Source organism: Schistocerca americana, chromosome 5 (assembly GCF_021461395.2).
Source record: "Schistocerca americana isolate TAMUIC-IGC-003095 chromosome 5, iqSchAmer2.1, whole genome shotgun sequence".
Lineage (NCBI taxonomy): Eukaryota > Metazoa > Arthropoda > Insecta > Orthoptera > Acrididae > Schistocerca > Schistocerca americana.
The window spans coordinates 64776946-64913841 of record NC_060123.1 but is presented as its reverse complement, the minus strand read 5'-3'; the positions used below and the strand labels follow the sequence as shown (position 1 = coordinate 64913841).

The 136896-nt window shown below is 40.6% G+C and overlaps 1 protein-coding gene across 1 annotated transcript; it reads left to right on the top strand.

Moving 5' to 3' along the window:
* Nucleotides 1-57003: 57003 nt before the first annotated feature.
* On the top strand, nt 57004-132897 carry LOC124615404 (RNA polymerase II subunit A C-terminal domain phosphatase). The gene is made up of 8 exons (XM_047143255.1): nt 57004-57233; nt 83969-84125; nt 94307-94432; nt 98080-98324; nt 103387-103577; nt 103667-104469; nt 127710-128262; nt 131964-132897. The coding sequence occupies exons 1-8, from the start codon at nt 57016-57018 to the stop codon at nt 132242-132244; spliced, it is 2574 nt and encodes an 857-aa protein (XP_046999211.1). The 5' UTR covers nt 57004-57015; the 3' UTR covers nt 132245-132897.
* The last annotated feature ends 3999 nt before the right edge of the window (nt 132898-136896 follow it).

The following is a 136896-nucleotide window of genomic DNA, read 5'->3' as shown; positions in this document are numbered from 1 at the left end:
TGGTAGGGAAGCTAGACAATCTGAAAAGGGAAGTGCAAAGGCACAGTGTAGATATAGAAGTCAGTGAAGTGAAATGGAAAGAAGACAAGAATTTCTGGCTAGATATAGGGAAATGCAAAGGCTCAATGTAGATATAGAAGGGGTCAGTGAAGTGAAATGGAAAGAAGACAAGGATTTCTGGCTAGATGAGTATAGGGTAATACCAACAGCAGCAGAAAATGGTATAATGGGAGTAGAGTTCATTATGAATAGTAAGATAGGGCAGAGTTACTGTGAACAGTTCAGTGATAGGCTTGTTCTTATCAGAATTGTCAGAAAACCGACAATGATAGTTTGGATATACATGCCAATGTTGAAAGCTGAAGATGAAAAGAGAGAGAAAGTATGGTAATGATATTGAAAGGATAATACAGTATGTAAAGGGAGATGAAACTCTAATGCTCACTGTGGCCTGGGATGTAGTTCTAGGGCTGGCTCTGAGCACTATGGGACTCAACTGCTGAGGTCATTAGTCCCCTAGAACTTAGAACTAGTTAAACCTAACTAACCTAAGGACATCACAAACATCCATGCCCCAGGCAGGATTCGAACCTGCGACCGTAGCGGTCTTGCGGTTCCAGACTGCAGCGCCTTTAACCGCACGGCCACTTCGGCCGGCTATGTAGTTCTAGGGGAAGGAGTAGAAGAACAGGTTACAGGAGAATATGGGCTTGGGACAAGGAATGACAGAGGAGAAAGACTAATTGAGTTCTGGGAAGTTCCAGTTAAATTACATCATGGTCAGGCAGAGAATCCGAAATCAGTTGCTGGATTGTAAGGTGTACTCAGGAGCAGATACAAACACAGATCACAATGTAGTAGTGATGAGCAGCAAGCTGAAATTCAAGAGACTAGTCAGGAAGAATCGACAAGCAAAGAAGTGGGATACAGAAGTACCAAGGAATGACGAGATGTGCTTGAAGTTCTCTGAGGCTATAGATATGGCAATAAGGAATAGCTCAGTAGGCACTACAGTTGTAGAGGAATGGACATCTCTAAAAATGGCAATCACAGAAATTGGAAAGAAAAACATAGGTACAATGAAGGTAACTGCGAAGAAATACTTCAATTGATTGATGAAAGAAGGAAGTACAAAAATGTTCAGAAAAGTTCAGGAATACAAGTCACTAAGGAATGTAATAAATAGGAAGTGCAGGGAAGCTAAGACGAAATGGCTGCATGAAAAATGTGAAGAAATTGGAAAAGAAATGATTGTCGGAAGGGCTAACTCAGCATACAGGAAAGTCAAAACAACCTTAGTGAAATTAAAAGAAAGCGTGGCCACATTAAGAGTGCAATGGGAACTGCACTGTTAAGTGCAGAGGACGGATCAGACAGGTGGAAAGAGTACATTGAATGCCTCTATGAGGAGGAAGATTTGTCTGATGTGGTAGAAGAAGAAACCAGAGTCGTTTGAGAAGACGTAGAGGATCCAGTATTAGAATCAGAATTTAAAAAAGTTTGGAGGACTTAGATCAAATAAGATGGGAGAGATAGATTACATTCTATCAGAATTTCTAAAATCATTGGGGGAAGTGGCAGCAAAACGACTATTTACGTTGGTGTGTAGAATGTATGAGTCTAGTGACATACTACCGGACTTTCGGAAAAGCATCACCCACACAATTCTGAAGACTGCAAGAGCTGACAAGTGCGAGAATTATCGTACAATCAGCTTTACAGCTCATCCATCCAAGTTGCTGAGAAGAGTAATACACATAAGAATGGAAAAGAAAATTGAAGATGGGTCGGATGGCGATCAGTATGGCATTAGGTAAAGGCACCAGAGAGGCAATTATGATGTTGCAGTTTTATGGATGCAAGAATAAAGAAAAATCAAGACGTGTTCATAGGATTTATCGTCCTGGAAAAAGCATTTGACAATGTGAAATAGTGCAAGATGTTCGAAATCCTGAGAAAAATGGGGTAATCTGTAGTGAGAGACAGGTACTATCCAATATGTACAAGAGCAGAGAAGGAACAATAAGAGTGGATGATCAAGAACGAAGTGTTGGGATTAAAAAGGGTGTAAGACAGGGGTGTAGTCTTTCACATGATGGAAATAAAATTCAGGAGTGGGATTAAAATTCAAGGTGAAAGGATATCAATGATACGATTAGCTGATGGCATTGCTATCCTGAGTTGAAGAAGAGTTACCTGGTCTGCTGAATGGAATGAACAGTGTAATGACTACAATATATGGATTGAGAGTAAATTGAAGAAAGATGAAGGTATGGAGCAGTAGCAGAAATGGGAACGCTGAGACACTTAAAATTAGGATTGATGGTCACGAAGTCAATGAAGTTAAGGAATTCTGCTACCTAGGCAGTAAAATCACGAATGATGGACGGAGCAAGGAAGACATCAAAAGGAGACCAGCAATGGCAAAAAGGGCATTTCTGGCCAAGAGAAGTCTACTAGTATCAAACATAGACCTTAATTTGAGGAAGAAATTTCTGAGGGTTATGTTTGGACCACAGCATTGTATGGTGATGAAATATGATAGACTGTGCGAAAACCAGAACAGAAGAGAATTGAAGCATTTAAGATCTGATACTACAGACGAATGCTGAAAATTAGGTTGATTGATTAGGTAAGGAATAAGGTGGTTCTGTGCAGAATCAGAGAGGAAAGGAATATGTGGGTAACACTGACAAGGAAGACAGGATGATATGACATCCGTTAAGCCACCAGGGAATGACTTCCATGGTTCTAGAGGGGGCTGTAGAGGGTGAAAACTGTGGAGGAAGACAGAGATTGGAATACATCCAGCAAGTAATTGAGGAAGTAGGTTGCAAGTGCTACGCTGAGATGAAGAGGTTGGCACAGGAGAGTAATTTGTGGCAGGTCACATCAAACCAGTCGGAGGACTGATGACTCAAAAAAAGTAAAAAAGAAAGAAAAGTTTAGTAGAATCACAATCATTTCTACAAATGCATGATAACTCTGCAGTGAACAAAGTCTGTACCTCAGATTCCACAAGTGAACAAGTGTCCCCTCTTCTTATTGGATGTGTATGCAAGCACTGCGAGTTATGAAAGTCATATTAGGTACAAGATAAATAGTAAAGTAAGTTATCACTGTAAGCATTCACAGAAAACGTATTCTTCAATTTCTCCCAGCATATTTGTTGACTGAACAGTCCATGGACGTACTGTCAATTCATAGTGGTCAATGGACACAATATTTTGGTGATCAGATATGTCGCCATCCTCAGGAGCGCACGGGCTGCCTTATACTACCCCCTCCAAGAGCCGTTCTGTACGCAGTCTGCACCTGAGGTGATTGCGTCAGTGCCTGTGGATCTATGATGCTTGGTGGGATGCCCCATCTGCTGTAGCCTGGATATAGTTACTCTCTCCACCCTAGCCACCAGAATGGTTGATGGGACTCTACTCCATCCATATTTCAGTGACCTCTGTAATGTCCCTGTCCCAGTATTTCAATCCTTCTGCTAAAATCCTGGTCCATTTCTATTCCACCACATGAGTCTCGAACAAACAGTGCTCTGCAACTGCTGACTTCATGGAATACATTAGTCAAGTGTGCTGCTGGTTTTTGTGGCATCACTATTTGACAGTGAGCACTCTTTGTCCAATATATGTATGTCTTGCCACATTGGTACAGAATCTGAAATATCCTGATCTTCTGTAAACTGATGTCATCTTTGACCCTATCAAATAATTCCAGTGTTATATTGGTTGGGAAATAACAGTTTGTAATTGATGCTTTTTCAGTGAGCACCCAGTTTTTTGTGATAGCACACCAGTGTCCTGTAAAAAGGCAGTAGCTGCCTCTTTTCTGCGTCTTCAGTCTCCATAGGCTATGCTGTAGTGGTGTGGTGCAGAGCACACATAATCTGTCATTCGAAATAACTGATTATTAAAAAAAAAGCGAGTGTGTGTTTTCTTCCAAAAATCTCCATGGTTCAGGGTGCCATCAGCTCTTCTCTTGACCATGATGTCAAGGAATGGTAATCTTCCTTTTGCCTCAGTCTCCATAGTGAATTTGATGCTGGGATGAACAGAGTTCAGTTGTGCAGTTGAACAGGTCATGGCAGGACTGAGCAAGGTGGCGCAGTGGTTACCACACTGGACTCGCATTCGGGAGGGCAACGGTTCAATCTCGCATCCAGCCATCTGGATTTAGGTTTTCTGTGATTTCCCTAAATCGCTTTGGACAAACGCCAGGATGGTTCCTTTGAAAAGGCACGGCTGACTTCCTACCCTAATCCGATGAGACAGATCACCTCGCAGTTTTTTCTCCTCCCCCCCCCCCCCCCCAAATCATCAAACCTGAAGCAGGTGAAGAAGTGCGTCGTGAAACCTGTCATGCTCTGACAAGAATATGCCTACCAAGTCAGGCATTACCAGCAGAGAGACAGGGCGGCCATTCAGGACCTGAGATTGTCATGTTACCTCCTGACAAAGGTCACTATTGTTGTTCACTCCTACAAGGACTCCACTGAGAAGCTGCAGGGCTTGCTAGATGATAACTCCTACAGGAAAATCAAAGCTGACCCCATCAAGAAGGTGGAACACAAGATGAGGGCATTTCTCAAGGACTCAGTTTTACCAGAGAGGGTCATCAAGAATTTGTTACTACAAGGACCTGTGCTGCCAAGACTGTATGAACACTCAAATGTCCACAAGGATTCAGTTCATTGTGCCCAGTTGTCAGCAATATCAGAGTGCCTACATATTTGCTGGTAAACTACCTGAAAACATCCTGGGAGATTAAAACTGTGTGCCGGACCAAGACTCGAACTCGGGACCTTTGCCTTTCGCGGGCAAGTGCTCTACCGACTGAGCTACCCAAGCACGACTCACGCCCCGTCCTCACAGCTTTAATTCCACCAGTACCTCGTCTCCTACCTTCCAAACTTCACAGCTCTCCTGCTAACCTTGCAGAACTAGCACTCCAGGAAGAAAGGATATTGTGGAGACATGGCTATGCCACAGCCTGTGGCATGTTTCTAGAATGAAATTTTCACCCTACAGTGGAGTGTGTACTCATATGAAACTTCCTGGCAGATTAAAACTGTGTGCTGGACCGAGACTCGAACTCGGTAGAGCACTTGCCCACGAAAGGCAAAGGTGCCGAATTCGAGTCTTGGTCCAGCACTGTTTTAATCTGCCAGGAAGTTTCATATCAGCGCACACTACGCTGTAGAGCGAAAATTTCATTTGACCTGAAAACACACTAAACCCTTATGTGGGTAAATACCTGCAATTCAGTAGATTTTGTGAAAAGCCTCAACAGCTACAGGCAGAAGGAATCCAATATAGTGGTGAGCTTTGGTGGTGTTTCAGTTTTCACCAGGGTTTCTGTACAAGAGTCACTTCAACTCAGTAACCAGAAATATGATAGAAAGATCACTGACCTTTTGAGGCACATCCTGACTTCCATGTATTTCCTGTTTAATGAAGAATGCTTTCAACAAACGGAGGACGTCACAATGCACTGCTATTTTCACCTCTAATTGTGAATTTGTATGTGGAGCATGTGTCCTCAAATCATCCAATTGAAAACCCACTTGCTGTAATGTGGACAGCATATTAGTCATCTGGCCCCGTGTAAGGGACAAACTTCATGACTTCCTTGCATATCTGAACTCCGTTTGTCCCAGCACCAAATTCACTATGGAGACCAAGGCAGAAGGAAGATTACCATTCCTTGATGTCATGGTCGAGAGAAAAGCTGATCGCATCCTGGGGCATGGAGAGTACTTGAAGAAAATGCACACTGACCTATACTTGCAAGATATCTGCCACCATCCTGGAAAGAGGAATGGAATACTAAAAACAATAGTAAACGCAGTACATACGATCTGAGGTGTAGATCATCTTCACCAGGAATTGGAATTGCTCAGAACAATGTTCCAAAACAGTGGTTTCTTGGAATGGCAGATTAGGTGCTCTCTGCATACAGAAAATAACCAAGTAAGAACAGTCTTTCGTGTATCCAGTAAAACATGAGTCTTATTTGGGATTGTCAAAGATAACAGTTTATGGAAAGCCAAGGTATAGCAAAATCAAATGATAATTAAATCGATGTATATGAATGCTTGTTTACAGCTAGGATGTCAATTTAATTATCATTTCATTCTAGAGAAGCTGCACGGTCATTAATGGTATCTGTCCTTTCAGGAACAGATACTACCTTCATAACACACACATACATGTATTGGACAAATGAAGATCGATGCCGAGAACATCAGCGGCACACTCAACAAGACAGAGGTTGCAGAGCACTTGTTTGTCAGACATACGTGCAATGGAATATGAACGTATCATGATCTTAGCACAAGCTCAAAACACTCGGCAAGCATAAAAATTTGGCAACTAGGGCAGACTGACAAGGAACCCCTTGAGTCTGAGTTTAACCTTTAATAATGTTCATTTGAAACTGTTGTGCTAACAATTATGATGGCAAATGTTAGCTGCTAATAACTCACCATGTGCATCAGCAGGGAGATGAGAAATGAGGAGATGCAGAGATCAGCCATCCATGGGGTGCATGTATTACACTTCACAAAGTAGACATCATTGAAGAGTGAAAGCGAACTCCTAGGAAGTTACAAATCATGCAGGACATTCAGCTAGGTATCCACTCTTAAAGAATGCATATAGAATTATATTGCTGTAATGGGATGATGAGAAATGATAGAATGTGTCAACATGCAACCTAATGCAAAACGGTCTTTTGTGTAGCTTATCGTGAAACTGGTTATCCTTTAAGGTGTATATGCATGGAAACAACAAACATCCAGAGGCTGAATTTGTCCATTGCTTCTAGCTGGTATGACTCGCAATGTCACACACTTTTCAGTAGGGATAGTTTGCTCTAAAGGAGAATGATTTTTATACGAAGACCAGGAATCAAGCAAAAGCAAATTATTTTGATCAGCTGTTGGCCAAAAGCAGAGCTCATACAAAGTTGTAGTTCTCTCATGCCCATTATCCCACTCTAGCTCATTGTGATATAAATATTCCCTACTGCCCTTGCAAGATCACACACGCGACAAAGAATCATAGGGGGCAGAGCATCTCCAACTTTTTGCAGCACAATAAATAATTTCCCAGCCTATTTACCATCCAGATTAACAATCAGTATAATTACATGTGAACGCATTTAGGCATTGATGTTAGTTGATCTTGATACAACTTTCTTGATACCTCTTATTTCAGGGGTTCCTTTCATATACTTTTCCTCTTCAAATCCCTATTGATCAGAGTTGAAAACAAATTCCTTACTGAATGATGGGATACGTTTGTTTATCTCATCTACAAATTTTCTGGCCATTTCACAGTTTCCTGTGCATTGTCAAGTTGACATTTTGTTTGAAATTTCATCATCCTGTGTCTTCCCACTCTATAGCATTGTTTGAAGTTATGCAACCATCCACTACTTCTCTTGAAATCGCAGTAAACAATGTCATGCCCAATTTCATGTGCATAATATACTAAGCCACTACCATGCATAAACACAAGTTTTTGTAACAAGTGCACCCCTCGAATATCTATAGTTTTTCTTATGCTCTGCAAGGTCAAATTGCTGTGGACGTATTAGAAATCTGGTCATAACTGGTTTTTCACTTTGCTGCAGATGATCTTCCATGCACGTAATTATATGTAATACCCACTCCTTGGACAATGATTGTCCTTTACTATGCTTCACTGTAGATGGGATTTGTGGCTCCCTGTCTGACAAGGATCTACATCTACATATATACTCTGCTAGCCACCAAGCGGTATGTGGCGAAGGGCACAGTTTGCGCCTAAGTTATATTTCCCCCCCCTCTGTTCCACTTGCGGTTCACACGAGGGAAAAACGACTGTCTGAATGCCTCAGTAAGATATCTAATTTCCCTTATCTTTGAATGGTGATCATTTCGCAATTTGAAAGTTGGTGGTAATAATATATGCTCTACATCCTCGGCAAAGATCGGATCTCAGAATTTAGTGAGCAGCCCCTTCCGTTTAGCGTGTCGTCCATCTGCAAGTGTATCCCACTTCAATCTTTCTATGAGATTTGTAACGCTCTCATGATGGCTAAATGTACCAGTCACGAATCTTGCTGCTCTTCTTTGGACCTTTTCAATCTCTTGAATGAGACCGAACTGTGAAGGGTTCCATACAGACAAACAATACTAAAAGACTGGACGAACTAACATATTGCAAGCAATTTTGTTTGTTGAAGGACTGCATTGCTTCAGGATTCTACCAATAAACTGCAATCTAGAGTTCACCTTGTCCATTACTTGTGTAATCTGATCATTCCATTTGAGATCATTTCGAATAGTCAAACCCACATACTTGATGGATGTTACCGCTTCCAAAGACTGGGAATTTATTTTGTACTCATAAATTAATGGGGATTTTTGCCTTGTTATATGCAGTAGGTTACACTTACTAATATTGAGGGATAACGGCCAGCCATTACACCACACACTTATTTTCTGCGAATCCTCATTGATTTGTTCACAACTTTCATTGATACTTCTTTCCTGTAGACTACAGCATCATCGGCAAATAGTCTAATGCCACTGTCAATACCATCAAGCAGATCATTTACATAAATTGTAAAAAGCAGCGGGCCTATTATGCTGTCCTGGGGCACACCTGAAGTTGTGCTTGTTTCTGTTGAAGTCACCCCATTCAGGATGACATACTGCTCTGTGACTGTTAGAAAACTTTCTATCCAACCGCATATGTCATCCAATAGACCATAAGCGCACACTTTTTGGAACAAGCAACAGTGAGGAACTGAGTCGAATGCCTTTTGAAAGTCGAGAAATATGGCATCAACCTGAGAGCCAGTATCTAGAGCCCGTTGTATAACACGCACAAAGAGGGCCAGCTGTCTCTCGCATGGCTGCTGTTTCCTAAAACCATGCTGGTTTCTGCAGATGAGTTTCTCAGAGTCTAGAAAGGTCATTGTGACGTACAGATGGTGGCAGAGCCAGGATGGGGAAGGTATAGGCACATTTATTTGGCCCAAGCCTTGTTGACACAAATTTATTATTTAACAATAATTGGTTATACATCCAAGTTAATACAATTAACAGTTTAAAAGGAAATTTTAGCAATAAATTTAAAAAAAAATTCTCTAGAAGAACATGCAGCCCCACTCTGAAACATTACATAAAGGTACGGTTAGTAAAGGGTATATTATATCGTACAATAGTGCAACATGTACAAATATTAACAGTTACACCAGAAAAAAATTGAACTTGTGATTTGTACTACATGTAAATCAAACCTTAAAAATTCCAATTTGGCGAGAGTGCAACAAATTCCCTACTGCCTGCTTAAAAAAAAATGTGGCAATGATAATCAGTTTTTTTACCTCCTGATTTCACTTAAGCTTCCGTAAACCCTACACAAATGTCGCTTATTTTTCTCTCATGTGACATCAGTTCACCTTTTGTGACAAATACACAAAATTTCTAAATTATTCTATATCAGTTAAGTAAGCTACAAGACAGAAATAACATTAATGACTGGTGACATGAGTAAACACTGTCAAGCTTTCAATTCCACGACGGTTGTATCTAGCAAATTTTCATTTAAATACTCGCCCCACGTGTTCCAAAATCAATTCAGTCAGTCTCGAGAAGAAACACAACTTAATACACAAATATGGCAATATCAAGAAATAGATGGGTTTATCCCAAGCAATATTAGTAGAATTAAGAAATTTGCAATTTAAACGCACCAATTTTAACAAAGTCTAATGTAATAATAATTTGGACAGAACTTTCATAAAATGATTGATGATAGTGGATACCATGCCATACGCTATGAAACAAATTAAGAATTATTCACAGTAGACACCTGGCACATTATGATATTCTCTGAAGCATTTCAAATCAAAAAATGTTAGCTACAAGTACCAACCACATAATAAAGTAATGATCATTAAATATAATAAAAGTATATGAAAATTTCGGCCTTAGCCAGGTGATGAGAACCACCCCAATGCAGTTTCCTGTAACACTCGAGTGCTAGGCCCAACAAACAACAGCTGGTCGTGGAGAACCACTCTGAGCAAGCGAGCATCCCATCCTCCCCACATGCTCGCAAACAGCCATACTCATTGCAGTTCTTAATTGGCAGGCACCCGCCACTTCCGACCTGTCGCCCTATCCCAACCGAGCCGTCGTCCAAAACTGTTGCTTCGCGCACCAGCGCCAACAGCGCTCAGCGATCACACCCCCTATTGCTGCGGCAAAAACAAGTGAAATAATCTCGCGGGTAAAGCAAATGAGCTGAGCCGTGACACGGCTCAGTCATTATGTCTGAACACAGAATATGTTCCATGATTCTACAACAAACTGATGTCAGTGAAATTGGCCAGTAATTATGTGCATCCCATTTCCTATCCTTTGTATAGATTGCTATGACCTGGGCCTTCTTCCAGTCCCGTAGAACTTTCCGCTGTTCCAATGATCTCTGACAGATGATGGATAAGAGTGGTGTTATATTTGTAGCATAGTCAACATATAATGCTACAGGGATACCGTCTGGGCCAGATGCCTTCCTGGCATCTAAGGATTGTGAATTACGTGGCTTGACATCTGTTTCAGTATCACTTTCAGTTGTTAAGCATGTATCGAAGTCATTGTACTCATCGTGCACTTCATCCACACAGTTGAGCATGTATGACACCATGTGTTCCACTGACTCATCTTGCAGAAATGTTAATATTTTATATGCTACTTCTTTTACACTCTGCAAAATTCCTTGGGTTCCTTTGTGATGAAATGTCAACTTCAGCAACTATTGTTGTAGATATAATACAATGTTTGTTTTATTTATCATTGCCATTGTTCTGCTTTGTATCAATACCACTAGCACTGTTGTGAGTTACTTGTCAACTAAGCAGTTCAGCTAGACTCTGTAGCCTCATGCTGTTCTCTCCATTGGATTCCTCTAGTCCCACCCCCTGTGGCCATTAGCAGCCAATATTGTGGTTTCATGGTAGATAATTTGTGGGGTGTTGACTGCCGTGCACATCATTGGCGATTTGTGACCTCGCACTCAAGGAGTTCCTTGCAATTAACTACACCCATGCTACAGCAACCAGAGGCCCCTGCCAGGTGTCACTGGCCACAGACACCAATGGAGTTGCTTCTGCGACCATGCTGACTTGCACCCTTGGGTGTCGACTGCATAGAGGATGTCTCTTGGGAGGAGGAGGTAGAAGTCATCATGCATTCCCAGGGGGCCAGTGTGTGAGATGATGGCAACTTGTCTGATCATCGAAAAACTGTGCCTGTTGGACACTATGAACCAGCAGTACATATCTGGATTGTTTGATACTAAATATGCTGACACAAGCGATTTTGTCAAAGGATAGATTCTTGAGTCCCTTCAGTTGGGAATGATGATCAGAGAAATGGAGAAGCTGTTTGTGTGCTACTGGCGGGATCATCTGCGAAACATCATAGAACATGGAGGTTGATGTCTTGCATGCTGTGTAAAGCAGGATAGGTAGCAGATGTAATGACAGATTATAGTGCTGGTGCAGGTGCAAGTGTTACAGACTGCACTGTTCAGTGTAAAATGTTGAACATGGTGCTCCACAGCAGGCAACCCCTAGTATTTCCATAGTGACCAAATGGCATCATCAGTTCTGATTATGGTAGAGATAGGATCAATGGAAATGAGTCTCCTTGTTGGACGAATCACATTCTTGACAGTTGCATCTGGGTACTCCATCACGCTGGCTAAGGTCTGCTCAAAACATGCGCCACTACGTGGACACCAGCTAGGAGTCAGTATGTTGCTATGGGGGTCACCCACCTGGGCTTATATGGGATCTGTGGATGTACATGAACATTAGTGCAGATAACCTACATCCTATCTACATCTATACTCTGAAAACCACTTTGAAGTGCATGGCAGAGGATGTGTCCCATTGTGCCAGTTGTTAAGATTCTTCCCATTCCATTCACATAGGGAGCATGGGAAAAATGATTGACTGAAATGCCTCTGTGCATGCAGTAAATATTCTAATCTTATCCTCATGATGTCTTTGTGAGCATTACGTAGGGGGTTGTAGTATATTCCTAAAGTTACCTTTTAAAGCCAGTTCTTGTAGCTTCGTTAGTAGAGTTTCTCGGGATAGTTTACAGGGTCTATCTTCAAGAGTCTGTCTGTTCAGTTTCTTCATTATCTGTGTGACACTCTCCCACAGATCAAACAAACCTCTGCCATTTATGCTGCCCTTTTCTGTATGTATTCAAGATCTCCTGTTAGTCATATTTGGTATGGGTCCCACACACTTGAGCAATATTCTAGAACTAGCCGCGAGAGTAATTTGTCAGCAGTCTCCTCTGTAGACTGATTGTACTTTCCCAGCATTTTACCAATAAACCAAATCTACCACCAGCTTTACCCATGGCTGAGCCTGTGTGATTATTCCATTTCATGTCCCTATAAAATGTTACACACAGGTGTTTATATTTGACTGTTTCCAACAGCGTCTCATTGACATTATAGTCATAGGATACTACTTTGTTTTGTAGAGAGTTTTTACGTGTTTGAACATTTAAATCAAGTTGCCCATCTTTGCACCACTTTGAAATGTTATCAACATCTGGCTGAACATTTATGCAGCTTCTTTTAGACAATTCTTCATTATAGGTAACTGCACCATCTGCAAAAAGTCCTTCCAAAATTGTCTGAATTATTCAGCACAGCCTGTTGCAATTTGTTTGTTAAGTATGATTCAAACCAGCTGTGCATAAAGCCATCAATTCCATAAAACTTTAGTTTTTCTTGGAGAGTAATGCGATCTACACAATGAAATGCTTTGAAAAGACCACAAATATACCAACTGGCAATATATTACTATTTAAGGCTTGTACTATTTGATGAGTGAATGTATAAATAGCATTATCAGTTGAGCTACCCCTCTGGAATCCATACTATGGTATACTAAGTAAATTGTTTCCACTAAATGTGTTACTTCTTTTTGAATCCATTATTTTTTGAATATTTTGGGAAAGAATGTCAGTAAGGAAATTGGATGATAGTTGCTTAAGTCTGTCTTGGCACCTTCCTTACGAAGTGATTTAAAACTGCATATTTTAACCTACTTGGAAAATATTCCTGTGCCAATGATGCATTTGCATATGTCACTAAGAACATTACTTATTAAGTTGGAACAACTTCTAAGAATTCTGTATGAAATTACATCAAACCCCCCCCCCCCCCTCCCCTTGACCTTGTGTTGTTTAGAGTTTTTCTAATTGTGTTCATTTCAGTAAAGGATGTTGGTGCTACTTCTAGTTGCTTAAATTTTATGGAATGACATTTTTAATATACTCTCTTGCTTCTTCAACTGAACTATTTAATCCTGTATTTGCTGCTACGTTTAGAAAGTAATTGTTAAAAATTCTTGCAACTTGTGAAATATCAGTCACAACATTATCATTTAGTTTAATTGTTATGGACTCCTGTACACTGGCTGGTTGTCCTGTCTTGTTTGTGACAATCCCCCATATAGCTTTAATCTTGTTACCTGAATTATTTATTTTTGTCACATCATGCATACTTCTGGACATTTCAATGACTTTCCTTAAAATACTACAGTATTTTTGTAATAAGTAAGTAATGTCAGATCTTGATTTACTCGGGCCTTTAGATAAATTTTCCTCTTCCCTTTACATGAAATTTTAATTCCATTAGTTATCTAGAACTTAATTTTTTTTAACAGATCTTCTGAATAATTTTTTTAGGAAAGCAACTTTCAGATATTGATGCCAGTTACCTATGGAATAAATTGAATTTGTCATTAGCATCTCTTTCTATGCATATCTCATCCCGCACCACCTCTTTTAGCTTACTCTGAAAACACTGTATCATGTCCTCATTAATAAACCTCATTGCTTCACATGAGTCTGCCTCAGGGTTATAAGGCTGATATTCTAGTCAGGTACAGGTGCACATTCTGAGTTGACAGTGCCTGCTTTTGACATATTTTACGAGTCCGCAGGTAGAACCGGCAGAGCACAACAAGTTAAGTGGGGCGAGACAGGAAAGAAAAGAACCTCCTCTTAAGAAAAAAATGGTAATGAGAAAGTGACTCCCCAAATGTAGACAGAAATGACTGAAAGAAAAACATTCTCTTCATTTACATGCTTGTGTAATCTGCAGACCTATGTTCATGATCATAATGCTAAGTGAAATATTGACTTCTCAGTTTTCAAATAAATGCTTTTCAAATGCTTTCCTTGTTGCATTTGTTTGGAAGTTATCTTAAAATGATATACTAAGCACTAATTAAACTAATTGTCATTATATTAAAATATGTTGTATATTTTACCCTGCAGCCAGAGACAGCGGTCATGTGTGTGTGAGCTGCGTTTGCATGAAAGTGTGTATGTTGTCTATTTTGGATGAAGGGCTTCTGACCAAAAGTTTACGTGTTTAGTAGTCTTTTTGTTGTGCCTGTCTGTTACTCAGCATCTCTGCTATATGGTGAGTAGCATTCTATCCTTTTCATAATACAGTCATTATTCCATTCTAAATTTTCCTTTGTAATATATAATTAATAAGAAATAATATGTGGTCAGTGATAAATATGTAATATGTCAGGGTAAGACACCATACTTTTTGCTTCTACATGAAATTATGACAGAAATTTTGAGATTTTCGAAACAAAATTAATCACACATGTGGAAAGTTGTTTTCAAACTGAAAACCAATGTATATGATAAAATCATGACATTCATGTCCTGCAGGTTCCCCCCAACCCACCCCCTGTGGGCTACTAGGCATCTCGCCCTGAACATTGTGTTAAGATGGCAAAATAAATTTGATACCATTATCCATTTTATTTACACCGGTTCCTGTGAGATCACCGAAGTTAAGCGCTGTCGGGTGTGGCCGGCACTTGGATGGGTGACCATTCAGCCGCCATGCGCTGTTGCCATTTTTTGGGGTGCACTCAGCCTCGTGATGCCAATTGAGGAGCTACTCGCTGACTAGTAGCGGCTCCGGTCATAGAAAACCATCATAACGACCGGGAGAGCGGTGTGCTGACCACATGCCCCTCCTCAACTGAGGATGACATGGCGGTCGGATGGTCCCGATGGGCCACTTGTGTCCTGAAGACGGAGTGCTTTTTTATCCATTTTATTATATATTTTATTCTTAAGTAAAACAAATAAAAATTTATATTGCAATTACTGACAATTCTACAGTTGGTATTTAATTTACTGTTTTATGGTACTGTCATTATACGTATCTGCTTCACCTGTGCCTGTTTTATGGAACCCCTTCTTAACAGTGAAAGCACTGAATCCAGCCACTTACAGTCCATTTTTCTCATGGTAGTTACTTTTTCATTGTCTTCAGCAGTATAATTCTCCCTCATTTGGTGGTCGGAGAATTTTTTTTGTGTCAGTCTTTTTCTATTGCATTGCTTTCAGACTTTGTACAGTTTTCTAGTCTGTCAACACAGATGTAGTTTTCTTTCACCTTTTCTCTTGTGTTTTGCAAACTGGTATCAATGCAACCTTTTCAAATGAGGTAGAGGTCTCTACTTTAGCTGTAACACTTGAGTTAGTTGCAGTTTCTGCACTTACAGATTTATTTGGAGTGTTTGGTTCGGAGTTGCCACTTCTGCCAAAAATGTTGGTTCCATTAGGATGCTTCTCCATAATTTCTAATTACTGTCTGCAAATAAATAAGTGTACCAACAAGGTATTATGAAAGTCAGTCTTACCCTGAATAAACTATGGTGTCTTTCCCAGGTATTAGAGTGAGGTGTAAGCTGAAATAAATGGCAGCAAATGGGACATAACTGGACACAGACATAGTTCAAGACACAGAGTACATGATAACAAACAATTAGAATTGGTAAAAATGTATAGAAATCACTATTATTTTTTAATACATCTGTGATTATTTTACAACATAAATCTTAATGCTTACCACAGTTTTTTGGCTCCCAAAGATGAAAAATAGCTGATACAATTGCACCTACCATGTACCCCTCATTTCTTGGATTCAAAGAAGCAGTGGATGCTGCACTCTCTCGACACAGTGAACTAACACAAGCAAATAAGCATCATACCCAATTATCATCTTCTCCCAATACACGCTATACAGGAAAATTTTATTAATTACTGCAGCATTAGAACTTTTAACAATATGCTGCACAGGGTTAAACTGAACAAAGACCTAAACAAAAATGTAGCTCAAAAATTCTAGTCATTTTTCTATGATTACAAATACTTCTATGATTACTGCTATGATAATGCATTCCCCTTAAAAAGTTAAAATCATTTGCAACCTAAAATTAGACTCATGTTTAACTCCAGATATAAATAAATCAGCAGGCACACTTAGAAATCTGTGGAAGTATGCAAAGCATAATACAGCTACATCTTAGATGTTACAAAAAAGACTATAGGAAAGTGATATGTGCGGCAAAAAACTTGAACAATGACTTGTTTATTGGAAGATACAGTGACCAAACAAAATCAGTTTGGAACAAACTTGGGTAAATGTAAAATGGAAAACAGTATGCTTATCATAAAAAGAAGGAAAAGTTATTGAAGACACCAAATACATGTAAATTGCTAACAACATTGTTAGGAAAAGGATAGATTTCTACTCACTGTATAGATAACACAGCTCTACAAAATAAAATTTTTTTTCGTTGCCAGGGAAGTTTGAACGAAAATGGGATATTGTTATGATACTCATTCTGAGTATATTTGTACTTTTTCCAAATTGGCTCTGGTTTTTGAGATATAGGTTATTTGTGGAAATGAGAGTTTCATGTGGATAATATCGACTGGAGGGTCCATATATGGTGTAATGTATTTGCTACCTGTTTTTTAATTAGTGATATTGTACTATCTTTATTAAACAATTGTGCTCAGGGAGTGCATCTGTGTGGTTGAGGATTACATCATGCAAACATCACACTGTCAGCATGTGTTAAGTCCTGTTGTGTGGTGCGTGTGTTGAAGATATTGAGGGTTGTGCAGATTTGAATTCGGCGGTACTCGACATTCATTTGTTGGCCAAGGTAATCCCCGCAACAGCTGATAGGTAGCGTTCAGTGTAAACAAGAAAAATGGCGATGGTCGAAAGTCACACACATGTGCAGTGCAGCTTCAAGGAGATAGAACCTTTTCATCGTGACGTAGCAAATAAGAGGTGAGTATTCATTTCACACAAAACAATTAATGATGTTTGTTGGATGTGATTGACATGCAAATACAAGAAAGTTCTGCATAATATGTAGTATTTGTGCAATTTTGTTTTAGGAAAACATGAGTTCTTCATGCCGTCTTTGCGTGAACCATCCAGATGAGTTCTGCTACATTTGTGGTGAATACATTCTTCAAAAGAACAGGAAGAATATCACTCCTTTTGTGAAGGAAGCGTATCTGGCATATTTCGGAATTAAACTTGGAGATCAAGACAAGGCGTGGGCACCCCATAAAGTTTGTAAATGCTGTGTGGAGTGCTTACGGCAGTGGACAAAACGAAAAAGGAAAAGCTTAAACTTCGGAGTGCCTATGGTATGGCGAGAGCAGAAGAACCATACAGATGATTGCTATTTTTGCATTGTGTATGTGAAAGGTTTTAATAGGTTCAAAAAATGAAAGTGGGAATATCCCGATCTGGAGTCAGCAAGAAGACCGGTGGTGCACAGCAACAATGTTCCTGTACCAACCTTCACAACATTACCCACGCTAACATCATCAGATGACGATGTGCACGGCAAGGAATGTACAAGTAGTGGTTCGGAATACGAAGGACGTGAGACACAACCCCAGCAGTTCGACCAGAAGGAGCTCAGTGACTTGATACGAGAACTCAATCTTTCAAAGCAAGCATCAGAACTCTTAGCATCCAGGCTTAAGGAAAAGAACTGTCTTCATCCAAGTGTTAAAATAACAGCTTACCGGACGAGAGAAGAAAACCTTCTTCCATACTTCAACCAAGAAGAGGTTATAGTGTATTGCAGCAATATACCTGGACTTTTACTTGAATTGGGGCTGCCGGAATATAGACCAGAGGACTGGCGTCTCTTCATAGACAGTTCCACTAGAAGTTTAAAATGTGTTCTCCTACACAATGGCAATCGTTACGCATCTATTCCAATTGCCCACTCAACAAAACTTTGTGAAGCATATGCTAACATCAAGATGGTTCTGCAGAAAATTCAGTATATGCAGCACCAGTGGTTGACTTGTGTTGATTTGAAAATGGTGAACTTCTTGCTTGGACAACAAAGTGGATACACAAAGCACCCATGTTTTATCTGCATGTGGGATAGTAGGGCAAAGCACGAACATTGGAAGCAGAAAACATGGCCTCCAATGGAACATATGGTTGTTGGTGAAGCAAACATCATTAATGAACCTCTGGTTAGTAGGGACAAGATTGTTCTTCCACCATTACATATTAAGTTAGGACTAATGAAGCAATTCACCAAAGCTTTAGACAGAAATGGTAATTGCTTCACATACATCTGCAATACGTTCCCTGGACTCAGTAGTGAAAAACTTAAGGCAGGAATATTTGATGGTCCTCAAATTCGCAGGCTCATCAACGATAACAATTATACAAGTGTCATGACTGTCACTGAAGCATCGGCCTGGAACAGTTTTGTCGCTGTTGTAAAATGTTTTTTGGGCAATCATAAAGCTCCCAATTACGAGGAACTGGTCAAAAACATGCTCACTAACTTTCAAAACTTAGGAGCTAACATGAGCATAAAATTGCACTTCCTTCACAGCCACTTGGATCGATTTCCTCGTAATCTAGGTGATTTCAGTGAGGAACAAGGAGAGCGGTTCCATCAAGATATGAAAGGAATAGAGGAAAGATATAAAGGAAGATGGGACAGGCATATGATGGCAGATTATTGCTGGAATCTGCAACGTGACTGTTCTGAAGAGACCTATAAAAGGAAAGCGTGCAGGAAGCGGTTCGTCATGGACGGAAAATGATATACTTATAGAGAAACTTTTCAATTATGTTTTATATGTGGACAAATGCCTATCAGGTTTTCATAGAAGCTATTTATAAAGATTATTTTCTTTTTTCATTGTAGTTTGTAGCGCTCGAGTTCAGTATTAGCAATTTTTTCTAATTTTTTGAATAAATCATGCATTATCTCAAAAACTAGAGCCAAACTGCATAAATGGTTGCTATATTCGTCCTCAGCACCACTAACCCATCCTAAAGCCACTCAAATATCCTTGGCAAGAAAATGAGTGTTGACCAGTGTAATCCATTCAGTTGCAGATAGGCACAATGAAAAGACTGTTATGCATTATATCTTTACGCTAAAGCCTTCTTCAGCAGAGAAAACACACACATACACACAAGCAAGAATGCCCAGGCATGCACGGCAGCTACTACCACCAGTTCCAACTGGAATGCAACTCTCAGATGAATAGCACAGATTGCTATTCACGTGACAGTCACATTTCAGTTGGAACTCTGGTGATAGCGGCCGTGTGTGTGTGAGGTGTGCTTGCTTGTGTGAAGGTGTGTGTATTTTCTTTGCTGAAGAAGGCTTTGGCTCTGAAAGTTATGTGTAACAGTCTTTTTGTTGTGCCTTCTGCAACTTAATGGGTCATCTTTATGGTGAGTAGCAATCTATCCTTTTCCTAATATTGTTGATATTCCAACCTGGAGTTTCCATTGCTTGGTTTTAAATATATTGCTAATATATTTAATAATAACTATACAAATTCAGCACAAAAAAAAGATAGAGATCTTAAGAAACACAGACAATGAAAACATAAAGATTCCCATAAAAGGAAAGATATGTTTTGTACCCCGTAACATACTCAGAGGCAGTAAATGCTAAAAAAATTGGCTAAAAATAGAAGGATTATCAATTTGATGGCATTCCTGATTAGGGAATTAAACATAGTTCAGAGAATGTAAATACCCAACTAACTGATATATGAGGACTATCCACAAAGTACATTGCGTTTTCGTTTGTGTCCGTTAGGGGCGGGGCTAGCGCGGCCATCTTGGTGTCATGGCATTCTGCCGCTCAGTCGGCATCCTGCCGTGCTGGTGAGAGGTTTGTGCTGTACTCTGTTGAGTTACTGTGACAGTTTGAAATGTCAGCGTTAATTTAAAATGCCGCAAAGTGTAAAGTGCGTTCTGTAATAAGGTTTCTGACTGCAAAAAACTGTACACCGATAGAAATCTATCGGCAGCTTTGTGAAGTGTATGGGGACAACATAATCACTGAAGGTGGAGTGCGTCTATGGGTCATAAAATTTAAAAATGGCCGAACTAACGTTCACGATGAAGAGCGAAGTGGAAGACCCAGCATAGTGACTGCCAAACTTGACGAAAAAGTCGATGCCGCGGTCCGTGAAAACTGTAATTTCACAATAACGGAACTCTCTATGAGTTTTCCACAAATTTCACGAAGTTTGTTGCACGAAATCATTACCGAAAAGCTTGGTTACCACAAGTTTTGTGCAAGATGGATACAAAAAATCTTGACAGAGATTCACAAAAATCGGCGAATGGCTGCAGCGTTAACGTTTTTGGACACTTACGAGAAAGATGGCAACTCATTACTCGACCGCATCATTACTGGTGACTGTCTTTTGGGACAGAAAAGGTGTGATTTTTGTGGATTTCCTGGAAAGAGGCACTACAATAAACTCTCAAAGGTATTGCCAAACTCTGCACAACCTAAGAAGAGCAATACAAAACAAGCACAGGGGAAAGTGATTTTTGTGGATTTCCTGGAAAGAGGCACTACAATAAACTCTCAAAGGTATTGCCAAACTCTGCACAACCTAAGAAGAGCAATACAAAACAAGCGCAGGGGAAAGTTGGGCTCAAAGATCTTGCTGATTCACGACAATGCCCGGGCCCACACGGCAATTGCCACTCGTGAAGATCTCGAATCTTTTAAGTGGGAGTTGTTTCCTCATCCGCCATACAGTCCCGACTTGGCACCGAGCAACTCCCACTTATTCCCAGCAATGAAGAAGTGGTTGGCTATGCAGCGTTTTGATGACGATGCACAGCTTCAAGAAGAGGTAAACACGTGGTTGAAGGCGCAGGCGGCCGAATTTTACGACGAAGGAATTTCCAAGCTCGTCCATCGCTACGATAAGTGCCTTAATATAAATGGAAACTATGTAGAAAAGTAGTTTTTAAGTGTGGCTTTCATCTGTATATAATAAAAAAAATTTCCAATACTTTAATTATTTTTAATTCCAAAACATAATGTACTTTGTGGATAGCCCTCGTAATAAATATTTCCTTTAAGACTGATATATTCCCATATACACATAGACAATAAACAATAAAACCACTTTATAAAAATGACTGTACAATCAACACACAAAATTACAGACAAATAACACAGCTTTCAGGTTTTTCTAAAGCAAGTGAAAGAATAATTTATGAGAGACTTTTAAAATTTCTGAATAAATACAAATACCCACCAGTTTGTAGAATGGTATCAGAATGCATGAGTCAACTGAAACAGCTGCATGTCATTCTTGAAACAGATTCTAACTGCAGTGGATAAGTAGGAATTTTTAAATCTGTCGAAGGCATTTGATCTTACTAGCCATGACCTGTTACTAGAGTAATTGCCTTTTTATGGTGCCTGTGAAGTGGCCATAATGAGTATCTATATGACAGACATTGTTATGACACAGAGCAGAAAATGAGAAGAAATTAAAATTTTCCTTAAGTTCTCATACAACCACAGGAAACAGCAGACAGACGTGGTGGTGATATAGCCATGGAGCTGAAAGAAATAGTCAACACTCTAAGTTGGTCATGGACGTGAGCACACATTGCTAAATCGTCACCAATCGCCAGGCACAAGTTATACATTTAGCAATATGCCCATTGACAGAGTTAGACAGAGATATATTTCTTAGTTCTTGTTACATGGAGCAACAAGATATACCTTGGATGTAATAACAACTATCAGATGCTTGACAGTGCAGTTAAGAGCCTGTAACAAGTTGTTAAGCAAATGTAGCAGCGAGGACTGCTGATAACCAGTAAAGAAGCGGGGCACATTTGGTCATAATGAACACAGCCTCATGTCATTATCTCTTGATCTCCATAAATAATGCAGTTCTTCAGTTCTGGGGGCAGTTGAACATTAGGAATGATGGTGTTTGTACCGAAGCACTTGATGCAATGACTACTCCTTTGTAGTGACATCCATGTGTTAGACATTCCAGCACTTCTCATAAATTTGCTGCTTGCCATTCCTGAGATAGGAATACCAAAGAACCACAACCTGCTATACATGGGAAGTAGCACGGGCCAACCATCACATCATTGATAGGGATAATGAGGGTTTTCCAACACCAGTACATATCGCGGTGCTAACATCATCAGTATTGCTGAGAGAGAGGGCTTTTTGGTGCCTCTATTCCTGCAGGCACGTCTGGGTGCATGGGCCCACCTCTCCTGTGGGGCCAGGATCAATCAACTTTTGACAGCACAGTACATCCCAGTGGTCTCCATGGGTCATCGTCATCTTTTGGAGTGGGACATAGGACACTCTGATGCACTGTGAGGTCATAATCTCACAGAGTGGCTTCACCTGCAGGCTGCAGATATCAGCCAGCAAGACTTCAGTGGAATTGCTGGACCAACAGCCTTGCCATTCATGCTGACAACAGGAGTCAGCAAATTTCACCATGGCACTGGCATGATTCATTATCCGAGGCTGGCGAGAAGGCACAGAGCTGTAAATCTAAATGATGATCTTGCTAATCATGTTTTATTAACAACAAAAGATGCTGTACACATTACACACACCATCCTGACAACATAGTGGTGTCTCCACTCAGCACCCTTACAATTTGGTGCCAGAAGTGGTTCTTCGGTGACATCAATTCAACACTGATTTTGTGGAGTGATCGACACGCCGGGAGAAGACGTCACAGCATCAGCAAAAACTTTCTGACATCTCAAACAGTGTCCAAACGTCTCAGCTATGACCACAATGCAGGGAGTCCTAGGAATATTTTCTACTGGCCTTTTTGTTCTTTTTGATTTGTTATGGCTGGGATTGGATGTAGATATTGGCATACAATGTGGAAAGTGACTCTCGTCAAACCTGAAAAACCTGTAGATCTGTCACAATTAGGAGGACATGCAAGGAATGTTATTTGGTACCTGTGAAGTGTACAAGCTGTAATTTAACTGGACATAGTTAAGATGAAGCAGTGATTTGCACCAGTTGTAGTCGTCATGCCCGTGCAGTACATGATAGTTGCAAGTGCCAATGGACAATGATAAGACTTAAAGATTAGTTAAGATTATTTGTATAAGTTTTGGGTTCAATTATGTCTGTAGCATTTTGCTATTGCTTTTGAAAGAGGAAGTGTTTCATTTGCCTTAGTCTTGTATGAGTAAATGTAGTAATAAACTGCATGAAGATGCCGGAAACACTATTGAGTAATATGAATGATGCTGTATCCACACTAATGGAACATAATTGTTAGAGGACAATGCTGAACAAAAGTTGTATAATGATGAGTTAAGTAAGCAACTAGTAGCTCTGCAAGCTGTGAAACAGTTACAGCCAGGTTCAGATGAAGTTAAGGCAGTAGTGAGTGTTCCCTCCTCCTCTGTAGGTCCCTCAGCAGCTAACCTAAAACACCCTTCTCCAGTTAAACTACCGGGGCCTGACAGTATTCACAAATGATGTTTTAGCCACAGCTGAAATGAGTAATTGGACAGATGAAAAGCATCTGTAGATGGCCAATCTACATTTGATAGGTGAGGCAAAAACATATGTGATGTATCATGAGATGCTTAGAAAACCTTGCACATCCAAACAATTAGCAGAGTGTTTATGGCAGAGATATTGTAAACAGAACAGTGCTAGATTTTTAGAGAGAAGTTGAGTGGATTAGTGCAGGAGGTCGCTGAAACATTGAAGCCTTTTTTGACAGAATTTGAAAAATGAAAGCATAGATATATGAGTTGACAAAAATCCAGAAGCGGATCAAGTCTTGCTGAGAGAAGCAAAAAATAGGGCACTTGCTGTACACTGAAGCACCAAAGAAACTGGTATACACATGCATATTCGAATACAGAGATATGTAAACAGGCAGAATACATCGTTGTGGTCGTCAATGCCTACATGAGATAAAATGTGTCTGGCGCAGTTTTTACATCAGTTACTGCTGCTATAATGGCAGCTTATCAATATTTAAGTGAGTCTGAACATTTGAACATGATGTTATAGTCAGCACATGAACAATGGGGCACAGCATCTCTGAGGTAGTGATGAAGTGGGGATTTTCCCATATGACCACTTCACAAGTGTACCATGAATATCAGGAATTCGGTAAAACATCAAATCTCTAACATCGCTGCGGCCAGAAAAAGATCCTGCAAGAATGGGACCAATGACGACTGAAGAGAATCATTCAACCTGACAGTAGTGCAACCCTTCCACAAATTTCTGCAGATTTCAATGCTGGGCCATGAACAAGTGTCAGTGTCCAAACCGTCATCAATACGGGCTTTCGGAGCTGAAGGCCCACTCATGTACCCTTGATGACTGCACAACACAGCTTTATGCCTTGCCTGGATCTGTCAACCCTGACATTGGACTGTTTATGACTGGAAACATGGTGCCTTGTCAGACATGTCTCATTTCATACTGTATTGAGCAGATGGATGTGTACAGGTGTGGATACAACTTGATGAATCTTTGAATTTTCGGTTTCCCTCTTTATTAGAGTTGTCCTTGATAAAATATTTTTATCTTTAAAGTTTGATTGTGGTGGTTATTGGTCGCACCAGACCGCTCGTTAAATTTTTTTTAATGAATTAAAAGAAGTTAAGATTTTGTTCATTTTTAGGTTAAGATGTTATAACCTCAATAGAATAAAAGCCTCAAAGTCCTGCTCAGACACACAGCCGAAGGCCATCCTAGAGAATGGCCTCACGGTAAGTGAGGTCTCCTTGTTAGGGTGATTAAAGTAGACAATTAAATAATATACTTACTGTTTGGGTGGTCTGCTGAGTTTACGAGTGGGGACGGTGGGTGGGTTTATGTTTGTTACATACTTTATTCATTGCTGTACGCGTCTTAATGCGCATGACTTTCATTGGGACTTAGTCTCTGGTGCTGTACGCATCTCACTGTGCGTGACCTTGATTCGGACTTAGAAATTTTCAGCGTGCCTTATATTTACTTGATCCGTGTTGCAGAAGAATTCACTTCCGGTCTATGTTATTCTTATGGAGATTTAGCGCTCTTATCATTTAATTCTATCAAAATGCACTTCCGGTTTTTAATGAGCACTGATAAGGACTTCCGCCGCGCTGCTCGCGGCTTGGAGTTACTCTGCCAGCAGCAGCTGACAGTGCAACACAACACAGGTCCTAGTATTACGAGACCCGTGTTGCATAATAATTCATTTTCGGTCGTTTATTGCATTCTGTCCTGTGGGTTGCAGGGGTTACGTCCCCTGGGGAGGTGGACGAGTTGTCTATTTGTTTTACTTTCTGTTTTTTTGGTTTCCCTCTGTATTAGAGTTGTCCTTTATAAAATATTCTTATCTTTAAAGTTTTATTGTGGTGGTTATTTGTTTTACTTTCTGATTTTTTGGTTTCCCTCTGTATTAGAGTTGTCCTTGATAAAATATTCTTATCTTTAAAGTTTTATTGTGGTGGTTATTGGTCGCGCCAGACCGCTCGTGAATTTTTTTTTTTTTTTAATTCGTTAAAAGAACTTAATATCTAATACAGAGGGAAACCAAAAAATCAGAAAGTAAAACAAATAGACAACCCGCCCACCTCCCCAGGGGATGTAGCCCCTGCATCCCACAGGACAGACTGCAATAAACGACCGAAAATGAATTATTCTACAACACGGGTCTTGTAATACTAGGACCCGTGTTGTGTTGCACCGTCAGCTGCTGCTGGCAGAGTAACTCCAAGCCGAGAGCAGCGCGGCAGAAGTCCTTATCAGCACTCATTAAAAACCGGAAGTGCATTTTGACAGAATTAAATGATAAGAGCGCTAAATCTCCATAAGAATAACATAGACCGGAAGTGAATTCTTCTGCAACACGGGTCAAGTAAATATAAGGCACGCTGAAAATTTCTAAGTCCGAATCAAGGTCACGCCCGTGTTGCCGCGGCAGACTCACTCTGCGGCTAAGTCCCGCTCAAGGTCACCCGCCTTACACAGCGGCATACGCTGAACACAGGCTTGCAAGAGAAAGATGCTTCAGTAGCTGAATTAGTATTTTTAATTAAAAAAAAAATCTCACAGGATAGATAAGGATGGTTCTCTTTATTAAGAATGATAATACAAAGTAATATCTCCTTGTACAACAATATATTTAGTTAACACACCAGACATTTTGCACCAAACATTCAACTTATCATCTGCATTAATCCTCCTGCGATTCCTTGTGTACAGTGAAAATGGCTTGTCTGTTGTAACCACACATGTTCCATAATCCCTGTTGGGTACAACTCCAACTGCAAATGTGCGATATGAAATAATGTCTCTTTCATTGTAGGCCTCCAATCCTTGAATAGGTTTATCAGTGCCTCTTAATATAGCAATTGTTAACCATGAATTGCCACTAACTACTTTTGTTGTAGTACAAGAAACATGTCAGCAGGAGACTGTTCAAGCTGGTGGAGGCTCTGGAATGGTGAGGGCATGTGCAGTTGGAGTGATATGGGACCCCTGATATGTCTAGACACCAAATGACAGGTGAGATGTACATAAGTATCCTGTCTGGTCACCTGCATCCATTCATATCCATTGTGCATTCCAACAGACTTGGGCAATTCCAGCCAGACAATGTGACACCTCACATGTCCAGAATTGCTACATAGTGGCTCCAGGAACATTCTTCAGTCACCAAACTTCCCAGGCATGAACATTATTGAGCAAGTCTGGGACGCCTTGCAATGTACTGTTCAGAAGAGATCTCCACCCCTCATACTCTTATGGATTTATGGACAGCCCTGCAGGATTCATGGTGTCAGTTCACTCCAGCACTACTTCAGATATTAGTTGAGTCCATGCCATGTTGTGTTTCAACACTCCTGTGTGTGCTTGCAGGGGCCTTACAATATATTAGGCGGGTGTATCAGTTTCTTTAACTCTTCAGTATATTTCTATGGGGAATTCCTGCAGAATTTTCACATAGAGCCCGCATCTCGTGGTCGTGCGGTAGCGTTCTCACTTCCCACGCCCGGGTTCCCGGGTTCGATTCCCGGCGGGGTCAGGGATTTTCTCTGCCTCGTGATGGCTGGGTGTTGTGTGATGTCCTTAGGTTAGTTAGGTTTAAGTAGTTCTAAGTTCTAGGGGACTGATGACCATAGATGTTAAGTCCCATAGTGCTCAGAGCCATTTGAACCATTTTCACATAGAGTCTATATGGAAAATCTGAATAATTTAGCTGCAGCATTTCCTATTGCCATGCACTTGCAGAAAATCAACGTTGCTATGAAAGTACACAACAATCGATGAAACTTTGCTTCTGAAAAGAAGGAAAGGACATTTGAAGGCACAATATTGCCAGCCACTGTGCTAGAGTTGTGAAAATTTTGGCCATGAGGCAAATAAATGTAGAAATAAGAAGCAGGTTAAACAAACAAACAGAAGTAGGTGTTAAATGCAGCAGGAAATGTTTCATCCATCAGGAAGCATTTCCAGTAAACCATAATACTGTAAACATGTATACATAGGCAGACTGCTGCTTTAGCGGCTTAATACAGGGCATGTAACATAAATTTCTGGTAGACACGGGTGCACTTGTGTCTGACATTATGCTAGACCTAGTGGGCAGAAGACTATACGATACAGGTTACAGATTATGTGGAGTAGGAAATAACGATGTGGCGTCACTGGTGACAACACAGCTTAGCTTTAAGATAGGAATTAAAGGGTTTCATGACCTGGAAGTGTTGCCAACTGTAGGACAGGGATAGACGTCATACACAAAACTGATCTTTGACGTGTATGGTTGAACTTAATGGGAATTCATTTCTGATGGGTGCAATACTGCAAATGTGTCTATGTTGCAAGGTACACCAAATGCTAAGATGTCATTAATGCAACAGCAAACACATCCATTAAGGATAATTTCGCATGACAGAGTACCAGCAAGTACAGGGAAGTTGATTTGGGTAACCATGGATATTAATGTACCACAACGAGTGCTGTGTATGGTTGAGCCACTGCAGAACAATGAAGCATTAGATGAAAGGCAGTGTTTTGTATGCAGAAGTGTGGTGAGCATGAGTAATGTAAATGTTGAATTAATGGGTCCCGTAATCCCTGATAATTTTTGCATGGATGACGCGAGTCTCCTGAAAGGACTAATTGTAGCAGACTTAGAGATACTCAACGAGGGTGATATGGATAGATTAACAGATGATCACAGCCTTAAGCAAACCCCCAATGCATGTGCACTACATGCCCAGATTTCTCACTTAAAAGACAGTGAATGGGAATCCATGGAAATATTGTTGATAAAATACTCAGACTTGAAACTTCCTGGCAGATTAAAACTGTGTGCAGACCGAGACTTGAACACAGGACCTGTACCTTTTGCAGGCAAGTGCCCTATGAACTGCACTACCCAAGCACAACTCATGATCCATCCTCAGAGCCTTACTTCCACCAGTACCTCGTATCCTACCTTCCAAACTTCACAGAAATTCTTCTGCAAAACTTGTGGGACAAACACTCCTGGTGGAAAGGATATTATGAAGCCAGAGCCCTCGAGATATTTCCAGAATGAGATTTTCACAATGCACCAGAGTATGCGCTGATATGAAACTTCCTGACAGATTAAAACTGTGTTCCACACTGAGACTTGAACCTGGGATCTTTGCCTTTTGTGGGCAAGTTCTCTACCAACTGAGCTACACAAGAACAACTCATGACCTATTCTCATAGCCTTACATCCACCAGTACCACAGTTAGTAGAGCACTACCTCATGAAAAGCAGAGGTCCCGAATTCAAGTCTTGGTGTGGCACACAGTTTTAATCTTCCAGGAAGTTTCATATCAGTACACACTCAACTGCAGGGTGAAAATCTCATTCTCTACTCAGGCTTGTTTGATTTATGTGTCCCATTGCCACCACCACCCACAACACAACACCACATTCAAAGAGGCGATAGTACACCAGTCTACAAGAAACCGTATAGAACAGAAAATTACCTGCAACTGCTGGTAGATGAATTTATAGATTAACAGCTCACTAAAGGTATTATCAAACATACTGGTAGCCTCTGATTAGGTGATATTGTCATTGTACCAAAAAAGTCATCTGTTGGAACCAAGGTTTTGTGACGGCACCCAAACCCAAGGTCCTCGGCAGTACTTTTGGGGCAGCCACCACAAATTGTATAAAGTGTCGGTAGTGACCAGGATGTAGCTATGTCTGTTGGCCGAAAAATAATTAATGACAAGAATTGCGCCAGGTAGAATGAAGAGATTACTTATCTTTATTTCTGACAAAACTTGCACCAGAAATACAAGTCCAAGTAATATCCAAGAGTAATCCGTGTACTGAGCCTAGTCGAATACAATAGCAAATATCACACTTCAATGGCTCCACTATGAACTCCACGAAAGGCTAGCAATAGACAATCAACAATAGACTGTCCGTCTCGGGGCCAGCACTCCTCCTTATATACAAAAGGCAGAGGGTGCTGCTGACCCGAGCTCAGCCATGGCACAACCTCTTCCGTCAGCGGTAACGCCCTGAGACACTGATGGCTGCGACAGGAACTGTGGCCAGTGATGTCACGGTCAGGGTGCGTGTGGGCGAGTTGGTTGGTTGGTTGGTTGGGTCCGTGGATACAACACAAGGAATACAGATCCTGTTGGGAATACTGTTTTCTAAATTCAGGCAGTATAAGAGATGTGTATCCAACCCAAAGATCAGGAAAACATTACACAACTTTGGAAAATGTAAATATTTTTCAACAATGCATATTAGAAATCGTTTTCACCAAGTTGAAGTATATCCAGAAGACAGGCCTAAAACAGCATTCACAGCACTAAAAATATGTATGGTGTATTTTGACAATACAATAGCTTATTCAAGAAAATTTAGAAGAGCATGTTAAACGCTTAAATGAAGTGTTCAGCAGACTGAGAACAGCACACCTTACTCTCGGCTTAGACAAGTGATATTTTGACCAAACAAAAGTTAATAACCTCAGACATATAAGTCAAGAGGGAGTAAGGACAGATCCTTGTCTCACATCAGCCATGCATGATTTTGCAACACCACAGACAACAAAACAGTTCAAATCATTTCTTATATAACTATTCGTAAATTTACAAAGGGATTTGCTGAAATAGCAGAACCATTAACTAGGTTACTTTGCAAGGAAGTTAAGTTTCAGTGATCATCAGAGTATTGGGAAGCTATTCTGAAACAGAAGGAAATACTGATATCAGACCCTGTGTTTGTATTCTCTGATTTCAAGCACAAATTCTCATTTTCCTGTGATGCTAGTAACAGTGCATTAGGCTGTATTCTAAGTTAGAATTAAAATGGAAAGTAACATCCTGTGGGATACACCGTTGGACAGTTGAACAAGGCTGAACAAAATTATTCAGCAACTGAAAAAGAGATGTTGGCATTGATATATGGAATTGGCTCCAGCTACCAGAGACTGTGGTCATGTGTGTGAGTCATGTTTGTGTGAGTGTGTAGCATATGTGTACCCTGTCTTTTTTGACAAAGGCCTTGTGGGTCAAAAGGTAACTTTCCAACAGTTTTTTTTGTTGTGCTCTCTGTGACTCAGCATCTCCACCATATGGTGAGTAGCAACTATCCTTTTCATTATACTGTTACATTCCATCCTGAATTTTCCATTGTTTGAATTTATTGTTTTCATTGTTATTTGTATGGTCAGAAACCTAAACTGATAACAGATCACACATTCTTGAAGTGCCTGTTACGCCTAAAAGCCGCTTCAAGTCAGTTAACAAGATAGGCTTTCAGATTAAGGACATTTGATTATGAAGCAGTTCACAAGTGAGGAGTAAAGCATATGAACGAAGATACTCTAAGTGGAGAGGTTGCAATGTTACAAGAATTGGTCAGCAGTCAAGCAGAATGAAAAGACACAGGTGGTCGACACAGAATTTCTACATCTACATGGTTACTCTACAATTCACTATTAAGTGCCTGGCAGAGGATTCATGAATAATCTTCAAGTGATTCCTCTACCATTCCACTCTCAAACAGCATGCAGGAAAAATGAACACTTGAATCTTCCTGTGTGAGCTCTGACACCAATTGTTTAAAATGTAACCTCAGTTTGCAACATAAAAGGGTTTACTGTGCAGATCCAGTGCTGAGTATTGTGGTTCCCACAATGCTCAGAACTGAAATCAGGCACATAAGCATGTATTATCGGGTCATGACTGTAAGAGGGCAACTGATAAATGAGTTGCCATTCCACTCTCAAACAGCATGCAGGAAAAATGAACACCTAAATCTTCCTGTGTGAGGTCTGATGTCAACTGTTTAAAATGTAATCTCAGTCTGTAACTTAAAAGGGTTTACTGTGCAGGTCCAGTTCTGAGCATTGTGGTTCCCACAATTCTCAGAACTGGAATCTTACAACAGGCACTTGAGCGTGTATTATCAGGTCATGGGGGTAAGAAGACAACTGATAAACAAGTTGCAGAAAGATGTTGGCGGAAAACAAGGGTACTGATGTAGAGCAGTATATGAAAAACTGCATCTTGTGTGCACAAAGAGCAGATTTAAGTCATCAGAGAAAGCAGTTACATAGGTTACCAGATGCTGAAGAACTGTTTAAAATGGTAGGACCCAATGTGTTAGGACTTTTCAACAGAACTCCAGCTGGTAACAAATTCGTACTCATTATGACAGATCATTTTTCGAGATATTAACTAGTAATGGTAGCTATTCCATATCAGAAAGCTAGTACTGTTGTAGTGGCAATGGTAAACTACTGGTTACTAAAATTTGGCATGCCAGAAAGGATAGTCACAGATCAAGGACTAATTTTGTGCCTGATCTGATGAAATACTTACGCCACTTATTGTGAATTGAGATGTTATATACGAGCCCATTCCACCAGCAGGTGAATGGGCAAACAGAAGTAGTTCACTGCACAGTATCAAAAAATGCTAAGTTATTATATGAATAGCCAAAATGTAGACTGGGATACCTATTTACATTTTGTAGTTGGTGCATATATTCAAAAAAAAGTTCACACAGGAACAGGTTTTTGACCACACGTCATAATGTATGGGCGGAACGCCATCACCTTTTGACGTGATTCAACCAAATTTAGGGACACAAGGTGAACTGGTAAAACAATTTACAAAATGGTTGAGAAAAGTTTGGCAGAGTGTAAAACATGCCAATACTAAGGCTTTGAAAAATCAGGACCATATTGGACAACATGCAGGTAAACTACTGCAATACAGGATAGGGCGGTGAGTATTGTTAGCAATTTCTTATACCCAAAGGACAAAAAAAAAGTTCTTAAAAAAGTATGAAGGACTATACCAGGTTGTCAAAATGACTTTGCCAGTAAATGTAAATCTACAACAACCAACTAATACATCTGTAGCCTATGTCAGTAAAGTGATGACATTTAAAGGAGTGATTGAGGTATTACAGCAGGTTCCTCCACCATTACCAGAAAAAGAGAGGTTACCTAAGAAAAGAAAAGCCACAAATAATGTACCATATGAAGTTAGATCTAAGGGAAATTAGGATGAGTCTACACAGTTTGTACTTTAGGTGTGCATGGATTATGTTGGGGTATATGTTAGGGTACTTAGGTTAATATTTTTTTGCATTTGCTTGTCTTTGTTCTGTACATATACACTGGTCTGAAAGAGGGAGGAGATTGATGATAATACCTTTTCTCTTAGGTGGTATACAAATTATGAAGCCCAGTAGGGTTACCTCGAGTGTAGTACTACTACACTTTAGTAGAAGCAAGTATCAGAGGGAGTGTTACCAGTAATCCAGCCAGGGCAATTCACACTGACAGACAGGCATGTGAAGTCCAACTATTTCTTGGGAAAATGGAAGCAGCAGAGTGTAAAAGGGAAGTACTGGCCCCACAGCCATATTTCCAGAAAATTGGAGACCTCTGGGTTTAGACCCATTTCACCAGAAACAGAGATTGTCAACTGTTACAGAAATGGAGAATCAACATGGATGACAAAATTAGAATTATGAAATAATGGATTACTAATCAATGGAACAATATGTGACATAGGCATGACATGGTTTCCTCGTTCAGCTACTACCACAGCAACAACAATGATTAACTTTTCTCGACCAGTGTTGTATTAGTCAGGGCATCAATTATGCATATTACCTGTACATAACCTAACCTTCCTTAACAAAACCTCAGATTCCAGTCTATTACACCCTTTACATAAACAGATAATCTGATAAAAGAGAAGAATTTCAGTTGACCAGGTATTACAAATAGGTATCACGAGAAACACAAGCAAAACATAATAATTGTTAGTGTGTCAACAACAAGAGTTATCCTGATTCTAGTACATATACAAAAGTTTTATTCCACCATTGAGCATATTTACATGTAATTGGCGTCATCAGTGTTAACACAATAATAATATAAACTTTGACATGACAATGTTGTTGTTGTTGTTGTTGTTGTTGTTGTGGTCTTCAGTCCAGAGACTGGTTTGATACAGCTCTCCATGCTACTCTATCCTGTGCAAGCTTCTTCATCTCCCAATACCTACTGCAACCTACATCCTTCTGAATCTGCTTAGTGTATTCATTTCTTGGCCTCCCTCTACGATTTTTACCCTCCACGCTGCCCTCCAATACCAAATTGGTGATCCCTTGATGCCTCAGAATATGTCCTACCAACTGATCCCTTCTTCTAGTCAAGTTGCGCCAAAAATTTCCTTTCTTCCCATTTCTATTCAATACCTCCTCATTAGTTATGTGATCTACTCATCTAATCTTCAGCATTCTTCTGTAGCACCACATTTCGAAAGCTTCTATTCTCTACTTGTCTAAACTATTTATTGACCACGTTTCACTTCCACACATGGCTACACTCCATACAAATACTTTCAGAAACGACTTCCTGAGACTTAAATCCATACTTGATGTTAACAAATTTCTCTTCTTCAGAAACGCTTTGCTTTTCATTGCCAGTCTACATTTTATATCCTCGTTACTTCAACCAACATCAGTTATTTTGCTCCCCAAACAGCAAAACTCATTTACTACTTTAAGTGTATCATTTCCTAATCTAATTCCCTCAGCATCACCCGATTTAATTCAACTACATTCCATTATCCATGTTTTGTTGATGTTCATCTTATATCCTCCTTTCAAGACACTGTCCATTCTGTTCAACTGCTCTTCCAGGTCTTTTGCTGTCTCTGAAAGAATTACAATGTCTTCGGTGAACCTCAAAGTTTTATTACTTCTCCATGGATTTTAATCCCTACTCCGAAACACAAGCAAAACGTAATAATTGTTAGTGTGTCAACAACAAGAGTTATCCTGATTCTAGTACAAATACAAATAATACAAATACAAATGTTTTATTTCACCATTGAGCATATTTACATGCAATTGGTGTCATCAGTGTTAACACAGTAATAGTATACACTTTGACATGAAAATGTTATTAACTACAACATAATAATCCAAAATACATATTTGTGCAAATGTCAGTAACACCAAGAAGTTCCCTAACAGATCAATTACAAGACAAATGAACTACATAGTTCAGTGAATGACAAATAAATAATCAAACAGATAATTAACCCTAAGTAAACGAAACAGTAATAAAATAGTTGCACAGTGTCGCATATGCATAGTTTGCAGTTAATTTACAGATCATTCTCAAAAGGAAAGTGGGTCATTTGTCACATACTCAAGGAACTCTTGAGCAGAGTAAATTACTTTACTTTTCATCCACCTTGAAAGACTAGTTTTAAATTTATTTACCAGCACTGTGTAGGTGTCTTCAGGTTGAGGGAATATGATATACACTCCTGGAAATTGAAATAAGAACACCGTGAATTCATTGTCCCAGGAAGGGGAAACTTTATTGACACATTCCTGGGGTCAGATACATCACATGATCACACTGACAGAACCACAGGCACATAGACACAGGCAACAGAGCATGCACAATGTCGGCACTAGTACAGTGTATATCCACCTTTCGCAGCAATGCAGGCTGCTATTCTCCCATGGAGACGATCGTAGAGATGCTGGATGTAGTCCTGTGGAACGGCTTGCCATGCCATTTCCACCTGGCGCCTCAGTTGGACCAGCGTTCGTGCTGGACGTACAGACCGCGTGAGACGACGCTTCATCCAGTCCCAAACATGCTCAATGGGGGACAGATCCGGAGATCTTGCTGGCCAGGGTAGTTGACTTACACCTTCTAGAGCACGTTGGGTGGCACGGGATACATGTGGACGTGCATTGTCCTGTTGGAACAGCAAGTTCCCTTGCCGGTCTAGGAATGGTAGAATGATGGGTCCGATGACGGTTTGGATGTACCGTGCACTATTCAGTGTCCCCTCGACGATCACCAGTGGTGTACGGCCAGTGTAGGAGATCGCTCCCCACACCATGATGCCGGGTGTTGGCCCTGTGTGCCTCGGTCGTATGCAGTCCTGATTGTGGCGCTCACCTGCACGGCGCTAAACACGCATATGACCATCATTGGCACCAAGGCAGAAGCGACTCTCATCGCTGAAGACAACACGTCTCCATTCGTCCCTCCATTCACGCCTGTCGCGACACCACTGGAGGCGGGCTGCATGATGTTGGGGCGTGAGCGGAAGATGGCCTAACGGTGTGCGGGACCGTAGCCCAGCTTCATGGAGACAGTTGCGAATGGTCCTCGCCGATACCCCAGGAGCAACAGTGTCCCTAATTTGCTGGGAAGTGGCGGTGCGGTCCCCTACGGCACAGCGTAGGATCCTACGGTCTTGGCGTGCATCCGTGATTCGCTGCGGTCTGGTCCCAGGTCGACGGGCACGTGCACCTTCCGCCGACCACTGGCGACAACATCGATGTACTGTGGAGACCTCACGCCCCACGTGTTGAGCAATTCGGCGGTACGTCCACCCGGCCTCCCGCATGCCCATTATATGCCCTCGCTCAAAGTCCGTCAACTGCACATACGGTTCACGTCCATGCTGTCGCGGCATGCTACCAGTATTAAAGACTGCGATGGAGCTCCATATGCCACGGCAAACTGGCTGACACTGACGGCGGCGGTGCACAAATGCTGCGCAGCTAGCGCCATTTGACGGCCAACACCGCAGTTCCTGGTGTGTCCGCTGTGCCGTGCGTGTGATCATTGCTTGTACAGCCCTCTCGCAGTGTCCGGAGCAAGTATGGTGGGTCTGACACACCGGTGTCAATGTGTTCTTTTTTCCATTTCCAGGAGTGTAGTTGTAGGTAAACAACTAGAATTCTCTCATACACAGATTTATTCACACTTAGCGTCTACACAGATACAAGTCCGGAGGCTAACTGCCGTTAGTGTCCAACATGCTCTCCAAAGCCCCCTCCTCAAAGATAGCACACTTACGCACAGAACAAATATCGATTTTTATGGCGCTCTACGCCACATAGCCCCCCCGCGCAGTATGGAGTACATCCCTGTGGATGGGGGGGGTGAGAAGTTAGGAAGGTAATGCACAGTTCTTCTGCATCAGGCGGAAGCGGTCGACTAGTAGGAGACCGGGGGGTGAAACCCGGTTCGTCAACGGTGAATTTCAGCAAGCGACGCCGGCGGCTGAAGACGACGTCCCGTCCTGGAGTGGAGGTGTAGCACTTCGTCAGCTGGCAGACGGAGAATCACCTTGCCAGAAGGCCTAACAAAGGCACGCAAATTGCCACACGCAGCACTTCTGCTCAATTTAAAGCGGCGCACCACACGAGATTCTGCACTTCCTCCCCCAGTATTGTCACACGCGAGTACCACACACACCGTATCGCCATCTACGACAACAGATAATTTATGTATATCATCAGGGTGCACATGTGTTGTGAATTCTTGGATGGCACCTGTACGAGCAATGGTAGGGAGGCAGGGAGGTGTGGGAAAGCCATGGCAGGGGGAAGCATCTGCTAGGAGGGGGGTGGCAGGTGCACTGGACTGCGCAGGAGACAACCTCGGGCGATCAGCTGACAGACGAGGGAGCGTGACCAAAGGCAACGAGGAGCCAGCGTGGATTGAATGGCGTGACAGAGAGCTGTCACATGAAGATGGTAACACAATGGTAGAATCCGAGTGGTTGGCAGTTCGACTGCGAGGGCTGTGAGGAGTGAAGCCCCGAAAAGATTGGCCACTCGAATTAGATGAACGCGGAGGAGCAGTGCTCGGCAGAGAAGCACGCTGTGGAGAATCAATACCCAAATGCATGGTGTGGGAAGATGGATGGCTGCTCAAAGCAGGAGTGGGAGAAATAGGGGCAGAATCAGGGAGGTTCACCTGAGGCACAATGAAAGCTGGTTTCACTCGGTTGAGTGAGACCGTGGTTACAGAGTCTTTTATGAGGAGATCCAAGTTATTCTCAGAGCGTTTGACGACCTTGTAAGGACCTGTGTAGGGCGACTGAAGCGGGGCTTTGACTGAATCGTCTCTGAGAAACACGTACTCACAAGAGCCTAGCGTGCGCGATACGTACGCGCGCGGAGGTGTATGAGCAGCCGGAGGTGGCGGCTGAATTTTGCTGCAGTGCAAGCGCACCCGCTCGAGAAGTGAAGGGAGTTTAGAGGGCCGTGGAAGTGGGGTCGGAGTGACTAATTCTCCAGGCAAAACCAGAGTTGGCCATACACAAACTCGGCTACGGAACCCTTGAGGTCTTCCTTGAAAGTCGCACGAAGGCCAAGAAGCACGAAGGGCAGTGCCTCTGTCCATAGTGAGTCATGGCAACGCAGGGCAGACTTTAAGGTGCGATGCCATTGCTCGACAAGCCCATTGCTTTGGGGGTGGTATGCAGAAGTATGAATTTTGACAATACCACAAATTTTACATAAGTCAGAGAAAACTGAAGACTCGAATTGTCGCCCCTGGTCAGTGGTGAGGTAAACAGGTGAGCCAAATCTAGAGATCCACGAATCTAAGAATGCTCGACTTACTGTCTCAGAGGTAATGTTCGGAATAGGCACAGCCTCAGCCCACCAAGTCATCCTGTCAATAGCTGTAAACAAGTAACGGAAACCCTCGGAGGGGGGCAAAGAGCCTACGAGGTCGACATGAACATGGTGAAACCGGCCTGGCGGTTGGGCAAAACAGCCAAGGGGTGGAGAAATGTGCCTGTAAACTTTGTTCTGTTGACACACCATGCATGCCCTTGCCCAAGACTGACAATCACGGCGCATGTCTCTCCAGACAAACCGTTCAGTTACCAGACGGGTGGTAGCTTTGACACCGGGGTGTGCTAATGAATGTAGTTTGTCAAAGACCTGGCGTTGAAGGGGCTTAGGAATGAATGTAAGCAACGTACCAGTCGATTCATCACACAACACTAAGTCAGATATGCCAGGGAAAGTAGAGCGTATCAGTTGGAGAGAGGAGCTGTGGTCTGAAATTAACTGCACGGTATCGGGGTCTGCCGATTGCAACCGAGGTAGGTCCGTTAAGTCAATTAGGGTTGTGACAGCACCAACACGCGAGAGAAAATCAGCGACCACATTGTCCACTCCTCGGATGTAGCGAATGTCATTAGTAAATTGCAAGATGTAATCGATGTGACGAAAGCGTCGTGGGGGTGGATCAGCCGCAGGATTTTTTATGGCTGGAACCAACGGCTTGTGGTCAGTGAGCACATAGAAATCTCGTCCCTCAACATCAGTTCTGAAGTGTCTTATGGCCTCGTAAACTGCGAGTAATTCTCTGTCGAATGCTGAGTATTTCTTCTGCGCATTGTTTAGCTTTTTTGAGAAAAACTGCAGGGGGGTCGTAACATCGTTGTATGTCTGACTCAGTACTGCGCCGATAGCATTGTCACTAGCGTCAGTAGTGATAAACATTGTGGCGTCCGCCCGTGGGTGAGCAATAGTGACAGCGGAGGCCAACAGCTGTTTGAGTTCATTAAATGCCTTGTCCTTGCCTGGTGTCCATGGTACCTGGCGGGTGCCAGAAGTTTGTGGGCCAGCGAGAGCATCTGTGAGAGGAGCCTGCACCGCAGAAGCGGCTGGCAAATGTTTCCGGTAATAATTAACTGTTCCGATGAACCTGCGTAATTCCCTATAGGTCTGAGGGCATAGCATCTCGAGAACAGGCTTGATCTTGTCCTGTGGTGGTGTCAGACCGTCTGATGACGCAACATAACTTAGGAATGTGACGGATGACTGGTGCAATTGAGTCTTTTTATTGTTCAGTTCAATACCAGCGGCTGTTAAAATATCTGTCACAACTTGAACATGCTCATCACTCTGTTCTAAAGTAGAAGCAAAAACCAATATGTCGTCCATGTATACGAAACAAAAGTCTAGATGGGATAAAGTTTGATTGATGAAACGCTGCCACGTTTGGGGGGCATTTTTCAACCCAAACGGCATAAATTTGTATTGGAACAGCCCGAAGGGAGTGGTTATGGCAGTCTTTTCAATGTCCTCCGGAGCTATAGGAATCTGATGAAATGCATGCTTACAGTCCAAAACAGAGAAGTACTTTGCACCTGCGAGCGCATGATTGAAGTCTGCGATGTGTGGGACCGGATATTTATCAATGATGGTGCGGGCATTTAAACGCCTGTATTCTCCGACCATACGCCAAGTACCGTCTTTCTTTTGGTCAGACAGGATAGGACTAGCCCAGCAACCGGAAGAAGGTTCAATTATTCCCTTTTGTAACAGATCCTCCAATTGTTCTTTTGTAATTTTCATAAATTCTGGCTTGAGGTGGCGTGGACGTTGCGATATGGGTGGCCCATCGGTTAGACGTAACCGATGAACTGTGCCGTTAGTGACTCCTGCAATACATGGCGCGGCATGATAGTCAGATGTCCATGAAGCAGAGCAGGCAGTGGCAGACGGGCCAAGCTGTGGCACTGAGGGCACGGAAGTACAGGTGTGCCACCCACTCGTAGGCTGCGTAAAGGCCGCACATGTGTTAACATGGGCGAGGTTGGTACACTGGTTCTTGGTAGCGGGCCGTGCCGCTACGAGCGCTGTAGGCACGAGTGGGCATGGCCGGACAGCAGATGGCCGTAGTTCATTGCCACGAGCCTGGCAAGTTAATTGTCCATTCGGAACGCAAGGAGCATGAGCACTCGGGCATACCCTATCATTGCAAAAGCGGGTGCTGACACAGTTTACAGAGTTCACAACATTGTCATTAATGTGCACAGGCACGGGAACACCAGATTGGCACAGACTGACCTTGTCTGTAGCCGACGAGTCGTCTGCTTGTAGTGCCGCGAGGCGTTGTTGTGTGGAGGCCAGCTCGTGGTGTATGTTGCGGAGATGCAGCAGCATTTCCATACGTTCCATCCGCAACTTAGAAGACTTGGCGCACTCTACTAGCCACTTGTTTGTCCAAGATTGCAGGTCCAAGGATAGGTTTACATACTTCTTAGCACAGCATACATGTTTGGTGTTAGCCGAACTATCACTCGGCGAAGCGAAAGGAATATGTTTGTTAAGGGAGGGGTAAAACACAGTATTTTGCACAAAATCTAGTGACAACTGATAGTGCTTGAGGAAATCAATTCCGAGAATAGGTTCTTCAATTGTTGACACTAGAAACGTCCACTCCAGCTTGCACTCGGGCGAAAGTTTCACTGTATACAAAGTGGAACCCGAACACTGTAGGGTAGACAAGTTCACTGCACGAAGTACTGTTTTGTGTGGTTGCACTTTATTGGTTGCTAGGCGAACCGGCAGCAAAGAGACGTCTGCGCCGGTGTCTACCAGAAAACATACACCTGATCGTAAATCGCGAACATAGACTTGACCACACTTACTGTTATTGTCCGAAATGGAGTGCAACGTGGGATGGTGCCCGTTGTTTACATCGCAGGAGGTGGCACCGTAGCCTACCTGTGGTAGGAGTTTGGGTAAGAACATGGTGACTGGCATATGCGAGCTTGCTCTCCGAATCTCGCGTGGAAGAAACAGTAAGGTTGGGCGGGCCTGTGCTCCTGTGGGTAGTTGCTAGGTGACGGAGTATGTGCCACCGAGGCCGATGCACTGTCGTTGCGAGGAGTTGAAGGTGCAGGCAGGGTGGCTAGTTTAAAAAATTTGTTATCAGCAGCACCAGACAAGGGCGTGGCGTCAGAAAGCGTCTTAGTGCGGTCACGTCCAGAATGCAGTGCATGGAGCTCACGTTGCCTGGCGGAGTATGCTCTGTCAGCGGCGCATAAACGTTCATTTACTGGCCTATCTTCATACGCAGAGATTGCAGTCTGGACAGGCAAAGGCAGCTTTTCAGTCCAGATTTCTGCGAATTATTGGCGTCCCGTAATGCGGGAATCGCGAAATTCACTTGACGCCGGGGGGGCAGCTGAGAAGCGACAGACGCTCAAACGATGTTAGGATCGTAGTCAAAATGTGCATTATCATTGACATGGTAGCTCAGAGAGAAGCCACAAGTGCTTAAGTACGCTGGTGAATGTCCGTTATGCACACAGTATTCACTCGACCGTGAGTGGTGGGGCTGGTTGTAGATGTCGGAGTAATTACTGTGCAGCACAGAATTGTTGACTTGATTAGAAGCAACACAAGGATCCCACACACGTTCACTAGGATGCACACTCGGTGTGATATTTGCTGTTTGGCGAGCATTGAACACCTGTTGACTAGCCGGCGCGGAAGGATACACACGTGGCGGGAACTGATTCGAGTTTGAATTTACTACTGGATTTTCCAAAGTAGCAAAACCTCGCTTGACGCCATGAACTGTATTGAATTGTGCATTCGACACGTGAGTAGGAATGTTCTGACCAACACTCTGTGGAGAACACGTGGGAAGGTCTAGGCTAACAAAGCCAGAGTCCAGGACCGTTGGCGGTTGGAAGAAACTGGCGGCACTCGATGAATTCCACTGCATGTTCTGGCTGAAGGATTCCGAAGATTCTTGTGGCATGTCCACTATGATGGCAGGAGTGCTGGAGAGATGTTGCTGAAATCCGGGTGGCGGTGAGTGCAGAAAGGCCATTGTCTGGAGCTGAACAAAGGCCCTCGCAATCGCGGAGAAACCCGACGCGGTAGGTGCGTAAATAACCTTCGGGTAGTAACTCGGACGTGTATTACACAAAAAACGGGGTCACCAGTGAGGGAATATGGAATAGTTGTAGGTAAACAACTAGAATTCTCTCAGATACAGATTTATTCACACTTAGCTTCTACACAGATAGAAGTCCGGAGGCTAACTGCCGTTAGCGTCCAACCTCCTGCCCAAAGCCCTCTCCTCAAAGATAGCACACTTACGCACAGAATAAATATCGATATTTATGGCGCTCTACGCCACAAATTTCTCAAGAATTTTAGAAAAGGTTGTTAAAAGGGAGATAGGCCGATAGTTGGTAACGTCGGCTTTATCGCCTTTTTTAAAGAGAGGTTTGACAATAGCAAACTTTAGTCTCTCAGGAACAATCCCGTGCTGGATGGATTCATTAAATATGTGGCACAGTATTTTGCTTATCGACTTATAGCACTCCTTCAGTAATCTTGAAGAGATACCATCTATGCCAACAGAATTCTTGCTCTTCATCTCTCTAATGACATTCTCAATTTCATGTACTGTGACAGGAGACACAAAATCGGCTTGGTTGTTTTTTTTTTTTTTTTTTTTTTTTTAAATAGCTTTTTGAAGGAATAACATGGCTTCATTAACAGAACATGTTTTTCCAGTTTGTACTGCTGATGCCAGAAAGTGAATGATATCATTTGTTTTAATTTCTATTGTGTTTTCTGCAGCAGGGATTTTACCTGTTTCCCTTTATATTATGCCACATATGGTTTTAATTTTGTTGTTCAAGACATCAATTTCTGATTTTATAGAAATACTCTTTGCCCTTCTTAGCACTTTTTTAAGGATAGAGCAGTATAGTTTGTAATGCTTTTCCTTTTCTACAATATAACTGGATTTTAGTGAGGCATACAGATTCCTTTTCCTTCTGCAAGACGTTTTAATGCCCAGTGTTAGCCAGTTTTTATTAAAGTAGGTTTTGCGTTTGTATTTGACAGTCCTTTTAGGAGCAGATAAATTCATTTAGAAAAGCATTGTACTTGTCATTAACATTGCCAAAGAGCTCAATCTGGTCCCAGTCTACTTCTTGTAGGGAATTGCAGAAGCTATTGATAGACTGTGTGGTAATTACTCTGAAAGTTTTACTGCAGGAGTTGTTCTTACAAAAAGGGCTAACATTGTCAATTGAAAGTAGTTGACCATCATGGTCTGAGAGTCCATTCAATATACATTTTACAGTTATGTTTAGAATTCTACTGCTGTCTAAGAGGATGTTGTCAATTCGGCTTGTAGAATTAGCTGTGACTCTAGTGGGAAAATCCACCAGTGCTGTTAAGTTAAAAGAGTTCATTAAATGTGATAAATCATTTCTTCCCATGTTATCTGTAAGAAAGTCAACATTAAAATCGCCTACAATTATAATATCTTTTGTTTTTACAAAGAGATGAGTTAACAGAGATTCTAACTGTTTTAGAAAAATACAGATTTTGCCTGCAGGAGCCCTATAAAATGAAAGGAAAGAAATTTCAGAGAAATAAGTACAGATTACAACTCCACAAACCTCACAATGTTGATCAATACAGTATTCACTCAAGTCTAAAGATCTATAAGCTATTTTGTTCTTCACGTAAACCACCACTCCACCCTTATCTAAAGAATGTCTACAGTAAAGAGCTGCTAGGTTATAGTTATTCAGTTGCAGTGTGTCACAACCAAGTTTCATAAAGTGTTCACTAAAACAGATTACATCAGCATTGTTAATAAAGTCCTTATCTAAAATGTTAATGGATAGCTCATCTAGTTTACTTAATAAGCCTTAAATGTTCTGATGGTAAATAGCAAATTTATTAGCACTGGCTGCAGATTTGGGGTGGTTGATTGGGTTAGTCTCTCTTAAAATGTTAACATTAGGCTTACTTGGAGTTGTAGTTATGACACAATTTTCCTTTCCTTGTGATGATACCACAAAAAATTCTCACTACGAACTGCAGCTTTTTTGGACCTCTTGCTCCTCCTCCTTGCAGTTGGCACTTCTCCTTGGGTTGCTGAAGATTTCTTGTCTGTTAGCTGCTCTGATGGTTCTGCAACAGCAGCAAATGATACTCTGGGTGCTAATGATGCTTCATCTTTTGGCTCTGGAACTATTCTTGGTGCCAGTATATCTTCCTGAGGTGATGCTGGGAAAGCCTCTTCTGCCTGTGGGAGTATTGATATCCCCTCTTCTTCTTCTGAAATTGTTGGTAAGTGTATTCCGGATTCTGAAGTGATGTCTTGAATGACCATTGGAGCAACATTATTTGTTGGCGCTAGTACTACTGTTGCAACCACTTCTGATGAGGGTGATTTTCCTTCAGTTGATTCAGGTGTTGCTGCCCTTGGTGAAGTCTCTGTTGTGTCAGCAATTAATCCTGGTAATGCTGCCACAGGTGTTGGCTCTCTTGAATTCGCTGATGATGGTGAATTTGCTAATGTTATTAATAGTGGGTCCACTTGTTGTGGATTGGCAGGAGGGAGACCAACCCACCAAATTTAGAGGAAGGCGAAAGGCACGCATTTTAGCTCACGCAGGCTGGCGTGAGGTCTGGAACAGGACAAGGAAATTAGAACTTAGAAAAACGGACGCAGATGGTGGAATACTTAACTTTAATCCATTAATGTTGAACGTAGCTCTTGTCTGTACATTATTTACAATATCAGTAGTAACTGAACATGGCACCTTGCTAGGTCGTAGCAAATGATGTAGCTGAAGGCTATGCTAACTATCGTCTTGGCAAATGAGAGCGTATTTTGTCAGTGAATCATCGCTAGCAAAGTCGGCTGTACAACTGGGGCGAGGGCTAGGAAGTCTCTCTAGACCTGCCGTGTGGCGGCGCTCGGTCTGCAATCACTGATAATGGTGACACGCAGGTCCGACGTATACTAATGGACTGCAGCCGATTTAAAGGCTACCAACTAGCAAGTGTCTTGTCTGGCGTTGACACCACATTCCTCCCCCGCAAATTGGCATATGGTTGTGTTATAAGGCTTCCGCCCACCGTGGGGAGGATCCCATGTTGACGTATGCAACGAGGTGGGGAGCCTAACAACAGGCGAGGCTGTGCCACCCGCACCCTGCCATTCGGTCCGAGGGCAGCTAGGAAACGCCTGAAAACCTGCTCCAGGGTGCACGCCAACATGCGGTGTATGCGCCCGCAGAGAGACAGGAGGGGCCGAAGGGTCGACCTCCATCGGGCCGGGGCACCCAACGGGTGAAGACGCCATATGGTCCGGAGCGGGCAAGAGGTCCATGTCGGAGGACAACTGGGCACGGGAAGCGATATGCGGCGTGACCCAGGGAGGCGCCTGGTGGCTGCAGCGAAGCGTCCACTGCGGGCGTCACCGGCGGGAGAACAGGCGGCGGCGGCGGCGCGTCGCCATGGGGCAAAATGGAAGGCAGCGTCGGTAACACCTGGGGCTGAGGCGAGCCAGTAGATGGGTCCCCAGGGCGCTGACCGGACAGCCCCGTCGCTGAAAGCAGACGGGGAGCGGCAGAACCCGTGCGACGACATAGGCGCAGCTGATTGATATGCCGACGCACCTCACCAGAGGCCCCCAAAACCAGATACAGAGCGCGTCCGAGGCAGCGAAGAATGCGCCCTTCAAGCCAACGCCGTGAACCTCGATAGTGGCGGTAGTAGACAACGTCACCTGGAGAAAAAGAAGGTGTCTGCCGCTGCACAGGAACCTGATGCGGCGGATGTAGCAAAGACATCAAGGTTCGATGATGTCGACCGTGGAGCACCTCAGCCGGCAAGCGACCATCTCGGGGCTGAGAGAGATACGAGGACAAAAAGAGCAACAATGCGTCCTCCTGAGAATGAGACTCTTTCAACTTCAACATCTGTGACTTGAAAGTCCTGACCAATCATTCAGCGGCACCGTTTGACTGTGGCAAAAACGGCGCGGACGTCAGATGTTGAATACCATTGGCCTTGCAGAATGACTGAAATTCTGCGGACATGAATTGTGGGCCATTGTCGGAAACAATAGTCTGTGGAAGACCTTCAATGCAAATGATAGCAGATAACGCTTGGATGGTGGCAGATGACGTTGTGGAAGACATCCGGACAACAAAAGGAAAATTAATGAATGAATCGACCAGAACCAACCATCGAGCATTCCAGAATGGACCAGCAAAATCGATGTGTAAGCGTTGCCAAGGGGAAGTGGCTTTTGGCCAAGCAAAGAATTTCCACGGTGGTGCGGATTGTTGTTCGGCACACGCCATGCAAGAAGAGCACATATTCGTAATCGCAGCATCGATTCCGAACCAAGTACAGTGCTGACGAGCAAGTTGTTTCGTTCTCACTGTACTCCCATGTCCTTGGTGGAGAAGCTGTAAGACAGAGGACTGTAATGAACGTGGGACCACGACCCTGGACTGATCATTATCAGAACGCAACAGCAAAACACCATGTCGAAAAAAAAGTCTCTCCTTGTGATCAAATAATCGGCGAACCAGCAGATCCCTGATCCGTGACTTGGACAAGTGCTATTGCGTAGCAACAAAACGCAGAACGGTAGCAAGGACAGGGTCGGCAGCTGTGGCTGTAGCTACACGACGAAAATCAATCGGAAATGATTCGACCACGTCATCGGTTTCCGCATCAATGAACATGCAAGCAAGTTCAGAGGAATCGAATGCTCTATCCTCAGCAACAGGTAAACGGGACAACGCATTACCATTTCCATGCTTAGCAGTGGACCGATACAAGATATCGTAGCGGTACTGCGAGAGGAAAATAGACCAGCGAAGGAATTTCTGCGCTGTACGTGGAGGTACAGGCTTGTTCGGATGAAAAAGCGATGTCAAAGGTTTGTGGTCTGTGATGATGGTAAAGTGACGACCATACAAGAAATCATGAAACTTTGTAACACCAAATACGAGAGCCAATGCTTCTTTCTCGATCTGTGAATAATTTCTTTGTGCCGACGAGAGCAATTTGGACGCAAAGGCAATAGGGCGATCGTGCGATCCATCTTTGTGCACAAGCACAGCACCGATCCCGAAATCTGATGCATCCACCATCAACAAAAGGGGTTTCTGGGGATCGAATGGCATAAGGCAAGTATTGGAAAGCAACGCCGATTTCAACTGGCGAAAGGCGCGTTCGAATTCCGTCATCCAGATGAACGGAACACCTTTACGGCGTAAGCGATGAAGCGGAGCTGAAATGGAAGAGGCATGGGGAACATAGCGATGATAATAGTTAATTTTTCCCAGCACACTCTGTAGCCGCTTCAAATTCTGCGGCGAAGGCAAGTCTTGTATGGCACGGAGGTGCTCGGCACTGGGATGTATGCCTTGGGCATTGAGTACATGTCCCAGGTAGGGTAAGCAAAAAACACACATTTGTCCTTCCACAAGCAAAGACCATTTTGTCGCAAGACCTGAAATAATGTTCTGGGATTGGCTAAATGTTCTTTTTCCGTCTTTCCGGAGATCACAAAATCGTCCAGATAGTTTGCTGCAGTAGGGACTGACGCACAAACAGTTTGTAGATATTGCTGAAATAATGCAGGGGCGGATGCACACCCGAATGGCAGTCGTTTGAATCGATACAAACCAAGATGCGTGTTAACCACCAAAACGCGCTGGGTTTCATTGTCCACCGGTATTTGCAAGTACACATCTGCTAGGTCCAACTTCGAAAAATATTTACCCGGGCACAGTTTGTCAAAATGATCTTCCGGGCGGGGTAAAGGAAAAGTTGCAATCACTAGTTGTGGATTCACTGTTGCCTTGAAGTCCACACAAAGTCTCAATTTTCCGGAAGGTTTTGGCAAAATGACTAAGGGTGATGCCCAGAGAGAAGCCTGCACACGTTCAATCACACCTTGTGATTCCAAATCGTCTAATGTTTTTGCAACCTCATCACGCAATGCGTGGGGAACATTGCGTGCTCTGAAAAATTTCGGTTGCACGTTTACTTGCAGTTCCAAATGTGCTTTATAGTTCTTAGCGCAACCAAGGCCCGGTGCAAGAATGTCTGCAAATTCCTCACATAGACGAGAAACACTGTCTGACGGCACAGACTGGTTCACTGATAGGACCTGATTTACTATACACAAGTTAAACAACTGAAATAAGTCGAAACCAAACAAGTTCACTGCAGAAGAAGAACGAAGGACGTACAATGACACAAGTTTTGTTTGTCCCTTGTATGTTGCAAGAATGCTGCACTGTCCTAACACAGGGAGCCCGTGACCTGAATATGTAGTTAGCGTAACATTTGCGGCACGCAACGGAGGTGTGCCCAGTTGTTTGTACGTGTCTTGATTGATCAGGGAAACTGCAGCTCCGGTATCGAGCTGGAATGGTATCACTTTGCTGTTAATGTCCAAGTCCACAAAAAGTTTATTGTCCTGTTGACGACAAGAGCGACTGTCTCGTGCAACATGAACTGACACTGGTACAAAATCACTTGCAATTTGACGGGATTTCCGGCAAAGTCGACGCACACTATTTGTGGGATGAACACAGTCACTGTTAGAGAGAGTGGCACTGGGCAGAGTGGAATAAACTACATGAATTTCCATGGGTGAAGTTTCACGAGCCGGAGGATCCTTGGTTCGATTCCGATTCCGGCGCAAAGCAAAGGGCCTGGAATGATTGAGAGTGTCCGATCTGAGCTTTTTCTGGCAAACACTCTGAACATGGCCTTTTTTATTACAGAAAAAGCAAATAGCCTGGCGTGACGGGCAATTCTCACGCGAATGTCTAGTAGCACACCGCGGGCATGATTTTAGCTCTGCATTTGCTTGCCTGCGCGACACACGTGGCTGAGAGCCTGGCGGCCATTGCGGGGCCGGGCGCGAGGGCTGTTTACTGCTCCGTGCAGCTCGCCCGGTGGGCCAGTTAATGTGACACACGGCTGGTGAAGTTTCAAATGATTCCTGAGCAAAGTCAAGTGTGTCCTGCCAATCCAATATGTCCATTACTTGTTGGAGGGAGGGATTGACTAGTTTCAAAATCTGTTCCCTTATACGAACATCAGAAACGTTCTGTGCAATTGCATCACGTACCATAGTATCTGAATAAGGGAGTCCACATTGACACTCAAAAGCACAATCCCTAGTAAGGCCTTGCAAGGTTGCAACCCACTCCCAATTAGTCTGACCTGCTGTATGTTTTGTACGATAGAAGGTATACCTTTTTGCAACTACATTGACTGATTCTTTGAAATATGCATCTAATGCAGACAAAATTTTGTCGTAGGACAGAGTTGCTACATCGCGTCGGGGAAATAATTTGACTATCACACGGTACGTTTGTACCCCGATGGAGGAAAGGAGAAAAGGCTGCTGCTCATTACCTTGAATTCTGTAGGCGGCGAGATGGAATCCAAATTGGCGTGACCACTCCGTCCAGCTTTCCAGTGCAGCATCAAAAGGTCGAAAAGTTGGTGCAAAAGCGTGTTGTGGCTGCGGTAGCGGTGGAGCGGCGGCTGCCGCATCGTTTTGCATTGATCGTTGACCCTGGACGAGCTGTCCAAGGGCATCCAGTAAGGCCTGTGTCTGCTGATTCTGTAAGCGATAAAATTCGGACAGTACATCTGGAGATTGTGGCAAAGCCATTACACAAGTAAATCAGGGGAATATCGATCAGAACGCGGGGGCCTCGTCGCCAAATGTTGTGGATTGGCAGGAGACCAACCCACCAAATTTAGAGGAAGGCAAAAGGCACGTGTTTTAGCTCACGCAGGCTGGCGTGAGGTCTGGAACAGAACAAGGAAATTAGAACTTAGAAAAACGGACGCAGATGGTGGAATACTTAACTTTAATCCATTAATGTTGAACGTAGCTCTTGTCTGTACATTATTTACAATATCAATAGTAACTGAACATGGCGCCTTGCTAGGTCGTAGCAAATGACGTAGCTGAAGGCTATGCTAACTATCATCTTGGCAAATGAGAGCGTATTTTGTCAGTGAGCCATCACTAGCAAAGTCGGCTGTACAACTGGGGTGAGTGCTAGGAAGTCTCTCTAGACCTGCCGTGTGGTGGCGCTCGGTCTGCAATCACTGATAGTGGCGACGCACGGGTCCGACGTATACTAATGGACCGCGGACGATTTAAAGGCTACCACCTAGCAAGTGTGTTGTCTGGTTGTGACACCACACCACTGTTGGGAGTTGAGTTGTTGCAGTAATTTTGGAAAGTTGAGCTGCTGCATATGGTGGTGTTTGCTGAGGTACTGAAGGTTGAACTGTTGTAGATGAGTAATTTATTTTTTTGGCACTTACAGGCAGCATTGCCATAATTTTTCTGCAGAGAAGTTTCTTGCCCTTTCTGTTAAGGTGCAACCCATGTCTCGTGAAGCTGTCTCTAAGTAGGAAGTTGACAGGTAGAAACTGAGTATTTAGATACAGTTTACATATATTTTCGAACTGTTCATTAGCCTTGATTATTTCTTTGTTTACGCATGATTCAGATGTATGGTCATGTCTATGTGGAATTCCCATGACAATAGTTGCTTTAGTATTATTAGAATCAAGTATCCTATTCAAGTTTTGGACAGCACTCGGCAATTCATTTTTATAAACGTCGTTGGCTCCCCCCCTATTACTGCATATTTATTTATATTTCTTGGAGACCTGTCTTTTATGTTTTTCTGATTTCATACAAGGGTGCTCCTGGTTTTACATAACTGCAAACTTTAACATCGTGATCTTCACGTAAGATTTTTGCTAATCCACGACTGTGACTATCCGAGTGGATATTTACCTTAAAGGATTTCTTCCCTGATGCACTTTTATTTGACAATGCAGTAGCAAATGAGTATTCACTATTTCTAATCTCTTCAAGAACACTGAAACAATTATTTAATGGCACTTGGATGACAGATTCGTTTGGTTTTCGATGAGTGAACTTTTTAGGCCTATTAAACTCAGCACAACTTTTATTTGGTGATGTATTAACACTGCTCAGTGACTGAAGATATATCAAGTCCTGTTTTAGCTTTACTATGTCGTCACACAGGATGTCAATGATTTTTTTTCTTTTGTTGCTAATTCACACAGAATATTGTCCAAATTTTGTTGCAAAGATCTGTGTTTACCGGGCTGATCACTATACACGAGAGTTTACATGTTCTTTTTTCCCAGTGTTTTTAATTAAGATTTGGCACGGCACGCACCGATTATCACACCCTGCATTGTATTTCTCGCACAGGGAACACTTAAACTCGCGATTTTTGTTACTAAAAACGGAGCTCACCAAATGTGTATCTTCTCCGGCATAACAGGTGTAAAACAAAGCATAGTGCTATAGATAGAATAATGTTGAATGAAACACATTTAGCTATCCAGAGAGCAATGCATGAAGCCTTCAGTAACAATCATAGCAGAATATTGTCCAATAATCCTTCACAAAACCCAAAGAAATCTGGTCATATGTTAAGGCTGAATTTGTGGCTGATTGAGTCTCTCTTCTAACTATAAACATAAATCCTTCAAACAAAAACCTGTGCCCAATTCTTGGAAAAAATCGCAGAGTACACCTGTGTACAAGAAGGGTAGTAGAAGTGGTCCGCAAAACCACTGTGCAATATCCCTGACATTGATTTGTTTAGAATGTTAGAACATATACTGACTTCAAACATAATTAAGTATCTCGAGCAGAGTGACCTCCTCCTTGCCAACCATCATGAATTCTGAAAACATCGATCTTATGAACACAACTTGTACTTTTCTCACATGACATACTGAAACATATGGATCAAGGCAGGCAGGTAGATGCAGTATTTCTTGACTTCCCAAAAGCATTGGACTCAGTACCACACCTAAGCTTATTGTCAAAAATACCATCATAGGGGGTGTCAAGTGAAATTTGTGACTGTACTGAGGACTGTTTGGTAGGGAGAATGCATCATGTTATCTCAGATGGAGAGTCATAATCAGATGTAGAAGTAACCTTAGGGCACACCAGGGAAGTGTGTTGGGACCCTTGCTGTTCATGTAGTATATTAATGACTTTGCAGACAATATTAATAGTAACCTCAGACTTTTTGCAGATGACACAGTTTATCTATAATGAAATACTATCTGAAAGAAGCTACATAAATATTCAGCCACACCTTGAAAACATTTCAAACTGGTGGAAAGATTGACAACTTGCTTTAAATTTTTAGAAATGTAAAATTGTGAATTTCACCAAACAAAAAAACATAGTATCCTATGAATAGACTATCAACGAGTCACTTTTGAAATCAGCAAACTCATACAAATACCCGGGTGTAACATTTTGTAGGGATATGAAATGGAATGATCACATAGGTTCATTCATGGGTAAAGCAAGTGATACATTTTGGTTTGCTGGTAGAATACTGTGGAAGTGCAATCAGTCTACAAAGATTGCTTACAAATCACTCGTGCTACTGGTTCTCGTACATTGCTCAAGGGTGTGGGACTGATACCAAATCAGATTAACAGCAGATATTGAATACATAGATAGAAGGGCAACATGAATGGTCACAGGTTTGTTTGACCTGTGGGGGTGTGGTACAGATATGCTAAACAAACTGAACTGGAAGACTCCTGAAGATAGACAAACTATCCCAAAATTGACTGATTGATTTATTCATCCGTAGAACAATATACATTGCATAGATGTCATCAAATGTTTGTACAATATTTCTTATAAAATAAACGTGTCTCTTTACAGTATATACAGCTCCTATACTTAGTTCTACTTTTCTAATCATGTCAAGTTAAATTTGTTATGCAGTACAATGTTCATGAACATTAGTCTATAGTTATTTTAAATATTCGTCTGCAGTGTAGCAGCTATTATCTAGTAAATATTTTTTTAGCCTTTGACTAAGGGTGTGGGGATCATTTACACCTTTTATTTTTAGCGGTACAATTTAATACCATGATATAATACACTATTTTAAGTTTTTGACTTGTGTCTTCTGTTTAGATGTAAACAGTGTCTCGATTTGGTTCTATGGCCGTGAATTGTGCTGTTTGTGGTATACGGATTAATGTTTTTCCTTATGTACATTATGTTTTGATAAATATATTCACATGGAACTGTCAGAATTTCTAACTTTTTGAGCAACTCTTTGCAGTGTGCCCTGTTAGTGCTATTTGTTACTATTCGAACAGCTCTTTTCTGTATCTTGAAAACAGCTTGTATGTTTCCAGCATTCCCCCCCCCCCCCCCCCCCCCATAAAAAACAAACATTATCCCATAACTGAGGACGGAATTCATATACCCATACCCAAAGTAGATTACTTTGAGGGAGGAAATATTGCACACTGGTACAAGAATTCTCACATGCCCTGTCCATTTTAGCTGACAGTCTACATTCATCCCCAAGAATTTACTGTTAGACAATCAAGTACCTCATTGTTTACTTTCAGTGTAATGTCAATGGGTTTTTTATTTACTCAGAATTTTATACAGTTTCTCTTTTTGACATTTGGGGTTACTTTATTCTTTAGTGGCCAGTTGTGGATGTCTCTGAGAGCTTTATTAGATTTGTTGTCTGTAATCACTACAGTGCCTGTCATAGGTCTGGGCCCAGTACACTTCCCTGGGGGACACCTATATTAATATATATTGGATGAGATAAGTGTTTTACTACCAATCTTTGGCAAATATGTGAGATTTCAACTCTTTGCATCCTGTTTTCCAAGTATGATTTAAACCATTGCTTTGCTGTACCCCTTATTCCTAATATTTCTACTTTGTGTAATAAAATTCTGTGCTCAACTGTGTCAAAAGCCTGTTGCATTCTCACTCTTGTCTAATGCTTCTAGTACGACTTTGGTAAACTGTGCTGTAGCTGTCTGTGTACTTTTTGTGGGCCTGAAATCAAATTGTTCACTGCGGAGAAGGTTAAATTTTTCTAGTTAGTCTATTTTTCATTATGGTTTCTATTATTTTGGAAATGCAAGATAGCAAGGAAATTGGTCTGTGGTTTTCTACATTTTTTGCATTGCCATTTTTTAGTACTGGTATTAGTTTTGCTTGTTTCAGCTATTCAGGAAAGCAGCTCCATCTGAAAGCTAGATTAATTATTATTGTTAATGGGGTTTTTATGTTGAGTGTACATTTGTTTAGCACACTGACTAGGATCTCATCTAACCCTGTGGATTTTTTATTCTTTAGATGGTGTTTCACCCATGCCACTTCTTGCTCTGTTGTTGGAAAGGGCATTATTGTGTGTGATGGCTGGTCCTGTTGGTGTTGAACATATGTGTTTGGAAATTTCCGTTGGAATTCGTTAGCAATCCCACCAAAGTATTCATTCACAAAGTTTGCTAGTTCCTTTGGGTTGCTGATTTCAACATCTTTGCTTTTAATCTGTTTTTCCAGATTTTTTTGTCCATCATTTGCTGTCTCCTGTTTAATTATGTTCCAGATTGCTTTACTTTTGTTACCTGCCTTCAGTAATGTTTTGCCATTTGTAAGTTTCTTTTTTTTTTTGCAGCTAGCAATACTTTTCAATAAGTTCTCCTGTAATTTTTGTAGTACTCACTGGGTCAGTCTGGCAATTTTTGATGGATGCAAGATACCTTAGGGTTTCAGAGGATTTTTTGATACCTCTGGTCACCAATTTATTTTTGTTTGTTGCTCCAATTGAATGCAGTGTTTTGGGGAATGCGTCCTCAAATTTTAGTTTAAATATTGTCATGAACTTATTAAACATTTTGTTTACATTTGTTTCTGCATACACTTCCTCCCACCCTTCATGCTGTAACTGAGACGAGAAATGGCATAGGTTTGATTCTGAGAAGGCCCTCTTGCATGCATTCAATTTAGCAGACTTCTACACTAATATTTGCTTTTAATATCTGACGGAGATGATCTGATAGGCCTAGATTTTGAACGAGTAAGTGACAGTGCTTTCTTTCTATGTCTGTTGCTACATGGTCTGTTATTGAGGAAGATTGTTTGGTCACTCTAGTTGGATAGTTAACGAGTGATGTTATGCCATAGCTGCAGAGAATGTTCAAGTAGGTACTACTAAGATCATCTGATTGCACGGTGTTGGTGTTTAAATCCCCACATATGAGAATGTTCATTTTGGGACAAGTTACCTTTTCTAAGCTCTGATTGAGTTTTGAGACAAAAATGTCCATATTACCACTGAGGGATCTATATTCACAAAATACAATTAATTTTTTTTGACAAGCTGTTTTCTGTTATTTCAACTGCTGATAGTTCAAAATGTTTGTCTTCACTTAATGGTATAAGATCTTTACTAATTTTAAATGTTATGATGCCTTTTTTCACATAAATACATGAACCCTTACCTTTCATATTAATTCTATTATAGGAATAGGTCAGGTCATAAGATGTTAATGCAAAATATATATTGTCATTTTCCTTACACCAATGTTCAGTAATAAACACAATGGTACTGTCTAGTTTTTGCAATTCTAATTCTAGTTGTTGAATTTTATTCTTTATGGACTGTATATTTTGGTGAAATACAGTGAAAAATTTAGTTCTACTTATTGTAATGGTTTCCTCCTCTTTGTGCTTGACATTAAAAAATCTTTCATGTGGGATGGAGGCACTATTTTTTGCCTGCTTGTTACACTACACATTTCACCTGCAGCTGTTTCCTCTTCTTCTGTTGGTGGGGTTTCTGTGTCTTCTACTGCTGCTGCTGCTGCTGCTGCTGTTGTGAGTACGGCTGGGCATGCAGGTGTTTCCTCTTCTTCTGTTGTTGGTGTTTCTATTTCTACTACTATTGTTGTTGTTCCTGTGGGTGCAGTTGGACATGCAGTGACAGCTTCCATGTCTTCTGGATTATCTGGTACATAAGGATTTTGCAGGCCTACAATTGTCTTAGCTATGGATGGTTCTTTGCATGCTTTTTCTTCTGATGGCAGTGCAGTAGTGTTACAGCCTACTTATGAAGTTTCAAGAAGTGGGTTTAACTGATGACACTAGGAGTATACTACAACCCCCCATATATTGCTCATATAGTAATTGTGACGTTGTCAAGATATGATTAATTACAGCATGAAAGAGTCATTTAAACAGTCATTATTCCTGCACTTGGGTATATGAAGAAACATTAATAACTGATACAATGGGACATACCCTCTGCCACGCACTTTACGATCGTTCGCAGATTATAGATGTATATGTAGAAATATATCAAGAATATTTAGATGGCCGTATGAAATACTGTGTTTATTGTATCTGTAAAAAGTGGCTGAGTTACATAAAATAACACTGGGGGAAGCCAGAGTAACAAATTGTGACCCACTCCCCCTCCCCACAAAGAACCGTCTCTCGGTTACGTGCCTCGTTGAAAGAAACACGAGCGCAAATAGTGAGTTTCCTGCAGAAAATCACCTCAAGATATATTAGCAATACATTTACTTTCTTCCAGCTGTCTCCGTTTCTAGATATTTAGATTTTAAAAAAGAAGGCCTGTTCCTGACACCGTGAATGTTGGTGACGCTGTACCCTGTTCAAAGTTACGACTTTAATTAGAACTCATAATGCCATGCTGTAAATCGTGTCGTTAACTGGTATGTTGGGTACCACATGCAGTCCGCCGAGCGTCATACGAACACGCTGCGTTGTGTTGTTAAATTCAAATTACGCTCGAAAGTTTGCGACGTCGTGACGAAACACGTCGGATTGGTCACCAGTACGTCAGTTCCGCCGGAGCCATCCAATAGTGTGTGAGGTAGTATTAGAAAAACAAAGCAGACATTCAGTCAACATGGGCGCAAAAGGCGTAATTGTGTTCCCGCTTGGAAAACCAGCAAAACTTTTAAAATGGGCCGTGGAGGAAGGATCTTTCGTTTCTATAGGTCGTGTGCTACTATTTTACAACCTAAATGTGGATGCAGAGAAACCGACAGAACAAAAATTGAAGGCAAAGACCGTGGGTGTAATTCGAAAGCTGTTGGTGAAGGAAGGCGAAATAATCGAACCAGGGTATGTAACTTACTTAATTAATGTTGTAGCGTGGTGCCTTTCGTAATCTGTGGTTGAAATTCATATTTTCATTATTTTATATGCCGTAATACTTGTTACACTAGCAGTATTATTGGAAATTAATTGTCGTGGGAGCAAGGAAATCAGTGTCGTGAATGAGTAGCGAAGTGGCACGATGTAAACAATAACAACAACAAAAGCATCATTGTGTCAGCGTTAATGTTGATGTTAATCAGAACTGGCATGACTGACGTGATCAGCGTACGTTAAAGTTTACCATTTTAATTGGTTGCATTCGGAAATTAATTTGACTAGTGACCGAAATATTTATTGACACAACGAGTAAAATTATTCCCCGATACCGAGCGTTTCTCCACCAGTTGACTCTAAAAAAAATTTAGAAGTGTACTTAAATGCCTATAGTCATGCTGACAAAAAACATGAAGACATTAATCACTAATAATTAATTTGCATCGAACTATTAGTCGAACAGTTGTGAACAGCATTTCATAACAGTGGTAACTCGTACATTGTATTGTAGGCCTTAGCGTGAATTCTTTTTTAAGGTACATTTGAAATAAATTCTCGACATCGAGAATAATTAAAGAAATTGTTTGGTAAACTATCACAGTGGCTGTCATTGACCTATAAATATGCCTTCTCATTATTCCAATATTTGTGTAATTCTAAATGGCGATACAATTATTAGTATACATTCTGCTCTGTTTTCTTGTCATGGGCTATACATCATTCTTCAAGGAATTACCTCCCACATGAACATTCTCTTCGTTTGTTGTGGACTGCAGGCTTGGATAAATTTGTCTGATTCAACAACAACTTGGTTTCTGGATTTTGTTTTTACTAAGTGTTCCATTTTTATTGCACAGATGAGTGTGAATATAGCTTTCTGACAATTTTGGCCCTGAACTATGGTCTCATAGTTAGAGTAGAGATATCATATCTTCATGTAGTAAACCATAGTATGCAAACCGTTCCTACATTTTTATTTAAGATTGAATGAATTCGTCAGTAAGACCTTTAAATAAAGTTGAAGGATTCATTCATACTCAAATTAAAACTAAAGACACATCAGTGTCATCTGTATCATTATCACTGATTCTCAAGTAGGCTTAGTCTTTGCTCTCGTCAGTATTTTCTGGCTTCGAGAATACTGGCATCAGCATTATTAAATATGTGCTTATTTGTAGGATGCAGAGGTGTAGTCCACTACTCAAGTATAGGCAATCATTTTTTTGCATGGTATTAAAATGATGGACACACGCACATGTCCAAACATATATATGTCCATCATGTTAACACCATAAACCAAGTAATTAGTTTTACAGGTATGACAGAAATGACAGGTAAGATATTGCTTGACCAAGTGGCATTGTGTTGTCCTAGTACTTCATAAAGACAGTAAACAGGGAACGTTAAACTTAAAACCAGATTGTTAATAGGGGGAGCAAAGTACAGCGATTAAAGTATTTTGCATCTAGTGTATACCCTTCAGTAAGAATTACGTTGCAGTTTTATGTATATACAGGATGTCCCAGGAGGTGTTGTCGATATTCAGGGATATGACATGAACAACCATTCGAAGCAAAAAAGTCTAGTGACCATTTACTCTAAAATGCACAGCTTAAGAGTTATGAGCACTGGGTCATTCCATGCCAAGTGGTCTAAACCTTCCCACCATCATGTCTCCAATTTTCTTCAAATTTTATCTGTAGCACTAGTCAAGTGCTAAATTAAGTTTCTCAAGATTTCAAGCCTCTAGCTGCAATACTTGCTGATCTACACCCCCTTGTCTGAAGGGTAGTAAGTTCGCATGCGCGCGACATCAGACAAAATGCCATTTTTGGGGTCTCATAAAATTGAAACCAATTCATAAGAATGGTTAGTAAGATGAGACCCTGTACAGTTTTTTGTGCTGATTCAAACGAAATTAATTATAAGATTACTGATGCAAAATCCGGTCAAACAAGTCGACTCAAAGTGTACCCCTAATTCTGTCGTGACTTAATGCGACAAATTTTGACCAATATTCAGACTGCAATAATTTCCTTGCAGATAAAGATATGGACTTGAACTTTTTACCAAGTCTTATCTTTGTGCTGGACATAATACAGCTGGATTTCCAACTACCCAGGCTTTATAGTCGCCTTGCAAAATCTCTTCAAATTTGGCAGTGTCAGCGCAAATGGCTTTATTTACCAAAGTTCAAAGCCCATTACTACAAAATAGTCAGCCTGGATTTAATTGTGAATAGTATCATCTGAAAGAGAAACTCTTGCTCTACGAGATGGATATATTTTTCTTTTGCAACGCTTCCATTAAGTGCTTATTTACTCAGGTCAAAGTATCTTATATTTTGTGTGCGCAGTGCCCTGCGTTGGTCCATGATGGCTGAGCCATTACTGGTTATCACAATAAAACCAGCATCCCCATCGCCATAGGGGCCACGCCCGATAGCCATGCAGTAACAGCCACGGGTGGGTATCTTTACTGCAGGTTCCCAAGCCTGATTACAGGGTGTCTTTACCACAGGATCCCAAGCCTGATTGTGGGTTTCTTTATGCAGGTTCCCAAGCCTGTCTTCCTCAGTTACTTCATCATTCTGGAAGCATCGTTGATTTGCAAGAGAATGCTTTCAGGAAAACTGTATTGCCGACCAGATGATGTCACTGATGGAGCTGGAATAACACCAATGATAAGTTGTTCTGGAATCCAGCAAGTATCACGTCTTAAGGGCCAATAAAATGAACTTGCAGGACCATGAGGATGCATAAAGCTTATGAAAGCATCTTTCTGTTCGACTGAGATTTCAACGATGTTTCCAATCCACCATTTCTTTTCATAAATGCAAGCAACATACTGCCCAGGCTGAAGATCCATGACTTGAACTACTACTTCAGCAGCACTAATTTTGGCCAAAAAAGATGTCGCATCATTAGAAACTCTACTGACCTTAATTGTCGTCATATCAATGGGCAAAAAATGGTGGTTTTCTCTTGTGCCAGCTAGAGTGTGCCCTTGCAGGAATCTTTCTTCTTGAGAAGCTTTTTCTTCTTCAACTTCCTCTTTGCTGATGAAAAAGAATTTGATTCCATTGATATTATCATTGCAGAAGTTGAAAAGATCTTTGGGTGTTAGAATCTGGTTTTCATATGGACGTTGCAAACTTGCTCTTGCTGCCAACCGTTTTGTTGTGCCTCCAATGCCATCACAAGGCGACTTTCCATGGCTTGTTCCAAAGAAATTCCATTCTGCTGTTATTTCAAAATCTTCTTTGTGATAGCATAAGTTGAGAAAATTCTTGAAATTCTTATATTGTGCAGCTGAACCATCACTGAAGTAGTGGATGTGGCTTATTTTGGAAAATTGCATCTTCAGGTAATTGATTACTTTTCCAATGTAAACATGGACAGTAATCGTATCGTGTCGAAGGCAGTCACTAATAACACAAAGATTCACACATTGCACCTCTTCGTTTTCACAGTAGTAGACTACAAATGGATGAACTGTTGCTTGACTGTTTTCCCAGTGAAAGCCTTGCACTGCATCTTGAACAATAAATGAATAGTTTTCAGCAAAATCCATTAGTATTATGAATTCGCCTTCTTTCAAATCAGTTTTGAGAGCTTTCAGGTGCTGGCTTTGATGCTTGGCAATGTAGTGATGACAAGACAGGTTCCAAATTTTTGCTGCAATATCTTCAACATACTCTTCTGTTGAAAGCTGCTTTGTTTCTAAAGTATCCCTGTCGGTATGAATCCATTGTTTGTACTCAATCAGTTCTTCAGGGTCATTATCTTCAAAATATGTTGCAATAACTGCTTCTACACCTTCTGGACCAGGGCAGTTTTCACAACGATGAAGCATACAATCCTTGTTTTCCAAGCTGCAAACAGCTTTGCTAAGAATTTCCTTGTAGTCTTCATTGATTGATGCACCAGTGAGCATAAGCTTGACATTTTGGTGTATTGTACAGACACAAACTGAGTGCATTCCAGCAGAGCCAACTGTAACACACCATTTTGGTCTAAGCTCGCAAAACTTTGAGAAGCCAATTTCTGGTCCATTTTGCTTCTGATAAGACACGTACATTTCCTTCAAATTGCAAAGCAACAACCGCTTTTGCTTGTACACCTTTGTTCCTGAAATTCTCACAGGCACACAGTCTTTCTTCCCTGGACAAAGTCTGCTGAATTCGTCATCTTGAAAAAAGTCATGTACTTTCTGAACAACTTCATCTGAAAGCTTCCTTCCTTGCCGATTTGCTGGAAAAGCTAGAACACCTTGCTCATTCTTCAGTTTTCTCGCTTGCTTTACCATTCTTTCTGATACATTAAATGCTGTTGTCGTATCTTTAATTGTCCAGCTTCTTGGAACCAAGGTCAATATTTGAACTTTTGTCCTACGATTTGACACTTTACATTTTTCTTTCAACTCTTCTATAAGATTATCAAGATCTGCACAATTATTGCATGGGCGACTTTTACTTGAACTTGGCTGTTCATCGTAATTGATTCCTACAGCAGCAGCAATTTGATTCCCAATTAAACTTTGTGCATCCAAGATCTTTCTTTTTGCATAGCTTTGCTTATCTCTTTTACTTAGTTGTCTTCTTTTCAATGGTGAAGCACCAATAAATGATAAACTTTTGTTGATGGCTGGTTCAGTTTCATCCGTTGTGAAATCTTGTTCAGATTGGGTTGATAGTGATGATGAATCTTCTAGCTTTTGGTTCAGTGCCGACATGCAGCGAGGGCAAAGCTTCTGACCAGGTTTTATATCAATCACTTCTTTTTTCTTTAACAGGCAAAGTTTGGCAGCTGTTTCATTATCAAGCAGTCTAAGTCCAGCTTTTACATTGTGATTCCTCTTCTTGAATGGATTGCAACATTTCTTTTGCATCGCTTGATATTCATGTAGGAAGAGGGCTTCATGGTGGAAGCAAATGATGGAATTTTCGTCAAGTTTGGCTTCTGAACGCGAAACAAGCAATTTCTGGTCACATTCTGTGAAATCACTAAACGCTTTGAATCCAGTCTTCTTAGCATAGAAGATAACATGGCACTTCGATGCAGCAGCATCTTTTCCAATTGAACAGGTGGCCAACGATTCTTCTTCTTCATTAACTTCTGACATCTCTCACTGGCCAATCACTGAATAAAACACGAATGAAATATCCAATTATATCAGTAATTCTAAGCGACTATTAAGATTCAAATTCCTAGAAATGAAGAAAAATTAGTGCATCGCGCATACAAAATATAACAACTTTGATGTGAGTTAATGAGTACTTAATGGTCGCGTTGCAAAAAAAACAAATGTCAGTCTTGTAGAGCAAGAGTTTCTCTTTTAGGTGATACTATTCACAAGCAGATTCAGGCCAACTATTTTTTAGTAATTGGCTTGAAACTTTGGTAAATTTTACCGTTTGTGCTGACACTGCCTAATTTGAAGAGATACTGCAGGGCGACCATATGGCCTGGATCATTGCAAATCCGGCTGCATTATGTCTAGCACAAGCATGAAGCTTGGCCAAAAGTTCAAGTCCATATCTTCAACTGCAAGGAAATCATTGCAGTCTTAATATTGGTCAAAATTTGTCGCGTTGTGTCACGACAAATTTTGAAGTATACTTTGAGTCGAGTTATTTGACCGGGGTTTGCATGAGTAATGTTATACATAATTTCGTTGGAATCAGCAAAAAAAACTGTACAGGGTCGCATCTTACTAACCATTCTTATGAATTAGTTTCGATTTTATTAGACTCCAAATATGACATTTTTTTTATGTTGCATGCACACGGACTAAGTACACTTCAGACAAGGGGGTCTAGATCAGCAGCTATTGCAGCTAGAGGCCTGAAATCTTGGGAAACTTACTTCAACACTTGACTAAAGCTACAGTTAAAATTTGACGAAAATTGGAGACCATGATGGTGGGAACTTTTTTCAGTTTTAGACCACTTGGTGTGGAATGACCCCACTTCATCTTTCAGGTGTGAACTAAATCTCTTTTACTTCAGGATCTTTGCTTTCCATATTTTGAGAGGTGGTAGTATGGACCAAAACAAGAAAAAATATCCAGTAAATGTGGGCTCTAAAGTGCATAGATTAAGAGCTATGAGCACTTGCTCGTCTTTGCTGCTGTGAAACTCATCTCTTCTACTGAACTACTGTGCTACTATACTACTTTGCTTCGAATGATCATTCCTTTTATGTGTAGATCTAGACTCCTGAATATTGACCATTTCTGTCTGGACATCCTGTATAAGACTGGTATCTATTTACATCTCTAGTTCCGTAGGACCAAATTGAGAACCAAATCTCCAAGATCATTGACCATGTCAGTACATGAAATTACAACATAAAAGTAATAACAGATAAATAAAATGTTTATGAACCCAAAAAAAAGTCATCCATAAGTTTAAGTAAATGCAATAAACAATATTACGTAGGCATCAGCTAAATTTTTCAAGGAACTCCTCGACGGAATAGGAGGAGTGACCCATGAGGAAACTCTTCAATTTCGATTTGAAAGCGTGTTGATTACTGCTAAGATTTTTGAATTCTTGTGGTAACTTATTGAAAATGGATGCAACAGTATACTGCACACCTTTCTGCACAAGAGTTAAGGAAGTGCTGCAGTCAAAATGCAGATTGGATTTCTGCCTAGTATTAACTGAGTGAAAGCTGCTAACTCTTGGGAATAAGCTGATACTGTTAACTAGAAATGACAGAAAAGATTATATATATTGAGAGGCCAATGTCAGAATACTCAGACTAGTGAATAGGAGTTGACATGAGGTTCGTGAACTGACACCATTTATCGCACAAACTGCTGAGAATGGGAAGAGTTATCCCAAAATACGAGGGCATTTCGAAAAGTAAAGATACAATGGCTCGCAGTCCTTAAATAGAACATTTATTTAGAAAAAGACAGTTACATCTTATTAACTGGATTATTTGTTATTTTTCGACATAATCAACCCCGTTATCCAAACATTTGTTAAGTGGGTGGACAAGCTTTTGTATCCCACAGTCATAAAAGGTTGCCGCCTGTTGTCGGAACCACATTTCAACTTCATCTTTGATCTCTTCATCATCGTGGAATGATTTTCCACCAAGATGTGACTTCAGGTAACGGAAGACATGGAAGTCGGTGGGCGCAAGGTCTGGGCTGTATGGCGAACGGTCCAATACGTCCCATTTGAGTTGTTAGAGTAGTGCTTTGGTTACGAGCACTGTGTGAGGCCGAGCGTTGTCATGAAGCAAGCGGACTTCACTTGTCAGCATCCCCCTGCGTTTGTTTTAAATTGCCCTTCGAAGACATTTCAAAGTCTGGCAATATGCAGCAGCATTAATTGTCGTTCCAGGAGGCATAAATTCCAACAGAAGAATGCCTTGTCTGTCGCAAAAAACAGAAGCCATGATTTTCTTCACTGAAATTGATGTTTTGCATTTCTTGGCTTTTGGTGAATTCAAATGGCACCATTGCATTGATTGTTGCTGGGATTCAGGTGTATGGCGATAAACCCACGTCTCGTCACCTGTCACAATGTGATCAAGGAACTCATCACCTGCTTCAGCATAGCGTGTGAGGAAGCCGAGTGCAAAGCCCATCCTTTTCTTTTTGTGTTCTTCTGTTAACAGTTTTGGAACCCAGCGTGCACACAATTTCCTGTACTCTAACTTGACAGTCACACCATCATAAAGAGTTGTCATTGACACGTCTGGTATGATCTGATGCAATCCTTTCAATGTGAGGCGTCTATTCACATGAATTGCTTCCTCCGTTCTCCGAAGAAGGGTATCAAAGATCACAGATGGCTGACCTGTTCTTTGTTCGTCATGAACATTGGTCCTACCTTCAGAGAAATGACGACACAATTTCGTTACATTTTGTCGATTCGTAATGTTCCCGTAAACAGAAACAATTTCTTTGTGAATATCTGCTGGTCACTGACCTTTTGCATGAAGAAAACATATGACGGAGCGCACTTCGCATTTGGCGGGATTCTGAATCGGTGCAGCCATTTTTAACGTGACCTACTCCAACCAGAAGCAACGTTCAACTGCCGAACGACTGCGAGGAGGAAGCTAACGGTTCAAGGTTAACACCAGGGTTGCCAACTTGCTCGCCAAAACTCTTCTGCTCCTCCCAGGAATCCCCTCAGACCCCATGTCACAGCCATTCTCAACACTGTAAATAATGACATTTTACTGTCTGTTGTTAAAGTAAGAGGTGAACCAATTGTGAGCTACTCCCTGTATTCCATAATGGTCCAACTTCTGGAGCAATATTCGGAAATACGGAAGTGTCCGATCCCACCCGTCTGCTTTGACCCATGACGTCACAAATATGGCGGAAACAAAAACACACACACACACACACACACTTTCCACAAGAAGCCTAATGACACTAACGGGACAAGCGCGGGAAATGGGGTGTTTTGGGTGGGGGGGCAAACTAAATATAAACAAATTTAGACGCCTTGCGTAGCTACAACGTGTAAGTGAAGACAGCCATGCATGAATACCCACCCACCTCCCCAGGGGTCGTAACCCCTGCAACCCATAGAAGATAAAAATGCTTCAGTAGCTGATTAGTGTTTTTTGTCTTTAAAAAAAAAAAAATCTCACGGGATAGAACGAACAGATCAGAAAGATAAATATAATAAACTAAAACAGAAATTGGAGGAAACAGATAATTAAAATAAGTAATAAGTGTTTTTAAATTAAAAAAAAAATCTCACGAGATAGAACGAACAGATCAGAAAAGTAAATAAAATAAGATAAAACAGAACTGGAGACAGCCACACTCAAACCAAACTCCGCGCCGTCATGACGTCACGCACGACAACACCCTTACGTCACGGGTCAAAGCCGACGCGTGGGATCGGACGCTTCTGTCGACCCCAATATTCTGTGATAAGCACAATCAAACTCCTTAGTTAAATAAAAAAAATATGCCTAGCGTCCAAAATCTTTTGTTTATTCCATCCAGTACCTCACAGAGAGAAGACAATATAGCCTTTACAGTTGTTAAATGACTACTGAAGCCGAACAACACCTTTGATAGCAAATTATGTGATATAAAATGATCAATTATCCTTACATACACTGCCTTTTCAACAACTTTAGCAAACACTGATGGCATAGAAACAGGTTAAAATTGTCTACATTATCGCTTTCTCCCTTTTTATAAAGCTGCTGTACTACTGAGTACTTTAATCGTTCAGCACAATGACGATTGTTAAAGGAAAAATTACAAATATGGGTAAGTACAGGGCTAACATGTGCAGCACAGTAATGTAATATTGTGTTAGGCTCTCCACCGTATCCATGATAGTTCTTAGTCTTCAGTTAATTATTGACTCAGTCTCCCCATTGTCAGTATCGCAGAGGAGTATTTCAGATATCAGTCTCGGAAACGCATTTTCCAAGAGAGTTGTAAGTTTCCCTGTAGAAACTAAGTTTTTATTTAATTTACCAGCAATGCTCAGAAAATAATTGTTAAATACTTATCACTAACAGAAATATTTTACTGCGAACTGACTTTATATTTTCGATCTTGTGCTGCTGACCAGACACTTCCTTCACAACTGACCATATAGTTTTAATTTTATCCTGTGACTTAGCTATTCTATTTGTGTACCACATACTCTTTGCCTTACTAATAACATTTTTGAGCATTTTACAATACTGTTTGCAGTGGGCTACTGTAGCGTGATTGTAACTACTTCTAACGTTTTGATATAATTCCTGCTTTCTACTACATGATGTCCTTATCCCACTAGTCAGCCACCCAGGCTGGCTTTTACTGCTATTACCCCATTTAGAACATTCTAATGGAAAGCAACTCTCAAAGACCATGAGAAATGTGTTAAGGAAATCATTGTATTTGTCATCTATGTCGTGGGCACTATATACATCCTGCCACTCTTGTTCCTAAACAAGGTTTAAAAAACTCGCTCTTGCCAATGGATTAGCTTTTCTATATAGTTTGTAATTATATTTGACATTTGTTTGAGTACAAAAGCCTCATAGTGTTAAATTTTGTGCATCATGGTCTGAAAGGCCATTAACCCTTGTAGTATCAGAGTGCCCGCGTAGTTATGAAGAATGAATAAAAGTGACTAAATAAATCTCGGGTGAACAGCCTGATATGAGTGTGCATAGGACACAATACTTCGGCAATCGACCACATTGCCATCATCGGGTGCGCTGATGTACTGAATGGCAGTGGGCCGGCGCCAGGTATATCTAGGACAATCCCCCTCCTCTCTCAGGCGCTTCCTATGAGTCAGTGCAGTCTGGGCGCGGCGTCCTAGGTGTTCTCGTTCAGGAGGGTCTGCCGGCACCACTCTCATTATTCTTCCCCGCGGGGCCTACTTGGTGACAGCGCATACCACAAAATTGACACCGATCCTACCAAGAGGGTCGAGAGGAAGACTCTGGCACTTCTCAAGTATTCTGGCTTCCCTGACGAGATTACCAAGAAGCTACGCCCGAGGGCTGCTGTTCCTCCTAGACTTTACCGACAGCCGAAGGTGCACAAGGAATCGATTCCGTTACGTCCCATTGTCAGCAATATTGGTGCCCCAACGTACCTTCTCACCCAGCACCTCAAACAAATGCTTAGCCCTTATGTTGGGAGATGTACACACCATATCTGTAACTCCGTGGATTTCTTGGGACGCATCAACAACCTTACACTTAAGGAATCTGACATACTGTTGAGCTTCGATGTGGTATCTCTATTCACTAAAGTTCTGTTACAAGAATCCTTGGAACTCATCAGCCAGAAATTTGACGAAGAGACCACCAACCTTTTCAGACAATTTCTGACATCAACTTACTTCTTATTTGATGGTGAATACTACGAGCAGACAGAAGGAGTAGCTATGGGGAGCCCACTCTCACCCGTTGTTGCAAATATGTACATGGAACATTTCGAGGAGGAAGCTCTTGAATCAGCACATCTAAAACCCATCTGTTTCTTTAGATATGTGGATGATACATTCGTTATCTGGCCACATGGAAGAGAGAAACTGGCAGACTTCCTCATACATCTCAACTCCAGACACGAGAATATTAAGTTCACCATGGAGATCGAAATGGATAGGATGCTCCCTTTCCTAGATGTTGTGATTAGAAGACGAGCTGGCGGCACTTTGGGCCACAGCGTGTATGGGAAGAGGTTGCACACTGATTCGTACCTACATGTGGATAGCTGCCACTACCCGGCACGAAAGAATGGCGTGCTCAAAACTCTTAGCTCACACCATCTCCAACAGGGACAGTCCCCAACAAGACTTGGACCATCTGAAGACCGTGTTTCGGAGGAACGGTTACAAGGAAGGACAAATTCGGAAGACGCTACATCCCACACCTGCAGCACCAGCGGAAACTGAGGATGAACCTCAGGAGGAGGCGGCCTTGGCTACTATTCTGTTTTGTGGGGCCTTATCTGGAAAAATTGGACGCATTTTACGTAAACACCAAGTGAAAACCATCTTCCGTCCTCCAAGCAAAAGCAAGAGCCTTCTCAGTAGTGTCAAGGACAACCTTGGTCTACGTAAATTAGGGGTTTATCAGATACCTTGCCAATGCGGGAGCGTATACATAGGTCAGACCATTCGTACCATTGAGGACCGATGCTGAGAACATCAACGGCACACTAGACTGCAACAGCCCAGTAAGTCGAAAATCGCTGAGCATTGCCCGTCGGAACTCCACAGCATGGATTGTGACCAAACCAAAGTCCTGACACAGACTTCCAAATACTGGGACTGTGTCGTCAAAGAAGCCATAGAGATTAGGGTAAGGGAGCCACAACTAAATAGTGAAAGCGGTTACATCCTTAGCAAGGTGTGAGAACCTGCGGTCACCCAGATTAAGAAGAAAAAGGATATTTCCCAGTGTACTGACGTCGGGGCAGAAGGGAAGAATAACGAGAGCGGTGCCGGCAGACCCTCCTGAACGAGAAAACCTAGGACGCCGCGCCTAGATGGCAGGAGAATGGATGCTGTACCTGAACCGCGTGTGGGGCGCGGGCCGCTACTACATGTTTCGTGCACCTACAGCTACAAGAGGCTCCTCTCCACTAAACTGTGACAGTTGGTCAAATCTATTGGAAATATGCAAAGTGCAACTGTCTGAATAGCTCCTCCTAGCTGCCTTCTTGCCAACTGCCAGTTCCCATTCCCTAGCATCTTTCACCCTCCTCAACCTATCTAGTTCCTCCTTTGCGTATTGTAACTGCACCTGAAGGGCACAAATCTTACGCTCCTGCTCCTCTGTAGACTTATTTCTGCTGCAGATTCTGCATTCCCAGGAGAAGATCTCACTAGAATGCCTACTGGCTTCCCCACTGCATTCCCCTCAGTGAAAATTCTTTGAAAAAATCCCACACCATAACCCACTACTCACAAGCCTACGACAAAGCCCACACTTCTCATTCATGGTAAAATTTTACTGTTACTGAAAAAATTGAACATCTGCGTTACTGAAGTTCAGTTACACCAGTAGAACTATTTATAGAACTAACACTAGTTGTCTCGATATTCACTCTCTACTAAGAAAGCAACAACTTTTATTAATACTACTAACCACAATTAATGCCAATACCACCAAAAATTCACACAATTTCTTAGCTAAAACCAAAAAATTCAAGCAGCCACTGGAGCACTCAATGAAGTTAAAACAGTGAATGAAAATTTTACTGAAATATTTCACTAGAAACAATAAGAAACATCAGCTGAAAACTACCACACGAAACTTACTAAATGACTTCAATGCACAGACAACTCAAAAAAAAAAAAAAAAAAAAAATAATCGTTGGAAACTACTAAGTTTAAAAACTGTATAACAGTGCTCAAACAACTTTGTCAGAACTTAACTGAAGAACCAACCACCGCAGATGCAACTGCACACCACAAAATGTAAACACACTAAATATAGAGTGATCATAGGCCTTGGTCCACTCTGTGGATCAGTCTGTTGCTACAACCTTTATTTCATGTTCATATTTATTTGCTATACTAGTTCCCAACCAGAGTGTCATCTTCCAACTAATTTAGATGCCAGGCTGCATTACAGATCAGTCTGTCACGACTACCAAGATTTCGAGGGAGTTAGTATCAGACTCAAACCCATTTGGATGCGTAAAGATTACTATTTGTTCACAATGTCTTGTCTGAGTTTTCATTGGAGTGCTGGGAGCAAAGAAGCAAGCTCTGCCTACCAAAGCCCAACACATTGACATCTGAGGGGAGAGTGAGTATTCAGATGGTGCAATCTGCAGCTTCTTCATGCAATGATGACATTATACATGTGCTTACTATTTAATCACTACATGTCAAATACTTTGTAATGACTACTGTACACACATGTTCAATATTATTAGATCAGAAGACACTCATGGCCCAAAGTCAACTGACTTTACTGACTTCAGCCGATCCAGATATAGGGTGTCCTCATTCAGGTCATTGTGAAGAAACTATACATAAAATACCATTATGCTGTGATACTGACTGTTTTTTGTCTGATGCATTATCCAAATCCTCATGAATTACCCAGTTTCTTTTACTTCCATGCTGGGATGTTACACAGCTAAGGAGGCAGATGGGGAAGATCAGTGCAGTGCAGTGGGAAAATGAAGTGTAAGATGTGGTGCACCAGTAATTCTGGCTTTTGCAAGCATCATGGTATGTGTGTGTGTGTGGTCTTCAGTCCTGAGACTGGTTTGATGCAGCTCTCCATGCTACTCTATCCTGTGCAAGCTTCTTCATCTCCCAGTACCTACTGCAACCTACATCCTTCTGAATCTGCTTAGTGTATTGATCTCTTGGTCTCCCTCTACGATTTTTACCCTCCACGCTGCCCTCCAATGCTAAATTTGTGATTGCTTGATGCCTCAAAACATGTCCTACCAACCGATCCCTTCTTCTAGTCAAGTTGTGCCACAAACTTCTCTTCTCCCCAATCCTATTCAATACCTCCTCATTAGTTATGTGATCTACCCACCTTATCTTCAGCATTCTTCTGTAGCACCACATTTCGAAAGCTTCTATTCTCTTGTTGTCCAAACTGGTTATCGTCCATGTTTCACGTCCATACATGGCTACACTCCATACAAATACTTTCAGAAACGACTTCCTGACACTTAAATCTATACTCGATGTTAACAAATTTCTCTTCTTCAGAAACGATTTCCTTGCCATTGCCAGTCTACATTTTATATTCTCTCTACTTCGACCATCATCAGTTATTTTACTCCCTAAATAGCAAAACTCCTTTACTACTTTAAGTGTCTCATTTCCTATTCTATTCCCCTCAGCATCACCCGATTTAATTTGACTACATTCCATTATCCTCGTTTTGCTTTTGTTGATGTTCATCTTATATCCTCCTTTCAAGACACTGTCCATTCCGTTCAACTGCTCTTCCAAGTCCTTTGCTGTCTCTGACAGAATTACAATGTCATCGGCAAACCTCAAAGTTTTTACTTCTTCTCCATGAATTTTAATACCTACTCCGAATTTTTCTTTTGTTTCCTTCACTGCTTGCTCAATATACAGATTGAATAACATCGGGGAGAGGCTACAACCCTGTCTCACTCCTTTCCCAACCACTGCTTCCCTTTCATGGCCCTCGACTCTTATAACTGCCATCTGGTTTCTGTACAAATTGTAAATAGCCTTTCGCTCCCTGTATTTTACCCCTGCCACCTTTAGAATTTGAAAGAGAGTATTCCAGTTAACGTTGTCAAAAGCTTTCTCTAAGTCTACAAATGCTAGAAACGTAGGTTTGCCTTTTCTTAATCTTTCTTCTAAGATAAGTCGTAAGGTTAGTATTGCCTCACGTGTTCCAACATTTCTACGGAATCCAAACTGATCTTCCCCAAGGTCCACTTCTACCAGTTTTTCCATTCGTCTGTAAAGAATTCGCGTTAGTATTTTGCAGCTGTGACTTATTAAACTGATAGTTCGGTAATTTTCACATCTGTCAACACCTGCTTTCTTTGGGATTGGAATTATTATATTCTTCTTGAAGTCTGTGGGTATTTCGCCTGTCTCATACATCTTGCTCACCAGATGGTAGAGTTTTGTCATGACTGGCTCTCCCAAGGCCATCAGTAGTTGTAAATATTTTATGTTGATTTTATTGTTATAGTTGTTGTGACTACTAGTTAGCCATTATACTCTTTGTTATGAGTGACAAAGGAAATACAACAAATATTTCATGAATAATCAAGAGTGCTAGTTGGCTTCACCAACTTGGAACCAAATTGTCACCTTTCAGGGTAATTTACTCGTTGGACTATATCACTGATCAGTCTGTTAACACAACATATGTTTCAAGAAAATAAAATAAACACAAAACAAAATATTGTCAGTGTTCTATACTTTCCCTGTCTGTGCACTTTTATCGTCACACACCACAACACCATTATGTCACAGGTTGACGTCCGCTTCCAGTATCGGTAGGCTCAGTTGATTTATTTGTCCCTTCCCTGCAAATGGGTCACACACTTTTACTTGACCAGTGAGTGGAAGATGCGGGAAATAGAAGCTTGTGATTCACTTGTAGCACATTGACTGAGACAAGCCCCACCTCCTTTTCCCAGAGCAACTGGCTTATGGTGTGTAAAAGAAATGAACTGTAATGGATTAATGCACCACACAAGTGTCGTGACAGTTTATGGCAAGTTGCTCATTTTTTAACGTAATAATAATCACTCTGCACATCAATGCGCATGGGTCAACGCTGTATTTACAGCTATGTAATCTGCGGCAAACAATACTATTATATAGTTAAGGTTGTCAACAAGCATAAACAGAATGAGATTTTCACTCTGCAGTGGAGTGTGTGCTGATATGAAACTTCCTGGCAGATTAAAACTGTGTGCCGGACTGAGACTCGAACTCGGGACCTTTGCCTTTCGCGAGCAAGTGCTCTGCCAACTGAGCTACCCAAGCACGACTCACACCCCGTCCTCACAACTTTACTTCTGCCAGTACCTCGTCTCCTACCTTCCAAACTTAACAGAAGCTCTTCTGCGAACATTGCAGAACCAGCACTCCTGAAAGAAAGGATATTGCGGAGACTTGGCTTAGCCACAGGCTGGGGGATGTTTCCAGAATGAGATTTTCACTCTGCAGCGGAGTGTGCACTGATATGAAACTTCCTGGCAGATTAAAACTGTGTGCCCCGAGGACGGCACGTGAGTCGTGCTTGGGTAGCTCAGTTGGCAGAGCACTTGCCTGCGAAAGGCAAAGGTCCCGAGTTCAAGTCTCGGTCTGGCACACAGTTTTAATCTGCCAGGAAGTTTCAAGCATAAACATTCCTGAAAGGCAAGAAGTCAGCTGCTAGCAGCAATCGCAGAGGAGCCAAGTAAAAGTGTATAACTTTTAGGTGCATAATGTGATTTTCCAGGGAACACATTGTGTGTAGCTCAAGGTGGTGGATACCAGTCGTGATTGTAATTTAAAAAAAAAAAAAAAAAACCACAACCATCTGAGTTTAAAAAATTTAAAAAACCCAACAGTATTTAATTATGAAAATTTAATTAATGTACAAAGTGGTACATAGTTATTTTACAGAAACTGAAAAGAGTCACTATGTTTATTGAAGGCAACTGTTTACTGTTTTAAGAACATGTTTTATTAATGTTGTGTTTTAACTTTTCTCTCAGTGTAATAAACATACTTAAATAACATTTACACTGCCAGGGGAAAAAAGACCCTCAAACGTGATGTAAAATCCTAATGTCGGTAAAGTACAATTTAGCCCTTTTTGGAAGCAGTAGAAATTTATAGATCTTCACTGATTTCTCAGCTCTTTTCTCTCCTACATTATCCCTTAATTTTGACCGAACTGGAGAAGTTTCTCCAGTGGATGCAATGCTAGCAGGGAAATAAATGAGGATTTTCCCAAAATTAATGTGCCCTGTTGGTAAACTTCCTTTTTTGCTGATTTCAGCTCATTATCTTCCACCATTAGTGTGGTTGAAACTGTGTTACAATTGCATCAGAAGACACAGCAGCAGGAAAATGATGAGAATCAACATTCCTAAAAGACATAACACTTGCAGTCCACTCTGGATGCATCTCTGTGAGCCAGTTTTTTGGACTTTCTTCATGTTCAGCATTTAATCTTCTTCCACTGAATCTTGGATTTACTATATTAGTAAGACAGTGAAAGGATTCTAAAACGTGTTCCTTTTGTGTATGGGTGGCTTTATTTTATTGTTTAAGGGTTCTATACCAGGACTTTCTAAAAGACTGATTCACAATTGAACAGCTTGTGCAATATTTGTGATGTCTTCTTGAAGAAGATCCAGGTCTCTACAGACCTCTAACAATTTTTGGAGAGATGAATGACTTTTTTATCAATTATAACATATCCTAGATTATGCTAATGTTAGTAGGGACTTCTTCATAGTGCATCATTACAATTTCTAAATGTTTAGAAGAATTATTGACAAAGGTGGTTTCTTACAGCCGTATGTATAAACAAGCGAATGTGATAGGTTCTGGCTGAGGTAGTATTAATTTTCACAAGTTATTGTGTACATTATTAGCAGATACATTTCATAATTTGACGATAATATCACGTTGGGATTGATAAATTGTGACCCACAGCTGAGCCTGAATATTTTGCAATGAATTGCGTGTTATAGTGGATACATATTCAGGAATACCACATTCAAACTGACTGCTATGGTGATTCATAGACAAATTGAACACTTTTAACAACCGATATTGTAACTTAGAAGTAGTAGTGTTGTTGTAGTTTATCCATTCAGAGGTACACATGCAGAGACAATGTACATTGAACGGATTTCATCAGTAAATACGTACCATACGTATACAAGAGTGTACAGGAGACTACACAATATCGCATTCCAAATTGTGTATAAAATTCTGATGAATCGCAAAACTGTGTGATAAAGGTATACAGTTGTCATTTACTTATGAATAAAATTTGATTTCTAACACATCTGTTCACAATATTCATTTACATTAAAGAAAGCACTTGGTTAAAAATACTATTGGCTTGTAGTACGTGTAAGAGTTATTTGCTAAAAGTTTATTGCAGGTATTCATTTACACTGTATTGGTAGCTGATCATTAAAAATTTGAATACTGCTTCCTGAAATGATTAATTTTATTTTATTTCTTTTATCTGTCCTGTGATTTTGTTGTACAATTTAGTACCCCGAACATTTGTTTTTATGCTAAAGTGTTGTTGTCATTGCATGTTTTTGTGTTGTAAGAATGGAAATCTGAATTAGTTTGGAAACTGTCAATGTACATTTTTAACAGTGTAGGAAACGATAGATTGCTACTTACCGTAAAGGTGGTAATGTGTGCGTGAAGTGTGCTTGCTTGTGTGAATGAATGGTTTATGTTTCTCTTTCTGACGAAGGCTGTGGCCGAAAGCTTATGTGTGTAAGTGTCTTATAATTGTGCCTGTCTGCAACTTAGTGTGTTACCTTTATGGTAAGTACCAATCTTATCTTTTCCTACATTGTTGATGGTCCTACCTGAAGTTTCCATTGTTTAAGATACGTTTTTGTACTAATTACATGTATTGCTGAACATTGACTGCAGGGCGCCATTGGAAAGTTGCAGTCATGTACCATCACTCACAGCTTTCAGTTTTCAGCCACCAAGATTTGCACCATGCACTTCTGTCACCATTGTAATGTTCATCCACAACCAGAACTATACCTCGATGACCAATTACTCGATCTCGTGGAGACTTATTGCTTTTTGGAATTGCTCTTCGATGCCCACCCATCTGATGTGAATTCCACATTTTCGCCAAGTTAAACAATGGTGCTGGCTACACCGTAATACACTTCGATGCCTCAGTAATACCAGCTGGGGTGAGGACTACTCTACCCTCCTGCTTCTTTACAAAGCCCTGATCCTGTCCAGTCATTGGGTTCGACATCGCCTCAGCAGTGCAGTCACTGGACTCAATACACCACTGTGGCATCCGATTTGCAACAGGACCATTTTGAACTAGCTCTGTGTACAGCGTACTCATGGAGGCTGGGGTCCCTCCACTATGGATCAGGTGTCAACAACAGTTATTCAGTTATGCTGTACACATTAGCAGCTTCCATAAGCATCCAAACTACCGTATCCATTTTTCCTAATTTGGGGGGGTGGGGGGTAGGGGGGGGGGGTGTCACCACCCACAACAGAGACCAAGCACTGGGGTCACAATTGCAGTTTGATTACAGTGTCTCTGCTCTGAACTCAAACTTCCCCACTCTCGCTTCTTGTCAGGGAGCAGTTGCTTATGCTTTCATGGGGTGTATGCCAACCTCAGATGTGTCTCAATTTATCTTATGGACTGAAAGATATATTTGGCCCCTTGTTGTTTTGCTGCCTGTTGCTGGCTGTCCTTGATGCATTTCCGGGTTTGGAAGTGGTGTACACTGATGGCTCAGTGGTCAATGGACAAACCAGTTTTGTATACACACATGCAAAGTGTATTGAACTGTGCTCCCTACCAAATGGATGCAGTGTCTTCAGTGCTACTTTGATGGCCATGAAACAAGCCCTTAACCATGCTTGTTTTGCACAAGCAAGATGCTTCACTCTGCAGCAACACGCTGAGCAGCCTTCGGGCTATAGACCAGTGCTACACTTGTCACCCATTAGTCACAACTATTCAGGATCTTCTTTCTGACCTCCATCAAGTTGGACAGCCAGTTGTCTTTGGACACCTGGACATGTTGGGATCTGAGGGAATGAACATGCCAACCATTTGCCAAAGTTGGCTACCAGGATGCCAATTTTGGAAATGGGGGTCCCGGAACTGGACCTTCTGTCAGCTCCGTGCATCAATTGTTGGAGTTGTGGAACTCAGAATGGCCTGCCGTGGACTCCCCAAACAACCTGAGGGCAATAAAGGAGACCACGATCTCGTGGCAGTCTTCTCTTTGCACTTGTTGCAGGGAATCCTTTTTCGGCTATGCATTGGCTGCACTTGGCTGACACACTGTCATATTCTCTGCTGTAAGGGTCCACCTTATTGCTGATGTGGTGCCTGCATGAAGATGGCTCACATCCTACTAGACTGCCCAAATTTGGCACTTTGCACAATATCTTAATCTTCCTGACACGCTACCTATAGTGCTGGAGGACAACGCCAAAGTGGCTGACCTTGTTTTATGTTTCACTTGCAAAAATGGTTTCTAATTATCTCTTTGAGATGGAGAACTTTGGCCTCATTGACTGCTTAAGAGGTTGAAGGGGCACCCCTAGCTTGCTTACCCGCAGTGGCCCTTGCTCAGCAGTCTGACCTGACCCCCATCCTTTCCACCTTTTTGTTCTCTTATATTTGTCCTTTTTAAAGTTTTATTGTCTTGTCTATGCTGCTCATTTTGTCGGGGTAATGAACGGGAAGGTGATGCTGGTGTGATGCACAGGGTGCGTCTCCCACTGCATATAATGCTTAGGGGACCTCCAACTGCATTCTTGGCAGAGCGACTCACCTGCCTTACCCCCTCTCACTCCCTTCCTACTAATCCTTGCTTTAATGCCTGTCTCATTGTATATTGCTTACAGTCAGGCTTCCCAGGATTTGCCTTTTGTAACACTCTTCTGAGAATTATTCCTGGTTTCATACATGTAGGATGATGGAACTGATGACCTCTCTGGTCCCTTTAACTCCAACAAATAACCAACCAACCAATCCACTATTGACTGAGGTAAGTCATGAAGTGGTGTGTATGTACATGTTGGTTGCACGGAACCAGTGCTGTAAGATTACTCGATGTGGGAATGTGCCAGAATGTCAGAAAGAAGCTGTTGTGTATGGATGTCACCATAACCACACCATGAAGGAAGATGTTGTGAGGAATGGTGTACCATTTGCAGCTGTGTAACATTGCATAAGAACAGTGGTTGTAGGAAGATCCAGACTGACAGGGGCCGGAATGATTGTCACGCCTTGTCAACAATAGAGCTTGTGAAGGAAACTGCATGCAATGGAGATTTGGAGTCAAATGTCTCGCAGAGACCATTGCTCACAACAGCACATAAAGCTGCATGTCTTCAGTGGACCAAGAAACACAGACACTGGACAGTAGTTGTCTGGAGATGTGAAATGTCATCAGTAGAGCCACAGTTATGCTTCCTTTCAAGTTATATGAGGTAATGAATGCATCAGTGACCCATCATGACTAATTCACAGTATGTGGAGAGTGTTGTTTGGGCTGGAGGTAGTTCTGTAATGCTTTGGGGACATTCTTCATAGACTGAAGTGTGGGCCTTCATTCAGTATATTGTGAACATGAATCAGTGTGATCATTTCAAAGTTCTCAAAGACCGTGTGTAGCCCTTTCTTCAAAATCAGTGTGATAATGCTATTCACACCTCCATCTTCCACAATGTCAACAGCCATGACCATTGTGCTGCACGCATATGCTCCCAGTTTGATGAATTCCTGGGCATCCTATTGCATCTTGACTGCTCTACTAAACTGCTTAATTTTCATCCCATAGAAAATGTCTGAGATTGTTTGGAGCAGGGGGTGAAGTGTTGCAATCAGTACGCAGCCCTGTGGAACCTGATCAAAGATGAGTGGCTTCATCTGGATGTTGCATAACTGAAGAAACTTCCGGACTCTCATCCTTGCTGAATTGAGCCCATTATTAAAGCTACAGGTGGAGTTACATGGCACTAGTGGGATGTTTTCTGGGTGTGACAAATGTTTTTGTTCAGTGTGCTTATTAATGACTTTGGCTGCGGTTGGCCTTCAGGAACTTTCAGACATGCTTTGAGATCTTTCCAGGACATTATTTACAACTGAATGTGTTTTGTATATTTTGCCTGGTCAGTTAAGAGATATTGGTGGGTTACATGTGATAACATTGTATCATCTGACTGACCATATTCGAGCATGTATGTCTGCCACAGTGTGAAGACTGGTTTGATGCTGCTCTCCATGCTACTTTATCCTGTGCAAGCCTCTTTGCCTCTGAGTAACTACTACAACTTATGTCCTTCTGAACCTGCTTACTGTGTTCATCTCTTGGTCTCCCTCTTTGATTTTTACTTCCCACACCTCCCTCCATTACCAAGTGGTGATCCTTTGATGTCTCAGAATATGTCATATCAACCAATCCCTTCTTTTAGTCAACTTGTGCCAAATTTCTTGCCTCTACAATTTTATTCAGTACCTCCTCATCAGTTATACGATCTATCCACCTTATCTTCAGCATTCTTCTGTAGCATCACATTTCAAAAGCCTCTACTCTCTTCTTGCGTAAACTGTATATTGTCCGTGTTTCACTTCTGCAGGGTGATTTTTTCTTTTGCCCCCTCTCTACTGTGTACAAACTCTATGGATTGATCAATGAGAGGATACAGAACAAAAAAGGTCTAACGAACCTATGTCCGGAAATGCTCGGTTTCCATGCTACAGACAATGTATTCAATCATACTTTGTTACGGAGACTGCAGTCTAATATGCGTTGTACCATGCTACCACAGTGACGGAATGCAGGTTTCTTCCTAGAGGGTGGGACTGTTCCTCATATGTCATGCCCTACCGCCCTCTCTTGCAATTGTAAGTGGTAATGTTGCATCTGATTCACTTCTCTTGCAGGCTCACCTTGTAGTGGATGTGATGCTGTGTTGTACACAGTGGTTCCGTATTCAAACTGAGAGCTTGCTGACGTGGTGTTGACTTATGGAAAGGCAAATGGCAACAGGCAGTGGGCAGCAAGGTTGTATCAGGAGACCTATCCCCACCCACAACCACCACAGCATTTAATGTTTGCAACAGGAGTTTCACCATTTGTCTGAGACAGGGTTGTTCCAGGAAGCAGGAAATCATGAAGGACAGACCTGAAATGTTCAGACACTAGACTTGGAGGAAAATGTGATTAACACCGTGGAAGGTGACTGCCGTGTTGTACCAGGCAGTTGGCCTGCCAGTACATGTTAAGCCAGATGACCGTGTGGAACATTCTCCACATCAATTTTTTCTACCCTTATCACTTAGCGTGTGCATAGCTTATTAGAAACAGACTTTCCACATCGGGAGCAGTTTTGTTGCTGGTTTCTTCACCAGGCATCTTCCCTGGTTGATGGATTGGTAGAGGGGGTCTGTTTGCATGGCCTGCTCATTCATTGGTTGTCAACGTGTGCAATTTCTGGTTATGAGGCCATTTCAAAAGTATTGTGTATGCAGAGCTCATGCCAGATGTGGAGACACTGAAGCTGCATATTCATGCTGCCTTTGACACTGTTCAGATGCAGCGTAGCCGATGAGAACATGACGCAGATCATGCTGCGGCATGTACATGCATTCATCGAGGCTCATGGAAACCATTTTCAACACACACTGTAACTGTGGCTGCATGGTACAACATGTATTAGACCACAGTCTCTGTAACAATCAGTGATTGAATAAATGGTCTCTAGCATGGAAACCTGTTTTGTTCTGTATCCTCTCATCAAACAATCCCTAGATTTGTACATGGTGGAAAAAATCACGCCGTATCTATGGTTACACTCCAGACAAATACCTTCAGAAATGACTTCCTAATGCTGACATCGATATTCAGTGCTAACAAATTTCTCTCCTTCAAAAACACTTTTTATACCATTGCTAGTCTGCATTTTATATCCTCTCTACTTCAGCCATTAACAGTCATTTTACCGCCCAAGTAGCCAAACTCATCTACTGCTTTAAATGTTTCATTTCCTAGTCTTATTCCCCCAGCATCAGCTGGTTTAATTTGAATACATTCCATTCCCCAGTTTCAGTTTTGTTCATATTCATCTTGTAATCTCTTTTCAAGACATTATCTATTCCATTCAACTGCTCTTCCAAGGCCTTGGAGTCTCTGACAGAACATCAGAATGAAATTTTCACTCTGCAGTGGAGTGTGCGCAGATATGAAACTTCCTGGCAGATGAAACTTCCTGGCAGATGCTTGGGTTGCCCAGATGGTAGAGCACTTGCATGCGAAAGGCAAAGGTCTCGAGTTTGAGTCTCAGTCTGGCAAATAGTTTTAATGTGCCAGGAAGTTTAATGTCAGTGCACACTCTGCTGCAGATTGAAAATTTCACTCTGGAAACATCCTCCAGGCTGTGGCAAAGCTGTGTCTCCACAATATCCTTTCTTCCAGGAGTGCTAGTACTGCAATTTTCACAGCAGAGCTTCTGTAAGTTTGGAAGGTAGGAGACAAGGTACTGGTGGCAGTAAAGTTGTCAGGATGAGGCATGAATTGTGCTTGGTAGCTCAGATGGTGGAGCACTTGCCCACGAAAGGCAAAGGTCCTGAGTTCGAACATCAGTCCGTCACACAGTTTTAATCTGCCAAGAAGTTTTGCAACGTCATTGACAAACCTTATAATTTTTATTTCTTCTCCATGAACTTTAATTCCTACTCCCAATTTTTCTTTCGTTACCTTTACTGCTTGCACAGTGTAAAGATAGAATAACGTGTGGGATATGCTACAACCCTGTCTCCCTCCCTTCTCAACTACTGCTTTCATTTCATGCCCCTCGACTCTTATAACTGCTGTCTGATTTCTATATAAGCTGTAAATAGCCTATCACTCCCTGTATTTTACCCCTACTACCTTCAGAATTTCATTCTTTGTAAAGAATTCGTGTTAGTATTTTACAACCATGACTTATTAAACTGTTATTTTGATAATATTCACACCGGCCAGCACCTGCTTTCTTCGGAATAGGAGTAATACATTCTTCTTGAAGTCTAAGGGTATTTCACCTGCCTCTTACAGCTTGCACTTCGAGTAGAATAATTTTGTCATGGCTGGCTCTCCCAAGGCAATCAGTAGCTCTGACAGGCCTTGTTTAAGCTGAGGTCTTTCAGTGCTCTTTCAGATTATTCTTCCAGTCTCATCTCCCATGGTACTTGATAGTATTAAAGTTCATCTCTCTTGTCTAAACCCTCCTTCCAGTTTCCAGATTTTCTTTCTTTGCTTAAGACAGGTTTTCCTTCTGCACTCTTGATATTCATGCAGCTGCTTTACTTTTCTCAAAAGGCCTCGTTAATTTTCCTGTAGGCAGAGTTTGTTTTTCCTGCCATGAAAAATACTTCTAATCCTTGCATTTGTCCTCTAGCCATTCCACCTTTTAGCCATTTTACATTTCCTGTCAGTCTCATTTTTTAGACGTTTATATTCACTATTGCGTGCTTCATTTCCTGCATTTTTGTGTTTTCTCCTTTCATCAATTAAATACAGTGTCTCCTGCGATATCCAAGGATGTCCACTAAGCCTTTTCTTTTTACATATTTGATCCTCTGCTACATTCACTATTTCACATCTCACAGCTACCCATTCTTCTTCTACTGTGTTCCTTTCCCCTGTTCTATTCAGTCCTTGACTAATGCTTCCTCTTATACTCTCAACAGTCTCTTGTTCTGTTAACTTATCCAGGTCTCATCTCCTCAATTTCCTACCTTTTTGGTAAGTTCTTCAGTTTTACTCTACAGGTCATAACCAACAAATTGTGGTCAGAGTCCACATCTGCCCCCGAAAAAGTTTTCTGTGTAGTACAGCATTGAAATTAGTTATACTATCATTCATAAGTGTGTGTGTTTTAATTCACTATTCATAGCTCTCGAGGAGAATACAGCTTTAATATTGTATCGGAAAATCTTACATCAGATACTGTTTATTCAGTAAATACAGACCATTAAACCTGTAATAGAGACATTAAATGGTGGAAAAATAGGTACAGAAGAATCTGAGAATTTTAGTTTGGCTTATAAAGTTGAGTTCTCCTTCAAAGCATGTGCACAAAAGTGAAGGCAAGGAATACAGCAGAACAGTGCATAAAACAGGTTTCAGCTAGGTGGCTGACAAATACTGATAGTATAATCTGGGATAAAGACTGATAATGTATTTGATAAAAGCTGTAAATTATAAAAGTGCCATTAGCAGCAGTGCAATGATACACCTTTCCTGTATGAGTGTTGTGATTTCGGCACTGGCACTGAGCATGAAGAGCATGGTGTTCACTGGTGAGTATTGTTTACCAGCTATAAGAAGAGAATGGGCCAGCTGTTCAAGGAGGAATGACTCAAGGCACGCATTTGTTAACCAGAAATACAAAGTGCATAGTGAAGGCAGTGGTTCACAACCAAAAAAGGACAAGGTCACTAGAATGTTCACAAATAATATTGAGCAGCTCAGTTGCGAATGTCATCAGAAAAAAAATGTGTAGTGTACAAGCAAAGGGACGAAATAGAGAAGGGAGAGCTGGCTCAAAGTAGGGAAAAGAAGGCTAGAAGAGATGCTTAATTTATCAGTTTGTTTTTCCTTGGTTGAAAATGTGTGAGAGATGTTTAAATGACAACGTTAGTCTTATTTCATTTGTAAAATTTGGTGAAGTGTGTAAACTGATCTATTCTGCAGGTGAGTAAGGTTGCAAGTTGATTAATGTAGTAAATATGAAACAGCAGCAGTAAGGTTGTCACAGAATATTGAATATGTTTATTGAAAGTCAATTCTGTTTCAGATTTATCCTGACAGTTTTATTCTTATAAATTTTAAAGTATAGAACATTGTTAAAAGTGGTAGGGGGGCTTTTCTGCACATCCTCATCACGTGATATTATTTTTGCCCTCTCCTTTCACAAACATTTCAGCTAGTTGTATTATACTCTTTTAATTTGAAGCTCCATTTTTATTTTCTGCTTGCAGGAAGGAGATATTGGAATTAGATGGCTGCACACATCCAACTGTTATGAATTCCATGTGTGCAGAATGTGGAGTAGACTTGAAGGAAGATGACCAGGTTGAAAGTAATGCATCTGTGCCTGTTATACACAGCATTCCTGATCTCAAAGTCAGCAGAGAGGTGAGTCATGAGTCAGCTTACTATCCTCTTCACATTGACCGGGGGGGCACTATCATGCGGGAGGGTTCGGCATTATTCAAAATGTCTTGTCTCCAACTATTGAATGTGTGTGTATCATAAATACCAGCTGTATTTTTTAGGCACTTTTTGTTGCTTTCTCATAATTATATGTATTGAAGGAAAACATTTAATCTTGTTTCAAAATTAAATGCCATCTGGATAGAATCTTTTTGTAAATTTTAATAATGTTGCTGTTCAAAGGAAAAGAGGGTGAAAGAAATGTTCTTGAAACCATAATTCACATTTGATTCTTGAGAAATGTAGTTTAGGACTGGACTCCTTGTCTTGATTTCTGCATTGCTTATAAGCTTAAACAAGTATAACACAAAAATCGCTGCAACATATGCAGTGGCTGTTGGATACCCAGGAAGAAATTCTATGGCACACATTAATAAGCATTTTAGGTCCGCAGCTTGTGGTCTTGCGGTAGCGTTATCGCTTCCCGCGCACGGGATCCCGGGTTCGATTCCTGGCGGGGTCAGGGATTTTCTCTGCCTCGAGATGACTGAGTGTTGTGTGTCTTTCATCGCCATTTCATCATCATTGACTTGCAAGTCACCGAAGTGGCGTCAGCTAAAAAGGACTTGCAATATGGCTGCTGAACAACCCCGCATGGGGTCTCCCAGCCAACAATGCCGTACGATCATTTCATTTCATAAGCATTTTAGAACATTGGACTATCTTTGTCTATAAGTAAGCAGTTCCGTATCATACATGCCTGAGCAAAGTAGAAGTCATAAGTTGAAGAAAAATACTCTTTAAATTGTCTTAAGATGTTTCCAAAGATGGAACCTTTCACAGTGTAATAGTGCTACCACATTTACATACTATCCAGTGATTATGCTTAGTGCAAGGAGTGCCAGAAAAATTACTTTGTCTAAATAACAGTACTTAACACAACTTCATTTTGATGTAGTTGCAGAAATTGAGAAAAAAATGAAAGTATGATACAACAATGCTGGTGATTTGTGTCATAACATGAGACAGTGTGGGTGTGTTTTCATGTGTGTTTGGGGTGGGAGGGGGGAGAATAGTGTGGGGTGAATTATATTTTGCAGATGATTCCTGTCAGTTATTTGGTTTCTGTGATGTAGACACTCTGTGATTGTTACAGCATATCTTTAAGAGTTTATTACCATAGAACAACACCTCATCGCCTGAAAGAAGAAAAAAAAAAAAATAAAAAAAAAAAACAACAAAAAAAAAAAAAAAAGAGAGAGAGAGAGAGAGAGAGAGAGAGAGAGAGAGAGAGAGAGAGAAAGGTGAGTTACCCAGAAGGGGATAAGAAAATGAAATGAAACTTCACACATGTAGAGGATTTGTGCTGTTATTTCAGTGAATGCAAAACTGAGTCAAATTCAGAAAATTAGCCTGGCAGTTTGAGGCCACTTATCAGTATGATGTTGCACCCCATATATCCTGGAAGCATGTCTCGATTCAGTTGTGAACAGTGTCATAAAGCCAAGCTAGCCCACAACTGTTGTAGCTGCTCCATGATATACTGGCAGTGAGGCAGAATTGATGTCCAAGCTGGTCCCAAACATTCTCTATTGGTGACAGTTCTGGGGATCTTACTGGTCATGATAGTATGTCAGCTTCGCACTGACAGTTCGTACAGAGACATATCTTGTGGACGACGACTGTCCTGATGAAAACGGCACCACCATAAATAAATGACACAGGGTGGGTGTCCATGACATATCATTGTGTCATCAGAGCTCACCTAATCACTACCAGCCATTACCTGAAGTCATACCCAATGGCCTCCTGAACGTGTAGCCAGAAGCAACATTGCTATGCATCTCTAAAACATGGGATGATTGGGACTTTTCCCTGGGTAGCCACTATAGTCATCAATGATGGAGGCTAGAGGACATCTGTGAATCGTTGCTGAATACAGTCAATGTTATTCATTACCAGTCTGTACTTCTCAATAATGGTACCACTCCGGATGCAGCCATTTGTGTTGTGGTGCATGGGGTGGTAATTCGCTAGTCAGGTTGCTGCTAGTATCCGACCGATAGTAGGGGGTGACACAGAATGTTGCAGGGAGTCCATTAGTTGGTCTCAGATGGCAGGCACAGATGTGAACGGGTTACAATACTCGTAGTACACGATACAGCGATCCTCTCTTGTGGAGGTCTGACGTGATCAACCAAAACCTTGACAACGAGTGTGCCTACCCTCATGTGCCTATGTAGTCTAACATCAGACCACTATCACATCCGAATGCCCCACAAATCTGGATATTGCACGACTCTACCAGTTCGCCAGAGACACACAATGAAGACACACTGATAATGCTGTATCACACTGCAGATATTTGGAATTACATTTTTACAATGTGTAGCTGGAGATGGCTCATCATAATGCTCATCATGTCATTCATGCAGCATCCAGGGTCTGCGGAAAGCATCAGTTTGTTTCCAGTTAGAAACAATACTATTTTTAAAGCAGAATTTTATGGGGAAGGATCCAGTTTGCACAGCTTGTGAAGCACCCATTAAACTAAAGCATTTTGTACTCAAGAGTGTTTTCCACCACTGGGTGGTCATTTCTGTTCTTGGCTACAGTTTGGCTGGTTGGTGGTTATGTTCACATACAGTGTCATGCAGAAATTACAGCAGAGCTGGTGTATGAAGTGTTTGCTTTCACAGGGGGCCCTGCCTCTGACGGGGTAGGATAAACTTGTGGCACAACTAGAGTAAGATGTGCTGGTTGGATGAATGGGGCAAGTCTTGCACTTGGGTCGTCCACAGGGATATGTCCCTTGTGGCAAGGGATTGGGAGTGCGAGTGGCATAGAGAATGGACCAGGATGTTGTGTAGGTTGAATGGGTGGCAGAATACCACTTTGAGGGGTGGAAAGATTTGTGGGTAGGATGTCCCTCATTTCTGGGCACGATGATAGCTAGAGTGGAAGCCATGGCGAAGGCCATGGTTCAGTTGCTCCAGTGTGGTGTGACATTGAGAGATGAGGGGGTGCTCCTCTGCACCTAGTTCTTGGGGATAGTGGGATGGTTTGGGGGGATGGGAGTTATGGCACAGGATATCTGTTTGCGGACTAGGTTTGTCTGTGGAAGTTGTTGTGAGACATTAAGTGTATTGGACAAGGGAATTCTCTCACTGCGAGTACCTCATTCACATGTAGCCAGGCCAAATTGTAGTGATTTTTTGGTGTCGAAGGGGTGACAGTTATTGAAGTTCAGGTACTGGTGATGGTTAATGGGCTTGATATGAATAGAGGTATGGGTGGTTCCATTTGAGAGATGGAGCTCAACATCCAGGAGGGTGTCATATTGGCTGAGGTGGTCCCAGGTGAATTGGATGGGAGAGAGAATGAGGTTGCAGAGGAATGAGGATAGAATACCTTGGCTCTGGTGCATATCATGAACTGAAACCATACAAGGGTTTGTAGTTTTGAGAGGATAGGAAGGTTTCCTCTGATGTTCCGTAAACAGTTTGGCATGAGAGGCTGCTATAAGATGTCCATGACTGTGCCACAGATTTGTTTATATTTCTTCCCTTCAAACGAGAAGCATTTGTGTGTGATAATGTAATGGGTAAGATGCATAAGGAAATCCCCAGTGGACCCCTTACTGACTTTATCCATTTTCCACATCCTCCAGAACTCCCTCCCAATATTCCATGAAACCCAGAACCTTAACAAACTCAGAACACTGTTGTTAACCTGTCCATCAAAAACTTTAATCTTACAGAAGTTTCAGCCCTATTCAAAGACCTCAGCTTCACCCCCACACCCAAGCTCAGCTCACTGGACTCATCTAAAACTTCTCTCCTTCTCTCTATACCTACAGTGGAAACACTTCTTTGCCATCAGTACCTCCAACCAAGTTAACTTCCAAGGAATAGTCTGCCCCCCCCCCCCCTCCCTCCCTCCCTCTCTCTCTCTCTCTCTCTCTCTCTCTCTCTCTCTCTCTCTCTCTCTCTCTCTCTCAACATGAGGAATGAATTAATTCATAAGTAAAGTTAATGAAAACAGAGCAAAATGTAGTGAATGCATTAACATAAAGAGTAGTTACAGAACGTCTCCAAAAATCAGCTGGTGTAAATCTGAAGGGAGAAGTAGTCTGCATAAAATGAATGCTACATCAGGGAAATGCGTAACGTTTAAAGTGTAGAAGAAGAAGCAATGAACTGTTGAGTGCATCAGCGATCACTGTATGTTCTGCCTTCGACAGGATCCGAAATTCTAATGCAATAAATAGTTTGTATATGAGTTCTCTAGAAGATTGCCATCACTGCTTACATAATTGTTTGGTCTCTTCTAAGGCCCGTTAGCCAGTTTCAATTCATATTAACTTATTAGTAAGAGTGCTCATTTGTGATTACTAGTGTAACAAAACTACCCAGTTGTTTAACAGAAAATTATCTGTGTCAGTTGATGTAATTGGTACATCAACCCAAGTCATAACATTACATACATACCGTCAGTTAACTGGATGTCATTAGTTAGTTTCATGTTAAATAGATCGTTTTACACACTAGATCATAATGATGTGGATTGAGTCATTTAACATTTCCATTGCAAATTAAATTGTACATGTAGTTACATTCTGAACATTTCTAAGTTTTTCTTTTTTTCCACTGAAAAAGAAAAACTGTTTACAGTTGTTATGAGTTAGTAAGTCCTAGCCACAACCTTTTATACAGTACAGTAATAGAAATTCTTCTATGGAATAGCAGGAATTGTCAAGGAGAAACTATCTCAGTTTGTTTACAAATTTTAGTTTTCTATCTGTCAGACATTTTATATCACTGGGTAAGTGATCAAAAATTTTAACTGCAGTGTTGTGCACCCCTTTTTGTACTAAAGACTACTGTAATGTGGAGTAATGAATGTCATTTTCCCTTCTGGTGTTGTAATTATGTACACCATTGTTCCTTTGGAACCATAGTGGATTATTTACAACAAATGAGGGAATAAATATACTGTGATGCTGCAGTCAGAATCCCCAACTCCTTAAGCATATGTCTACAAGATGACTGTGCAGGAGCACCACATATTTTCTTACAGCACATTTTTACGCAATGAAGACTTTCTTTCTTAAGGATGAATTACCCAAGAACACTATTCCATATGACATAATTGAATGACAATATGCAAAATGTGTCAACTTACTGATTTATCTCTCTCCAAGGTTTGCTATGATTCTAAGTGCAAATTTGGCAACTAAGTTGTTTTAGGAGTTCCAAAATATGCTTTTCCCAGTTTAAATTCTCGTCAATATGGACACCTAAGAATTTTGAAGTTTCCATCCTATTTTTTATTTCCTCCCCATGTGTTGCACTTATCATTGGTGTAGTACCCCTAGATGTGCAGAACTTGATATGTTGTGTGTGTGTGTGTGTGTGTGTGTGTGTGTGTGTGTGTGTGTGTGTGTTTTTTTTTTTTTTTTTTTTTCTCTCTCCTTTTTTTTAAAAAAAGTTGAGGATGAGACCATTTGCAGAAAACCAGCCAATGATACTTTGAAGAAAATTATTACCATTTCGTCTGTTTCTGCATTTATACTTGATTGATTACAATACTGGTGTCATCTGCAAAAGGAACTAATTATGTTTGTTGTATATTACATGGAAGATATAGCATGGCTGAATGACCAGCAAAAGAAAACTGAAAAATCTCGAGAAGAGCTAACCTTTGCCAGAAGACAAACAGCAAAGGAAATCTGTAGAATCAAAAGAGGCCAACAAAAAGGAAGCCTAAACTTCATAGAGGAATCATTCAAACAACATAAAACAAGGGACTACTATAGTAAATTCAGAAAATATCAAAGTGTACTCTATCTACACGCATGATGAAAAAATAAAAATGGGGAAACTAGTGCACAGTATTCAAGACAATGCCAACATTCTAGCTGATCACTTCAGAGAATTACTAAATGCCGAGGAACCAAAACAATACCTAGATTTTGAACCTCATCCAAAAAACAAAACACATCCAGAGAAGATTACACCACCAGATGTCAGTGAAGTGAACGAAGCAACTAGTCGGCTCAAGAACTACAAAGCAGCATGGGAGAATCAACTGGTCGCAGAGCTGTAGAAGAATGCAAATAAATAAACACTTCAGAACCTCCGTAAGCACATAGTAGACATCTGGAATTCTGAAAAAAATGTCAGAAGAGTGGAATACAGCTATAATCCACCCAGTACACAAAAAGGGTGATAGATGAGATCCAAACAACTATCGGGGGGGGGGATTTTGCTGCTTAATGTCACATATAAGATCTTATCTAGAATTATCTTTACAAGAATTCAGGAACAACTCAACAAAGAACTTGGAGAATATCAAGGAGGATTTCATCCTGGAAGAAGTTATCCAGATCAGATTATCAGCCATAAGTGTACCATGAAACTCAAAGAATGAGAAACAAAAAGTTGGTCACCACTTTTGTTGATTTCAAGAAAGCATATGACAGTATCCATCGTGAGTCATTACTTAAAATCCTCACGGAATTTGGATCGCACCTGAAACTCGTTAGTCTTGTTGGACTCACCCTTGAGAATACTAAATCAAAAGTTACATTCAGAGGGGAACTATCTGAATCATTTTAAATCCGGATGGGACTTCGACTGGGGATGGTCCCTCACCACTACTATTTAACTGTGCACTGGAGAAAGTCATGCGAGAGTGGAATAAGAAATGCTGACCAAACATCAAGATTGGCAGAAATATCAAGCTCAAATGCCTGGCCCTTGCAGATGATCTAGCGCTGCTTGCAAATAGCGTGGAAGAGGCTAAACATCAAATTGAAAAACTCGAAAAAATAGCAGCAAAAGTCGGACTACGGATCTCATTTGAAAAGACAGAAATGATGCCATCTTTCACAGTTGGAACACCAGCCTTTACACTGAATGATAACAAACAAATTAAAATTGTTAATAAATTCAAATATCTTGGGGAGGTTATAAGTTGGAATTCAAACAAGAAAATGTCAGTAGAAAGCAGAACAACTAAGCTGAAACAAGCCCAACGCTTCACCTGTCCAACATACTAGAAGAAATATCTCTTGATAAATGCAAAACTCGGACACTGCCACTCTGCTGTCAAACCTGATGCAACCTATGCTAGTGAAACACTGTTCAAGATGAACATCAGATCAACCACAGACAAACTACAGAAGGCAGACAGAAGAATCCTTAGAACAATTATAAACAAAAAATACCAAGTAGAGGGACAGTTGTGACTATTACCTAATGAAGTTGTATGCCAAGATACTGAGTCAATAATTGACACCATTTGGAAAATGAGGGTTGCTTTTTTCTGCCACATTTCCAGACTACCAGAAACCAGGCTACTGAAACAACTGTTCACCTACTTTTGGAAAAGACCAAGAACATCTGGTTCAAAGAAGTTCAAGATGATTTAGACGAGTTAGGCTTGACAATGCAACATATTGAAGGCAGAGAAGAGAAGAAGATCCTGAAACACAGTGACACGAGATTTAAACTAAAGACATTTACACACAAAAAATACACCATAACTGACAGAAAGGGCAGCCAGGTCGGAAAGGATGAAGAAATTTTGGGAGCAGAGAGGAAAGCCATATCTACAACTAGTATTAAAACTTAAATGTATGGATTGAATAAAGTGCTCCAATGTGGGCGTAAAATATGTAAATAAATAATAAATATGGACGGTCGTTTACATATATGATGAACAATAGTGCACCTAAGATAGAGTCATGGAAAATACCGTATGTTATTTCTTCCCAGCCAGAATTATGTCCTCAGACTATATTGGGTGTATTACTAAGTACAACTTTCTTTTGGTAGAGTTGACATTATTCATTCATTGGCTATGCCATCAATCCCACGAAACTTCAATTTGTCTAGGAAAATACTGTGATTCACACAGTCAAATGCCTTAGATAAGTTGCAGAAAATACCAACTGACATTATTTTGTTATTTAATGCTTGTAAAATCTGGTGAGTGAACATATAAATGGCATTCTTAGTAGAGCAACCCTCCTGAAACTCAAACTGTGATTTGCTTGAGGATATTATTGTCGCTAAGGTGAGATACTATTCTAGAATACAACACCACATTAAAATTTTTGGAAAATGATGTCAGTGGTGCAAAAATAACAATAATGCCTATCTTCCGTGTAGTATAAACAGGCCCAGGCTCCTTGATCATAAAATAATAACCCGTCAGTATTTGTATACATTTTCCAATTACCGCCTCCCTCCTCTCCCAGATGCAGCAGATAAATTCACAATTTTACACACTCATCGATTCCTGTTTACCGATTAATTTAAATCCACTCTGCCATGTTTCAGTGCAGCATGATCTACAACAAATATCTAACCCATAACTTACTAATAACAACAACTTGCCCTTGCATTTACCCCCTTATAAAAATGTAATTTTTGTAAAGCTGGAATGAAAAATTACGTGAAGTATTAATTTTGAAAAATTACTTTTCAAATATGCAGATTGATGCTAAAGTGCTACTTATTTTAATTAATGCCATTTACAGAGGCTTCAATGTTAAAATTACATTAGCTGGTACAGCCAACTGCTTTATGAACTGTGTTAAAGATTATTAGCTACTGGACGTTAACAGTTTCAGTAATTAGTCATAACATTGCACATTGTTTTTCTTTGACCTTTTATTTGTTATTTTTGCAAAACCATAGTACATAACTGAATTGTCACCTTGTTGTTTTAACAGAACGGCAGTGTGTATATGCAAAATTCCAAGCTGTCATAATTTTGTAAATGAATTAGTGTGCCGGCCGCTGGTGGCCGAGCGGTTCTGGCGTTACAGTCTGGAACTGCACGACCACTATGGTCGCAGGTTCGAATCCTGCCTCGGGCATGGATGTGTGTGTTGTCCTTAGGTTAGTTAGGCTTAAGTAGTTCTAAGTTCTAGGGGACTTATGACCTCAGCAGTTGAGTCCCATAGTGCTCAGAGCCATTTGAATTAGTGTAAGTAACTTTTTATTTACAAGACATTTAGTTATTCCAAACACTGCTAGATAATGAGTAATAATTGTGAAAGGAATAAACCTAAAAGTAATATAACACAATAAAAAAATTGAGTGTCAAGCAATACCCTAAATATTGTGTATCATCTACTCTTCTACAAACCCCAAAGCTGCTATATTATGCTAATTTCCTGTAGACGAAGCAGTGGTAGAAAATTGCAAATTGCTGCTAAAGGGCTGAAGGAAGTGAATTTTGTAAGCACCTGAAGAATTAAAATCTGGTGAAGGGGGCTCTTGCTGCTGCTTAATACACAGAGTAAAAACTTATATAACATATGACTAGGTTGGTGTCTATAGTTGCACGTGGTTTGGATAGTCTCTCTTGTGAGTAAACACATTGGCAGTGAAGGTCCAGGTTTGTAACTGCAGTTGAATATTTGAATATTAAATAAAGATAATGTCTTAAAAAGTATCATAACAACTAGCTGTTTAAAAGATTTGTATGTTTAGTCAAAAATTCCAGTTCCAAAAAATTGATTGTATCATTCCCAAGAAGAAAAGAATTATTGAAGTGATGTGAGCAATTTATGGCAGTGAAGCTATTGTAATTTATTGCAGACACCCTATGCACACTTAAAAATTTGCTTCATATGCAGCATTTCCAGTCGTAGACATCACACGAAGCAGCTGACGCAGCACAGTATTTGGATTTCCTGTTGTAAAGCACTTGAATTGGATGCTAGATATCTTATCCTTTTTTAATTTCTCAATCAAGTTCTGCTAATTGTTTCAGTGATTTCCTATGCAAAACTTTTTGAAATGTCAGAACATGCTAAATTTCGGATCCCTTGTTTCAGTCAGATACTTACACTTGCACACAATTTGTACAATTCCCCAGAATTCCTGCACTGTAAGTCACGTACCAAATGATTTTCCATATATTATTTGATAACTGTTTTGTACTCACTTAAGCAGTGCAATAGCATTTAGAAGTTACCGTATTGGGACTGGAAAACTAATTCTGTGAAGGAATTAAATTCTCAGTTTGATTCAAACCTCTTGTATATATAAGGGCTATGTTACAATCAACTTGCTAAAATCTACACTTTTTCAGTGAAATGTGTCATATCAGTCAATTTTATCCTTTTTTGTCTTTCTGTGCAGCAAGCAGAAATTCTTGGAAAAGCTGATGAAGAGAGGCTTCTTAAGGAACGGAGGTTGGTGTTGTTGGTTGACTTGGATCAGACTCTGATCCATACTACAAATGATAATATTCCACCAAACATAAAGGCAAGTATTTTATCACTTATATATGTTAAGGGAGATTTATAAAAATTTTTGATTTGCTTTTGTTATTGGAAAAATGTGTGGCCAAAGTGCACTAAAGCAGTAACCATGAAGTTTGAAACAGTTTCGTCAAAGTTTATTAAAACTTCATTCAAGAGTAGATTCTTCCAATAATCTTGATGCATTATTTTTATTTATTTATTTTATGACTGTCAGCTTTTTTGCTATTATGTTTTGGATGCAAAGAAATGTATGTAACCAATAACTGCTTAAGTAATTCATAGTCTTTTGTAGTAAGTACCACAGCAAACTGGTATGCAGGTGCTACGTCTAGGAATGTGTGAAGCGCAAACACAGTGATGAAACTGTACTTGGCTCATAATAGTATAGCTAATGCTGTTTTTATGAAATAATTTCTAGTGCTTAAGTTCCTTTTTTCTAATATTTAACAACCATGACACAGCTACTGAAACATGTCATGCTAATTAAGTATTAAGGTCTGATTAAAATTATTGGATAGTTGACACTTCGTGCGTTGGAGCTGGTTTCCTCCAACCTTGGTGCTAAACATCACTCCCGAACCATTCGCCATTACCAAACTGCCACAACAACTGGTCATTCACATCTAATTCCTTTTCTGGCATTCTTTCCTTATGTGTTTGGATCCCAGATCACGAGTCTTGCAATTTTATTTCTTATTTCATCACACACACACACACACACACACACACATACTAAACAATGCTAATTAAATACACAAGTTTCATACACAGCACTAATCAAACACACACACAAACACACACACACACACACACACACACACACACACACACACACACACACACACACACTAAACAAACAATGCTAATTAAATACACAAGTTTCATACACAGCACTAATCAAACACTATTGGATACTTCCACAAAGGCATGATTAAACGTCATTTATACAGTTAATTATAATCACAGAGATTGGTGTACATTAGATAAACTTGACAATTTTGAAGCCAAATTTTTTAAATGCTGCAATTTATCATTGTGACTGGGTCAGTAGATTCATAAATATATGTGCTTTACGTAGTGATGTGATGTAGTGCAATGGATAGCATATTAAGATAAAGTGCAAAGGATCATGTGTTCGAATCTCGGAAAATACATCATAATTTTTTAATTTGTAAATCTACCCAAAAGAGTTGTATTATTATTATTATTATTAAATTAACTGACTCAAACATAATTTCCTTTATTTCTAATTCTTTGTTGCATCATTTTTTATCATTGCATTGACTTTGTGCTTATTTTTCTTCCTGTCATTCTTTTTTCGTTTGGACTTTGCCTGTGTTGCCTATAATCTGTGACTGAGTGCCAACCAGGAGTGTTCATCAGTTGGTAATGCAGCATGTCATGAAGCCATTGTGAGATTAGTTTCATGTAACCAATGACAGCAAGAAATTACAGTTTGCTTTTAGCACTGAAACTGATGATTGCTGTGAACAAAGTGACAGGATTTTAGTTCCATCTTATATGGTTGACAGCCATTTTCTTGAATTGCACCTAAGAAGGATGTTGTTAGCTTAGAACATGAGTTTGAATTCAGGGCTACAAAATGTGTCATCTGCTGCAGTTCAGTCATTGGTCACTCAAAATCAGCTGTCGACAGAGCATCTTGCATTTCCAACATACCTCACAGCGGTCATTTTCAATGTTTCTTCACGTTACACACTAACAGCATATGTGAAGCGACTTTCCGTGTTAGTGTGTCTGCGAGCTGATTTGGCAACACCGTAGTTTCAAGTGTCAGACATCAACTATCAAGTACTTTTGATTGGACTATAGTAAAAAGTGATTGAAGCAGTAGAAATTATTTCACAAATTTACAATACAACTGTAGACCTCAAACATTTCCATATAATGGGATGAATTTAAGTGTTGCTGTTTTCCTGTTTAAGTAGTAATTTTGCATTTACAAAACCTTGAAAATTATGAGAATATTGAACAGCTAGAAATTATTTAGGTAATAAATCAAGACAAACTGTTCATTCCTTTTGATAATACTCGAGCAACAACATTTTTCTGTTCACATTGTCACTTAAGTGAAAAGATCAGCTGTGTGAATAAAATTAAACGAGTTTGTTATTAAAGAAAGTTGGCTTGCAGCTTAATGTCAAACATTTGTAGGTTTTTCCTTGTATTTGGAGAGTGTCCAACAAATGAGAGATTAATAGACTCGTGTCTTAGAGCACATTCAAAGATATACATAAGAACATGTAATCAACCAGAGGCTAGCCAAATGTCATTCAGTATGAACCCAAGGCATATGTAAGAACATGTAATCAACCAGAGGCTAACCAAATGTCATTCAGTATGAATCCAAGGCTCCTCCATAGTAGATGTACTGACCAGTTGCAGTCACGAGGCTATACTCTGAAATAGTGTAGTGGCACAGCAGTTTGATAGTTCATGTTCATATGTTTTATTCATATTTAGAATCTAAGGAAAAGATAACATTCTGGTCTGAGCTGCTGGAGTTGGCAGTCATGTGTTGTGTTTGTGTGATGTGTGTTTGTTTGTGTGAATGAATGGTGTGTGATTGTCTTTCTTTTTCTGATGAAGGCAGCGGCTTAAAGCTAATGTGTAAATATTTTTTAATTGTGCCTGTCTGCGCTCACCTTTATGATAAGTAGCAATCTATCTTTTCCTTACGTTGTTGACATTCCAACCTGGAGTTCCCATTGTTTTATTTATATTTACAAGATTTACATTTCACTTGACTTCACATTCTGAAACTAAGCTCTTTTCACCATTTGGTTAACAAAAGATGATAACTTTGATGGTTTAGATGTTATTGAAATTTTCTCCACTAACAAGTAAAGGGAGTAACCAAACTTATATACTTTTTCATTCATTTGTATTCTGTATGTAACAGACTTTACTCTCCATTAATTACTCTGTTAGATCACATGCAGAGAGTATGGAAAAGCCTGATTGGAAGAAGAAGAAGAAGAAGAAGAAGAAGAAGAAAAAAAAAAATGGTTTGATAGCTGACTGCCACACATCACAAAGTGTGGGAATCCTGAGTAGTGGACAGGCACATAAAAAAAATGTAATTACTGTTGCTCAGCCAGCTTAGAAACATATTGGGGACTTAAATGCTTGCTATTCCATACACATATTGGCGTTTTTCCAGTTTCTGAAGTATGTAAAAAATGGCAGCTTTATTCTGTCTTCAACTAATTCACTTAGCTTGTGATTCTCACTGTTTGTACCCTACAGTCAACAGTACATGTTTGAGAAAGAAAGAAATGGTATGCTACTATGCAGCGAGTGATAAAGTTTATAGATTTTCTGCCTAAAATTATTGGCGTGGTTTAACTTACTGTTCTATCATTTGTGAATTGTTATAATCTTACAAAAGATTTTACAAGTTATTATTAACAGAAATCTTCAATATCATCTGTAAAGACCACTGTCTCATTATACATCTCTTTGTGTGTGTGTGTTTCCATTTTGACGCCAGTCATTCAGTATTTTGTTTTCCCTAATACTCTGGCATGACAAAATTTATTTGGTTTATTATTATTATTATTATTATTATTATTGTAATTTTGGTATGGGGTCAAGGCTAACGTAAAATTATTTCTTTTGTTGCAGGATATTTATCACTTTCAGCTGTATGGGTCAGTGTCTCCTTGGTACCACACTCGTATAAGACCTGGCACCCAGAAGTTCTTAAGTGAAATAACACAGTATTACGAATTACATATTTGTACATTTGGTGCTCGCAATTACGCACATACCATTGCCACATTTCTCGATCCAGATGGAAAATACTTTTCACATCGCATTCTTTCCCGTGATGAATGCTTCAGTTCTAATACGAAGACAGCAAATCTTAAGTAATTTGTGACAAACATTGCTATTTTTGTTTTATATTATAAGCTTTTGCCACTATAAGCTTTCCTGCCCTTTGTTCAAACAGTAGTGTGGAATACTTTGAAACCAGAATTGAACAAGAGTATCATTAATTCCACTTCTCTGAAGAATGATGTCAAAGTTAACTTAATGTTTACAAACATGAGGATGGCATGCCAAACAGTGATGGAATATTAACTTCATATATTATTTGATATATTTCATAATTCGTGCTATAAATGTATGATTATTATGAACAGTGTCTAAGAAATTGTTCTCGGCTAGTTTGTCTAATCTTCTGTGTACCTCAAGCAACAGATTTGACTACAAATTATTGAATTATTTATCAATAATTTCTGAAATACACTAATTTTCTTGTTGCTCATGTCATGGAAAATTCATTTGATACATGCCGAATACTCAGGTTTTTTCCCATTCGCACGTGGAGCAGCGGTCTATAGGACTTGGTAATTTCCAGTCACAATATGCATGTGGTTAGTAGACGTATTTATGAGAGATCTACAGTTCATACTTACTGTATTTACACAATTATAAGATGAGGTTTTTTCCCAAATATATCATTAAAAAATACAGTATTGTCTTATATTCTCAGATTAAATTATTGCTGCCAAGGTTAACAATTTTATGTTGTTTAATATAGTATGTATGAGTCATCATATATTTACAGATGTAGTTTTGGCTATTGAGGTCACAGGCAGATTTATTTTGAAGAATTCGTGAGGACAGAACTGCTTAATGCAGTACAGTATCAACATTGCTCGAACAGTCGTGCGACATTTGACTCACGCAGCACTAATGCAAGGTATCATATGCAAGGGGTATCTGAGAAACGATGAACAGCCACAACAACATTCTATTACTCTGCTTAAAATTTAACAATTTCGTGAAACAACAGAGGAAGTGGCATTAAATTCTATTATCTTACAAACACTTTTTGTGTTTGAACAGGTTTGCAATAAAAGTTCTCGTATATGTATGGATACCATGTGCAAACATTAATGCTGCATTTTAAGTAAAGGTGACATCCAAAAATGGAAATGTTGTCTTTGAAAAAACATTACTTGATTCTGAACCCTGATCATTACTTTATTTGATTATGAGAGACCGCATTGATGTACTAAGTGAGTTGCAAATGAGAAATTTGGTAGCTATTCACGTATTAAAATACTGGGTAAAAACATTAACAGCTTTTAATTGGCATTAGATGGTGACATTAAGATGAAACAAGAAAAAAAATTAATCCAGAGTGAAATGTCTTACAAATGAAATAAAGTGTATTAAACTGACTTTGTCACGAGAATGAATTACTGTGCAAGCTCCCTCATACAGGTAGTATCAACAGAAGTTAGTAGATCATGGGATGAGTGAAAGTTCAAACATTGGACTGAAATGTAATTGTGATCTTTTATTTATGTATTAGTTTATATTGTTACATATGATTTGCATGCTAAAAGATATTGCAGTTCATGTTTTGTACTCACTCAAGCACAGCACTGCGGATGGGTTGGAGGGTGAGGGTAGGGTAATAGTGAGCAGGCAGCAAATTAGGTATGTTGCCAACCTTGGGAACATATACCACATACTTTGGTGGTTTAAGAACACCTACCACATTTAAACTGAAGGTCATCTGAATCCATTTGTACTCAGTATTGAATTGCCTTGAAAGTTGACAGATACTCAGCAGTAGTATTCATTCCTGCAGGAGACAGTAAAAGTCTAGATAGGGGCCAGTAGCTTACGCAAGTGCTGCGATATTGTTGACACTCACTGTGACGTATGATGGGTGTCAGCAGCTAGTTCTACATAGGCAGTGAGAGAGCAACGGGTAGATGATAAGTTTGGAAGTAAGAGTCATTGCACCACCCTCATGTCAGCAAGAAGCGAAATCTGAAATGTATCCAGATAAAAACAGCTATGTTCTCTGGTTCCACAGTAACCACAACTTCAAAACTTGCAACATATTCGGAAGATACAGCCAGATATTTATGACCATGAAGATATAGGTATTACAGGTATGCTAATAGAATGATGATGATTAAAAAGTAGTGGTTCCTCAGATGACAGGGTTAGTGAGTGAAAAATGTTGAAAAGAAAACGGTCTGCAGATTGATGAAAACCATTTCTTTTCATTTATTTTGTTTCTCCTTTTATTACCAAAATGTAGCAATCAATAAACATCATAAATTTACAATAATATTATGAGAAGGAAAGTTGCTACCCAACATATAGTGGAGATGCTAAGTCGCTGATACGCACAACAGAAAGACTTTCACACTTAAAGCTTTCGGCCTATAGCCTTTGTCAACAACACACACACACACACACACACACACACACACACACACAAATGCAACCGCAACTCACACACACGACTGCAGTCTCAGTTGCCTCTGCTATATGGTGAGTAGCAACTTTACTTGTCGTAATATTGTTACATTCCATCCTGGATTTTCCATTGTTTGATAAATTTAGAATAGGTATAATGTTAACTTTTTAGGAAGATACTTTGTCAGTAAAACAGTTCCTAATTTTGATTAGTCAGAACTTGTTAAAAATAAATTTATCTCAAGAAGCCTGTTGAAAAAAATGGGGTTGTCTTGCAACCAGGGTCGTATTACACTTGGGTAAATACGGTATGTTCAGACTGTTGGCACAATTGTCGAGAGTGTAGGAGTGTTGGTAGTTCATTGGCTGGGTCTGTAGGGAAGTAGTCTGGGTAGTAACTCATTTAGAACAGCAGCTGTATCAAATATTTATCCAGTAACTTCAAAGGAAGTAACTCATATTTGAGTAACATTAATTAGTGCAGTTCCAGCTTCAGATATATATTTGATTCTTCTTGTACCATGAGAATGAGAGCAGAAGAGAGAGAGAGAGGGTGAGAATAACACCCAGTGGAGACGAAAGAAGCAAACTGGACAAAGGAGAAAACTGACAAAGCAAAAAAATCAGGTACTCGGTAAGGTAGCCACCCATTATACAAGTGTAAAAGAGAGTCTGCCAGGAGTTATTCTTACTGGAAAAAACATATAATGCCAAGTACACATTTTGTATAGCAGACAGCAGGGCGCATGATCCAAGTGGAACAAAAGGAACTAGTTTGATTTCAGTGTTATAGCGAGTGGTTGAAATAATATATAGAAATTTTGGGGTGATATATATTGTGATAACTGCAGAATGTGGTAGTGAACTAAAGTGGCTGTTACAGCTTGGACGAGTAAAGGACTTGGTTAAGTTTTTTTTTTTTTGCAAATGGAGAAAAAAAATTCAATTAAAGGAGGCTTTTAGTGAATAGGCTTTAAACCAAGTAAGAACTCTTTAAAGTTAAAGTGCTTGGAAGATAGCTATAATTGTGATGTTTGCAGCATTGACTGTCATATGGGTCCTGCCAGTTCATTTTAACAAATGAAATGAACAGAAGACAAACTGAGGGATAAAACATTCTGAGAGATTAAAATTGTGTGCTGGACTGGGACTCAAATTGGGTGCCTTACCTTCGATGATTAGTGACTGTGAGCTACTCAGGCACAATTCAAAACCTACCCTCACAGCTTCGGTACTGTAAGTAGATGTCTCCTGCTTCACAGAAGCTCTCCTACATTCATTTTTGGGCCAGCACTCCCAGAAGAAAGGATACTGTATAGAAATGGTGTCGCCACAGCATAGAGGGAGTTTCCAGAATGAATATTTCACTCTGCTGTGGAATGTTCGCTGTTTTGAAGTTTTCTCACAGATTAATACTGAGCTGTCCATCTCTCTCTCTCTCTCTCTCTCTCTCTCTCTCTCTCTCTCCCTCTCCCTCTCCCTCTCCCTCTCTCTCCCCCCCTCCCTCCATCCCTCCCTCCCTCCCTCCCTCTCCCTCTCCCTCTCCTGTTCTCTAAATGTCAAATAAGTTGTTCTGCATGCAATGCTGGACTTAACTTTGAAGAAAGGGTCCAGGTCTCACTCTGTCTTACAATTTCAATGTGGTAGGAAATTTCATAATTATGTGGCCCCTACTGCAGAGTGAATGTTGTACTTTGGAATTGAAAGATGTTTGTTCCCTCGCTTAGATAGCAATCAAAGGAACTGTCATGATCAGCGGTGCACTAAGCTGCTAGCTACAGTAAAGATGTTCCAAACTTCTCGTGCACTTATAATTGCTAATATCTTGTGGTCTTTGCAGTGACGTGTGTCACTCCCTGTTTGAATGAAAGCAACATGTCCAGTTTGCAACAAAACAAAGTCAGTGCTAATATGCTGACAATTTATTTTTATTTCAAGTTTTAATATCATAAAAAAAACATACAGTGGAAGTTATTTAGTGATTCTTTTTGAGCAGTATTTAGGAAAATGTTATGGACAAATTTGTTGACACAATAACAAGAAAGGCTGGCACCCTCATCATGCAGCTGCACACATCTCTTTCATTCTCAGTGACTTCCTTTGAGAAATACAGGTTCTCAATTTCCCTTTTGACCTTTTAATCTGACACACCTACTTGTGATTATATGTCATTCCAAAAATTAATGTACAGTTGTAAACCCCTCAAAAAAGTTTTAAAAAATAAAAAAAAGAGGGAGTACTGAGAAGAAATTTGTACAGTGGCATGCCACCCTAAACATTTTGCAGGTTGTTAAAAACATAAAGAAAAGATATGTGAAAAAATGTAAGGTATAAATATATTTCAGCATAGAGTTAATAATGAAAATCTCTCTTTGCTGTACATGCTCTATATATTTCGTATTTTCAGAATTAAAATTACATTAATGGCAAAACTCCATCAAAACATAGAAAACAAAATCATTGTCTGTATCTGCAAAAATTTTGTTGAGCTCTGAATATTGCTGCAAATATCTTCACTGCTGTAATTACTGGGTGACGGAGGGTCACATTATGTTCTGATTAGGTTATTATAATAATGGACACTGTTCTTTTTGTCTGTGTCCAGTGTTCGCTCATTAGTCTGAACCAAATTAGCTATAATCTGTTACTGGTGTTTTGAGCTCTCCTTCTAATTTATTGATGCAAGACGCAATGTTTTAGGGCACTTTTTCCCTGTGGGGACAATTTGGTGTGTATCATTGATGACCGAGAAGATGTTTGGAATTTTGCTCCTAATTTAATCCATGTCAAACCATACCACTTTTTCCAACACACGGGGGATATAAATGCCCCTCCAGGTCTAGCAAAATGTGAAAATGATGATAAAAGTGGCCACGATTTTAAAAAATCAGGTAGGTAACAATAGTTTCTTAGCATATGACAGACTGTTTTGTGCATTTGTATTTCCAGTCAGCTGATTTTTTTTTTTTCCTCTGTGCAGGTGCTAAACCTGCAACTGAAATGGAGAGTGACAGCAAAGGAAATGGTTCTGCCTCAGAGTCAAATAAGCTTGTAGAAGGTGAAGAAAATAATTTGAACAAACCGTGTGTAGTAGCTGATAGCAAGGAAGAGAAAGATGGTTTTCAAAATACCCTGCCTGGGAAGGAAAGTATACAGAATCACATTAATAAAAAAAGTAGTCCTGCAGTAAATAATTCTCAAATGGAATGTACAGAAGCAGCTGCAAGTGAAATTACTACAGGAAAGTCCAGCTTAGGGAATGAAACTGAATGTGAATTGGCTAACAGATTGAGTTCTAAATCAGATTTGCAGGAGAAAGCAGAGAAAAAGCCAGACCAGAAGAAAGAAAATGATCAAAAGAAAAATAAGAACTTGTCAAGGGTGGATAAACAGTTGAAGAAAGAAGAAAAAAATATCAGGTCTGCTGAAGAGGGAGAAAATAAACAGCCAAATGCAGAGCCATTAAAGAAAGAAGAGGAAGCTGCTGAAAAATCAGGTGTTTCAGACAAAGAAGAGGAGAAACCTGATAGTACGGCAGGTGCCAATGGAGATGATGAACTAACAGAAGTGGAGGATGATGATGACTATTTGATATATCTTGAAGAGATACTCAAGACCATACATCGCTCCTTTTATGAACTGTATGATGAATCACCAGGTGAAATGCCAGACTTGAAAAATGTGATTCCTTATGTACGCCGAAAAGTCTTGGCAGGCACTTATCTCGTCTTTAGTGGCCTTGTTCCCACACACGTACCTCTGGAACGTAGTCGTGCCTACCAGGTAATTTCAAGAAAAATATTTGCTTGGTTTTTAATGTTTTGGTCACAATCTCCAAGAAACTCTTCATATGAGGAGTATGTTAAATAGTGTAGTTACAGTATATTACTAGAACAACAGGCATCTCAAGTACTGACATATTTGCAGCCATTATTACTAGCAATTTTATCCTCTTTTTAACTATTATTAATTGTTTGACATAGCTTAATGTGTGCAACCCTGAGGGTGGGGATGGGGTGTGAGGACTGCAGGTATAATCCCTTCAAAAACAATATTGCCACTGGAGAAATGTAAACATACAAGTCACATTTTTGTAACTCATAAGCTTCCCTTGAGTACTATACACCATTGTTAGTTCAGTGGTAATTCTTAAGTCTTTAATTTGTGATTTTGTTAACTGTACCAGATTCTGATGCCATATAACTTATTTTATGTCAGTTTCTTGAGACAATGTTAGGTGTCCTGGACATTCTTGAAATTTCGTAGTAAATCTCAATGCAGTGACCAACTAACTTCCATCACTCAAATTGCTGCACTGACTGTATTTAATTCAACATACATTGTTTGGAATAACGCTGACTTTGTTGATGACACTAGTCCATGTGAGAATGCCACAGTGCACAGGGCTGCTGCCAAGACACTATAACATATGATTGAATTTTGGTACATCATCTTCAGGTTTCCTCAGAAAATGAATGAAAGTGAGAAAATATGTACTTTTACAAAAAAAGTAAGAAATCAGTTCCTTTTGCAAATACAGACTGAATTAATTAATTTTTTAATGGTTGCACTTTGACCATCACCCAGTAGTAAGCGACAATGATTTATTTGCACCGTTCACAGTTCGAGGATGCGGATACTACACTAAGGTAGCCATACCTTCGCATCAAACCTGTTTATAACTGTTGCAGGTTCCTGCTAGATTCAACACCACAGCACAAATGTTCTTTTCAAATATTTTTAACTTGTGCATATGCCTTTGCAACATCTGCAGCAGTTACTTCCTTCATTTAGTTTTCTCGTGAAAGATTGTAAATACATCCCTGTGCTGATGTCTTATGATTAGTTGTGATTCAGTTCAAAAGGATTTAGGATGCAGTGGTAGGAAGGTATCATAAATGGAAAATCGGTTTGGCACTGTGATCTTGTTAAGCAGAGACGAAAGTGAGGACTCTCTCTCTCTCTCTCTCTCTCTCTCTGTGTGTGTGTGTGTGTGTGTGTGAGAGAGAGAGAGAGAGAGAGAGAGAGAGAGAGAGAGAGAGAGAGAGAGAGATTGATTGATTGACTGAGTGACTGACATATAATCTTGTAACATAAGCTTTTAAGTAATTGTTAAAGGACAGGGCAAAATAAAGATATAATAATGTATACTATGAGCAAAATAAGAGTCAGAATAAAATTAGGTACCCATTCTTACAATTCACTTTGAAAGTAATATTCATTATTATTTATTTACACAAATTGGCCAACTAAGAACCACATTACAAATTCTATTTCATGTTCACTCTTTTCTTTCTCTTCTGCCTGCTGCCATTTTTTCCAGATGTTCAGCTGTTAGTTTCCTGTTGGTCTTCAGTTTTGGAGCCTCCTGAAAAACCTCGATTTAATTTATTGCCTTCTGTACTTGTCCCTATTCATCGCGTCCATTTCTGCAAGTCCAATTTCATTGAGGTCTTTCTTTATTCCTTGCAACCAAGAGTTGAGTGTTTCCTCTGCTGAATTATATTGAAGATTTTCTTCGTTAATCCGCCAACGTCCATTCTCACCAGATGACCAAAGAACACGAGCCTTCTCTTTCTTATTTCCGTTGTGACTGGTTTCATAAATTGGTAGATCTTCTCATTGCTCATCTGTACCCATTTTTCATCAATTCCTTTTGTGTCCACTAAGAATCTTCCTCAAAATTACCCTTTCCTTCTTCTTGAGCTCATATATTAGTCCTTTGTTCTTGAGGGAGAGTGTTTCTGCTGCATATTGAACTTCTGTTCTCGTCACTGTGTTGTAGTGTTATAACTTTGCATTTCAAGATAGGCATTTTTTGTTGTTAAGCTTCTGTGTTAAAATGTGTGCTCTCCTAAGTTTAGCTTCTTGAAGTTTGATAGCTTTTTTTTCTATGCCACTATCCGTTATTGTTTCTTGCAAATATTGAAAGTGTTTGACCCTTTCGATACATCCAATAATTGTGTGCAATTCTTTGATTTCCTTATATTTGTTAGATATGAATGTAGTTTATTTGTGTGATATCTGTAAACCAAATTTAGCTGCATGCTTTGGTAAGATTTCTGTGTGTTTAATTGCATCTGCAATATTTGTGGATAGGAGAGCAATATCATCTGCAAAAGCTAGTGCATGTATCGTAAGGCCTTTAACTGATACTCCAAAAGAAATTCTCTTTACTTTTTGTTGTGTGTATTCCTCCAGTGTCTCCCTCATAATCTTTTCCAAAGTGATGTTGAATAGAATTGGGGAGAGTCCATCCCCTTGTCTCAAACCCGTTTGGATTTTAAAAGGTTCAAAAATCTTGGCTCGAAATATTACTTTGGACTCGGTATCTGTCAGTTTTGCTTTACTATCTCTCTAGTTTTTCTGTCAATTCCAAATTCCTCCAGAGTTCTAATGAGGCTTTATCTGTCTATGGAGTCATATGCTTTTCTCAAATCAGTAAACGTCATAACATGTGGTTGATCAGCACGTGCTCTAATTATGTTTTTAAGGTTAATAATGTGCTCTGAACAGCTCCTCTCTTTTCTAAATCCATCTTGGTATTCTCCTATCTGTGGATCGAGAACTGGTTCACTCCTATTTATATCTTGGAAAGGATCTTGTATGGAACAGATAGAAGGGAAATCCCCCTGTAATTGTTCACACCTGATCTGTCACCCTGTTTGTGAAGTGGATGTATAAGTGCCGTCCTCCAATCTTCTGGGATCTTCATGGTTCTTCAAATTTTCTTAATAATTGTACCGAGGTGTAGTGCTACTTTATCCTCACCGAGTTTCAAAGGTTCAGCTATGATTCCATCTTCGCCAGAAGATTTTTTGTTCTTGAGGGATTTTATAGCATGCGGGACTTCATTTAGAGTTGGTGGATGTGGTTGTGCAGGGATTTCTTCGGGAGTTTTGAATTCCGGTTTCTCTGGAGGCGCTTTACAGTTGAGAAGGTCTTTGAAATAGTGTGCTAAAATGTTGCATCTGGATTTGTTTTGAGTGAAGTACACCCGTATTTGTTGAAGGGATATTCTTTCATACAGTCTCTTTTCGTTTCTGATTGTGTAGGAGGCTATTCTCCTACCTTCTCAGAACCTTCTCATGTTGTTTTCTGTCAGATTCCATTTACATTTTTGCCAAAGCTTTTGTATGTTTTCAAAGCTTCATTTCTCTTTTCATTCCACCAGATATTCTTCTGTTTAGTTTTGGTGGGAAGAGAGTCTTCTGCAGCTTTCATTATTTGAGACTACATTTCGTCCCATGTCTCACCTTGCAATTTTGATTTGAAATAATTTTGAGTATCTGCCTGGATATTACTGGTTTCAAAATCCTTTCTCATAGGGTTATTACTATTTCTTCCTGAATTTGGGATGAATTTAATGTTAGACTTAACAAGAAGTGATCCGTATCTATTTTGGCTCCTTTCTGTACCTTAATATTTTGAATTGTCATAAATTCTCTTCTAGAAATGGCGATGTGGTCAATTTGGAACTCTTCAAGGAGTTGATTTGGTGCTTTGCAAGTCTTTATCTTCTTGGGATGTTTCTTGAAGTATGTAGTCATAATTTTGAGGTTGAAGATTTGGCAGAGTTCCACAAGTCTTATTCCATTGTTGCTTGCCCTCTTACGTGCTGGGTATTCTCCAATGATGTTTTTGTATTTCTTCTCCTTGCCGAGCTGTGCATTAAAATCCCTGAGCAGGATGATGACATTTTCCTTTGGAATCTTCTGAATCATATCTTCTAGTTCTTCCCAGAAAGTCTGTACTTTGTTCTGATTTTTGTTGTTGTCAATATTTGATTGGAGCATGAGCATCCACTTGCGTATACATTTTGTTTCTACATTTGATCGTCAATGTTGAGAGCCTGTTGGACATAGAGCTGAAGTTTGTTACGGACTCCTTTATATTTCTTCTAACAATAAAGGCTGTACCTAATAGGGGGCATTTTCCAAAGATATACTCTGCTGATTTTCCTTTATAAATTCTGTAATTGCCCATTTCAAAAGAATTTTTATCAGTATAGCGAGTTTCTTAAAGTGCCAGAATTTGGATATTATGGTGTTAAAGTGCTTGAGTCAGCAGTTCTTGATGTTTTCCTGTTTTAATCAGTGAGTTAATATTCAATGTTCCTATATTATATTTCTTCTTGAATTTAAGTTTTTCAGGTTCTTTTGATAAAACAAGAGCAGAAAGTGCAGGCTCCCTGGAATCCGAAATGCCTGCTTGAGACCTGAGTTGCTTCCTGGGGTAATTTGTTTTCTTTTCCACTCATAATCCATAAAATTTGTAAGGTAGGAGTGGTGGAGCTTTCTGAAGATTGCTCGAGATACAAGTGGAATGTTAATCCAGAGGGTTTGTGTTTGTCTGCGAGAGCTGTTTGATTTCACACTCAAGTCCACTGGCAAGCCAATGAGGACCCCCCTCCTCCCTACATCCACCACCTGGGGACACGCCATGTTGGAGTAGCACCTCTCTGCCTGTTAAAACAGCGTAACAAGTTTGTGGAAAGTAATATTTATTTTACATATTTGGAAGTTAATTTGTGGAATAGGAACAGTGTTCTATTGGAAATGCTTTTAAATACATTTTAAATATTTGTTACAAAGACATTTTTATTTCCCCTGGTATCTTATTGTGTAGACTGACAGTTAATTATGATCCTCTGATAAGACATTGTTTTGGAATTTGATTTTCCCTCTGCTGCAGCAATTGTGTACATTCTTGTTCTGCAGTAGTTTGCCTGTTTTCAAAAGATAGTTCCTAATGAACAAGATAGTTTCATAAATGAATAAACATGGAACATTCAGAACACAAAGTACTGTTGTTTTGCATGTTGTGGACTTCAATATTATTAGGTGGTAGCACACAGATGAGAGTATCTTTTACAAGTTATTTACATGTGTATCCCATTTTAAGTCTTACTGAACCCACAGACCCAAAAATTTTGTCACATTTGCTAGATCATTTTTTAATCTTGCTCGAATGGACATTTGGCTAGATGGTAGAGGTTAACAGAGGTTGACGCATACAATTTTTTCGTTATTTACACTGAGTTTGCTTTTGATGAATCACTCTGAAAGTGTTTTCGTAGAACTTTCTGCTGTTGACTGCAAGGTTTTTGGACAGGATCCAGTGAGAATAATATTGTTGTAATCAGCAAATAGGACTGTCTATTTGAGGACTCATATATTCAAGAAGAGTAGCGTTCCTAGGATTGAGCCCTGAGATACACCATATTTTATTGGTAATTTGCTGGAAAAGAAAGAGTTGTTTCTTGGTTCATTCATAGTATTGAACTCACACTGAAGTGATACGTTCTGCCTGCAGTGTTTTTTTTTTTTTTTTTTTTTTTTTTTTTTTTTTTTTTTTTTTTTTTTTTTTTTTAGGGAACACAACCAGCTATGTGCTAGACCTCGTCTTCCTAATTTTTTGAGTGGAATTTTATGGTCCAGGATATCAAATATTTTTGAAAAGTCTATGAAAATACTTGCAGCTGATTTTTGTTGATTGAGGGATTTTAAAGTGCCGTCTGCAAATTTTTGGTTGTTTATGTAGAATTAGACTTCCTAAAGCCATGTTGTTGGATGGTAAAATGTGAATATTTATTTATGAAACTTTTTAGCCTGTTATAAAAAAGTTTTAGTAGAATTTTTTAGAATTAATTTACTGTGTAGTGAGCACAAACTTTTACTGTGAATTCAGGTACTTCATCAAAGCCACTTGACATTTTATTGCATAATGATTCAATTTTACTTGTAATTTCATAATAGTTTGTTTTATAAACATACTTAGAGGCATCCGAGATAGCCGACTTGTTGGAGAAACTTGAGACTAGTCCTGTGCAAATTACTGAGATCTTCAGCTAGGAAAGTGAAGTTTCCATTGAATTCTTTCTCAACTGATTTTGGATGTGTGACTTTTGAGCCCTCTAGCATCCATAATACATTCATTCTTTTTGATACTGAGCTACAAGTTTTTTCTTTATAATTCTCTGTGGTGTTCTTACATTATTTGAGTGTGTTATCAACTCATCAGTCTACAATTTTTGCCTGTCTGACTACTGTACTGTAGATTTTAATGTGCAAAATTCTTGTGTGACTGAATTCTTTCTACAACTTCACTGCAGAAATCTGTTTCTGTTTGTCACAGTCTACTTTCAGTGTGCCTTCTCTCTGTGGCAGAGTAGAAATCTGTCCTGCTTCATATTGTTGTTATATCACTTCAAATGTTCCATTGTTTAAAAAATGGTAGACATTCTACTCTATCCACAACATGGAATGTACATGGCACTTGCAGGAGAACATATGATTCCCCTATTGCCTAGCTTACACAAGGTAATTCAGATGAGATGTATCACGTAATTTTTCTACTGTTATTTGTGGCATACCAGAATTCAACCATTAGAGCTTTATTGGTGATGTTTGGAGATGTAGTTGCACTTGAAATTTTATAAATGAGAAATTAGGTAGTGTGATTTCTAAACTATAGAACATTACATGTCATCTGGAAGGCAATAAACATTGATGACACATTTCTTCTATGTAAGTTTTAGTATGCATGTGAAAGTTACAGAGACAACTCAAAATTTGTTTTTATATTGTTATTGGAGAAACAAAATCACACAAATAACAAAACACTATCTCAAATGTGTGAAAATGTCAGATAATCAAAATTTGTGTTATGGCACTAAAATAAAGTATTGATTATGCTTATCCATTACGGATATTTTAGAACCGTGACTGTATATTAATGTAAATAAATTATACACAACTGCAACCAGTCACTTTTTTCATTAATAATGCTTTATTACATTAACCGGTTTTCGAACCCTTTCGGGTTCATCTTCAGATGATTTCGGGAGAATCCGGGAAGTTACATCATTACTGGTAGTAGCATAATGCTGGGTGCTGGTTCCATGGCAAAAAAATGGGTCACACTTTAATGTATCGCCATGACTATAGATTATCTGTCGATATGGATGTGAATTTAGTTTTTACTTACTGCAACAGTATAGGCGGCTTTTTTCGTATCTGTCTGCCTCCATTTTGATGTCCAGAACACTTTCACATGAACTATATTAGTTCACACTTTAACAGTGACACTTTACCAGCATCCAGCATGCGCTTTACAACTGTTGCTTATAACAAAGATCTTGACAGAGAGAGATGGCATAAGCCTACTTTGTACAGAGATGTAATTTGTTGTTCTTTACATGTGTTAAAGTCGATATAAGGGCAAGTTTTTTCATCAGAATGGTGATAACATAAGAGCACTAGAGAAAATAATAATAAATTACTACAAGAATAAATTTCAGGTGATCTGTTATGTTATTTCTATTTGTATGTTACAGGCTGTTTTTTTTTTTGTAATTATCATGTTTGGCACTAACATGAATCCCAAGGAATCAATAATACAGAGTTATTGTACGTACTCAATGATCAAACTGAACTGAGAAACAAATTTTTCCTTCAGAACTTTGAAGATCTAGTAGTTCAAAACAAGTAACCACCCAATAAAACCTACAACAGCTCCCCAACCCCCCCCCCCCCCCTCCAAATGACCCACCCTCCCTCTCCTTACATCCTAACCACACTGGTGTCTATGTAATATACTACCACAGAATAAGACATGTACCATATCTCTAAATGTTAAAGCCCTCCATTGCTAACATAAATCAGTACTTTATACATATTAATTCTAGCTGGAACAAACATAAGCTGCCTTTACCAATATCCCAGATCACTCTAATGTTAGAATAAAAATAAGTCAACAGTTAAAGAATTTTTGTTCATGATTTTTTAAAATATTAAATGTGCAGCCATTCAAACAGCTTTAATCCATTACAATCACTTTAACTCTTATACATATACCTTTAGCTAAAATAAACAGAATCTGCTCTTGATAATACTCCAGATCACGTTAACGTAACAAGAGAAATAAGCCAACAGTTCATCTGAAGATTTGTTATTAATTTAAATATACAGGTCCTAATCATACAGACAGCTGCACCTCACTGCAGATACAATAACTCTGTATTATTGATTCCTTGGGATTCATGTTAGTGCCAAACATGATAATTGCAAAAAAAAAAAAAAAACAACCTGTAACATACAAATAGAAATAACATAACAGATCACCTGAAATTTATTCTTGTAGTAATTTATTATTATTTTCTCTAGTGCTCTCATGTTATCACCATTCTGATGAAAAAACGTGCCCTTAAATCGACTTTAACACATGTAAAGAACAACAAATTACATCTCTGTACAAAGTAGGCTTATGCCTCTCTGTCAAGATCTTTGTTATAAGCAACAGTTGTAAAGCGCATGCTGGATGCTGGTAAAGTGTCTCTGTTAAAGTGTGAACTAATATAGTTCGTGTGAAAGTGTTCTGGACATCAAAATCAAAATGGAGGCAGACAGATACGAAAAAAGCCGCCTATACTGTCGCAGTAAGTAAAAACTAAATTCACATTCATATCGACAGATAATCTATAGTCATGGCGATACATTAAAGTGTGACCCATCTTTCTGCCATAGAATCAGCACCCAGCATTATGCTACTACCAGTAATGATGTAACTTCCCGGATTCTCGCGAAATCATCTGAAGATGAACCCGAAAGGGTTCGAAAACCGGTTAATGTAATAAAGCATTATTAATGAAAAAAGTGACTGGTTGCAGTTGTGTATAATTTATTTACAATAAAATATTGACAATTTAATGAAAATGATGGATTGCTACTTACCATGTAGAGGAGATGTTGAGTCATAGACATGCACAACAAAAAGACTGCTAAACATATGAGCTTTTGGCTATAGGCCTTCTTCTAAAGTAAACAAGACACATACATTCACGCGAGCACAACTCACACACGCATGAGTACTGTCTCTGGCTGATGATGCTGGACTGTGAGTAACTGTGCCTGATGGGAGAAGCAGTCTGGGTGGTTGAGGATAAGGAGGAGGCTGGGGCAGGGAGGGGGTGGGGTAGCAGGGTAGGTGTGTGTGTGGGGGGGGATTCCTGCTTGTGGGAGTGTGTAGCACATGATGGGGACAGTCTGTGACTCAACATCTCTTCTATATGGTAAGTAACAATCTATCATTTCCATAGTACTGTCATTATTACATCCTGGACTTTCTATTGTTCAAAATAAAGTATTGGATTATATCAAAATGTTAAAGAAATGAACGACATACCATCTGTGTGTAACGACTCCGACCTACATCGGTTTGAACTTCCTGAATGTATTCAAGTCTTGTTCCTCCACAACAATTTTTACTGTCCCCACTTACTTCTGTTACCAAACTGATGATTCCTTGGTCCCTCAGGATATGTTCTGTCAACCAATTCTTCCATGTAGTCAAGATGTTCCATAAACGTAGATTCTCTGCAATTCAGTTCAGTACCTCTTCATTAGTTATCCCATCTACCCATCTAATCTTTAGCATTGTTCTGCAATGCCATGTTTCAGATACTTCTTTTCTCTTCTCATGTGAACTGTTTATCATACATATTTCTCTTCCATTCCAAACCATGCAACTTGCCACATAAAGATCTCCAGAAACAATTTCCTAACAATTAAAATTATACTCGGTGTTAACAAATTACATTTTCTCAAAAGAACATTTCTTGCTGTTTTCAATCTACATTTTATATTTTCTCTATTTCAGCTATCATCACTCATTTTGCTCCCCGTGTATCAAACCTCATTGACTACTTTTAGTGTGTCATTTCTTAATCCACGTCCAGCAGCATAGCCTGATTCAGTCCAGTTACTTTACATTACCCTTGTTCTAATTTTATTGCTGTTCATTGTATAACCTTCATTGGGATCTACCCATCCACTCAACTGTTCATTTAAGTCCTAAAGTTCTTTTAAAGATTCTATCCATTCCACTGAACTGCTCATGCAAGCCCTACTAAACTAGTTTTTTTTAATTTTAAATGTTTGTGGTGTGGCCCCTTAAGCTGTGGTCTAGATAGCCTTGCACGTAAATGCAGCCCTGGCTGTAGTATTAGTAGGTTAGTAATGGTAAGTGTAGAGCTGTTAGTACACTGGAATAGACTACCATCAGAAACCTGCAGCAGGAGTAGTACTGCTCGAGTGTTTGGAATTCCCACCAAGTCTCATTAAAGGAAGACATCGAAGCATTTCAGAGGCAGGCTGCTAGATATGTTATTGCTTGGTTCAGTCAGCATGCACATTTACAGAGATGCTTCATGAATTCAAATGGGTATCCCTGGAGGGAAGTCAATGTCCTTTCTGTGGAACACTATTGAAAAAATTTAGAGATTAAGCATTTGGAGCTGACTGCAGAACGATTCTACTGCTGTCAGCATAAGTTTTGCATTGGACCACAAAAATAAGACAGAGGAATTAGGGCTTATGTGGAGGCGTATAGACAGACGTTTTTCCCTCGCTTAATTTGTGAGTGGACAAGGAAAGCAAATGGTTAGTAGTGGTATAAGGGACTCTTCACCAATACGATTCACTGTTTGCAGAGTTTTCATGTAGATGTGGATGAGATAATGGGCATTTCAGTGATTCGAGGCTTGGAGGGAAGAGAATTAGGTGAAGGTTTTTTTTTTTTTCCCTGAAAAGGAAAGTAACAGATGTGAATACTTCACCATCTTTTTGCAGTGCTATTTCTCATTAAAGAGGAACTGTGTTGTGAGTACCAGAGCACCCATCTTGCCACCCACCCCATGGCGGCTTTTCATTCATCCATAAATTCTTCAAAGCCATTACTATGATGAATAATTAAACAAGGACACAATGTTTTTATCGCCAATTACTTTCTTGTCTGATTAAGTGTTGGCACTGAATGACATGAACTTGAAATCTTGCCAAAAATATATGTCAGTTAATATGTCTTCATATCTTTCATATCCTGTTCATCATAAAGGTCAGCATATGGATTTACTACTGTTAGACGATTGTTTTTCTCATTATTAAACTTTGTCCCACAATTCTATGAGATGCATTTCTTATGCTCCATCAGTTCTAGTAATCATAAAGTATTGTGCTTGTGAGAGCCTGAGCTTAGTGTGTTATTTAAACTGGTACTTTTTCCTTGGATTCTCAGTACCATTTCTTGTTTTCAAATACAGTTTTAGACATGTGAGTGTGATGCATAATTTTAAGCTTTCCTGACAGGTTGACAATTTGTACTGTTATCTGCTTATAAAAAACACTGCAGGGCTACAGGGGACTCAGTGAAGTATGAAGAAACAAAAGTGTTAAGACAGGCCTCATCAGCTTAGGACAGTGTTCTGAAGGCAGTTATATTGAAATTTGAGTGGCCAGTGGGCAAATCAACAGACAGTGGCTACACCCTAAGCAAGGCTAGGGATCCAGGGCTCAGCTGACTGGGGCTACAGAAGCAGTGAGTTACAGTTCACGCAGGATATGAAGGCCAATGCGCAGTGACCAGTTTTCATCCAAAGTGCTGCGCAAATTCATTTGTTTGTTCAGAAGGGGAGGCCAATAAGTCTTTGCCAGCTTTCAGTCGGTTGGCGATGGCAGAATCAACGTGCACACTCTGCAGCCTTTCTCAAACAGATTTTGCAGAAACTGTTTGGTAAAAAAAAAATCATTTTTGCTTTACTTGTTGCTTTGTATATCAGGTTCATTATGATGTGCACATCATTTAACTAATATTTGTTATTGTGATATTTGTGCGGATCTCAAGAAAATTAATTTGACTTAGCACACTCATCTGCGATTGTTCCACACCAGAGATAAAACCAGAGTGAAATATCCACAACATTCTTCATATTTCATAAACGGTGTGAGATATTGCAATGAGATTTTGGCAAAATATAGCACACAAAGAGGACAGTATTTTCCTGTACGGTTATTATGCAAAACTTAATTATCCAATGTGTTATTCCACTAACTGCAGACTTTCTTGATGAAGGAATATAATTTTTAAGGGTCATCAATAGTTGGTGAAACGAGAAATGATATGTATTTTGGAACAACATAAGCCAAGTCATTACACGTTTATTTTGTACTAAGGATGTGTTTTTTTCATAAGAAGCTGACCTTCCTTTTCCTCAGTTCCTTGCTTAATAAAGTTAATTAACCACTGTTTCAGAATTCTCTTGCAATTGCGTCTGCGCAACATGTTAGTGAGGTGAGACTGTGTAAACTCCACCGAGTTGTGGCAAAATAAGCAAATTTTAACATGGCAACAACAGAAATGTGTAGGTTTTACTCAGCAGCTCATGACGCTTCGCTGAAAGTTACAAATGTTAACAAGCCAGGCGAAAATAAATCACTGCATTTTCGGCGGAATTCCTTCTTAGATACTGATAAGAGCTGAGGTGATAGATCTTTTTGAATGGTCACAATGCAAGTGTGGGCGTGAAGGGGCCCCGCTTAATATTTACAAAAATAATTGAGTGTAGCCTTCAGTTTAGAATGGCATTTTCCCCCAGCACTCCACCCAGGGGGCTTGCCACTCTTTGGCGGGTTCGTGCTTGGCTACCACGGGGCCCCAGCCTTTACAGCATCTTTTCCCTTCTGTGCTGCATGTCTATCCTCTTGCTATTCTTTTTCTTCTTCCTTGGGGAGCATGTCCCGGGTGTTATTGCGAATGTTTCGCATTGTCTGTCGCTGACATAAGAACAGTCTCACCACTGTTTTCCCCTCCCTTTTCCTTTCCCTGTTTCCCTTCTCCTCTCATTCTTCCACGTTGGCTTTTGAGGTTCTTCCTTTTCTTCCTCCTCCCTGTAAGCTCCTGAAGGCCAACCCACACAACTGACACGTTATGGGTGACTGAATAACGCGTAATTCCCAGCCCCGGGTCGACAGGTACGGTTTGCACCTGTTACAGGCCAGGGCCAGGGAGGGGTGATTGCCTGAGCTGCAAGCTTCCCAAATTGCCAATTGGTTCCTCTGGCAGGTTGTGACCTGGCAGGTGACCAAGGCAGGTGCGCCCCCATGTGAAGGGAGCACGCAGTTCGAAGGAGCGCACCATCGGAGACACTGGCAATGATGGGGACTTTCACGCAGTGAGCCAATCATCTTCACAATCAATGTCTAGAAAACATAAACAGAATGAGGCTAACAATTCAAAGACCCTTCCAGCTGCACCACCGTTCCTCATGGTCTCACATACTGAAGGAGGTCAGTCCTTCGCCACGGTAAATCCAGTTATTATTCAGAAAGGTGTTGATGCAGTTGCTGGCACGGTGAAATCCTGCTCTCGTTTGTGGAATGGCACTTTGCTTTTGGAGACTACTTCTGATTCTCAAGCACAACTGCTTACTGCGTCGCTTCTCCATGGCTACCCTGTTCGTGTCGAGGCCCGTAGGACTTGAATTCTCCCCGTGGTGTTATTTACCCTAGGCTGCTTGACGATCTGACCAAGGCCAAAATCCAATCTTATCTGTCTGATGAGGGTGTCATTGCCGTCCATTATGTAATGAAAAAGGTAGAGTCCTCCTTAGTGCCCACGCGCACTCTTTTTCTCACCTTTGATAGAGTGGTGCTTCTGTCCAAGACCAAAGTAGGCTACAAAATTATCACAGTCCGACTGTACATTCCAAACCTAATGCGCTGCTCCCGGTATCATCATTTCAACCACACTAGAACGTCTTGTCGACATCCAGCCAAATGTGTAACCTGTGGTAGGGATGCGCACGAGGGCGACTGTCCGCCTCCTTCTCCCCGCAGTGGCTAGCACACTGGACTCGCATTCGGGAGGACGACGGTTCAATCCCGCGTCCGGCCATCCTGATTTGGGTTTTCCACGATTTCCCTAAATCGCTCCAAGCAAATGCCGTGATGGTTCCTTTGAAAGGGCACGGCCGACGTCCTTCTCCGTCCTTCCCTAATCTGATGAGACCGATGACCTTGCTGTCTGGTCTCCTTCCCTAAAAACAACCCAACCCTCCTTCTCCCCGCTGTCAACTGCAACAGTGGCCATGCCGCCTCCTCTCGGGATTGTCTCATGCATATTGATGAGCAGGCTGTCCAAGAGATCCAGGTAAAGGAAAAAGTGCCTTACCCAGTCGCTCGCAAGTTATTAGCTAGTTGCAAATTCTGCGTTCTCCTGTCTGGCACCTATAATTTGATTCTCGTTACCCCTCGCTCCGTGAAGGATATGGCCACGCAGACGTGCAACCTCAGCTTCAGCTCTAAGGTTGTGAAATCGCCCAGTATCGAGGTAGCATCGCCATCCCCACTTCCAGCTGTTTTTATTATTATTATTGTCGTATGCATCAATTACAGTAACACACATTAAGCAAAACAAAGAAATTTATATAAAATTGAACATGTGAAATTATATACAGTACACAAGTTTTAAAACGGCTCAGACTACACTAGGGTGTTGATGGACTTGATGCAGTGGAGTGCCTCGTGGGATGCTTGATGGAGCTTCTCAATGCCACCAGGAAAGCTTCTGATTAGACATTCATTCACAATGTGGCTCATTGTTTTGGTGTCACCACAGCCACACACACTGTCACTTGAAAAGCCCCATTTGTGCATGTTGCATTTGCTCCTACCCTCTTCAGTCCAATATCTGTTTAACTGCACTCACACCTTCCTTGGTTGGTGGATGCCTGGAACTGGAACTGTTGGAGTGTCTACAAGTTTGTGGTTTCGGGTACTTGTAGCTTGCCGCTCACGTTTCCACTCTGCGTCCTGGTCGAATCCTGTGGATAGCATTTGGGCTCCCATTTCATGTGCTGGTCTTCTAGATTTGAGGGATTTCCTGGGCAGTGATAGCACATCGTCATGAAGAGGGATCAAGTTGTTTTCAGAAACTTGCTGACGGAGTTTGTAAAGAGCAGCCTTTCGACGGAGGTCTGGTGGACAGATCTTTGAAAGCACTGGTAGCCAGCAAGTGGGTGTAGACCAGACTGTACCACTAATTACTCTCATAACTGAGTTCATTTGGACATCTACCTTCACTACGTGGGTGCTTCGGAGCCAAACTGGTGCATAGTATTCTGCTGCAGAGTATACCAGTGCAAGGGATGCTCCTCGGAGGACTGATGTGGTTGCTCCCCATGTACTGCCTGCCAGCTTCCTCACAAGGTTCACTCTGTTTGTTTCTTCTTGGCCAAGTTGGAAAGGTGTTTTTTGTATTACGGTATATTGATAATTTTTACTTATGGACTGTCTGACAGCAACTGAATAAAATGCAATTTTAGTGCCATACGCGTTTCGCCTTTATTTTCTGCAAGGCATCATCAGTGGCCTGGAATATGTACATATGTTTGCTATTTAATTTACATTTTTGTCACTGTACCTATAGGTTATAAACAGTTCTGGTGGTTGGTATTTCCTATTAAGTAGAAATGTTTTGAACTGTACTTACAGGTTGCGTGGACAATTTCTTACATATTTTCACCACAGACGCAATAAAAGAAATAACAGATATGCTCAGACTGACAACTGAACAAAACTACTTTCAGTTTGAGAAAGGATTATATCTACAAAGTGGTGGACTGCCCATGGGATCCCCAATATCAGGAACACTAGCAAACATTTTCATCAGTCATCTAGAAAATCAGATATTTGAAAAGATAACCACTAATGAAAGTTTCAAAATCATATATTGGTACAGATACGTGGATGACATTATTTGTCTGGTAGATGAGCCAAGTGAAAAAATAGATGAACTCCATTCGGAAATAAACATAGCTCATCAGAACATAAAATTCACACTTGAAAAAGAAAATCAAATAAATTTTCTTGGCATTACAATGAAAAAAGAAAATGGCAAACATACATTTAACATCTTTAGAAAACCAACAGCCACAGACACAATAATACATTCCACATCCAACCACCGCCACAGCCAGAAACTTGCAGCACTAAGACACAGGTTACATAGAGTAAATAGAATCCCACTCAACAAGAGAAACTATGAACAAAAAATGAGTACAATCATACAAATAGCTAGGAACAACGGGTATGACACACACGTGGTACACAGGCTCAATCAAAAAATAAAAACACAATTACAAAACAAACACAACATTTCCAGAATACAAGAGAACTCACAATCGGAAAACTTACAAACACACTCAACATACATACACAATGACAACACCACACAGAAAAGAACCAGATGGTACACCATGACCTACACACATAAACAAACACAGAGTTGCAAACATCCTAAAGAGACAGGGTTTCAAAATAGCATATAAGCCTGGGCAAACCCTCCAATCACACTTAAGCCAGCCAGCTACCAGGACGGACAAATTCCAACAATCAGGAATATATAAACTTGGAAACCGAGCGAGGTGGCGCAGTGGTTAGACACTGGACTCGCATTCGGGAGGACGACTGGAGCAAGAACAGAGCCCTGAGGTAATCAGTCATTGAGTACATGCCATCTGCTTTTCTCTTCTCCTTGATGTACTTTAAACCGCCTATTGCTTGACGTGTTACTTAAGAGGTTGCCTAGAGTTTTGCTAGGTATTGCTCTCAAAAATTTCAATAATAGGCCCTCGTGCCAGACCGTGTCATAAGCTGCTGACAGGTCAGTGAACCTTACTCCAGTTTTAAGTTTCTTTTGGTATCCTGATTGTATGTGAGTAGTCAAGGAGAGCACTTATTCACAGCAGCTTCTATAAGGTCTGAATCCAGCTTGTTCAAGTGGTATCGTAGCATTAATTTGATCATGGATTCGGTTTAGAATCATTCTTTCCAATAGGTTGTGAGCACAGCTAAGTAGAGATATTGGATGGAAGTGTTCTGCAGCTGTTCCCTCTTTCCCTGGCGTGTTACTGGTCCACTGTGCACCAAAAATTCAGGGTAAAACCCATCTACACCTGGAGCTTTTCTACTTTTCGTATCTTTAAGGTCTGTCTCTAGTTCAGTGACTGTAAATGGAAAAGGGAATTCCGGGTTATGTTGCAGAGATTTCTTGACTTCCGTAAGCCCTCTCTTTACTTGCCGAAGATTTGCTTTATCTGTAGGAACCTTGGAAACTCTCACTAAGTGACTGGTGATTGAGTCGCATGAGACCGTTGAGTTCTCTCTGTTGTGGGAAGGGTCTTCTCCAAGTTTGTGAATCAGCATCCGTGCTTTTCTACGGAAGTGTGTGAAATCGAGGTCCCTTGTTTCTTCATGCCATTTTTCTCTCCTTTGTTCGTTCAAAGAATTCATAAGGTTCGTAGCTGTTTCTTAGTCTCCACTTTCTTTGAATTGGTTAAACAGCTGGTTGATCTCTTCATTCCAGCCAGGTATGTATTCTTTCCGGCATCCTCTGGGTATGCTCTTTTTGGCAGTAGATATTACGATATTTAAAAACTTTGAGTATGATTTTGGAAGTGCAGGGACCTGTTTTATTGACTCATCCAGCAATTTAGAAAATTTATACCAATCTGCTTTTTGAAAGTTCCTGCGGGATACAGAGGCAGATCGCACTGGGGGAATGTGTAGCCCGTAGGAGATGAGAATGGGGCGATGTTGGCTTCCGCTACTACTCTCCGAAGGGTCCATAGTTGACAGGCAGAGGTCAGGTGTGCTCTCTGTACCCCACCTTCGAGACCTGAATGTGCCTTTTCCCTTTGCATCATAATGGAGCTTTAAGTTGTTTGCTTCCATCCATTCTGCCAGACTTCTACCATTTTCATCCTCTTCGGCATAGCCCCACTCATAACTATGGCTGTTAAAATCACCTACATATATTGCAGGATGTTCTAGCACTGGGAATTGTTTGCGCCAAGTGCTACTCGGTGGTTTGTAGATATTTGCTATTTTTATATTTCCGATCCGGATCACCGCTATCATCACGTTTTCTTTGTCTGATTTCTCCTTGAGAATAACTGAGACATCCTTTAAGTTTTTGCTGACGAAGCTGGCAACTCCATATTGAGGATGGTTAATTTGGGACACTAATTTATAGCCTGGGATGCGCCCTCGCTTCCACAGAGCATTGTCATCTTCAGTATGAGTCTCTTGCAGCACTAAGACGTCCGCCCTATTCTCTCTCGAAATTTTAGATAGTATTTTGCCCTTATTTCTGGACAGTCCCTCAACATTCAGTTGACATATTCTGAGCACGTTTCCAGGTCGGCTCTGAACAGTGCCATTTGTATAGGGTTTCATATTGTTGTTAATTTTGTATCGCTGTTGGAATTATTTTAAATCGCCGTCTTCGAAAGTTAGCCCAATTGGAAAGGACCAATTAGTTGCCCAGGGAGCACTGACAGTAATCAAGGCACATGAAGATGCATTTGAAGGCGAAAAAAGTAACTGCTCGCGTGTAGGTCTCTCACTTGCTTCCAGCTGTGCAAAAAGCCATCAAACTCTTGCCTCAAGGAGCGAACCACCAGCTACACAACCAGTAGGCCGGAAAGGACGGAAAGAATACTGCCGTGAAGACTTCCTATGCCCCTCGAGCCAAACAACACCTGAGTCTTCCTCTACTAACAGGAAAGGATCGCAGAAGTCCAACAAAGGCAAACGGTCTTCTCCTTCGCCGATGCGAAGATCCTCTTCGTTGCTGTTGCCACGTGATAGCCCGGCTGACCTCCGTGTTGCCGGTGCGCACCACCAATTGTTTTTCTGTATTGGTCTCCACAGACTGACAGCACAAGCTAGCTGGTGCGTCTGTGGACGCCATGGAGCAGAATCCTCTTGCTTCTGTGCCCTGTAGCAGCGATTCTTCACAGGCTATCACTCGGCAGCTGCTGAGATGACAGCCTTTCATCTCTTCCTCATCATGACTCTCCTCCAATGGAACGTTCATGGCATTCCTTCAGGAAACAAAATTGCCGCCCCACAACCTCTTTGAGCTTTCAAATTTCTTCTCAGCTCATTCTACCTCATGGGGGCGTCATGCTGCTCATATGGGATGATATTCATTGCCAACCCATCTACCTGACTACCCATCTTCAAGCTGTTGCCATTTGCCTTTTCCCTTCTCACATGACTTGTCCCTCTGTACCATTTATGTCACTCCGTCATTCGATGTCACATGTCACCAGGGCACACTTACATCAGCTTCTTGGGCAGTTACCCCCCCCCCCCCCTCCCCATTTCTACTACTTGGTGACTCATCCCCTTTGGGGTTCTCCCAGAACCTGTCAGAGAGGTGCCCTCTTGGGTGATCTTCTTAGTGAACTGAACCTCTTCTGCCTTAACAGTGGAGCACCCTCATTCCTTTCCGACTCCTCGCACACCTATTCTCATTTGGACCTATCCTTCTGCACTGCCCAGCTTGCCCATTGTCCCTAGTGGTCTGTTCTTTGCGACACCTCTTTGAGCGACCATTTCCCATGTGCTATCTGTTTCTGACTCCTACCCCCACCTGCGTGCACACCCAAATGGCAGCTTACTAAAGTTGACTGGAAGCTTTACTCCTCCCTGGCGACCTTCGAAGAACAGTATTTTCCCAGTTGTAATGACCAGGTGGACTATCTCACAAACGTTATACTTACTGCTGCAGAACATTCCATTCCTCGCACTTCCTCTTTCCTGGGGCATGTCCCAGTCCCTTGGTGGACTGAGGCATGCTGCAACGCAATTTGCGCATGGAGACGTGCTCTCCGCATTTTTAACCGTCATCGTACCCTGCCTAACTGCATTCGTTATAAACAGATGCGTGCAACGTGTCGTCGCGTTCTTCAGGATAGCAAAAAAGCTAGCTGGATTTCATTCACTAGTTCTTTTAACAGTTCCACCCCTTCCTCTGTAGTGTGAGCCAACTTCCGACAGCTCTCTGGGACTAAGATCCATTCGCCAATTTCCATATTGAAAGTAGCAAACAATGTTATCATGGACGCTATTGCTGTCTCCAACACTGTGGGCCACCATTCTGCGGAAATTTTGAGCTATTCCCTCTATCACCCTGCCTTCCTCCATCGGAAAGGAGCGGAGGAGGCTCAGTGGTATCATTCTCTTCTCCCAATCGTGAGTGCTACAATGCCACCTTTACTATGAGGGAGCTAGATCAGGCTCTTAGTTCATCCCGATCCTCCACCCAGGGGCTGGACACTGTCCATATTCAGATGTTGTAGCGTCTTTCTCTTGTGGGCAAGCATTTTCTGCTTAACACGTACAACTGCATCTGGGGAGAGGGTACATTTCCTGCACATTGGCGTGAAGCCACCGTCATACCTATACCTAAATCCGGTAAGGACAGAAATCTTCCTACTAGCTACCACACCATCTCTCTCACCAGCTGCGTTTGCAAGGTGATGAAATGTATGATTCATGCCTGGGTGGTATGGTGGCTCGAGTCTTGCAATTTACTAACGACTGCACCATGTGGACTTCAAGCATGGCATTCTGCAGTTGACCATCTTCTTACTTTGTCCACCCATGTCAGGAATGGTTTTCTGGGGAAACCCCAGACTGTGGCTGTGTTTTTCGATTTGGAGAAGGCCTACAACACCTGCTGGAGAACTGGTATCCTCTGTACTCTTTACATGTGGAGCTTCCGTGACTGCCTACCCTGTTTCCTTCAGGAATTTGTAAAAGACGAGATTTTCAAGGTGCGTGTGGGGTCTGTCTTGTCAGACACCTTTAGCCAGGAGAACGGTGTGCCTCAGAGTTCCATCCTGAGCATTGTCCTCTTTGCTATCGCCATTAACCCTATAATGGCTTATCTCCCTCCTGGCATCTCCAGCTCTCTTTTTGTAGACGATTTTGCCATCTATTGCAGTTCTCCACGGACCTGTCTCACTGAGCGGCATCTTCAGCGCTGTCTTGATCATCTTTACTCCTGCAGCATCGACAGTGGCTTTCGTTTTTACATTGACAAAACTGTCTATATGAATTTCTGGTGGCACAAATGGTTTCTCTCTCCATCTTTATGTATTGGGCCTGTTGCCCTTCCGTTAGTTGAAGCTGTAAAATTCCTGGGGCTCATGCTCGATAGGAAACTCTCTTGGTCCTCCCATGTGTTCTACCTTGCAGCCCGCTGTACGCAGTCCCTCAAATTCCTACGTGACCTCAATCGTATTTTCTGGGGTGCCAATCAAACCACCCTCCTCACTTTGTACTGGTCTCTTGTCCGTTCAAAACCCGACTATGGGCGCCTGTTTATGCGCCTGCACCTCCCATCCCTCCTAGGCCATCTCAACACTATCCACCATCGTGGCATCCGTTTGGCCCCTGGCACCTTTTACTCTATCCTGGTTGAGAGTTTGTATGCTGAAGCTGCTGACCTACCACTGTCCTATCGCCGTGACTTTCTCCTCAGCAGGTATGCATGCCGTTTGTCTGCCATGCGTGGCCACCCATCCTATGCCTCCTTCTTCGGTGATTCCTTTGATCGCCAGTATGGGGTGCGTCCCACTTCTGTGTTACCTTCTGGAGTCCGCTTTCAGTACTTGCTCCGGCTGCTTAACTTCACACTACCTGCAACTTTCCCGATGGGTGTGAACCCTTCACCACCTTGGCTTTGTGAAGTGGCCCGTGTTAACCTTGACCTTCGCTTCCTAAGGACACTACTCTTGCCTCGCTCTATCACCTTCAATTTCAGTCTGTCACCTCCAGTTTCACAAACTTCGCATGGATCTCCATGATAGTACCTTTGTATACGCTGATGGCTCTCGGACTGATCTTGGTGTCAGGCATGCCTTCGTGATTGACACCCATGTCTTTTGATATCTGTGCTGTACACTGCCTATTCCTTAGTACAATGGGTCCAGGAAAACAGTCACTTGCTCATTCTTGGTGGAGCCACTGTGCTGTTTATGTGGGTTCCTGGTCATGTCGGTCTACCAGGAAACGAGGCTGCTGATGCTGCTGCCAAGGCTGGAGTCCTTGAACCTCAGCACACTAGTTACTATATTCTCTCTGACTATCTCTATGTTGCCGTCTGTCTGGAGGTGGTGACCCTTTGGCATCACCAATGGTCCTCCCTTCACAGGAATATGCTCCGGCTTATTAGGCCTCTCCCAGCAGCTTGGATGACATCCTCTTGGCCCTCCTGCCAGGAGATCATTTTAACTAGGTTGCGTATTGGGCACTGCGTTTTTAGCCATCGTCATTTGATAAGTGGTGCTCCCCCACAACTTTGTACACATTGTGCCCAAGTTTTAACTATCTGCCACTTCCTGATGGAATGCCCATTTTTTAACCGTCTACGTTCCTGCTTGAGTTTGCCTTCTGAGTTATCGGCCATCTTAGCAAATGAAGCGCGGGCTGTCAACCACGATTTACTTTTTAACCGACAAAGCAATATGGCAAAGGCCATTTAATATTTAGTTTTGGGCCTCCTTTTCTGTATGGTGTCTTTTGTTGCACCTTCTCCACGTCCCTGTTTTTAGCTGTCTTCTCTTATATCAATTGGGGCTGATATATTGTCATTTTTTAACTCCTCTCTGTCATTGTGTTCTATATTTTTGACTTGGGTGTGTATGACCCCAGTTGTTTTTGCAGCCTAAAGTAAAACAAAACCAAACCCTCCGGCACTTGGCCTGTCCGCAGTCCCCACCACAACCACTCTCCGCAAGCATGCCCTACCATCCGCGCACACGATATTCTGCGCACACTATACTGGGGTTCCCACTCAACCTTCGGCAATGCCATCCAGAAACACACCACCCCACCCCTCCACCCAATGCATCATGCGGTCTATAGTGGGTGAAGGAGTGCTGAGTAATCATAGTATAATGGAGGCAGGATGTAGCGAAGAAACTCATTCTTCAGATATTACCTGAAGATGATGGCAAGGTAAGCTGTCAGAATATCATGTTACAAAGAAGACTGCATCTGGATGGAAATCCGAGAACAGTACATACATCTGTGTATGACGTTTGTTACTTATCATAAAAAGCCTCAATGTGGATTAACCATTCACTCTTTTTGAATACTTTGTAGAAATGTTAATTTTCATACCCTGGTGTGCTGCAACACTAATACACTGAAACAGTTGTGTAATTCAGTGTAACAGGGCTTTTGTTAAAACATGAGTGCTTGACATCAGTGTATCTGTTACAGTAATTATAGAGGGATTCCTGCAGTTGTCATTATGTACACATATTACAGGCTTATGTGTCTACTAAGAGTCTCTCCAATAAGTGTAATTCTCCCATCATTTTGTAGGTAGCAGTACAATTGGGCGCTGTGGTAACACCCGACCTGACAGATTACACTACGCACTTGGTTGCTGTTCGCCCAGGCACTGCAAAGGTGAATGCAGTGCAGAGGAGGCACGATAATATTCTCCTCGTCACTCCCGACTGGCTCTGGGCGTGTGCAGAACGCTGGGAACATGTCGAGGAGCGTCTCTTCCCGCTGGGCCGCGGCACCTCTGCTCGTCGTCATCCACCGGCTCACTGTGCTTCACCTACTCGTGTTCCTCCGAGTTATGTGTTAACTCCAGATGATTCCTCAGGACAACAGAAGAGCACGTCTGGTGACAGTGTCTTGGAAATTATCAATCCCTTGATGTCTTTTTCATCTGAGGATATTGCGAGTATGGACCGCGAAGTGGAAGATATCTTCAATGAATCGGAGAGTGAAAGTGACTCTGAAGGTGAAAGTAAGGCAGACACTGATGAAGATGATAAAAATGATGACAGTATTCTGGGTGGTAGTCCTCCCAAGATCAGGCATGAGGATGACAGCAGCAGCAGTAGTTCGGGGTCACTTACAGGTAATATTTTTGATTGAAGACCAGGGCCATGTCTGTGGCCTGTGTAACTTAGTTCATACGATTTTTTAGTGTAAAATGATTTGTAATCTAATTGCTTTAAGCATGCAACCTTCCCAGCAATACCATTCTTTGTAGCATTAAATGAGAAATTAATGTTATCAGAATAGTAATGACACTAACACATACCTAATTTGATATCTTCTGTTACTTGATTTTCCGATACTAATACAAATGATAGAAATGGAAAAGAGACCCCTTCTGTGTAGAAGGGAACCATACAAACAGCAAAATAATTTACATGGATAAAAATCAATAGCAACATCACTGAGTAAGTGGTTATACTACAATTGCAAGCATACCATCTCTAATGCAGTAAACAAGACAAATGTATTTCAGAAACCTAGACTGTAAGAATAGTTTGACAGTCCTGTCACATTGGACACCAGAAAGATTCTAATCCTTTAGTTCTGTCTCCAACACTTGAAAACTGACAATAACGGTTGGTGTGTTATTTTAAACATATCTCCAAAAACTTGGGAAAGGTAGGAAATTCAACTATGTTGAAGAGTCATTTCATACTGATACAAAGCAAACTCCCATCCTAGTTGCTTGTTTGTTTGTTTACTCATAGGATAAAACAGCTATTAAAGAAATTCAAAAGAACAATATGGAGGTTTTGATCATGGACATTTAGCTGGTTGAGTGTTGAAGATGTTTTTTTCTTTTGAAGTTTTTCCGGATGTTTCTGTGGAGGATATTCTTTGACCAGGTGTTCTGTATTCTTTTCATGAGCTCAACAGACACAAAGACAGTTAGGAAAGTTGCGGCGTTGTTATTTGTCTGTTAGGATATTGTGTACAAATCATACTTAGTCGATTGAGTCTGGCCCACATCTCTCGTATCAGATTGAGCCTCCATAGTTTTAACTGAAGGATCTGTGATACCTTTATGATTAATTATGCCTCGCATAAGTGCTTCTAACCGATGCTACTTTGGAATGTTGTGACATTTTAAATCCAAGCTTATGTCACGAGGGACTAAGTGCCAACTTTACAAAATGATGATACGCCCAGTACTTACTTATGGCTCAGAAACATGGACAATTACGAAGCAGGTTGAAAACAAGCTGAGATCACATGAAAGAAGTATATTGAGGAGGATTTTTGGACCTGTATATGAAAATGGGACCTGGAGAAGGTGAAGAAATTATGAACTTTGACTGTTGTAAGGAGGAGGATGTGGTAAAGTTCATAAAGCTGTGTAGACTGAGATGGGCTGGACATGTAATGCGACTCGATGAGACAGATCCCACAGGGAAAGCCTGCTGCAGTGAACCTGGAGGAAGAAGAGCAAGAGGATGACCTAGGTTGAGATGGAGCGACGAGCTTGAAGAGGACGCTGCCAGAGTTGGTTGCCATAACTGGAGGTGCATGGCGAAGTCCAGAGAGGAATGACAGAACATTATTGAGGTGGCCAAGTCCCATCCTGGGATGTAGTGCCAATGGAAGAAGAAGAAGAAGGCTACAGATCAGGCACATTTGTTGACCAAGACGTCAGTGGGAGTTGACTGTAATGCCCCTCAAACTACAGTAGCATGATACTGACCTTGCGGCACGGACAGTTATCCTGCTGGAAGATGTTGCCACCATATGGGGAGATTTCAAGCATGAAGCAATGCAGATGATCTGCAGTAATGTTCACATAGTTGACTCCTGTCATGATTCATTCGATTACTGCCACAGATCTCATGAAAGCCCAACTCACTGAGTCCCATAGCATAACTCTGCCCTCACTGGCCTGCATCTGGGGCACAGTTTATATCCAAGCAGCCATTCGCCTGGGTGACGCTGTGTGAGTGTCCAACCATCGACCTGGTGCAACAAGAAATGCGTTTCGTTCGACAGATGACACGTTTCTATTGATTCACAGTGAAACCCAGTGACACTGTGCCCACCGCAATCATAACTGACAATGTCATTGGGTCAACAGAGGAACACACAAGTAAGGGTTTTAAGTTTTCATTGTGTTCTTTCACCTCTGACTAACTTCAGAGTGAGAGTTTGTGTGTGTGTGTGTGTGTGGGGGGGCATCTGTCTCTTTCTTTCTTCTTGTTTTGATGGCTGGATGTATGTGAAATTTCTCAGATTGTGTTCTCACATGAAGTTCTGTTCTTTTTGACAACTGTTTAATGTAGTACCAATTTTTGGTAATGCCATCCATGCCTTTTTCCTTAGGTGAGAAACTAGTTCTTTCTGTTTCTCATTTTTGTCTATGTTTAATTCTATTAGTATAATGGAAGGAAACATTCCACGTGGGAAAAATTATATATAAATACAAAGATGAGGTGACTTACCGAACAAAAACGCTGGCAGGTCGATAGACACACAAACAAACACAAACATACACACAAAATTCAAGCTTTCGCAACAAATTGTTGCCTCATCAGGAAAGAGGGAAGGAGAGGGGAAGACGAAAGGAAGTGGGTTTTAAAGGAGAGGGTAAGGAGTCATTCCAATCCCGGGAGCGGAAAGTCTTTCCGCTCCCGGGATTGGAATGACTCCTTACCCTCTCCTTTAAAACCCACTTCCTTTCGTCTTCCCCTCTCCTTCCCTCTTTCCTGATGAGGCAACAATTTGTTGCGAAAGCTTGAATTTTGTGTGTATGTTTGTGTTTGTTTGTGTGTCTATCGACCTGCCAGCGTTTTTGTTCGGTAAGTCACCTCATCTTTGTATTTATATATAATTTAATTCTATTAGGGTTCTTTTAGCTGTTAGTAGATCACCAGATGTTTGATACTCTTCATTTATCACTTGGGTAGATTTATTGTAGCATGTGTCTTAATGTTGGAATGATTTTCGGTTGATGCCGTGTTGGATGATGCTGACTGTTTGGGAAATTAAAACCTTTCTTGAATGAATGGTCCAGAGGGACAACAAGGATGTTTGTGGAAAAGAAAACCAGTTAAAAATTTATAACAATTTGCCATTAGGCAGACGGAAATGTTTTGGTTTCTGTATCAAAATTGCGACATAGATTTTATCATTCACTCCATGTTGTCATTCTATCTCCACAAGATGAATGCTGGCTATTAATCCCCTAACTAGATGAAATAAGTCAGAAGTGATGGCACAGATATGTCAGGTGGTTTGTATATTGATTGGTTGCTAAGCCATTTAGTTCAGCTGTCAGTAGTTCTTTATTGCCTACTTCTCGGAAAGTTAACTTTTTGATACCTTGAAGACTCATTATTTCCAAGAAGCATCTGCACATATTTGTATAAAATTTATTGATAAACATTATGTTCGAAATTTACACTCATTAACTGATACATGCAAACCACAGCACTTTCAGAGCAAAGCAGCAGCAAGTTTCAGATTCAGAGTCTGCCTCATACAGTTCAACAAAGGGAATTTGTCAAAGGATATATGTAAATTATTCACAGACTATAATGTTGATATCATGATTCTACAAAAATATGTGTAACTGAAAACATACTTGACACCTGAGAAAATATTACAGAATACAATAAAGCTTATGTTACCCATCCATCAAAAAGTAAGCAATCTTTGTGGCATCACTGTGCAGAGTCTAAAACTTTTCACCTTGTGATTGTAAAATTATTGCTGGTAATTATATAATATTACTAATGTGGCAGTAGTATATCATCAGATTCTTAACAGTAGTAATTTTTTTATTTGCAGCGGAAAGTCCGCATGGCTGGAAACACCATGAAGAATTTAAGAGAGAGAAAAGACGAGCGAAGGAGGCATTTGAAGATGATGAAGATCTCCTAGAGGATTCACCATGTGCCAAATTCAGACGTGGGGAAAAGGTGCCAAGTGATCTGGATGTCGATAGTCCAGAAGATGAAGAGAGTGCAAGTAATGATGGAAGTGATGAGCCTCCCGATGAAGTAGATGATGGGGAATGGAATATGATGGGCGCTGCTCTTGAAAGGGAATTCCTCTCGGGCAGTGACTAACTTATGTTACGGTGTGCCTTGGTGGAAGTTCCTGCTGTTGGTACATACTGCCACATATAGTTACATTCTTTATTTGGGTGTCAAACTAGCATACAGTAGTACCCTGTTCTAGAATTGTGACTATAGACCCAAAAATTCATCTTTGCTATGCATTGATGAATAGTTAAAGGCTGAAGTTTGAAAGTTACCCCAGTGAAAGATTTCTCATGTTAGGAAAAGAACTAATAATTTGTAAAGACATTACAGCAAGTTTCAATGAATTTTAGCTTGTGCTCATGTATCAAGAACAGTGTGGGCATTCTCTCTCTCTCTCTCTCTCTCTCTCTCTCTCTCTCTCTCTCTCTCTCTCTCTCTCTCTTTCTCATTCCTTTTTCTCTTTTTCTGGGTGTGTGCACGTGGGAGAGAGGGGGGTCACTCTCTAAAGGTATGAAACCATGAGGTTTCCCTGTTGTGGCAGGTGTCTTTAGAATTTGCTTAATGATTAGCAACAGGGATATGACCGCACTGCAGAGCTGCTTGCATGGACACACATTCATTTCAATGAGCACTTTTTCTGTAATCATTTGTAAAGATTGTACAAATAATTTATTGTGCTAGTCATGAAAGTTTGTGAAAGTACATGTACATTAAACATACATATTTTTCTAAGGTAATTTTAGGATTATTACAACACTCATTTTTAATGTGTGGCTCAGTATGAGGACAAGAGAGAGGTGCAAAATATCTTAACGTTTTAAAACGCTGTATAACATTAATATTTGGATTCACAGCACATTTTGATATTGTGGAAAACCTTACAGACTTCAGTCTGACTTAAATATATGCAAAACTGCCCAAGGAGTCTTTCCGTGCTGAAGTGTTCATCAGTAATTTGTTTTTTAATGTGAACTGCATTTATTAGTAAATGAATGCTGCAAAACAACAATATTGTTTTCCTTCCTTCTCAGTAGCAATAAAGTAAGAAAAGTTACTAACCATAAATGTGTAGTGACAAGTGTAAAAATCTGAAATATTTTGTGTGCTGAACTGATTGTTTCCTACTTGTGTTCAGTTGCTGACTTCCTCAGAAGAGTGCGAAAATGGATTAAATTAAATAGAGTCTCTAAATATTTGAGCATCTAACAATATTAGTTTCAATATGACATCATTACCATAGCAATAATTGTTTTTCAACATCACAGCTACACTATTTCTACACTGTAAAGGAGAAACTTGGGATTTCAGTTCAGGAATTTCATCCATAAATATTTCACAAAGTTGTCTGTGTGTTGCTATACCTTCAAAATTAAATTGAAAATGGAACTTCAGAATTTTCACCTAAGTTTCTTATGGTAAATGAAAGTTTTAATTTTATTGTCCACGCATTATTATTTGCAGTAAAATAGTTACTAATTTGGTGAATAAATTTATTTGCTTTTTTATGTTTTAATGAACTGCACTTAACCTAATGTATAAAGAAATTCTATGGGTTTATACAGTACATAGACAGTTCAAATATTTCATTAATAAGTCAGGTACCAAAATGAGCTTTTCAACATGTGATTAATTCACAGTATGGTGAGTACGTAAATGTATGACATCTGTAGAAAATTTGACTTTTTTGTAAGAGAGAGGACATTCAGTGACAGTCCAGAGCCCTTTACAAGTGGCAGACAGTAACATAACAATTGCAGATGTTAACATTGAATTCTTTTACTGAAACAATCAGGAAAAAAGAATTTAAGGAAGGCTTTGAAGACGTGGTGAAAGGAATAGACAGCATACATACTTACTGAAGAATATAGCAGAAGGATAATCAGAGGAAAAATGAAGGTGATGAAGAGTAGCTGAAAGGAGGATAATGACATACTTAAAATCAACATTGGGAATGACAAAGTAGTGGAAGAAGTGAAAGATTATACAAGGTTTTTCAAACAAGTAGATAAGCAAAGATGAAGAAAACTCTTTTTTAATAAAGGGGCAATACTGGTATCAGATATTGGTATGGAACAGAAGTAGTAGTTCCCGAAAGTGTAAGCCTAGAGCACAGCATTGTATGGAAGTGAATCTACATTTACATCTCTACTCTGTGAAGCGCGTGCCAGAGTGTACGTCCCATCCTTCCAGTTATTAGGCTTTTCCTGTTCCATTCGCATATAGAGTGCAGGAAGAATGATTGTTTAAATGCCTCTGTGCATGCTGTAATTAATCTCTCTCTATGGGAGAAATATGTAGGGATTTCTGATATAATCCGAGAGTCAAAATTGGTTCTTGAAACTTTGTTAGTAGACTTTCTTGAGATAGTTTCCATCTGTTTTTACAGTTCGCCAGTGCAATTCTTTCAACATCTCTATGACACTTTACCATGGGTCAGACAAACCTGTAACAATTTGTGCTGCCTTCTCTTTATATGTTCAATGTCCCCTGTTAGTCCTATTTGGCATAAGTCCCACACACTTAAGCACTATTCTAAGATGGGTTGCATAGGTAATTTGTAAGCAATCTCCTTTGTAGACTGATTGCAGTTTGCTAGTATTCTACCAGTAAACCAGAGACTGTTACCTGCTTTACCCCAAATGAGCCTATGTTGTTGTTCCATTTCATGTCCCTACTAGGTGTTACACCTAGGTATTTGTATGAGTTTACTGATTCAAGCTGTTACTGACTCATATCATATTCATAGGCTTCTATGTTTTTTCGTTTTGTAAAGTGCGCAGTTTTACATTTCTGAACTTTTAAAGCAAGTTGCCAATCTTTATACCACCTTGAAATCTTATCAAGTCTGACTGATCATTTGTATATATTTGTTCATACTGTACTCCATTGTAAATAACTGCATCATCTCCAAAAAGTCTGTAGTTCAACAATATAATGAAAAGGATACTCACTGTATAGCGGAGATGCTGAGTCGCAGAAAGGCACAACAAAAAAGACTATTGGAAAGTTAGCTTTCAGCCAACATTTGTCAAAATTAGACAAAAAACACACACACAGATGCAACTTACACACACATGACCACAGTCACTGGCAACTGGAGCTAGACTCAGACTGTAGTTACTATTTCCGTTGATCACAAAGTCATTAGATTAGATTAGATTCGGTTTTCATCCATAGACCCAAATATGATATGATTCTTGGGGATGTGGAACATGTCCCATGTATTAATATGTAACATGAACAGCAAGAGTTCCAACACACTTCCCTGGGGTACACCCGAAGTTACTTCTACATCTGTCAATGACTCTGCATCCAAGAGAACATGCTGCGTCCCCTGCCAAGAAATCTTCAATCCAGTCACAAATTTCGACCGTTACACCACACAGTCATACTTTTGATAATAAGTGCAGGTGCGATACTGAGTCAAATGCACATCTATCTGATTGCCTTGATCTGTGGCTTTCAGAGTGTCATGTGAGAAAAGTGCAAGTTGGGTTTCACATGATCTTTGTTTTCAAAATCTGTGCTGGTTGCCATGTAGGACTTCGTTCTGTTCAGGATACCTCATTGTGTGTGAGCCCAGAATATGTTCTAAGATTCTACAACAAATGGCTGTCAAAGATATTGAATGGCAGTTTTGAGGATTACTTCCGCTATCCTTTTTGTAGACTGGTGTGACATGCTTTCTCCCATCTACCGGGTACAGTTTTTTGTTCAAGGGATTTATGATAGATTATAGTTATCACATGGGCTAACTAACCGCAAATTAGTTATGGTGGGGATTCCATCGGGCCCTGTGTTTTTGTTCAGTTTCAGTGATTTCAGCTGTTTCTGAATGCCACCGACACCAATATATATTCCACTCATGAATTCAGTGGTTCGAGGATTAAATTGGAGCAAAACTCCGGGGTTTTCCTTTGTGAAGGAACATTTGAAAACAGTTTTAAGCTTTTATGCTTTTGCTTTGCTAACCTCAATTTCAGTTCCTGTCTTGCCCATGAGCAACTCGAAACTAACTTTGGTGCCACTAACAGCCTTTACATACAACCAGGATTTCTTGTTTTTTGTTAAAGACTTTTTGACAGTATTCTGCTACAGAAGTCACTGAAGCCTTCACACACTGTTCTCTTGACTGCTAAACATGTTTCATTCAGCATCTACCTATCTGTATAAATTTCCTTACAATGACTATATACCATGGAGGGTGCCTCCCATTATGAACTGTTCTATTGGGTACATAACTCTCCAGTGCATGGTGAACAATTCTTTTTAACTTGAGCCGTAGCTCCTCTACATGCTTCTTCCTCATTGAAACATGACACCACTGCTTCTTTGTCTACTTTGCTGAATATACTGTACAAGTCTTACGTGTTTTAGTTGCCCTTTGTACTTAGATGTTGCTAGCTTTGTGCCCACAAAACACCAAATGACATCCAACCTTGCAGTGGGCAGTGGTCGTAATGTTTGGCTCATCAGTGTATCGTTATGTTCTGTGAGTGCAAAGAAAAATATTAGTAAAGGCAGAAGCATCATAAAGGATGTGAACCAGCCTAGATAAAGAAACAGTTTAATGATTTTGAAGGGTGTGCCACACGTAATTATTTTGTGGAATTTTATCTGATTAGCGAGTACATTTGCAAAGTAAAAATAATACAGATGTGTAAGATAATGCATTAAGTCATATTGCATTATTATTCACTCATTTCTCACAAACCACTTTGCATATAACAAGTTAT

Coding starts and splice junctions, on each gene's coding strand:
- LOC124615404 (XM_047143255.1), top strand. CDS start 57,016: ATGGGCGCAAAAGGCGTAATTGTGTTCCCGCTTGGAAAACCAGCAAAA. Junction 84,126..94,306: donor ATCTCAAAGTCAGCAGAGAG/GTGAGTCATGAG, acceptor CTTTCTGTGCAG/CAAGCAGAAATTCTTGGAAA. Junction 94,433..98,079: donor ATATTCCACCAAACATAAAG/GCAAGTATTTTA, acceptor CTTTTGTTGCAG/GATATTTATCACTTTCAGCT.